The 139792-nt window shown below is 39.7% G+C and overlaps 6 protein-coding genes across 14 annotated transcripts in view; 2 read left to right on the top strand and 4 right to left on the bottom strand.

The window, feature by feature from the left end:
* Positions 1 to 5173: 5173 nt before the first annotated feature.
* Positions 5174 to 6798, bottom strand: LOC129776811 (putative E3 ubiquitin-protein ligase UBR7). 2 transcript variants are annotated; one of them, XM_055782677.1, is made up of 3 exons: positions 6629 to 6798; positions 6407 to 6562; positions 5174 to 6344 (listed from the first exon to the last, which is right to left on the bottom strand). In XM_055782677.1, exons 2-3 carry the CDS (start codon positions 6554 to 6556, stop codon positions 5301 to 5303), a joined length of 1194 nt encoding a protein of 397 aa, XP_055638652.1. In that variant the 5' UTR covers positions 6557 to 6562; positions 6629 to 6798; the 3' UTR covers positions 5174 to 5300. The 2 variants fall into 2 exon arrangements, with proteins under 2 accessions (XP_055638652.1, XP_055638651.1); XM_055782676.1 differs by having other exon boundaries at positions 6407 to 6565; positions 6629 to 6797.
* Positions 6799 to 11009: 4211 nt separating this feature from the next.
* LOC129773073 (uncharacterized) lies at positions 11010 to 16325 on the bottom strand. The gene is made up of 2 exons (XM_055776624.1): positions 12530 to 16325; positions 11010 to 11587 (listed from the first exon to the last, which is right to left on the bottom strand). Exons 1-2 carry the CDS (start codon positions 16323 to 16325, stop codon positions 11010 to 11012), a joined length of 4374 nt encoding a protein of 1457 aa, XP_055632599.1.
* Positions 16326 to 18384: 2059 nt separating this feature from the next.
* Positions 18385 to 93948, top strand: LOC129780596 (E3 ubiquitin-protein ligase Ufd4). Of its 7 annotated transcripts, none has more exons than XM_055789025.1 (13): positions 18385 to 18646; positions 19187 to 19273; positions 32860 to 33539; positions 71510 to 71649; positions 71711 to 73266; positions 73332 to 73468; positions 73646 to 73990; positions 81698 to 82193; positions 82447 to 82482; positions 82716 to 83056; positions 85539 to 89945; positions 91467 to 92524; positions 92588 to 93948. In XM_055789025.1, exons 4-13 carry the CDS (start codon positions 71510 to 71512, stop codon positions 92868 to 92870), a joined length of 8799 nt encoding a protein of 2932 aa, XP_055645000.1. In that variant the 5' UTR covers positions 18385 to 18646; positions 19187 to 19273; positions 32860 to 33539; the 3' UTR covers positions 92871 to 93948. The 7 variants fall into 7 exon arrangements, with proteins under 7 accessions (XP_055645000.1, XP_055645003.1, XP_055644999.1 ...); XM_055789026.1 differs by lacking the exon at positions 18385 to 18646 and adding an exon at positions 18762 to 19037; XM_055789028.1 differs by lacking the exon at positions 19187 to 19273 and having other exon boundaries at positions 73646 to 73882.
* LOC129773072 (uncharacterized) lies at positions 58343 to 64483 on the bottom strand. Its single transcript, XM_055776623.1, has one exon. The coding sequence runs from the start codon at positions 64481 to 64483 to the stop codon at positions 58343 to 58345; it is 6141 nt and encodes a 2046-aa protein (XP_055632598.1).
* A 12217-nt stretch (positions 93949 to 106165) lies between the features above and the next one.
* Positions 106166 to 120758, top strand: LOC129777358 (malate dehydrogenase, cytoplasmic). The gene is made up of 3 exons (XM_055783598.1): positions 106166 to 106338; positions 107185 to 107547; positions 119796 to 120758. The coding sequence occupies exons 1-3, from the start codon at positions 106336 to 106338 to the stop codon at positions 120429 to 120431; spliced, it is 1002 nt and encodes a 333-aa protein (XP_055639573.1). The 5' UTR covers positions 106166 to 106335; the 3' UTR covers positions 120432 to 120758.
* Positions 120759 to 130495: 9737 nt separating this feature from the next.
* Positions 130496 to 139792, bottom strand: part of LOC129777343 (protein aubergine) — a 14097-nt gene continuing 4800 nt past the window's right edge. For both annotated transcript variants that reach the window (XM_055783570.1, XM_055783571.1), the window contains exons 5-6: positions 131209 to 132150; positions 130496 to 131138 (exon numbers count right to left, since the gene is read on the bottom strand). In XM_055783570.1, coding sequence (XP_055639545.1) covers positions 130874 to 131138; positions 131209 to 132150 — 1207 coding nt within the window. In that variant the 3' untranslated portion in view covers positions 130496 to 130873. The remainder of the gene's footprint in view (positions 131139 to 131208; positions 132151 to 139792) is intronic.

Here is a 139792-nt window from a genome sequence, read left to right as displayed (position 1 = left end):
GCAATGCTTTGGTCAACTCAGAGTTACCAGAAAAAAATCATTTGGTTATGATGGGAGAATATTAATCGTTAGTCGCAGTTTGTATAGATCGCGATCTGTGCAGTTTGCGATTAATCGTAAATTTCATCATGCTCCTTTTTTTCCATCCTTGCTCAGGACACAGTTAGAAATGCCCGACTGTCATCTGGAACATTCACCGCACTATGAATCATTTCTTCGTTCTGATTCGTAACTTTATTCTTATCCTTCTCCTTGAACTTTGCACACTAGGCTTTCTTGTGCCCGGCCTTTTTGCAGAAAAAATATTTTCCACTCTTGGTACTCAGCCGAACTCGCAAGGCCACCTCGGAATCTTCATCATTCTTTTTTTTTTCGCCACTTATCTATTAACTTTCCTTTGATGAGGTTTGATGTTAGATCTTCATCTGGACAGACCCTCAACGCAGTTACGAGTTTTGCGTACTCGTCAGGCAAGCTACTGAGCAATATCGCGACGAGCCAGTGATCATCGAGCATTTTATTGTCCTGCAGATTATTGAACTCGACTGCGCTCGTCTGCTCGTCTCGTCTTCTGGAATAATATATTTCGGTTTGTAAGTTAACAGAGAATAGATATTAGGTATGTACGGAATAGTAAATTCATTTGTGAGAGGAAAATTTAAATAATTGACATAATTGTACTGGTGGGGTAAAACGGACAGTTGCCAGTGGGAGTGAGATGGATTGTGAAAAGTCTGTTTAATCTGTTCCTAAGGAACGCCCTGCGTCTATAAATGGAAATCAAATCGCCAAATGTGGACTGTTTGGGAGCTGACTGGAACCAAAAGCAAAATAGTTGAGGGTCAGTTCGTTTATACTGCTGAAAAGCACGATATCACTTCTAGGTGGATTAATTCGATTTTTTCATCATTCAATGGACATTCGTGATGAGTGCAGCCCTTGGTTGAATAAAATTATTCCTCTCACGATAAACGATAAACCTCTACGCTTCATATATTACAAACCTGTCGATATTACCCCCACTATATGTCCATATTGATTGTGTCACATTTACCCGAAACCCACTCACCCGAATGACAGTTACCCGTAAGACATTCACCCGAATTCCACTCACCCGAATGTAACAAATACCCGAAAGCGACAACTACCCGAATGTAACATCTACCCGAATTGACACTTACCCGAATGGATATATTCAAATAATACACAGATTTTACTATATTTGTATTTGTATTTGTATATTGATTTCTGATCAGTGTTATATAAAGATCATATTTGTCTCATATTTCATTTCCATTCAAAAAGTGTTTTTCGTAGGAAGCACAATTCGAGAAATACTGGCATTGAATAAAAATTTCAAAATAATGAAAAGTGAAAGAATGCATTTTTCTTACGTATTATTAAGTCCATCCATTCTTATGGATGACGCAGCCCGTTTACGAGCGTCGGACGCCATACGCCATCTGGTGCATCACGGATCGTCTCCTATGTTTCAAACAAACCGGGCAATCGGTGGAACACAGGTTTGCTTGCGAGAGGCCGCCGTTTCCGATGGCGGGTCGGTGACCTACTCGGATTGCGTCACCTCGGCGGCTTGGTGCCGCCTCGATTCCTTATCCTCGTTAAATGGGGACTTCGCCCCATTACATTGATTTTTTTTTTATCCCATTTATTTATTTATCAGGCTCATTAGCATTTTATCTGTAACAGAGCCGGGTTTTTATCGTGTACATGTACATATGTTTATGTTTCTATAAATTGTAAATTACACAGTAGAAGTAGTAGCCATTTAGGCGTTAGGTTTTCTATTCCATTACATTATGGTAAATTACACTCTAGTAGCCATTTCGGCGTAAGGGTATTCTATCTGTTCTTCCATTGTTCAGCAGACCGGACAGCAGAGACAGTTGATATTGATCATTGTTGGGTTATTTATAGAACAGCAGCCCGATGTTTCTTGCAGAGCAGAGCAGTTGTATGGATGAATCGATCTTTGTTCCACCGTGGATCGATCTCCATAGCTGATGATGTTTGCGTGGACGTAATTATTCTATAACAACACAAAGATGGTCAATTGAGGGCCCTGAGTTTGAACTCACGATCGATCGCTTAGTAAGCGAACGCGTAACCAAGTGGCTACGAAGACCCCCCCCCATTACATTGATCTCAAAATAAATTTCATCACGAAATAATAAACTCATGATTAAAATTGCGCTGCGGCGGTAAATACGTAAGTACCATTTTTTCTTATCTATTCTCTTCACATTTTCATTAAAAAAAATTATGTTAAAGTTACTTGTTTAATTTTCGGAATATTTCATAACCCATGCTCATTTCTGAATGATCTCTTGGTCTTTAAGAGCAATACGGAAAGGAAAGAAGACAGCATGTCAATTGTGCCTACACTAATTTCTCAAAATGACACAGCGAAGTATTCAACATCTTTTCGAATTTCCTCATTACAATTTCTCAGTTTACTTCGTAACTTCCTAACAGCAGATTCGACAAAACTCATAAACTGATTTGTCGGAATTTTTCCTTCTTCATTCGGATGAATGAAGAAGGATGAAGGAAGACTTCATTCGGGTAAACATCCCATTCGGGTAAATGTCGCATTCCGGTAAACGTTGCATTCGGGTAAATGTTCATTCGGGTATATCCTGCATTCGGGTATTTGTTACATTCGGGTGAATGTTATTTGAGTATGCGTTGCATTCGGGTAAATGTGCTTCGGGTAAACGTGTTTTGGGTGAATGGGACACAACCGTCCATATTACCTGCACCGAAATTTTTTTTATACTTTTCGGTCTGTTTAATTTCAGTAAAAAACATTGAAAAGCACTTTTTTGTAAAATATTTGGCCAATTAGGTAGAAAAACAGTATATTGAATTGCAAGAAACTACATCAGAGTTTTGGGAAACATGAGTTTCCAAAGATATAATTTAAGTTCTTATTAACGTGTCCGTTTTACCCCCACCTCCCCTGCCGCACAAAAACAGGTTTTCATGTACCTAGTTTCAACACACAAATTTTTTTGAATCATTTAACCATCCATTGCAGCAAATCGGGGTACTACGAGACTCAATGCTTTTTCCGTAATTAATTCTCGCGTAACTTTTAAAAATGACCTATCCGCTTTTATCGACTCTCCTCATTGACTTTCTCTTTCGATAACCACGACGAATTCTGCGCCAGTTTTATTCTGATCTTCGAACACATTAGGATATGTTTTTACGTGAGTTATTAACGAAAGAGAATGTTGATAAAGAGAGCTGAGCGAATCAGATACAGTGAAAGCTCTCTATAGTGCACACCTGGCCGAGTGGTTAGCGTCTCACATTGTCATGCCGGGTGTTCGGGCTCGATTCCCGTTCTGGCCGGGGAATTTTTCGTCAAAGAAATTCCCTTCGACTTGCACTGTGGTCTCGCGTATTCTAGAGCTTGCCCCTCGGAATACATTCAAGGCGTGTCATTTGGCTTAAGAAATCTCAACCATGTTTATTAATAAATGACGCTAGTTAATGCATACGTTGAGACGGCAAAAGTTCCACGGGGAACGATAAAGCCATTCAAGAAGAAGAAGAAGAAAGCTCTCTATAGCGACATCGCAAGAAACCGTCGTTATAAAGAATTGTCGCTATAGAGGGCTTAAATGTCGCTATAAGGAGAGAAATGCCCGAGCTCACGCAAAACAATCAAATTATATTAGAAACAAAAGCAGTTGATGTCCAACCATCTTGAAACAAAATACATTGAATATAAACAATGTTGATGTCCAACCATCTTGAAACAAAATACATTGAATACAATGAATATAAAATTCAGCTCATTCGTTCGATACAACTTTTTTTCTAGATGGGAAAAAAGATAATCCTGAAAGCATTTGTTTGCTGGGTGGACTTATAGTTTCATTGTTGAATGCTCCGTCAGGCTCTGATTTAACAAATGATTGATTTTATTTTTCTCATTGCCGGACAAAATATACCAATTGAACATCATTGAAGCCAATATTCTTACTCTTCTCACGAATCTAGTCCTAATTTTTGATGATGAATGAATTCGCATTGTGCGGCACATTGAATTCATTAGACAATGTTGTCTTTTCAGTACCCTTTTCGAACCTTTGAACTATGTCCAATTTATTTTTAGCGTTCAAGATTTTCGTGTATTTCAACCCATTATGAGCAGTAAATGTTTTCGAAGTGAAACAAATGATACTTCAAGTTATTGCATGAATTTAATATCAAAAGCCTTACGCATATAACAATTGCGCAAACAATACATTCATTTTTAGAATTATTGCAAATTTAATGCAATTCCATTCTAGGACGGAATTCTTTTACAACACTTCTTCGATTAATTTGTTTCAATAAGCTTTCAATAAGCTGTCTTTTATGGTTTAATTTTCTGTCTTTTTAAATATCCGAAAATTTAAATTAGTTGGGCGTGAACAGCTATTCAAAGTTGATTAAACCTTATAATACACAACATAGACTATTTACGTTTGTAGGCACTGACATTGACACACACACTATCAGTGGAGTGAAATTGTCGCAACAGAGAATGTTGCTTTAGTAAACAGAAGCGATAATGTGTCGTTATAAGGAAAGGTCGTTATAGAGAAATGTCGCAATAAAGAAAAGAATTTCTATGCGATTTTGAAGGGACCTTTAGACATATCGTTATAAAGAGATTTGTCGCTATAAAGATTGTCGTTATAGAGAGCTTTGACGGTATGTCCTTTTCAAAAGTTACGCGAGAATTGATTGCTTTTTTTATTGCTTTATTGATTCACCCGTGATAAATCGATGGACCAAATGCACAACATCGAGCATGGTACACTAGCATAGGATAGGATAGGTTGCTCAACAGAGTATCATAAAAGCTCGATGCGTAACCGACCGATGCTTCTAACTTTGGACCGCCATTTAAAGATCGTAGGTTAAATTGATTATGAGACAGCAAAATATAATCGTATCTAGTCTTAAAAATGCCATTTACAATAACAATCGATGGAGAAGTCCATATATTCAACTGATGACATTCATTCACTCAAAAAACAGACGCGCCACCATCTGGCTACGAAGATCCCCATATGTTCCATGAATTATTCAATAAGGTGAACCTTTCTTCACAGAAGACAATTTTTTCGGACGAGAAATAAATGTGATGTTCGATTTGCATGAATTTAGTTTTTCTATAATGATGGAATACAGCCTTGAAATACTAGCTTCCTAAAACTAGCGGATAAAGAAATATAATGAAATATATTATACCATAAAATACCATGATTGCTGTCTCAACGACAGAAGTAAGATGGTGTCCCAACATCTTGTTTCTCTTTCTTTAGCTGAGCGAAAAAATCCGTCACATCTTTCTCGGTAACCACCTGATTATTGGTGACGAAAGTGTTGAAAAACTCATTCAAGCGCTCCTTCAAACGATTGTAACCGGACAAAATCTCCACCTGTTGAACGCGTCCCATACGATTGAATGCTTCTGTCGCTTGCTGATCAAGACTTCCCCTGGCCTCGGTTTTCACCCGACCATTCTCTTCATACCACAATACGGTGTCGCTTTCGTTGAGAAGAAACTCCACCTTTAAGTCTCGGTAGCTTTCCATACAAGTCGAACAACGACATAGATGCTTACGCCATCCATCGTTCCAGAATGCGGCTCCTCCTTTGTAAGGGGCATTTTCACCTTCTCCCAGGTGCGGTTTGGTACAGATATCCAGCTTAGCTCGCTTACTGCTGTTGAGATTCTCCTCGACTTTACCCGCATCGTCGTCCACAACACTTGTATCAGCAGCACTGGATTCATCTAAACCAGTAACATCTACTTGGAGTGTCTCATCCAATTGCGTCCGATCACTGCTTTCAATGTTGCCTACGTAATTCTTCAACACGCTCACCCTCTGCATACAATCCCCACAAACCATTTCCGCGAAGTTCTTAGTGTTACCTGGCATTTCTGTGCCCAAGTGCCTCGTATGATACCAATCCTCGCAGACAACGCATTGAATCATCTCATCCGGAGTCGTATCCTCCGGGTCCGGATAAGGCCTCTTACAGATGCAATACAATCCACTGAAATTTTGATTATACAGATTTTCATCGTTTGCTTCCAACTTGAGTGGGTCCAATTTACAACGCGCCTCCGGCATACGTTTCCCCCCGCAGTCACATCGGAAGTTCCTTTTCGTGTACAATTCAATCAACTCGTGACCTTCGTGGCAATGGTACGAACAGGCCAAACAAACTCCTGCTCGTTTTTCCTCATCCACGCGAGATTCCGGGAGACACGTTAAACAAGCATACAATGCTTGGCGACCGACGTAACCCTGGAATCCAAATCGAATCGAAAATAAATGGGAAATACTTACATTGGACAACCATACGCTACCTGGGAATAAGTGCAATTTTTTTCGTCGGAACCAGCCAACACTGCGTCACTCTCAGCTTCCAATTCCACCTGCTCCTTCAGAACGTCCACCATAGTCACGGAGGACGTATCCACACTAGACGATCCAGCGGCATCGTTGCTATTATCCATCTTGCACTGCTAAAAATGATTTGCACGGTCACCATCTTGATTTTTGTTTTCTATATAATAATCAATACAAACTTAATTCTTGTGACCAATTTTCAAGCACTTTAACGCACGTATAATTAGTGCACTTGGCTCCGTGTATATTGTTAAATAATTTAGCAAAACAAAACGATCGACGGGTATAACCAAATGCTAATGCAATACTCAAGCGGCAACTAAAATCCGCGTAAATGTATGACAGCAGTGTTGCTAGAATGTTGCTTGGTTTTTTTTTTCACTGGTAAATTTACCTCTTTTCTGGCAGGCCATTTAGAAAATCAAGGGCCCTGCAAAGTGGAACCAAGGCGCCTAGAAGTATATCCTAAGGTGAGGCCGTTTCGTCACTAAATAGTTAGGGGAGCGGTATATGAAAACAGTACGGAAGAAAGCAAAAGGGTAATTATTTGCTTGAAGCATGAAAGAGACAGACTGATCACGAGCAAACTTGGGCACAAGCGTATTGTGTTTTGTTTACAAACAAAACACAGTAGACTTCCAAGAAGAGTGGTTTTAGCAAGTTGGCCCCCCTTAGGGTATACTTCCAGGCGCCTTGATATATCCTAAGGTGAGGCCGTTTCGTCACTAAGTTAGTTAGGGGAGCGGTATATGAAAACAGTACGGAAGAAAGCAAAAGGGGAATTATTTGCTTGAAGCATGAAAGAGACAGACTGGTCACGAGCAAGCTTGGGCACAAGCGTATTGTGTTTTGTTTACAAACAAAACACAGTAGACTTCCAAGATGACTGAAAAGTGGTTTTAGCAAGTTGGCCCACCTTAGGATATACTTCTAGGCGCCTTGGATGGGACAAGTATGTTAACAAACAACAGCAATTTAACAAATATGTAATATATTGATTGACGCACCAACGCGTGATAGTTAGAGTGCCAATCGTTGTATGGGAATAAAATAACCTTCGAACTTCTCAAAAATGTTGATTCCCACGAAAAACTACCCTGTGCAAAATATCACCTCAATCGAACTTTATTTACCAGTCTCGCACAGCTGTCTAAGTTTGAGTTTTTTTTGAAAACCAAAAAACCGATTTCTGCCAAAAGTTTTATATGTATTTTTTTAAACAACAGCGATAAAATCGTTTGTTTGAGAAACCACGTGAACGCCACTTTTATCCGCATTTTGGCAGTTTTAGAGTCCTAGAGGGTACCACCATCTGCTATCAAAATCTCACAAAAAGTTTTACAAATCACCTCAATTGGGATTAAAAATATTCGCTTGTTTGAGGAACCCCATAAGTCTCCACAGATCACCATGGCACTGCGAAGGGTATATAATTTTATTCATTGTTTAAATCCTGTACCGAAATCGTAAATCGTCACCTTAGTCTGGAAATATTATTGTTAATTTGGATATCATGCTTTGAAGATAAATATTCCTCATGCTTACTTACTTACATGCTGATATCAAGAGTAGCGTCGCCGCTCGACAAAGCACTTTCATCTAATGTCTTTTTCGAGTAAGATTTGGGAAAGCATAGTAAGCTCTCAATTGAGAACTTTGGAAGTGAAAGTTTAAAAGTGTACTCCTCGTATATTACGAGTCGCAAAAAGTACTTTAAAATGTCCTCTATCGTTCTCCACACCGTATTTCCGTTTTCCATATACATTAAAAGTAGTGTGAGCTACAAGAAATAATACTTATCCAATCTTTCCCTACCCTTCTCTCTTTAATGTAGAACAAATTTTATAAAACATGAGCATTATGCACATTAAAAGTACATGAAATTAAATTTAATCACTTCGAAACCACTTAATATACCGCTGATTTTTCGTTTGTGTGAGAAGCCCACTTAGTCCAGCAAGTTTAAAGCGTTATATTTTGATCTTGAACTATAGTATTGATGAAGAAATAGCTCCACATGATGTGTGCTGGGTGTAATAACCGAATCTGATACCAGCAAACAGGAGGACCAGGTAAACATTTTGAGAAAAACAGTTTTTTGTCGTTTTCTTGTAAGTACGTCAAATGGACTAATGAGGTTTCTCAAACAAACTATTCATTTCTATTGGATTTTTTTTGACGTGGGATTACGTCTAACCGGAGTATATGGGTGTTAAAATGAAAACCTAAACACAGAACATGCAGGAAAAAATGAAAGATTCCGAATGCTTATAACTCGAACATTTCTTACTGGATCGGTAAGATGTTTGCATCAATTGATAGGGAATATTACTACGCATCTATCGCAATGAATAACACGTTATTGTTCATTAGACAAACAATTGAATAACTGGAAAAAGTTAAGCGTTATCTAAACGCCCTAACTTCCTCGTTTTGATTGGCCCGATTTACGGTTTCCCCAACACAGCCATCTTAACCAAGTAGCCTTGGGGAAATCGGCATTGCAAAAACTATAGAAGCTTTTATGGGAACTATAGAAACTTTTGTTCGCTCTGAAATGTGTTCCCTAACACAGACTTCAAAACCAAGCAGTGCATCACAAATACATGAAAGTCGGGGGTACTTTTGTTCCGACAGAAATGTGTTTCCCCAACACAGACTTCAGATCCAATGTGTCTGGGGGAATTAGCATTGCAAATTCTTGCAAGTCGGGAATATTTTTGTTCCGACTGAAATGTGTTTCCCTAACATAGGCTTCAAATCCATGAAGCGTGGGGAAATCGGCATTGCAAATACATTCAAGTCAGGGGCTTTTTTGTTCCGGCTGAAATGTGTTTCTCCAACACAGACTTCAGAAACAAGATGTCTAGGTAAATTGGCATTGAAAATAAATGCAAACTGCAACTGTACTTTTGTACTCGCTTGCCTCTGTACAGATTAGAATATAGTTCCTTAACACGGTCTTCTAAACTTAGGAAACTGGGAAAATCGTGCAGACATTAGAGGCGAATGAACTTTCAAGTTTAAAGCATCTATAGTATAAAAAGCAGAAGTTAAAATTGTTGATTCATGCAAGCCGGGGGTACTTCTGCACCCGCATGTTTTTTTTGCTCTCCGAAAAGTGTTTTCCTAACACGGTTTACAAAAGTGGGTACGAACACAACGTTTGGCTCGGTTATTAAAGATTGCCTTGAAGAATATGTTTTTATACCTTCTGCTAACTGAATTTCTACGCATGTCATTTGATGATTAGGCAAAATGTTGATAACCATTTGCTCCGATAACGCCTATTGATTAAACAGTATGCGTTCGACGTACATGTCAAAATCGAAACTGAATGCCTGAACTTAATTAAGTCAAGCAAATTTGCGGAAGTACGTACACTTGAGAGATGTAAACTTCAGAGGGAAATGTAGGATAAAATATTCGTTTGATAATTCTTCCGTTCATATATTTTGCCCTAGGCGTCCCAAACGTCAAAGGACTGTCATTAAATTTACTTGTAACGAAAAACATAATCTGTCACAATGTATGGCATTTATTCAATCTCTTTACTCAAAAAGCAAATATATTGATTTCAATTGAATTCGGTAAATGTTGTATTCAATCAACAATTTTATCAATACAAACAAATGATTGCTACGCTATGGTAGTCTCACGTCAACCTTGCGGTTATATCATAGATATAACCCACCCATTTTTTTGATAAACAATTCTCGCGTAATTTATGAAAAGGTCCTATGTAACTTTCGGATCAACTCGAGGAAAAACGAAGTTGAAGACCGGAACATTGTTCCGCGAATTGTTTCAAAAGGAATCGATCTTTATCATTACTTTTACCACTAGCAGTCAATCATAACTTCGTGCTAAAAGCAGATCTTTTTTGTTATAACTCGTTGAATTGCACTAAAAACGATATCAATACCCGAAAATAACAAAAACTCAAAATGTCGAGAGTGCGACTTCGTGTTGTTTTGATTGCTTTGTTACTTCGGACGTATCGAGCGTGTTGTATCGTTGGCGCCTCAGGGTTGGGATTTCCGGCTTCGATAGCTTGGGTTGGGCCAATTTACAACACTGCGTTTATTCAAATCCACACTGGACGAAACCAATTTCCGTTTCCGGTTATTCGGTTACTCAACACAAAATTATAACTCGCTAATTTAATAAGACAAACTCTACACAAAACTACATTTATTCTCTTACAAAACTATACAAATTTATTGGACTTAAGACTAACAATTATTTCTCGACCATTTTTGCGCAACACAATTACTTCCTTTTTAGTAGGATTCTGGCTTTTATATCTCGGCATACAAAGGTCCCTTGTTCGATTATCGTCGGTAATAGTGTAGGTGATGACGATGACGGTTCATTCAGTGAGGACACTCACTCTCTGCCATACTCCGTTCTCTCCTTTCGCTGTGTAACAACCGCAGGAGCGCGTTTAGGGGTGCGTTTCTACCAAACATTCCCACCCACCCTGAAATTCCACAATTTCTGCAACGAATCCTCCTCATTTGGATGGGAATACTGGAAAGAAATGTAAACAGTCTTCGACTACATATGTTCTTGTGCTGAATCGGCATTGCAGTCAACTATCGGAAGCATACATATTTTCTCTACCGGTCGCTTCAAAATTCCTGTGGCAGTTTTTAATGTCACTACTCGAACAACACCATCTGGGCCTGGGTGAGTGGCGATGATTCTGCCCATTTTCCACCGCATGGGTGGCTGATTGTCATCTTGAATGACCACTAGTTTGTCAACATCGATTTTCAATGGAGGTTTCCATCGTTTGTTTCTCCCTTGAAGTTGACAAAGGTATTCTCTGCGCCACCGTTTCCAGAAATCCTCGAGTTGTCGTTGTACCAACTGCCATCTATTAAGCCGGTTGATGGGAATATTTTCGGTGCTTGGTTCCGGCAGTGCTTGGAGTGAGGAACCAATTAAAAAATGCGCTGGCGTTAGAGGATCTAAATCGGTTGGATCATCACTTAATGGAGTCAATGGACGTGAGTTGAGACAGCCTTCCACCTGAACCAGTAACGTTGACAAATTTTCTACCAACACCGGATGTTCTCCAACGACCTTCAGAAGATGTTTTTTCGCAGAACGGACCGCTGCCTCCCATAAACCTCCGAAATGGGGAGCACGTGGAGGATTAAAATGCCATTGGATACCATATTTGGTGCATTCCTTGGAAATCGTATCACGCTAATCGTTGCTCTTCATTCTTATGAAAATTTCTTTTATTTTATTCCAGGCTCCGACAAAATTTGTCCCGTTGTCAGAATAGATGTGTGCACATAGCCCCCTTCTTGATATAAACCGGCGTAGGGCTTGAAGGAATCGGTCAGTCGACAGGTCAGACACCAACTCTAGATGCACGGCCTTTGTGCATAGGCAAATGAAAATGGCAACATATGCCTTCGTTGTGGTACGTCGAGGAGCTACTCGTACGTAAAGAGGTCCGAAGTAATCAACTCCGGTATTCAGGAATGGACGAGATGGCGTGACGCGTGCTGCTGGCAGTTCCCCCATAAACTGACGGACTGTTGATGGCTTTGCTCGAAAACATTTCAAGCATTGGTGAACTACATTTCGGGCGACACTCCTTCCTCCTAATGGCCAAAATTTCAACCTGACTGTTCCCAACAACAACTGTGGACCAGCATGCAATAGTCTTTCGTGATAATATCGCATCAGCATACGAGTAAATACGTGTCGAGCCGGCAACACCGCTGGATGTTTTGTATCCTCTGTTTCGTTCGAATTCGATAGTCTACCTCCTATTCTAATCAAATTTTCTTTGCAGATGTATGGATTATACCAACGCAACGCTGATTTTCTCGACACCGGTTCTCCTTTGGATAGGCTCTTCCACTCATCAATGAACGTTTCCTGATGAACTCGACGAATTATTGTGTTTTCTGCTTGTCGTAGCTCTGCAGTGGTAAGGAATGTGTTTGGCTCCTTAGTCTTGCATGTTGATTGAAGACGATTGATCAACCTCAGCCAATATGCGGTGCTTCTTATTAATTTAGTGTAAGTGGAAAATTTTTCAATGTACCACTCACTGAACTCCTTGATTGCGGAACTGGTGTTACTCGTGATTTTTCTAGGACGTAGTTCCTCTTCTAGTTCAGCAATGCTGTTAAAGTTGAAATCGGGCCAGGTACTTTCTTCTTGTTCCAACCATCTTGGTCCATGCCACCAAATCTTGGACATTGTGATTTCATGGGGTGAAATTCCTCTGGAAATCATATCTGCTGGATTGTTGATACCTGGAACATGTTTCCATTGACAACCTTCAGAAACAGCTTGTATTTTTGCCACTCTATTGGCCACGAAGGTGGTCCATGTCGTTGGAGTTGCTCTTATCCAACGCAGTACACATGTGGAGTCCGTCCAAAAATAACCTTTTGATTTAAATCGCGTTGATTCGCGTACCTTCTCGTACAGTTGTACTGCCAAAAGTGCACCACACAGCTCGAGTCTGGGAATCGTCTGGCATTTTAATGGCGCCACCTTGGATTTGGAAGTGAGAAGCCGGGCTTGAATTTTCCCGTTTACATTCTGGTTTCGAATATATAAACATGCACCATATGCCTTCTCCGAGGCATCCGAAAAGCAATGAATTTCTATCATGGTTGCATCGGGGATGACCACGCATCGATCTATTTGTATTTCATTCAATGATGGAAGCTCCGCATGATACTTCAACCACATCTCTGCAACTTTCGATGGTACAGGTTGATCCCAATCTAGACCTTTGTTATTTGCGTCTTTTAATGACCATAGCAGCTGCATAATGATCTTGGCTGCAGTAATCGTAGCTCCTAATAGCCCTAGTGGATCAAACAACGATGCAATGACGGACAGTATTTGGCGTTTGGTGAGCTGCTTGATCGTTGTTGGAGATGGAATGTTGAACTGGAAAATTAATTTATCCCCCTTTGGGATCCAGGCCAATCCTAAGGCCTTTATAGAACGATCTGTTTCCATTTTGAATTCGACTGAGTCGCACAGTGCTAGGTTTTCTTTGGGAATTCCTTCCAGAACTTCTGATCGATTGCATGCCCATTTCCGTAGTTTGAATCCGCCTCGATCCATAATTTGATTAAGCTGTGTTTTTAAATTATTTATGCTGTCTATGTTGTTTGCTCCTGTGATGATGTCATCGACATATGTGTCCTCTATTATAGATTTGGCTGCCAGTGGAAAGTTTTGCTCCTCATTCATTGCTAATTCTTTCAACGTTCGAGAAGCCAAGAAAGGTGCGGGTTTTGTTCCGTAGGTAACGGTGTTCAACTCATATGTACCAACGGAATCCTCGTGTGGAAAACGCCATAAAATGCTCTGCAACGTTCTATCCATAGGACACACATTAACTTGTCTGAACATTTTCTCTATGTCGGATACAAGCATAATTTGGTAAGTTCGACTACGCAGAATTATTGATCTTAAATCATCTTGTACCACCGGCCCTGCCAGTAGTACATCGTTCAGAGATACACCTGTGGACGTCTTACAGGAAGCATCGAAGACGACACGCACTTTGGTAGTTGTGCTGGTTTCCTTTATAACCGGGTGATGTGGCAAATAACATCTCTTCACACTATCACGCTCATCAGCGTTAATTTTCCTCATATGACCTAGCTCCAGGTATTCTTGCATGAATGCGGTATATTCATCTTTTAATGTGGAATCTCGAGCCAACCTCCTCTCAATTCCCTGAAGACGCCGGAATGCGATGTCCCTTGACTCGCCCAACCGTGGATAAACGCCTTCATCTTTCGGTAGTGACATTATGTACCGTCCATTTGCTTCTCGCCGAACAGTCTGCTGGTAAAATAGTTCACAGCGTGTTTCTTCCGGTGAATATTTCGTTGATCCAATTTCCTCGCAGAACCAAAATCGAGCAATTAAATCGTCCAGTTTTTCGGAAGCAGAAACGTTGCAGTTGATGTGGATGCCATGGTTTGGAACGGATATTCCTCCACACACTATCCACCCAAAAACGGATTCGGTGAGTATTGGTAAATTTTCTCCTAATGTTTCTCTTTTTCCAGATTCAAAAAATTCAAAAAATGCCTCAATGCCAAGAACCAGGTCCACCGCCTTGGATTCGAAGAATGCAGGATCCGCCAACTTAATTCCATTTGGGATGGACCAACCTTTGGTATTTACCGTTGCTGTAGGAAGATTGACCGTGACCTTGGGTAGGACTAGGAAATTCATCTCCCGCATGTAGTTTGAAATCCGAGACTTAACTGCTGTATGTATCCTATGGTGAACCTTGGTTGCAGCTTGCCCAATTCCATGAACTGAAATATCCACTTCGTCTCGTTTCAGTTTCAACCTTTGACATAGCCGCTCGGAAATGAAATTACTTTCGGAACCAGAATCTAAAAGTGCGCGAGCTGGATACCAACTGCCTTCACAGTTCTCTATCAGCACCACCGCTGTTGCCAATAAAATCGATGATGAAAATCGCTGCGCACTTCCAGACAGTTGAACATCGCTTGCTGCAGTGTTTGACACACGGGAGGAATTCGAACCTGATGAACAGCCAGCTTCTTCGGAGTTACAATCATTTCTCGCGACTGATGCTATTTTGACATTCGAATCCTTACCAGGTTTAAAACACACAAGCGTATGATGACGACCCTTGCAGTTTCTACAGCTATATTTGGATTCGCAAGTTCTTGCTTGATGTCCGGTTTTAAAGCAATTTCTGCAAAGCGAATGCGTTTTTAGCAAAGTATCCCTTTCTGATACTAACATAGACCGAAATCTCGAACATTGGTATAAAAGATGATTCTCCTTGCAGGCAACACATCGTATCGTGGCAGTTGGGAAACTATTGAAATTAGCCTTTCCCGTGCCGAATTTCTGCTTGTTTTGGGTTGGGAATTGTGGCACACCTCTAGTGTCCACCGGTTTTGGCGGCAATGATTCCAATACTCCTATGCGTCGATGCAGGAAATCAGTCAGGTCTGCAATCGTATCCTGTTCCTTGGTTGAAGATACCTCCTCCCAACCTCTACGCGTGACGGGGTCGAGACGTGTTGAGAGCATGTTTACCAGTAGCAAATCCTTATAATCTGGTCGTATGATTTGGTCGAGTGTTTGCACTATTCGTTCGAAACTTTCCAACAGATTGTGTAGCTCGGGTACAGATTCCTTTGAAAGAGTAGGTAATTTGAACAAAGACAATACCTGCCGCTTTTTGAGTTGCTTGCAATTATTGTATCTTTTCATAAGCATATCCCATGCTATTTGATAATTGGCTTTGGTTATTGGAAGTGGATCGATCAAATTCTTCGGTTCTCCCATCAGACAGCCTTTTAAATAATGAAATTTTTCAACTTCAGGTAGGTCTGCCTTCAAGTGGATCAATGAGGAGAATAAATCACGAAAACTTAGCCATGCGTCAATATCCCCATCAAATGTTTGTAGTTTGATCTGGGGTAAGCGCACGTGGTCTGGTGGTTCCTGCATAGTCATGTCACCAACTCGAATGGACTGATTGGGCGTCAATGGTTCACGTCGTTCCTTGATCTTATCCATTAGGAATGCCTTGGTTTTGTAATAACGGGTGCTGAATTCTTGCCTTTCCTCGTCGAAATCGTCCTGCTCGGCAACAAAATCATCATGAGCCCTAATCTCGATCAAAGTATCGCCAAATTTTTCCCACAATTCATCCAATTTTTCTAAGCGTATATCTATTTGACTATTTGTAACCTCCTCCTCAAACTGTTCGGTAAACTGCCAAATATCATTAAATGTTACCATAACTTCCTTCAGCCTTGTTTTCAGCAATTTTAGGGACGGTGAACGTTTGCTGGATGACGATGTTGATGGCGGCATGGTTGCTCACAATAAAACGCTGACACAGTACAATATTTTCTTAACCAATTCGAAATTCTGGTGTAATGTTTTCGTAATGTTTCGAAACTACGTTGATGCTTCTCCGTTGGATATTGATGGTCCACTTGATTGTGTCCGTCAACAGCACCTCGCGGTTTCCCGATGGTTGGTTCAATGGCTCGTACGATGTATAGAACACGTTGAAAGATAACGGTTAGTATTCCGAATTGTACGCTTCGACTGGACATACACTGAACTATGTATAGTTACCTTACAAAAAATAAATCTGCTCCGGTTCAGTGTGTCCGCCCACGGTGCACGATGCGACAACAACGTTGCCTAAGGTAATGTTGCGCTCCAAAATTGAAATGGTTGCACTAAGCTTTCTATCGATTTCTTCCAAATGCACTTCCTTTGTATTGTCGCCGTTGTTGAATTGCATTTAAGCCTCCATTACGATGCGCGCACGCATAATTTAAAAAATACGAGTGTTAGAATGGTATTTGTCACCTAGCTTGGCTGGACATATACTGATCTGTTCTACTAACCTGACCAAACAAATCAGTTGACCGTTGTCCAACTCAAATATTCCGCCGAACCAGTATAGATGTGGAATGACGAATTCAAAAATCCTTTTGATTGTCGATCCTTTTTGTTCGCTTCTGAATTTGCGATGGCGATTTCTTTTTTGTGTTGAGCCTTGAATAGCTTAATTCCTTTTCCTGGTTATCCTGTCCGTCCTGCCGGTTCCTCCAGGATCCGGTTCGAAGGACCAAAATGTTGTATCGTTGGCGCCTCAGGGTTGGGATTTCCAGCTTCGATAGCTTGGGTTGGGCCAATTTACAACACTGCGTTTATTCAAATCCACACTGGACGAAACCAATTTCCGTTTCCGTTTATTCGGTTACTCAACACAAAATTATAACTCGCAAATTTTATAAGACAAACTCTACACAAAACTACATTTATTCTCTTACAAAACTATACAAATTTATTGGACTTAAGACTAACAATTATTTCTCGACCATTTTTGCGCAACACAATTACTTCCTTTTTAGTAGGATTCTGGCTTTTATATCTCGGCATACAAAGGTCCCTTGTTCGATTATCGTCGGTAATAGTGTAGGTGATGACGATGACGGTTCATTCAGTGAGGACACTCACTCTCTGCCATACTCCGTTCTCTCCTTTCGCTGTGTAACAACCGCAGGAGCGCGTTTAGGGGTGCGTTTCTACCAAACAGAGCGTCAGAAAAAAGTGGCGTCCGAAGTAACAGTCGAGTGCTTCTAATCTGTACATTGGACATTCTTTGTATCGGTGACAAAAAGGTGAAAAGGATAGATACTTGAACGGTTGTTTTCGCAATGCATTCAATGATTGAGAACTAATAGTGCGCATCCATTAACTCGATTTGTTTACACTTGTTACTTAGGACCTTTTCAAAAGTTACGCAAGTATTGGATTCTATCCGCATGACCCAATTCATTTTTTTTTTCAAAATGTGGCCATGGCTTCACATCTGGCATCTCTGTATCGTGTTTAATTTATCGTCATATGACAATCATTACTCCATCAACTGACACTGTATCTATCAAAACAAATTCGCATGCTGACTTGACGAAAATCTTTTACATTATTTTTGAACAGAGCTGCTAGATCTACTGAAAATTTTAGATTGAAAAGAAAATCATTAGCTCAATGTTCCATTTTTTTTTTTTGTTTTCGGATATTCTACCCTACTACTTCTATTCACAATATATCGATAAAATTTTTGGAATAAATACTGAGCAACTTCGACACTTCAAATGACACATATCCAACTATTGGAAATGTTCTGGATAATATGTGTTACCCCTGCTACTACTATGTAATTTCAAATATTGATCGTGATTCAACAAAATTCGTCATCGTCAACATCGCGAAAAATTGAATATCCCATCCAGTTGCACAGTATGTCATTTTTCAAAACTGACGCAAAAATCTACAAGTTGGATACTTGAGAATGTACCACATGAGTCTGGCATCTTTGCCTTTAGCTGCTTCTCAGTTTGTGAGAGGATTTTGTTCGTATCGGTCGCGTGTTTGCGTAGCTCCGTTTCTAAGTGATTTTTTTTTCGATGTGGTGCTATCTCTTTTAGTCGCTCCGTAGCGAGTAGTGGAAAAGGGGAAAACATTTTTCAGTGGTTTGGCTGAGTAGGCAAAAGAAAAAAATCTTGCATAAGTTTTTCGTCACCGAAACGACAGTTTTCCGGTGGACTCCAACACACCACACAGGCGGAATTCGTTCGATGCAATCGCGAGATACGACAAGTGTGAACACGGTAGGTTGAATTACGACGTGGAAAATCGCGGATCGCAGAATTACTGCAGAAGAAAAGCGTGGAAGTGGAAACAAAAAGCAATGATGAAGTTGAAAAAAGGTTTAGATGAGACGTGAGAAACGAGTGAACCACAGTTTGATACGTCAAAATGGACGTCGAAGGCAAAGATTGCACAAAACTGGCGCTGCTATCATCGAGCGACCGATCTTTTTTTCGCGTATATTGTTATTTAGCATGAGTTGCTATCGAAGATACATTGCGAGCAACAGCAAAGTTTGTTTTTCATTCACGTGGACTCAAAAATATTGCATGTTGCAATTATTGCACAATTGGTGATATATTACGAAAGCCTGAAAACAATGTGTGAACTGTGGAAATAATCAGTATTGTGGTAATCTATTGTTTAGTTGCATGGATTTGAAACTGATTCATTAGGTACAATTTATTGATTTATGTACATCGCGACGAATCAAGTTTCAACGTGCTCTTGACGAGGCATTATGGCTATAAACCTATTTTGGTTTGACAATTTTATTCCAGAGCATACTCAATGTACTATTTTTTTGATTACAACACTATCGATTCCTTTGGAACCAATTTATACTGAGCACAAGTAAGACGGATCTGGTAAGCTGAAAAATACTCCCTTTTTCTCTTCTAGAAAATCATATTAACCAGATTTGAAAAGGAAATGTTTAATTATACGTGTTCCATTCTAATTCAAATTATGTATTCTATAATTTCCATAAATAACCTGGACACGCTCTAATTCCAGTTCATTTTGTATACAATGGCATAGAACATGGTAATAGTGAATACGTTAAGCAGTGATATCCATCAATATGAAGTTTCTACATTAGTGAAATTCAAATGCATAGATCCTCAAGGCGGCTATGTACCATAAAAAAGAGACTTCCCCTGTGTTATCTTCAATTGTTTGATAGAAATCGAAAATGTAACTAATATTAACCAGTTTATCGGTGCAGTGAACAGAAGGGCGTGCCTTCGTATACAGCATTTTTATGCCGAATGACGGATGAAACTTTGAAACTTTGCCAAACAGTTTTGACCAAGTAAACTGAATAATTTCTACAAGTGGGAAACAATGAGCTTTTGAGTAATTTCTAAGAAAACGTATGCATCTTAGCATGAGCTTTGATAAAAAAAATGTAGTTCGGAAATAAGCATGCCTTGTAAGACCCTATTAACGCTTTATTATATTTATTCCCAAGGAGGCGATCTGACGTAGTGGTAACATCCACACCTCTCACGCAGAGATCACGGAAGGCGGTGAGGAGTCATGGATGTCAACATTTTTCTATGTCGAGATAATCTCTCTCGAGATTATGAAGCTGTCGATCATTGGAAGAGTCGCCTAGATGAACTCGTTCCATTATCTGATGTGCTAGTATTTATGAGAAAATGAATTCAAGACGCGTTTTGGCAGCAACTGGTTCACAAGATATACATACAGGAAGTAACAGAATGGAGAAATGATGATGATTACTACTACATGGACGAAAAAGTCCCGGGATTTTTCAACAGATGGCGCCACCAAAAATGAACAAGATTCATTTCGAAAGGTTCATCTGTCACTAGCTTATGTGTAAAGTTTCAATACATTTTGTTTATTTGTTCACAAACTACAGTGAATTCGTATGGAAAATGTAAAAAGTAGAATATCGTATTTTGATCAAACATTGTTTTTTCGATGGGAAAAACTCTTGAACAATCAATGCAGTGGTTGACGAAATGTTATTCTACTTCTGCTCATTCGAGAACAACAGTTTATCGGTGGTTTAGTGAATTTATAATGAGTCGTACAAGCACCGCAGATACACCACGCTTTGGAAGGCCAAATGAGGCTACGAATCCAGAAATCGTAAAACAAGTGCATCGACTCTATTTGAGCGATCGTAAAGTGAAGTTACGCGGGTTAGCTGAGGCCGTAGGCTTAAAAAAAACGATGGGATACATTTTGCACGACATTTTAGGCCTTAAAAAAGGTATTCGCGCTGTGGGTGCCGCGTTGATGATTCAGCAGCCGGTTTGGTGTTGTTGAAGCGTAATCGAGTTTACTTCGACATTTTCTGACAATTGATGAAATGTGGATCCATTACCACACTCCTGAGTCAGTCTGCAGAGTGGGACTGATGCATATTTCGAAAACTTAGACGTTTCAGTCGAAGGAAACTATACAGGAATAAATACAGTTTTGCCCAAAAAGCTATTGTTCTCATTAAAAATCCCGGAACTCAGCCCAGGTAATAGTACACAAGAAAGGTTCCTTTTGTTTCGTATTCCAAGTGTTCCAATTTATATTTTGACGTCCGCAACATTGATAGGATGCTTTGCACTTGTCGATATATATTCATGAAAATTACTGGCTTTCGCAGGCATTTTTAACACTTTTAAATAGAAAATTTAAAAAGAGTTCTTGAATGTCAGGCCCTCGGTTTCTATGGGACCGTGGATGGAATTACTCCTATCGTTTTGAAACGATGTGTAGGAAATATCTGTGAACCTTTGAGATTCATCTGCAATAAATCTCCTCGGACTTTTATTGTTACATATCTACTACCACTACCATCTGATCAAGTACACATATAACTGCTTATAAGTTTGCAGTCCTACCTTGACCTACCTACCAACGTGTTCGTATAAAATTCGGTTCTCACGAGTCACGAATTTTCACCAACGGCTCTGGAGTTCCTCACTAGAATAGTTTAGGGCCTCTTCGGCTTTTTCTGTTTTGCAACGACGTGTGTTCTACTCTGCCCCAAGGATGCAGCTTTATTTGGTCGTTTTGAACACTAGTGCAACAGAAATTATCAGTTTATCAGTGCGAAGAAATGTACCGTAATATCATTCATCCGCAAGGTTGGGCGAAAACGAGAGAGAGAAAGAGAGAGAGAGAGAAAGAGAGAGAGAGAGAGAGAGAGAGAGAGAAGAGAGAGAGAGAGAGAGAGAGAGAAAGAGAGAGAGAGAGAAAGAGAGAGAGAGAGAAAGAGAGAGAGAGAAAGAGAGAGAGAGAGAGAGAGGAAGTCGTGAAAAATTGATCACACACCTATTTTCCCTAGACAATTGCGAACAACTTTTGAAAAGAGTGTAAATTATTCAAATGTGTAAAATTTCTTGAATCTATAATATTTTCAAAAAGCGGATCCATTTATTACTCACCAATAATCCCGAATTCGAATTCCACAGTTCGATTGAAAGAAATCAAAATATTTTTTGTTTGTTAAATTTGGCTTCAAACAATTCATATAACCACAAATTTAAACCCCCATACCCGATTTTCAATCGTGATTTTGGTATAAATAATATTCGAATGATTCAACCGTCGTTCGTTTTTCATGCAGAACGTATACATTGATGTTGTTTTGAAATCCATTCGACACAAGCCCAATCGAGTTTTTTTTGGCAATTTGGCAACCTTGCCACACAATTCGACATAGCCGACAAGTTGAGGTCAGGACTATGACTTCTATGTATCTAAACGACATCCTGTAATAATTTTCACTCAAATTTCTACAATTTAAAATTGATTTCGAGTATATCAATCTGATAGATAGTCAATTGCTCCACGAATACGGATGAATTATTTTGACGTTTGTTTTGCGACAAGGCCAGGTTGCCACATTTGCATATAGCGATTGAATCGAACGGATTTATAAATGCGATTTCGATCAAACCGTCAAATTCGATCGAGTTTCAAACCAATCGGATTCCCGAATATGAATTACTGTTCGATAATGTTACCACAAGTATGGTTCATGGCATCATTATCGCTTTGCATGGCAGACGGAAAATGGACAAAGCGTTTTCCTAGAGATTTCACCAACGACGCGACCACAAGCGTATCAACGAAGAAATACTGATAATGGCGGACAATCATTCACAAATATCAACACCGCAACATTGAAAATCGTTGAGAAGTACCATATTCGCCTCAACTGATCAAAACATTCAATGCTCATATTAAGCCAGCGCTACACGATGCTACGAACACCCTCGAATGTTGGACGCTCGATGATTCGACGCATCGTGTAGTCGACTGACGAGCTACGAACCTCCAATGTCGAGTGTCGATTCGCGTTGGAAGGTAATCCGTTCGTTGTGGACTACCTTCCAACGCGAGTGGCACGAGTCAAAGGATTTTTGTCATTCGTTGATTCGACACTCGATGACATTCGATGCACCGCTACACGCTTCGTCCGAATAGATCTTTGAAAGATTGGTTTGTTTACAAGTTTTAGATGAGGGAACTATGAAATTGATTCATAAAATTCAAAATATTGCAGTTTAATAATGTTGATTTCAAGCATTTTTTAATTTACAGCCCGATATCAGTACAATTGCTACGGCAGCAATTTCAATACTCGCATCGTCATCAAGTTTCCTAACGTTTTTGATGGTAAATAAAAACAATAAACATTCGATCCAAATACTCGCCGATTGTTTGAACCGATTGCATTTAATCGAACATTCACTTCACCGTGTAGCAACACATTCGTCACAACATTTGTCGATTCATCGAGTCAAATGTTTGAGTCCAACATTCGAGTAAAACGTTGGACGAATCGTGTAGCGCCCGCATAATGTAAAGACTCCCCGATTGAATGACAAGATGAAATAATGCCATTCCGAAAAGGCCGGTGCATTAGCTTCATTGAAATTGTCTGACGTATCGTTGGTTTCCCAATTCATGAACGGGACTCAACAGTTATAAATTTAGCCCTCCATCTTGAAAAGCAATTGAACGAAATGAATATTGATTTTCTTTTTTTCTATTTTTCTACTTAACACTAGAACTACTGTTTTATATACCATTTTCTACCAAACCGATCATTTTGACCAGTGTGATGTTTAGTTGTCAAAATGTAAAATATTCAAAGGAAATAAACTTTATGTTCATTAAACTTTTAAGAGACGATTATGTCAATTACGTAATGATATATAAAATGAATCAAGAAACATCATACAAACTTTCATTCATATCTTTTTATTCGTTCTGTTTTATAGTGATCGATTAATTTTATAGATCGTTAGAACATTCAAACACACTTACAATACATTTAATTTAACACCCAAAATATTCACTAGACATAAATTACATGGCACGTGTGCCGGGTCAGCTTATTTTTATATGAAAAGTGTGTTTACTTCAACCGAATATCGATTACCATTACTCGAAGCTCAATGTCGTAACGGTTGAATTGTGGAAAATATTAACCTCCAAATAAAAAAAACAGATATTTCTCCATTCTGTAATTTCTAACCAACATTTTTGTCATGACTCCAGGAAAAACGGTTACAAGTTTAAAACTTATTATTAATTTTCATTGTTTTCCAAACAAAATGATTTTCTCTCTATATTTTTCACAGTGTTTTATTAGTTCTCAGACACTTTCTGTATACAACCAGAGGCATTCGAACAACAACTTTTTGATTATAGTTTATGCTAAATGCATACGTATTTTTAATACGAGGGTCGCTCAAAAAATGAAACTTATTTTCAGAAATCGCGGAAAAATGAAGTTAGGACCAAAAACAATGACCTTATTTATCTGCCGCGATTTCGAAGGCACTGAAACTTATTTTTTAAACGACCCTCGTAACAACGCGGAAACATTTTTCTAACGATCGCAAGTGCAAACAAATAATTATTCTCTTTACAATGGTCTTATTTCTGGATTTATAATTACATAAAAAATAAGTTCCAAAAAGCACAATTGCCTATAAATTGCCACTTATTTTTCCTAAATCATTGGGTAGTTCGATATTCATACTAAAGTTCGTGATTAACGCAATTTTCTTAGAAGCACGTATTTCACAGCGAAAACGCTCTATTCGTTCAATTACCCTTCTTCTTCAGTTGAAAGTTCAGTGGTTGCAGAAACTGTCCTAAATCAGTCACTTCACTTCAACTTGAGCTTATTTTCTATCCATCTATCACCACTAGATTGTCTGTGGCTGTGGTGAATGGTTGGAATTACCACAATATGTTCGCCGATTTCATTAAGGTCATTGCATTTATGAACCAAGGAAAAAAACAGAATTTACGGAGGTTTTTGTTGTGGTTTGTAAAGATGATTCATCGAATCTTTTTGGACAAAAAAAAACAATATTTCAGCACTTCTCGTGCACATTCGCGTAACCCTGGACGGGTGTAATTCGAGGCAATTTTTAACTGCACTCTTTCATCCGGAAATCTTCTTCGCTGCGGCACCGCTGTGAGGAAATCATGGCGCACACATGGTCGCCACTTGAATAGTTTGAATTTTTTCTCTTACTTCGCCCCTGATGCACACTTTAGTGCTAGGGGCAGTATAATATGTTATCGGTGGTCGTCGTGGTTACGTAATCCGTTCCGTTATGACTTACACGGTAAGTAAATAAAAGCAGGGACACTGCAACCTTTTCTATAAACTCAAATACTTGATGTTGTCTATCCTATGAAAGTTGGTTAGCTTATTAATGTAACACAAAGTAATTCCAGCCCTTCTGGTTATCTGAAACAAAAAAATTGAACAGATTCTGAATCAGTAAAGATGCCGCTATCACATGAACCTTGGAGAAGTCAAAAACACCTTTTTTGACAAAATGGCGGCCGTTTGAAGAAGAAAATGCTGTTTTTATAACGTGTTTTTGTACGTTTCCCTTTTTTTTTAAATATTAAAATTTGAAAAATATTATTTTTCAGAGATTTATGCGATACTGAGATGCATACAGATTGCATTCATAAAAAATCGACATAAATCGGTTCAGTAGAACTTGAGATATCGTGTACGCCAGTTTGAAAAAAAATAGTTCCGAGAAAAACGCGTTTGAAGTTCATTGTTATGACCGTGCCAGGTTAGATATCGCATCACTAAAATGGCTCCAACTCGGTAAATAGTAGGATTTTCGATAAATCCTTTCTAGGGTATATTCTTGAATGCCTAATCTACAGAAATATGAAGATATTTTTTGTTGATTTTTTTCAAATTTCGAGACTAGAATACAGGGAAACTTCGATATAACGTACCCTCGTTATAACGTACCCTCGATATAACGTCACTCGATATAACGTACATTTTACCTCGATATAACGTACACTTTTCCAAAGTGTGAAGGAAAATTTTTTTCAATACTTTTTTTCTGATAGAACAAACAATTATCCATATTGTGATGCTAAAACAAGTTTTGTGCCTTCAATCAATTCCGAAATACAGCTGGTTTTGTGATTCCGGATTCTAAATGAATCTATGTTTAACCAACAGTACGAAGGGAAACATCATGAGGAAGGCTGGCTTCGTCTTCTGATTGAAGTTATTCATTAACTTTACTAAAACAGCAACACAATAATGTATTATGGACTACGTTTGTGAGTACTTTATTATGCTTCGATATAACGTACAATTCGATATAACGTACAATTCGATACAACGCACAATTTTGAAAGTGAAATGTACGTTATATCGAAGTTTACCTGTACTGCCTTAATGGATAGTTTATGAATTTGCTGAACGTTCTTGTAAATATGTTGTTTGTTGAGTTTGGTTTGAAAGGCAATTTCTACGATCCGAAATTGTACTGCATGCACCACCAGACCTTTTCTTTCGGCGTTCTAAAATTACATCCACGTTTTTAATGAAACTATCAAAAAATTTATAAATCGTTTCATTTCAATGAAAGAATTTAACTGGTTGCCGATTTAGAGGCTCAAGGAGTACACTCACGCATGCCAGTTCGCGATATCCTAGCTACTCGCGACCCTAATTTTATGTTCCCCATATATGTCTTCCTAAGAAGCGCTAATGTTATTATTTAGGTCGCATCTCCTACTCCCACTGTCCATTCTCCCTTCCTTTCCTATTACACGAGAAGAACTTAGTACCCGTTGAGATAAGATCATTACAGGAGCTATTAACATAACAAGGAGGCACTCACTACCAAAGGATACCGTTGCTACATCAACTGGCGATGTAGTTGTTACGACCCACCACAGGCACTGTTCCAGACAAGGATAATACCGACGAGGCAACGAAGGAATAAATTATATATATTTTTTATATTGCACTGTAGTTTTAGCTAGTTAGACTTAAGTTAATAATTATGTAGTTACAATATATTCAAATAGTTTTAAAATGTATTGCTTGATGGTGGCTCTTTATACACTTAATTAAATCAATAAAGAAAAAAAAACACTTAAATATTTTGATTCGTCGACAAATTCATTTTAATTAGTTTAAGTTCTAACTGTCCGTAAATAGAATTAAGTTGCTTTTAAAACATATGACTTATTTTATAATTATTGACTAACGGGTAACATATGTGAATGGATGAGTGTTGAAATATAATTGATACAGTGAAGAACATAACATTCGTCTCTTTTGAACTGACTGGTGGCCCTGGAAAGGATCGATGATTGACTTTGTAGAAACAACTGATGATGATTGATACATATGGTCAGTGGTCAGTATGTTCTTCGTTCAGAAATTTACTGCCTTCACACACGACTTTCTATTTATTCAATAACCGCCATAGTATATCTTTGTAACCGTATAAAATCCACAATCCTCACATGCAATTCAGTACACAAACTCTCTGCACCTAACGGTATGAAAACCAACGATATACGGAATCCATATGAGCTTGCGCACCAATCTACTCAATGCTTTTATGAACATTCAATATTGACACTGTTGCGTTTATCAAACAATGCGGTCTCTTTGATATGGTGGAATATTCTCTGTATTAAACATTTCGTATTCTCCGCTATCGAGTCCATAGCCAATGCACAATGATCCAGGAGATGCATTTAAGTGGAAATTAGCACTTAGAGCTCGTCAATTATTCTCTAGACAGAAACTGTCTTCGACAAAGTTGTTACATATGATGAAGTGCTCATTTTGATGTTATCAAAAATAGAGTGACCAAAATTGTCGATGAAATGAAAAATCTAACTTTCTTATCTTTATAGATAGAGGTAAACATAGTTCGACAATGTTGTAGTCCGAGTTATTTGAGACATCTTTGTAGAACAAAGTTTTTTTTCTATTTCTTGAAATAACCGATATAGCGCATTTTTTATATGTTACGTTAGGGTCACCATGAAAAAAACTGTTTTTTTGCTCTAACTTTTATTGATTGTATTAATATTGATGTGTTGATATTTCTTCCCAAAAAATAAGCTCCCTTCAATTGTTTGTCATTCACTCTACATGATGTGTGATTTTCAAAACTATGTTATTTTCCGTGTTTAAGTAAATTAAAATTGAAATCATGAGTTTTTGGGTAAGGAACCATCAATAACTTTTAGTAGGATTAAGATATTGATAAGTTCTGCATCGCAAAATGTTGGTATCGATAAGCTTTAAAAGTCGTACGAAGACAGTTTTGATGTAGAATTTGAAATATAAAAGTTAAAGCAGAAATAACTGGTTTTTTCATGGTCACCCTAATGCAACTTAGAAAAAAGCGCTAAATTGATTATTTGATTAAGCTGTTGATTTAGCTTCATCCTACAAAGTTGTTTAAAATAATCGGAGCTACAACTTTGTCGAACTATGTTTATCTCTATCTATAAAGATAAGAAAGTTAGATTTTTCATTTCATCGACAATTTTGGTAACCCTATTTTTGATGACATAAAAATGAGCGCTCTATCATATGTAACAACATTGTCGAAGACAGTTGTATCTAAACAATACATATCTCCCACAAAAATGTTTTAGCGCTTTCTATCTGAGTTGCATTAGGGTAACCATGAAAAATCGGTTTTTTTTACTCTAACTTTTATATTTAAAATTCTACATCAAAATGGTCTTCGTACGACTTTTAGAGCTTATCAATACCAACATTTTGCGATGCAGAATTTGTCAATATCTTAATCCTGCTCAAAGTAATTGATGGGTTTTCATCCAAAAACTCATTTCAATCATCATTTACTCAAATACAAAATAACATAGTTTTGAAAATCACATATTATATATAGTGAAATCTCTTCTTTCCAATTTCGTCAACAAATATTTTTTATATTTGTCCCAGAAAGAATGACAAACAAATGAAAAGAGCATGGTTTTTGGGAAGAAATATCAATAACTTTGAGTAAAGTTGAGATATTGACAAGTTCTGGATCGAAAAATGTTTGTATTAATAAGCTCTAAACTACTTTCCAAGATAGTTTGCATGTAGAATTTTAACTATAAAAGTTAGAGCAAAAAAACAGTTTTTTTCATGGTGACCCTAACGTAACATAGAAAAAAAGGTGCTATATCGGTTGTTTCAAGAGATAGAAAAAAAAACTTTGTTCTACAAAGATGTTTCAAATAATTGGAGCTACAATATTATCGAACTATGTTTACCGTTATCTATAAAGATAAGAAAGTTATATTTTTTATTTCATTGACAATTTGGGTCACCCTATTTTTGATGACATAAAAATGAGCGCTCTATCATATGTAATAACTTTGTCTAAGACAGTTTTTGTCTAGAGAATAACTGTCGAGTTTTAAATGCTAATTTCCACTTAAATGCATCTCCTGGACCATTGTGCAATGGCATCATTTGTACCAAATTTATATCGATTTATCATCGATAGTTCTTTTTTCATTAGAGTCTTCGAACTGATCGGCAGTAGAATATAAACGGGAAATAGTGCTTTGGTGAGCGAGCGAGAAAATTATACACCAGTCTAACAATTAAAACTAAATAGATTTCCAGTTCTGTTCTTGTTTTAACCCAAAAATCATTCGTCCCTTAAATGGATTTCGAGTGGGCACCCGCTTATATACAGATTTCTGTGTTTCCAATAGTCTTTTCAGAACTATTGTCAAGTTATTGAAACAAGTTTATCGCTTATACTAATAGCAAGCATATAACTCCATTTTATATTACAATAAAAATGATTACCATACCACTTCGTTGAGCAGGAAAAAGAAATATCAACGCCCAGAGCAGAAATCGATTCCTCCCCGGAAATCTTGGATGGCTCTAACGTTCACAGTGGAACTTTTGCCTTCTCAACGTTTATATTATTTGCGTCATTTTTATTAGTAGTACTTATTTGAGATTTCTATGCGGAATAACAGGCCTTGAATGTATTCTGTGCCACTCCACCACCTCTAGAATACGCGTGACCTCAGTGCAAGTCGGGAGAAGTTTCTTTGACGAAAAATCCTTCGACCAGAACGGGAATCGAACCCGCACCCCTGGCATGATTATGTGTTACGTTAACCACTCGGCCACGAGAGCACCTCATCAGAAATACCCAGCGCAAATAATATCCCCTCCCCTCGAATTAGAATCATCAATCGATTGCGGCATCCAGGTACATCTGATATACCTGCTTAATATGGTGAAACATTCTCTATTCATATGATATATTTCGTATTCTCCACTATCGAATCCGTAGCCAATGGCACCGTTTATACGCAATCTGTAATTATCATCGATACTCCGTTTCTCGCTAAATGCTCCGTTCAGTCCGACTGCAGAAGATTCATTTCGCAAACGCAATCAAAATCTGATTTGACACAGGTGCGCTGAACTAGAGCATTCAAAAAAGTGGACAAAGCAAGATTGTATTTTCGACTGAACAAACCAACATAATTCACCCTATTAACGTTCAAAACATTGCACTGCAAGTGCAGCGCTCTAGTTTTCAAAACTTTGAGCTCACATCCCGGTACAGAAATGAAAAACGTAGTCCTACGTCAAAAGATTTTAGGTGCTAATTTTTCCAATAAGATATGACCACACCGAAATTTTAAGGCAACTTTGATAGTTTGCTTTGCAGAAAAAAAATGTATTCGAATTTTGTTTACACTTACACTCACTACAATTTTGCAACTGTTCCAATGTGTACTAATGTTAGCTGGTAAATTTGTACCCTAGTGGATCCCCAAAACCTCTGCGAACGTTTCATATTGATACGTTCAGTCGTTTTTCTTAGCCAACGGATCAATTTTTTGTGTTAATTTGAGGAGAACTTCATCGCAAATAGTAGCATGGGTACAAAGTACTATGCATACCTTTAAAATGAATGATTCGCAATCTTCATTTTCTATCCAATGCAGATGCAGCCAATGCAAAGGTACTTTAACTTTATAGACATGTACCAGCCGACTCCGAGGCCTAATGCTCCTCGGTGTCTTTGCAAATCACACAAATCGTGATGAATTCGTTAAATTAAATTTTCATCAAAGCTGGAAAAATGTACAATAAGCTACTTCAGAAGTAGATGTATAAAAATGCAATGATCTGGGAGAATTCTATAGAAGAATGTTTGACATACGTAAGCACAACGATTTATGTATTGATGACGCACCAGAGGAAGAAGGCTCACGGGATCTGTAAACACGCTGATATTGCGAAAGCGAGTAATACACAACAAATTGCAATCAGCTGATGAAAACAAGTAGACATAAGTACGCGAAGATGACACTGGTAATCTTCCGTTGTTTTCGTTTATTTTTTTTTTGCAGCTTTTCATACCCATGTATCTTTCACGTATTCTTAACGTGAATACGGGTGAAGAATGAATAAAGTTGTGATACATCCAACCTAAGGTCAGCATCTTCTGACCAGCTTCACATAGGCCGTTAATATCGACGTCGGCACGAGTTATCCAAGAGAATAGTTGGCGTTATGGCGGGTTTACATTAGGGAGATCTATAGCTATAGATGGATTTATTCACGTAAAAATAGGTGTAAACGGGTGAGAATAAATATGATACACTTATTCGAGGTATATATAACTTGAATAAATTCAGCATATGTAAACGCTTGTGAGTTTCTCACTGGTGAGAAATCACTAAAGTTGGATGCAGTTCTACTTCAGGTGAATAAATTCACCGAAAATATGAATATATTCATTATACAAGTTCACGCTAGTGTAAACGGTTGATGCGATTTCTATAAATCTCATCATATTTCTTCACATTAATATATCACTAGTCTAAACCCACCCTTACGCTACTGCGCAAGTGAATCATACCTAAATCAACAAACAGAAAAATTTGAAACGACTCGCCCCTCGGTTAACTGCTAACAGGATAAATGAGACGACTGAACAATGGTGACACTGTCATGTCCACTCGTCCCTTGTAAGATCTGTACGCCGCTTGCTGCTTACGCCTTTCGGTCTCATAATAGCTACGAGTAGTGAACACTGAAATAACAATTACAGCTATGAACACCTTGAGAGATAGAAGCAATAATAATCAGATATCTGTTGGTGTTAGCCGTTCGCTGACAGTGGCTGGCGCTGGCTGATTGTGTATGAAGCTATAGCAAACTTATGAGAACCCCAACTAACACAATGTGCGCCTTCAGAAGACGATACAATCGAATCGAATGTATGTTCCATTCAACCTTTGGCCTTCTGTACGAAACACTGAGCGGTGGTGCGACTATATATGTACACGAATCTCACGAATTCATACACACCACAACAGAAGCTCGAACTCGATGGAAGAGTCTGCCATCTGCATCAGTGCCGCAGGGGAACACACTTATGATTCAGCTCTGAGCTGGTATCAGACCCTTAATACTATCATATTTCTTTTGCATAATTCAGTTTCGTTTTTGATGGCTGGTTGCCTATTTTCGTAACGATCGCGCTCCAACTCGCATGCGTATGTTTTCTTGGCTGCCAACGAAATGAGTGCTACTCTGCACTGATTTGCTAGGAATTTGTGTGGCATTGCTATAACCGCACATCCAGCACTAACGAACGCTAGACGACATGCAATGCTCATTTACGTTGGGGGTGATGTGATTATCTCGGTCTATCGCTTGTCGTTTGTTTAATATCGAACGGACATTTTCTTGTAATTGTTAATTCATTCAACTCGGTTCGCGTTTGACATTGATAGTTCACTCTGGCAGCAAAAATGTGAACTAAAACACGCAGAGAAACGAAACGATCGCGAATGGCCGATCATAAAATATCATCTGAAGAAGAGAGAAGAAGGATGTTAGGTAAAATTAGCTGTTTACACAACATCCATCCGAACAGGGTCAGCTCAAGTGGGCAAACCGATCGAAGAGTGTACGCAATTAAATAATTTAGAAACAATCTGCTGCCTCTGTATTCCGATCGGAAAGATCACTCAAAGCATTGACAAAGCCACAAGCGACTCTATTGATTCGTTTGAAAAGGTTACACAAAAGATTTTGGCCAATTAATGATTAACAATTGTTTTCTCCTTCTTTTGTTCACAGATCGGGTTTCGAGCACGCACTCGGGAACGGATTTCATTAAATCTCCAAACTGGATTATATGTATCGAAGAAAAACCATTTGATTTGCTCGAAGTTAGAAGGATACGCGCCGTAACACACAAGCTTGCAGACAGGAAAATAATTACGACCGTGCAATAGTGTAACGAAAAAAGAAGAAAAATTTGTCTCAGCAAATGAAAATCAGTGCAAGTGTTTAGTGAGGTGTGTTTTCTGTGAACTTTCTCTACTCGTAGATCGCTGTTGCAGAAAGAGGGAGGAAAAAACATCACGCGAATTCAATAGTCACTGCGGAAGCGAAGCTGAAAAAAAAATCAAAGTAAATCATTTTACTCTTACTGAAACCGATTATCCTATCAGCTACAGTCTGTTGTGGTTTTCGTGAGTCTGTGGCCTCTGTCTGCGTAATAAGTGTAAACCGCCAGCGGAAAATAAAATTAACCCGTGAACCAATCAACAAAACAGCCAACTTCATGAGTTTCGATTGGAACAAGGAGCAGCAGCTTGAACAGCAGCAGCAAACACGTCGTCGACTGTAAGCAGCAATTGGTTGCTAACCACAACACGGTACCCAACAACCAGCCGAAAGTTGCACGAGTGCCGCCAAGCAACGACGGCTCAGTTCAACGAAGTAGGGGTACTTCGCGCCCAACTTCATTCAAGGTAGGTTTTGTATGGCTTTTCAGGTATTAACCCTTTAACGGGCCGTGAGAACTAGGCATGTAATCAACGCAAACTCCAATACAACGACATGTTTAGATGCTAAAATACACAAAATATTTTTTTTCAATACGCAAAACAATCAAAAACATTGAAAATGTTGGTGGCAATATAGCTGCCACCTGCCCGATTAGCGCAAAATATTGGTGGCAATATAGATGCCACCTGCCCGGTTAGCGCAAAATATTGGTGGCAATATAGATGCCACCTGCCCGGCTAGCGTAAAACGTTGGTGACAATATAATTGCCAAACTCCATTACAACGACATGTTTACTTGCTAAAATATACGAAACGATTTGAGGTAGGACTACGTCTTTCATTTCTATACTGGGGTGTAAGTTCAAAGTTTCGAAAACGAAAGCGTTACGCCGGAGAACGAGATTTTGAACGTTATTAGCTCCTAAGCAACTGAACGAAATGGTATGATAAACACTTCATTCGAAAGATAAAATGTCTACGTGTTATATGTTTATTACTTTTTGATCCAAAAACTTGTCTCAATAGCCCTAAAATTACTTTCAAAACAGGCTATTGAAATCACACCAATCGGTATATAAGCGAGTGCCGCTCGGAAATCCACTCAGTTACGATTGCGCAACGATTGAGGTACGATCGCTGGAATTGATGGATGTTTCCCTAACATAGACTTCAAAACCATGGCGCCTGTGGATATCGGCACAGCAAATTAGATGCAAGCTGCGGGTGCTTTTGTACTCGCTTGCGTTTCTGGAAATTGGAATGTTTCCCTGATACAGATTTCAAAACCATGGAGCCTGAGGAAATCGACATTGCAAAATTGATGCAAGCTGCGGGTACTTTTGTACTCGCTTGTATTTTTGCAAACCGGAATGTGTTTTCCCAATACAGATTCCGAAACCAAGAAGTTGGGAGAATCGGCATTGCAGATACATTCAAGTCGGCAAAACTTTTATACCCCCAAACATTTTTACACTCCAGAATTCGTTTTGCTATCACGGTCTACAAAAGCGGGTACAAATGCAACGCTTTGGCTCGATTATTCAAGAGTTCATTGAAAGATATTCCTTCATGTCGCCAGCTCACTGAACTTCTACGCATACCGTTTGATGATTAGGCAACATGTTGATAACTATTTGCGGCGATAACTACTACCATAATGCATGAATTGACCTCAATTGAGATTTGTTTGCAATTGAATTCGTAAATAGTTTCATTCATTCACTATTCCAATCAATAATTTAATCAATACACAAAAGATAGCACTGCGCAGCGGCGATATCGTACCCAATGAGGAGCATCCGAGGTGGGATTTCTGGAATGGAATTACTAAACCAACGGCAGTCCTACGTCAACCTTGCGGTTATATCATAGGTATTACCCATCCATAGTTTTTTTCAATACGCAAAACAATCAAAAATAATGAAAAAAATGGTGGCAATATAGTTGCCACCTGCCCGGCTAGCGTAAAGCGTTGGTGGCAATATAGATGTCACCTGCCCGGCTAGCGTAAAATGTTGGTGGCAATATAGCTGCCATCTGCCCGTAAAAGGGCTAGATTTTGGTGGCAATATAGATGGCACCTGCCCGTTGTATTTGAAATTTTGTTGTTAGTTTCAATAAAAACAACTAATAAAATTCATGATCAGACTCAACAGGTCCTAAATGTATTGAAAACTTCAACAAAATGACTGTTTTTCAATACTGTTTTCTGTTTTCAATATGGTAAATTTGCTCTTGCTGCTCTAAATTGGGAGTCAACCGAAAAATGGCTCCAAAATTAATAGTTTTTGATTTTTTCGCGCTCAGAAAAATCAGACATGTTGCTAGACATCAGAACAAGTTACCACATAAGTTTAGAAGTGATAATTTATTGTTAAAAAAGAGAAAGAAATAAAGTCGTTGGTGGCAATATAGATGCCGGTACCCGTTAAAGGGTTGACGTGGACATTATTCAAAACGATTCACAGAAAAACCATTCAAGATATTTCCAAATAGCTAAGCAACTGTTCTGTACAATGATCAATTTCTTCCATTACTGTCTGCTTCGCGGTAACTAACTGGAATATTGGATCTTTTTGGAGCAATGGATCTTTCGAGAAAACGATTGTGCACTTGTGCTGTCCTTGCTTTTTGATCAGTTCATCCGTATTCTTGGCTAAACAATTGTTGGAGGCAGGACTTTTTTAGTCCAGAATTTTTAGATTGTACAAAGCTTCGGAATGATGAGAAGGTTGCAATTCTTCGGTGTCGAGGGATATATTGTATTGTTTCGTCTAATGAATGTTACGCGTAACGAAATGAGGCAAGGTCGATTCAAAATACAATATCATCAGCTCCCTTAAGGAGGTTTAATATTAGGTTAGGTAAAAAGAAATCCATTATCCATTATATTTTGAATGAAAGCATATGAAAGTTTTTCGTACAATTTTTCAAATACACGGTCCAGACAAAGAAAGATTTGATGCGTGATTGTGTAAAACAGCTTTACCTTCTTGCCGGCCTTGGTTCGATCCCCATTGCAATCGTATGGACTTTTTTTGTACAATTTCAAATGAAATGAAAAAAACATGAAAGAAAGAGATGTTTGCTCCCATACATACAAACCTTTTTTAAGATTTTAAAACAGCTCATTGTTTGCGCATTTGACCCTCCAGCACACGAAAAAGTATTATTTCTGCCGAAGATGAAATGTCTTCTGCCAACGCTAGTTTGGGTGTAGTTACTAATAATACTATAAGGCGTTCAAATTATTCAATTTTTTATGTTTTTTTTGGTCTTCAAAGAAAAATTATGCTCGTGGTTTGTCCACCTCTAATCATAGTTTGTCCGAAAAATGATCATGGTTCCTCCGGTTTTAGAAATCACCATTTTTGACTGAAAAAAATCCAATTTCCAAGTAAATGCATTTTTCATTGCTTGAGTGTTATGGGGAAAACAGATTTCAAAATGCAAGGTGCGATATTCTATTCGTCTAAGTTCGTTCGTAGTGAGCTCTACAAATCCCTGAGACCACAAGATGAAATATATTCGTTTCATCTTGTGGACTACAAGTTCATCAAATACGTGAGATAACCCGTTTCTTGCCAGTCACTATCATCTAGAATCAAAATAGTTTCATCATCCAACATTTTCCCGGTCTATATGGTGGATGCACAGAAAAATCCCAACCAAGATCGCGGAATTTCTGGCACGTAGCTTTAGATCTTTATAGCTTGTCGTTGTCCTGATGGAACACAACTTTTAACTGTTGGCCAATTTCGGCAGTTTCTGGTCAATCGCCAACTTCGAAATCCATTAATATTGATTGCATGGCCAAATCACTATCGATGAAGAACGCGGTTATTTGCGATTGGTGGGATCTGAAATGTGTAATCTATCTACCGACACCAAATAATAAAATGACCAGAATATGAAAAAATGGACAAGATAGACGTAGTCCTACGACAAAAGATGGAATCACTATCGAAGCTAGGGAAATGTTGAATCGCAGTGCGACCGATCCGCACGGGAGCAGAGACCCAATTGACGATTTTGTTTCCCGTCTCATTATTGTCCGTTCATATTATCATCGCTTTTCTATGTGCTTGTTTTTGCAGGGCTCTTCACTTTTGAAAATAGAAACAAACTACACAAATTAATGGAAAGGATATTGCTTCCAAATTTCTTCAAACTACTATTCGTGTATTTCTATTTAAACTACACTCGACAAAAAAATATTAGAGGAACATAGTGCGAAGTAGGAAGTTTAATCAATTTTTGACATGCTGTAACTTCGTGAAATATCAACGCATATCGATAGGATGCCCATCATTTTGAAGCTACAACTTTCAGGTATTAGAATATTCTACGTACATATTTTTATCTTGGTGTGTGTAGATGTAGTAGGTAACAATATGGGGAAGAAATGAAAAATCGATTTTTCTTTGTTTTTTCAAGAATATTCTGAACTAACACAATTTTTTGCTAACCAACACAACAGCAAATCCAATCAATTTTATCAACCAGCTTTCATTTGGTTCCAAAAACGATCTTATAGGACCTTTCCACACAGAGATATTTTAGTTTGAATGTAAAATTACCCCTTCGTCTTTGATGATGAATAATTCAATAAACAACTATCGCACCGCAAATCGAAAGGTTTGAAAACTCCAATAAATTCTGCACAAGGATAATTTGTTAATTTGATAAAAAACGGAATTGTTCAAATTTTTTGTATCGATTCCAAATAGGTGCCAAAAACAGAATTTTTATAGTGGTTTATAAAATCCACTATGATTCTGCAAATATCGCAGTGAGTTCTAATGTTTCCAGGCAAATTCCCTAAACATCTGTGAACATTTCATATTGATACGTTCAGCCGTTTTTTCTAGCCGATTTTTCAATGTTTGGAGTAAATTAGAGCAGCATTTAATCGCAAATCGTATTAGAAGTACAAATTCCTACGCGACTCTCAGAACGAACGATTCGTACCTTGTAACGTAACGATTCGTTTTCATGCGACAAGAGAGTCAATGGTACTACTACTCAGAGTATCGAAGAAAATAAAACAGTGATCAGAGGGTAAAGACTAGAGATGAAACGGATATTCGGTAATTATCCGGTATCCGGCCCATCCGGCCAATATTTGCTATCCGGCCGGATACCGGATATTTGAAAAAAAAAATCTTATTAACTTAAGATAAATTATATCAAGTAAGCGTAAATTATACAATAGCATATAAACCTCATTCATACGTGATTGAAAATGAGGTGTGATTACTGACATGTCAAAATTTTATTGAATATCATCAATGTTTTATTCAGCTTCATCGCTTTCATTTCGTTGAACGTTCCGTTGAAGACGGTAATGTGCTGTTATTCTCAAAAGATTCGTGTCAAGATGATTTGGATTTTAATGATTTTTTGTCTGTCTGTTTATGTTTCGAGAACACCTAAATGGTCTAACCTGAACCTCGGGTCTTAAAAGGTTGCAATCAGATAATTTTGATCTTCTTCTAAGTAGTTAAAATGACCTTTCCAGCGTTTAAATATGTTCTCATACGAAGTAAGTTCGGTGTTCTTTGTGAAGTCGCGTCCTTGTCCAAATACTTTTTTGATGCAGGAACATGTGGAACTAACTCGAATATATAAAAGCCCAACGCACTTCTCCATCAAGCCTAACAGATGTTGAGTCTTCAAGTTAGTTAATTTGTCGCCGATCATAATAATTTCGATTTGTAGTGAAGTCAGTGTACAGTAGTGAAGTAAGTAAGTGTACAGTTCTCAGTTTGTTCTCAATCTCAATGAAAATAATTGATCACTGATTGCTTTTAGGGGAGGTGGGGGTAAAACGGACATGTTAAGAAGAACTTCAATTATATCTTTGGAAAACCCATGTTTCTCAAAACTTTGATGCAGTTTCTTGCAGTTCAACATACTGTTGCTTTACCCAATTGGCCAAATATTTTACAAAAAAGTGTTTTTCAATATTTTTAGTGAAATTAAAACATACCGAAAAGTACAACTTTTTTTTGATGCGGGTTGGGTGCGCGAATTGGAAAATTCGCGTATAAAAATCCTTGTAAAAAACCCGGGTGTATTTTGAAGAAAAATTATGAGGCGATGGTTGAATCTGAAATTTTTTCTTTCGTCTTCCTCCATCGAAAGATCGAAATCAACAAAAGATCTGCATAAGTTCGGGAAGCTAACATTATATTAGATGAAGGACTGATGGAGCGTTTTTTTTTTGAACGTGTATTTATTAGATCCATAGATCTCGATATGTGGTTCAATTCTAGAATATTTATGCAATTTTCGACTACCAACGGGATCATGATTTTGCATTTCTAAACGGAGACAGTTTCTAAAGTCGATACTACAACTGTGAAACACCTGCTAAGATTTCAAGATCCAAGCTATGAATCTTGAATCTTAAATGTACAGCTATCTGCAAGATGATTAAACCCCCTTAGTCTAGTATTTTGCCAATTTTTCAACTCTCATTGACGCATAACCATTCCTGAAGACAAACACAAAACAAAGAGATACTGGCGATTTAAATCGTTTTTGATTATCTAAAACATCGCTGAATTATGAGGTTAGAAACGCGCAACTCGTCTTATAGAATAAAACACAAAACCTGCTATTTCCAAATTTGTTATGAAAAAGTAAGCGGCTTATACTCGATTCTCAATTTCCATAAAAGTATTTCACCCGTTAATTCCCTGCCACTCACAGTGTTTGTTATCTCTATCTGAACCCTTCGGCTTCGATGAAGCGAAGTGCGAACCTTGACCATGCGGTTTCGAGATAAGCAAATGCATCAAATCTTCTGTGCTGTACTACACAGAACAGAAAACGTTAATTTGAACATGAAGTCATCCTTGAACCATCATCGCTACTGCTAGAATTTCGAGGGCCCCACTGTAGTTGCAAGAACTTCTGTCGCTCGCACCTCCACTCGGGTTGTCCCGAGCTACTGTTATTGAAATTGAGGCATTCAGTTACGATGATGAATCATTGCTCCACTTTGTAGTTTGATGGTGGTGGCAGAGCGGTATCGCAATCGATACGAGTGAGCGACCCCGTCAAGCGTCCGCGACTATATGAGGCCCGAGCCAGCGTTGTCGAATGTCACGGATGAATGCGATTCAATTTTATTACGAACCGCATATTTTTTTTTTACTTCTCTCGCGTTTGTTGCCGATGATGGCCTCATATGAACCGGATTGTACCGACGTAGGTATGCTGGAATATTGATCAAACAACAATAACCAACAGTCAGTCGCACGCAGGTAACAACACCGGTAAAGCAAGGTAAAACTAATGGAAGCACGTTGCTGTGAAACGAAACTGAACGTTGCGGATTGAAGAAGAATAACGAGGGTTGGGGCAACTCAAGGCCAATGGAAACATCTATTCTCAACCCATTCCAGTTCTAAATGAAAAATAGGTGAAAGGAAAAATGAGTGTACATACAGTTCGTTCGTCAGTTTTGATTTGTTTTTTGCAGATTGAAATGTTTCATGAGTATACGAACATAATTTGCGTGTTTACGTGTTTGCGAACAAATAAATTAAAAAAACCACGTGAACGAATAAGATAACGTTTTCCGACATTAAGGGGTTTACACAATAGCATTTCATTTTCAATCGCTCGTGATCGTACCGCAGATTGAAATGAATTCAATCACCGCCAAGACACGGTTTCATTGGCGTATAATGTTCGTGATGTAATTACAGAAAATACCTCCATCTCCTGCTACTTGATTATTAACCTCATATTTTAACGGTGTTTCCCAACGGGGTAAGCATATCAAGATTCGGATGTAAAAACAATCGACTCAACAGAAGTCATTCCGCTCAGTGAGTACAGTTAAATAAATATGCTATGCGCGTCACATGTGTTCCTCTTGACAAACACTAGCTAGTTAGTTAGCGCTCTTCCTTCTTTCGGAGTTGTGTGATTCACCGAACTCGTTTCGGCTCATGCGCAGAAAGGAACCAAGCAGCTGGTTTAACTAGTTAGTATTGGTGTCAGAAATCTCAGAGTGTTCATAAATAGGACACTACGGTACCACTGGCTCTGATTTATTATTATTACAATCAATTGAGTTATTCGTTGAAAAAATATGTGGATCGATAGTTACATGTAATTGTAGTATGAATGCAGTAATGGCGATTCAAATTTTGCAACTTTTATTCATTTATTTGTTGTTGATTAAGCATTGCATGTTTTTTTTTGGTTCACCTGAACTTGTAATCTCAAAAGAAGCTCCAAGCAGATAATTATTTATAATTATATCTATCAATAACTTGCGTGATGAACAAGTTATTTACATTGCTTACAATTAATTCACGATGTGAATGAAGAATGACTCGCATTTCATCCATCATCTATCACACCACGACAGAAGTAGTGATACATAATGATGTAGGGTTGAACAATATCACGAACTTTAACATCAAGCTCTTCATATTCTGAATAGTTGAAGATGAAACTGAATCAGCATATTTCTTCCTGTTTGAACACGCTTTTAAATTTGACCGGAATTTTCAACTCTAGATTCGCTGTAAAATAATGACAGCTGACTTATTCGGGCCAAAACATTGCCTTACTTATTTTTCTAAACCGCAAAATCTGTTTCTAAATCATTCTTCCGTGTAAAAGTTTGATACAAGAGTTAGAAGATGTGATCAAAGGCTATGTATTCAGTCCACAATCGCATATCCCTTGTTAAATCCAATTCAGGGCCTGTGTCATTCATGAAACTAAGGAATGATTTTTTTTCTGCTTGTTTCTTTAACATCAGCCAGAGTCATTTTCTATTAATAAACTTTAACCAGGGTATCAGGGTGCAGTGAAATGAATAGGGCAGAGAGATCAAATTCCTCATATTTCCAAGACTTCCCATGTTCCTTTGGCTTCAAATCGTTACAGAACCTATCTTCAACTATTCATGAACCACTCTACAGTATCTATTGATCATTCTGTGAGTAGAATCTCGAATTTTGATAGAATACAAAATTTGATGTTTTCAGGTGAAATAAATAGGAGTACGGGTGAGATCGACACCCTTTTGTAAGCTTGTTACAAGAATTTTAAAGTATCAAGGGGCTATATATGTACTATATGAACACTTTAAGAGGGTAGAGGGGGGATAGTTGCAAATTGTATGTAATTGAATTGCTCAGATTTGGAATCAATCAAGTATTCCAACTCCAAAAAAAATCTGTTGACAGATGGCTTTTTGAACTCCACAGCTTTCGCCGCTGATGCAATCGTAGGTTTGCGGAACGAATGTTCGGATTCCGGTCTATAAACCTGATTTTTCTCTTCGCATTCTACTTTCAATTTGGAAAGCAGAAGTTTTCATTGACGATTGGAACTGCTCGAATGGGCTATCATCGTCAAGAGCTTTCATTTCGCATGGGGAAGGACAAGTCTCCTGCACTATTCAGTTGGAAGTTTTATCCGTTTCATTTCATCAAAATAGTGTGTCCTAACTGTTTTTATTCGTTTCAATAAGTACGTTTCGAATACAACAACTAAACTTTCATTTTAATATAAGCTGTGCGAATGAATGAATGATGTTTCAATTCGTTTCTGATTGCAAATTTCGGCACAGCGTGAAGAATGAAACGAAAGGAGCTTTCAAGAAGGGGAAAATATATTTTCTCTACTGAGCTTGGAGAGCAAGAGCAATATATTAAGCCAGCGTGAATAAAGTGCAACATGGAATGCAGTAGGTTCATTATTGAATAATGATTGAGAGTGATTTCGCAAGACTCTAATCGCAACTTTTTTTGCAAATGTGGCACTTCGATTTATTTCTCAACATAGTCTCCTTGAGGCAATTTGGCCGTGGCGACGGTGGAGGTGTGAGCCGGTGTGTTGTCATGGTGGAAGAGCACTTTTTTCTTCGTCAGATGGAGCAGTTTTTTCTGCAATTCGGCGTTGAATTGGCCCAATAATTCGGCATAGTAGAGCCCTGTGACCGTTTTGCCCTTTACCAGGTAGTCGATGTAGATCATACCTTGTGAATCCCAGAAAACGGTGACCATAACCTTTCCGGCCGATAGGACAGTTTTCACCTTGTTCGGAGCACGTTCGCCGGGTGAAGTCCACTGTTTCGACTGTTCCTTGGTCTCTGATGTGTACCAGTGGATCCATGTTTCGTCAACGGTCACGTAATGACGCAGAAACTCCTTCGGATTACGCCTCAACAGCGTCAAACACTGCTCTGAAGTGGTCGCACGGTTGCGCTTATTGTCCGGAGTGAGCAAACGCGGCACTCATCGCGCCGACAGCTTTCTCGAGCCCAAAATTTCATGCCGCATATGACACACGCGGTCTTTTGAGATGCCTACTGTTTCAGCTATCTCGTGCACCTACAATCGGCGGTGTGCCAATACGAGATCGTGGATTTTTGTCACGTTATCCTCCGTGGTAGCCGTTTTCGGTGCACCTGGGCGTGGCTCATCAAAAACCGACGTGCGATCACGTTGAATCTCGTTAAACCAGTTTTTGACGGTCGCCATCGTCACAGTATACAGCATCCAAGCGCTCTTTGATTTCGCTGTGCGATTTCCCTTCCAAAAACAAGAATCGAATCACCGATATTGCTCTTTTTTCTATTTTTCTAAAATCCGCGGACACGCCCGTTTCCACACACGGTCAAAACAAGACTACGAGTTCGATTCCGCTGAAATTTTGACAGGTGCCATTTACAAGAATGTACTACACGATAGTAATCTCCTTCTGACACCATCGGACGATGAGGCTAAGTACTTTTCGCACCGCCCTCGTATCACCACGCCCAGTCGTATTGTAATGTTTCTGACCGGGAAGTGGCTTGATAATTTTTTGGTTTCATTGAAACGCATCCGCCGAATTTCGGCAACTTGCTAGTACAAAAATGTGGAGAGCTTTCGCAAAAAACCAGCACCACGGATCATCTGCTCGTGGATAAGCGAGGTTCTACTGTATTTGTTATGTTTCTCACACTTTCATGTTCCATTTCCAGCACTGCAATGTGGGAAAAACATAACAGTTATCATGTTATATTCAAAATACCAACAAATTAATATTATACATAATCAATCATAATGATCGTTTTGGGCCAGGGGCCTTCATTGCCATTTTGTGTTGCAACTCTCTGTTAGTATAATCCTTAGAATAGAAATAAAAAATTTCTATTCATTTAGGACAATCGAAATTAGACCTTTCGGTCTACGGGAGCTACATTTTTAGTCCTCAATTACATCCCATAGTGCATTTATCGAATCCTAATAAACAAATTTACGTCCTCTGGATACGTCAGGATTTCGTTCTAAAAATGCCGCCCAGCGGGTAAATTGCTTTTTTTTTTTATCTTTTCTTTCTTAAAAAGCAAGACAGGATTCAAAATGTTAGCAAAAAAGCTAAATAAATCCGAAATTAAACTTACTCCATTCCGCGTGACTAGCTTTCACCATCTAAAACACAAGTGACAAATATACCTGTTTTTCTCCGTGACATGACAGTATCGTGGTATTCATAATAACACCGAGTTCATCAAAGTTGTCACGACGGATGAACTCTTCTGGATTCTACACACACGGTGACAGCCGTAATAAGGTTGTATACAATTCACTTCGTTTTCACCGTGAAGCGATGTTCGTGATCAGGCGCGATATCTTTTCGGTTTCTTTTTGGCGGCTGTCTTCTCCTTCGACGACAGTATAAAAAAAGCATAATGACCGGGTTTTCGACGAGAAACAAAACGTATTCTGTAAAAACGGATATATGTTATTCTAAATTGTTCTAAAAACTGGAAACAATTATTCACTCATTCACAACTTGATGGAATGGTTCCCTTTTCCATCAGAACGAATGAGCATTTAGAAGTGTACAATTATTGTCGTTTTTGCACCAAAATCACCGTGATGGTTGAGTATTCCAACTTATATACACTCGACAAAAAATTAGAGGAACAGAGTGCAAAGTCGGAAATTTTAAGTGACTACATTAAAAAGTTTTAAGTTACAGCATAATTTTGAAGCTACAACTTCCAGGTATTAGAATATTTTACGTACATATTTTTATCTTGATGTGTGTAGGTGTAGTAGACAACAATACTGAGAAAAAATAAAAATCGTTTTTTCTGTTTTTTCAAAGATTTTGGGGACTAACACAACTTTATGCCAACTTAATTTGTACAAGGATAGTTTGTTACTTTGACAGATTTTTTTTTTAAATTCGCACACAAACTCATAAGGACGAATGTAGCGAATCGTTCAATCTGAGAGTATGCAGAGCATTCTGTATTTCTGATACAATTTGCGATGAAGTGCTCCTTTAATTTACTCCAAACTTTGAAAATTGGCTAGAAAAAATGGCTAAACGTATCAATGTGAAACGTTCACAGATGTTTAGGGAAAATACTACCTACCTACACACCAAGATAAGAATATGTACGTAAAACATTTCAGTACCTGATAGTTGTAGCTTCAAAATGATCGATATGCGTTGATTTTTCACGAAGTTACAGCATGTCATAAATCACTTAAAATTTCCGACTTCGCACTCTGTCCCTTATTTTTTTTATCGAGTGTATTAGCGTATCAGTTCAAGAAAACTGGGCAATTACGGCATGTTCATTCAACAGTGAATTAATATTCTTGATTGATTCGTCGTGCGATAAGTATATGCAGACTAGAAACAATATAAGAGAATAAAGAAGGGCCCATGAATTATTAGCTTTTGTAATTGCGAAATTGATTTTATTAATTTTCAAATAAGCATCTAGCGTCTAGCTTTACAGTTATTAAAAACAAATATTTTGGTTTTTTTAATGTTTCGCGTCCGACTGAAATGATAAAAGTTATTAAGCTAGTCTTATGAACGAAAGTAGTTAGGCGTGCAAAAATTACGTAACGCGAGAAAGGGTGTTGAGGTTCCGTTACTTACTGTGTATTAAAGATAGGAAATTGCGTTACGTACGTGGGGGAAGGGGGCCAAAATCCAGATTTTAGCGTCACGTAACTTTTGCACGACGTCTTACTATGGTTTTATCCAAGCTGTTTGATATCTCTGCAGAGTAAACAAACAAAGTGGTTCTATATAGTTATGAAACGGACCGTATATCTTTCTCTAACCTTTGGATTCTTACATAATGTACAAGTGTTGTATTATAACATTGTAAAATCGTTCCCTAGATTTCGAAGAAATGATATTCATTTCAAAACAAAAATATGTCTCCGAATAAAAGCCCACTGGATCACGACGGCCATTACATTTCCGGTCGCAGCTGCGTCCATAAATATCATTACCATCAACCGTCGTCGGTGGCTTGAAGAAATTAAAAAAAACATATTCCATAAACAGCACAAACACAGACAAACCACCACAGAAGTGCGCGAATCCAGGAAAAAAATACATAATTGCGGTTCGTCGCAGTACATTTCGCATAAACAAATGCGACAAACGGACGACCGCAATAAAAAATGAAACATAAGCGTGTTCGGGTCCGAAGCAGCAGCAGAAATTGTCACCACCACCTGGTATAACTGACTCTTTTCCGCTACGTTCCAAATGCCAAATGGGCGCGTTAAGAAATGGATAATTCGAATTCCGTCTGGTTTTAAGAAATCGTTAGGTCATTGATACTCTGATCTTACATCAAACATTGCCAAACATCATTATTACTTACACACCCTTAAAGTCAACCAAACGATGGTCGACCTACATTGTTTTGGACCCGTTAACGAAAACAACAAAAAGAAAAAGAAGAAGAAGCAGAAAAACTCACGGCATAACAAAACCCGAGTCACACTCTCACCTTTTGACGCGCGGGGCCGAAGTGAATGAGTAATAATAATTCAGCGCATGGGACCTTGCATCTGGCAAACGCCAGCAAACCACTTAGTGCAGTGTCCAAGTGAAACAATACAGCGAGAGTACGGAAAAGAGAAACCAATAAGCCTCCTTTCATGCGGAAGGGTGAAGAAAAATGAGGGCTTTTGAATCTTTTGTCGTTGGAACACAGACCCATCGCCTCCCGCCAGGTGGCACGTAACCGGGTGACTTCAATTCAAATAGGCTCTGTTCTTTGTTTTCCATCCTTCTTTGAATGGTTGGGAGTTGTTGAGGCCACCAATCTTGTAATTCAAATTAAGCCTTCAATATTTTGCTGTAAAAATCGAGAATGTGATTTGCAGAGTAACATGCGACAACAGTGGTAATTTATGCAGATACAATTCTACAAGGACAACACTGTCACCAAAGTGCTAACATTGACACCTTTTATCAGTACACATTTTGTGGGCGAAAATGCATCACTACGAATTTTTATAATGAAAACCGTCGTGTTCTCTGAAAAGTCATCACCCGAAGTCTTTGTTGTTGGTTATTTTTGCAGTTCTGAGCTAATTTATTGTCATTAGTAGCTCTTTCTGCATAATAAGCGCAGAATTCAATAAAATATTCGAAACATTTTTGTTACAAAAATATAGCTGGTTGTGTGCTGAACATATCCGCGTTGTTGAAGTAGGACTACGAGATTATTTTATTCAATTTGTTTGCTCATCACTTCGGATACAATCTTGAAATGAAATGATTTTTGAAATATTTTTCACGCATAGAATTACTCTATATTGAATTATTGATCGACTGCTTAATTCCATCCGATGAACTGATGTTGTCTACCGTTTGTCCTGTGAGCACATGTCAACAAGCGATTCGCCTTGACGAACAAAGACACTCAAACAATTAGAAAACACAAACCAACTCTTTTTTAGACAGTTAACTCTACAATTGTAAAATTTTTGAGTTAATTTCTAGTATTGAAAAAATGCTGTTGCATGCTCGCTGGCTAGAACAAGACCTGAATGTTAATCGCAAATGTAATCTCTTTCATTTAACACTCTCACCCGGTGTGAACGCTGTGCTTAAGTCAACATTTCTCTTCTGTTTTGCCTTTGTGCGCCAGTTTTACCCAGGGTAGTCTCATCTAGAGGGAAATGTTTGTTTCTACAGATTTTTCAGACTTTATAAAACCAAGAATCTGCTGTTACCTACTATAGCTTTTGTGACATAATTTGTCACATAATTTACAAATTTTTAGAGAATGTATTACAATCTGAGTGTTTACTGTCGCCAGATCGAATTTTAAAAACTCCTTTTAGGGCCCTAATGTGCTCGTAATAGTTGTGTGTTGATAGTGTTGACTACGCTAGACCTCGATTACATGTCCCAGGTCTATTTTCCCCTTAAAACTATCGATCTTCGAATGATTGTCAATACTTAGTCAATTTGCAGTGTAAATTTCTATAACGTCCAAATGAACCAGAGTATTTTGACTACAGTGTATATTTTCATTAACGCAATGTGAATATCAGAAGAATTTTGCTAAAAATATACCTAAAAATTGAACTGCGCGGATTATGAAACCATTTAGAGACAGGTGAATTGTAACATATTAAACAAAGCATAGAGATATTCCGATTCGATGTGGTTAACAAAATTTCGGCACAGCAAAAAGAGTCATTAATGTTGAAACTACACTCGACAAAAAAACACTTAAATACTTTTTTTTTGCCAAAGCCGGGTGTTATAACAAGCATTGACAGCCAACGCAACGTGATCCAAACAGGACATTGCGATCCCAGCTCAACTCTTTAGACGTTTTAGTAGCCTTGGAAAAAGCCCTTTGTTTTGCGTGGTTATGTAGTCGCAGCTAAAGACGGCTGATTCTTGATTCATTCTTATCCTCGCAAAAACAATACACAAACAGGTCATACGTCGCAATTTGTTTCCATATGTCGATGCACAGAGTGCACTGAGTACGTATCGTGAAAGTTTTTCTTTTTTGTGTGATAGAGACTTCAAACATTTAAGTCTATTACTACTAGCCTTGAAAAAAACCAATAGACATATCGAAACTAACTCTCTCGTAGCTTTTGGGCTAATGTTACATACTGCTATTTACTCGCAACTCGCAACAACAACTCATACACTGCAATCATTACTCCATGTTTTTAATAATTGAAATACAACTGAGGAATTTCAATTGGAAATGAGTTTTGGCTTCTTCGAGCAATTTCTCCTTCAACATGACTCAACAGTCATTCGGGCGTTTAGTTGCTATGTCACTCTACGACTCGACTATCTCATTTCATTCTTCCCCGTCAAATGGACTTCAATGCATATTGAAGTGGCTCCCCCCAAAATGAATTCGTTTCTTTCTCTCATGTATCACGTATGCTTGTATCGATGTTTGAGTTCAACGTGGTTTGACATATACTTTAGGCGAGCTAGATTTTTTTTTGTATCGTCCACGAAAATTACTCACACATATAAAATAGTGTGCAGTGTTGTGTTCAGAAACACTGACAAATTTGGGATTTTTTTTATATAAACCCGTGTTTCTGTATGTTTTTTTTTCAGAAAATTGAATTCGGAGACAAGATGAACTGAAATTTTGTTTAGAATTCCTCCCAAACTTTACGCTATTTACTAATACTAACGCGAGAACCTTTATAGCATAACTGTCTATGTTCGTTGGTTATATCTTAATACATTAATTAATTTATATCTCAAAAACTATGAGTCGTACCGGAATAGTGTATTAGAAAAAGTTATAGAGTATTGATGTTAAAACGTGAAAAAAATATACACTGGGAAAAAACATTTGTACTCTTTTTTTTTATATACAAAAAAAATTAATTTTCAATATCTAAATTATGTATTTTTTAAATATTTTTTCAATTTTTTCATATAAAACAGAAGTCATGCAGAAAATTTTGGCGAGCTTTGTGAAACACCGGATTTTTATGAATTATTTTTGTATGTTAACAATCATTTTATGAATCCTGATGTGATTAAAACCAAAAAAAAAAACTGCCAGTCTCCTTCTAAATGCAGCCATTCTCGAGATATTTGAAAAATATTTCTAGTTTATTGTCTTTTTTATAGTAATCAGGCTCTATGTTTTTCGTCTTATACCGTCATGTTCATGAAATTTTAGGAATTTGCTTATAATCTTCACCAACTTTTCCAAATACATCATTATGGTCTCCCCTCCAAAATGTGTACGTGTAATGCAATAACACATAAACACTCTCCACCTGACCGGATGAAAACCGATGCAACAGATCTCATCGAGGGCCCACCTCGGATTTGGAAAAAAGAAATTTAAGAACAAAATCGCAATCGCAATTGATAGGACATATTTTACCAAGTGCAAAAAATCGAACAGCAACTTTGATAATTTCTCTTGGCTTTGGAAAGCAACCATATGGTTATGTTTTGGAGTCAAATGGTAACTCAGTTCATTTTAATGAAATTTTGTATAACATAATTGGGTAATAAATTCAGTTTAATGCAACAATGTGAGAAAAGTGTATAACCTAACATAACCTAACGAATGAAAACACCTAATAAAATACGAAAACATGTAAACAACAAAGTTTATTGGCGGCGATTGAAAGAGTATATTTCACTCTACATGATGTGTGATTTTCTAAACTATGTTATTTTTTGTGTTTGAGTAAATTAAAATTGAAATCAGGAGTTTTCGGGTAGAAAACCATCAATAACTTTGAATAGGAATAAGGCGTCGTGCGCAAATTACTTAACGCTAAAAATCCGGATTTTGGACCCCCTCCTCCCCTACATAACGCCATTTCCTATCTCTAATACACAGAAAGTAACGCAACCTCGACCCGCCTCCCCCCCCCTTATCGCGTTACGTAATTTGTGCATGAAGCCTAAGATATAGACAAGCTAGTATCGATAAGCTCTAAAAGTTGTATGAAGATAGTTTTGATGTAGAATTTGAAATAAAAAAGTTGAAGCAGAAAAAACACGTTTTTTCATGGTCACCCTAATGCAACTTAGAAAAAAGCGTAAATCGATTATTTTGAAAAATAGAAAAATGCTTTGTTCTACAAAGTTGTTTAAAATAACTGGGGCTACAACATTGTTGAACTATGTTTATCTCTATCTATAAAGATAAGAAAGTTAGATTTTTCATTTCATCGACAATTTTGGTCACCCTATTTTTGATAACATAAAAATGAGCGCTCTATCATATGTAACAACTTTGTCTAAGACAGTTTTTGTCTAAACTTGTCTAAACAATAAAAATCTCCCAAAAAGTTGTTTTTAGCGCCTTCTATCTGAGTTGCATTAGGGTAACTATGAAAAAACGGATTTTTTACTCTAACTTTTATATTTTCAATTCTACATCAAAATGGTCTTAGTACGACTCATAGAGCGACAATACCAACATTTTGCGATGCAGAACATGTCAATATCATAATCCTGCTCAAAGTTATTGATGGGTTTTCATCCAAAAACTCATGATTTCAATTTTAATTTACTCAAACCCAAAAAGAACATAGTTTTGAAAATCACATATTATATAGAGTGAAATCTGTTCTAACAAATTCGGTCAACAAACATTTTTTATGTTTTCCTCAGAAATAATGACAAACAATTGAAAAGAGCGTGTTTTTTAGGAAGAAATATCAATAACTTTGAGTAAAGTTATAATTAGTAAGCTCTCAAAGTCTTTCGAAGATAGTTTGCATGTAAAATTTGAAATATAAAAGTTAGAGAAAAAAAAAACAGTTTTCTTCATGGTGACCCTAACGTAACTTAGAAAAAAGGCGCTATATCGGTTATTTCAAGAGATAGAGAAAAACTTTGTTCTACAAAGATATCTCAAATAATTGGCTACAACATTGTCGAACTATGTTTACCTCTATCTATAAAGATAAGAAAGTTATATTTTCTATTTCATCGAAAATTTTGGTCACCTTATTTTTGACAACATTAAAACGAGCGCTCTATCATGAGTAACAACTTTGTCTAGGACAGTTTTTGTCTAGAGAATAACTGTCAAGCTCTGAATGCTAATTTCCACTTTAATGCATCTCCTGGACCATTGTGCAATGGCTTTCGTAAAAAACATATTTTTACACCTCGGTACGATATGGGTTAAATTCTCTGAGAGATTTTTAATAAGCTATCTAACATACTGGAATACCTTTTTTCGACATGTTCGAGAAAAATCGAAAAATTGCTGCGAAAATTCAATGCTAACAATGAATCAATATTAAAAATTTCTCTGAATTTATAGTTGTTCGGGTCGATTACAGTTATGTTCACCTTCAATAAAAAAATCTCTCGACCCATTTCACATCTTGAAACATATTACTTTATCAATAATTCCGCGGCTACTCTTACATAAACCTAGTTCTCACAGAGATCATTTTGTACCTCAAACTTAACACTTTAAGGACCGCAAGTTTTGAGGCAAACTTGAACGCTTCACTTGTTCGGATTTCACGAATGAGATTGTTTCCTTCGATGTGGATGAGACGAAGGCAAGCCATCGGTAGGCCTTGTCAAATTCTTGGCAAACCAAGGAGTTAACCTTCAAGTGTAGAAAACGCGGATTATTTCGTAATCTATCCGTAACAGACGAAACGCGAAACACGAGAAAACTCGTGAGCGGTCCGCAATGTGTTAACATCGTTATAATTTCCTCAGTTCATGAGATATTCTGACTTCATAAAATTAGCCTGCATTGTTTTTAACCATCCTGTACTCGTGTGCAAAATCATAACACGTATACTCGCGCACGGTGTCACAGACCGAAAATTGAACTTCTCTGTAATGTTGCTATTGTGTATTTTTCAGGCTTCGTTGTCATTTATTTGAAGAAGAGGGTACGATTGAATGAAAAACTCCAAAAAATATTATAACTCCAATGTCTTTATTAAGTTTTAATAGTCATCTAAATCAGCCTCCTCAAGACAGAGTAATTTTTGACACTCCAACACAAATAACGAAATTCGAATTTTTCACTCATTTCACTTTCGCGTATTAAGGGGGTATTCTAGTGTAGAGACACGAATTTCGGACGTTTTTTCGAACTCCGTAAAAATAAAACAAAGAATATTTTTACTATCCATTATATCATTATTCGTTTATCTATCTTTCAACAATAAAACAAAAATAGGACGGAAAAAAAATATTCATAATTAGAATAGTTACATGCTGGTGAAGTGAGGGTGTTCAAAAAAAAGTTGTGCCATGGCGTACACGATTCCAGTCCTTCTGGTTATCTGAAACAAAAAAATCGAACAGATTCTGAATCAGTAAAGATGTCGCTATGGCATGAACCTCGGACAAGTCAAAAACATGGGTTTTAACAAAATGGCGGCCGTTTGAAAACAAAAATGCTGTTTAAAACGTTTTTTTTGCGTTTACCGATTTTTTAAAAATAGTAAAATTAAAAAGTTATAATTTTTTTATTGGTTCATGCGATAGAGAGATGTATGCAGATTATTTTCATATAAATTTGACATAAATCGGTTCAGTAGAACTTGAGATATCGTGTACGCCAGTTAGAAAAAAACTAGTTCCGAGAGAAACGCGTTTGAAGTTCATTGTGATGGCCGTAACAGGTTAGATACCACATCACTAAGATGGCTCTAACTAGGTAAATAATAGGATTTTCGATAAGTCCTTTCTAGAGTATATTCTTGAATGCCTAAACTACAGAAATATGGTAAAAAAAAATTCGATTTTTTCAGATTTCTAGACTAGAATACCCCCTTAATAGATTGTGGTTCCATTGGAGTAAGAATCAGAACATTGCATAACTGAATGCTCGAAACAAACATATTTTTTACATTTCATGCAGTTGTTGCGTGTTTTTCGGGTCTTTTATCGAAGAGAAGAATGTATAACGACCTTTTAGATAATTATCAGATGATAAAGATTTTGGAATATAAAGTTTGCATATTTCTAATATTCTTATATGCTGTATTCTTGGTAAATTAAGAATTAATGCTTTTTTTTAGATGGGGCATAAAAAGATGATATAAAAGGATTTCTAGGAACTTCCTTTTCTTTTTCTTGTTTTCTTGTCGATATTGTTCATTATAAAAACAAAATCCCCGAAACTGTAACTGTTCAAAATTATTATAAGCCATCGATTAGTTTATAGTTTACTGTTTACAATTATTCCACAAGTGAAATTCTTTCACAAGTGTGTATATGTATGACCATTATATTTATCGAATAACTATACGAAAGTCATACATTTATATTTTGCTTTTGAACATATGAATCTAACGACGAATAGTAAAATCCGTTCAATCCTGTTACAAAAGGGACTAAAGGGACTGAAATCAAATAAGAATAGTCCGATAATGACCTTATGCATTATATTCAATAAATATTCCACGCCACTAACATTAATTTTTACATTTCATTCAACAATATTCTAGAATATGAAAAAAGGCACTTGTCCAAAAAAGTTACTCCTATACTCGCGTCGGTGTGTCAGACCGAAAGTGTTAAAAAGTGGCACACGTTCCCTTTGTACCAACACATGCGATACGCTAAACGACGACGAACGACTAATAACAAAGCTAGATAGAATCGCAAAGTCGTAGTGTTGATATTTTCTGAGAAATGAACGAATTATTGATTTCTCGGTCTGACAGACCAATGCGCGAGTATAGGAGTGCTAAAAATCTCAAAACATTTGAGTGCAGTGAAAATAATTCGAAATTCTCACTGTGGAAAAGCTTCTTGGGTCAATTTACAACCAACATTATGTAAGACAGAACGACGCAAAGTGTCAACAACATAAAGAAACACATGTTTGGAACGAGTCTTGAAGAGATAGTGATTGATGGTTTTTCTTCTTATAGTGGCTTCAAAATTTCGAGTTTATTCGCCTCTAGCCACCAAAGGATTGTTTCAGAAAAATTTGACAATAATTAGGGTTTGTCGGATATCCGGCCAAACGGGCCAAAAAGTTGGGATAGTCCTGAAAATCTGAAACATTGGCATCATTGCTCGAGGTTCTTTTTTTTATTTTTGTTAACTAACCTGATTATTTTATCAGGCTTTTATCAGGTAATGCAGCTGTTACAGAGCCGAGTTTATTCGTTTACATTTTTATCTTACGATAATTTTGTAGCCATTTACGACGTAAGAGTATTCTTATTTTCTATGTAATTCGATTATTCTTACAGGCTTGAAGGAGTCGAATTCTTAACTATATTTTTATAACTACAGTAAAACCTGTTTTTGTCCGTTTTTTTTGTGCGTTTTTTTGTGCGGTTTTTTTGTGCGGTATATGAAAAAAAAGTATATTTGACGAAGTTATCGTCCATTTAGGTTTTTTTCGATGGTTTATATGCATTTCAGTGCGGAAAAAGCATATTTGCGTCTCAATTATCCACTTCTGAAATCATTCACCTCCTCCCACCAAATGCTCCAAGTTTTTCTAAGTTTTTGCATGACATGATTTCTAACAGCAACACGTTTCGACATGCAACTAAAAGCACAAAACAGCCACGCGCAACCGAAAGGCAAATTGTCCCATCGCAAAGCATGGGAACAAAAGGAAATTGAACGGTGAACGGCGTGAATTTGAGTTATTTTCTTGGGGGAAACTTTTTTTATGCGGTCTCTATCTACCGCACAAAAAAAAAGTTTTTTTCAAAATGTGTACCGAACACGATTTTTGAAAGCTACTGGTGAAGTTTTGCACGATCTTTTTTTATGCGATTTTTTTTTTGTGCGGTCCCTATCCCCCGCACAAAAAACAGATTTGCCTGTATACATAAACAATTTTCTGGATTCTATGGTTAGTAATGTAGAAAATCGATTACTCGCGGTTGACTTCAGTTTGGAAGGATGACACATTTTTATCTATTACCCAGTAGTTTTTAGCTTGAAAATCCTTGCAGTTTTAATTTAACCCAGCTTTACCTACTGCCGCTTTAAAAAAATTCATTCTCTGATTCGTCTGATTTCATTACTGAAAAACCTCTCGGGCATCTCCATCTTTATGTACATCATTCATCATTCAAACTTCAGAATCTCTCCAGTCATCGTCATTGTCATTCGTACTTCAAAATCAGAGAGAGGTGGTACCCAAAGAGTATCAATAAAATCCCCCGATCAAAAAGGAGAAATATATTACCGGAACGTGATCGGCTCAACAATTCTGGAGCTCACGGTTGTTCGCTTGTGTGAACAGCGCAGACAAAGAAGAAAACACATCTGAAAGCCGACATGCCTCCTTCCGTCTAGATGAGTACCGTTTGTTCGCCTTCACAGTCTGTGACTTTTCGACATTGAATTCACGGGGACATTCCTCTGCAATAAGAGAAGCAGCTTGTATTGCTGTAGTTGGCAATCGATACAACTCGCCTTGGCACGTGTCACAAAATGTTCGAAGTTTTCCTTCCGAGGAAATCACATCGGCCTTGATATTGAAATACCGCCCTCCATAATGTGGCATACTCGCGCGCTTAGCCGAATGCAATGATTTACAGATTTAGTTACAAATGCGGAAATCGGAATGTCTTGCAATAAATGCACAGAGGCTTGAACACAGCGGTTTGTTTGTGTATACGGTGTGCCATCATCAACACGTTCCTTCGTTAATATATCACACACCCACGCATGTCAGCGTCCGCACGCCGCAGCGTAGTGGAGAAATACTTAGAGAAATACTCGCGCGTTAGTGAACAAAAAAGCATAATAAAGACACCGCGTTGAGCAATGAATGCGCGGAGTGGTTTGTAATAAGAAAGAAAGGAAATAATAGCAAAAATACAGCGAATCACAGTCTGAATGATCAATGATCGACGAGTTTGTCATTCTTTTGCGGCGCAAACTATTTAGGTATACAAAAATTTGAACTTTCATAGGAAAGAAGAATATCTCGAAATTCTGCTTTGCTGGAATTCAATTAATTTGGTTAATAAGCAATATAATTCGAAACTACTTATAACCATGTATTTGAACGCTTTAATGAAGATACATGGTCATTGCCTACATATCTGATTCATGTGAGCTCTGATTTCTTCTTCTCCCGTTCACGCTCGCAGATCGCTCGCTTGTTACAGTTCGCAACTGCTACACATCATCGTTCGTGTATTTCGAACACTTCAGTGAGGTTTTTTTTTTTTGTTTGTTTTTGTATGATGGCGCGATTTTCGCTCTCACCGCTGCCTATCGTTTATCGCTTATCTTTGATATTTTCACCCCCCTCTAATCCCCTATCCTCACTCGCCGCAGCAATGGCAGACTATAACATCAGCCGTTTGTTGCCGTTATTCAACACCACATCTCACCACCACCACCATCATCATCACAAAGCATCATCCAACTGAAACGAGTGTGCGACTCTTTCGGAGGAACAAACGGCAACGCTCTTGTGAATATTTATAAACATTATTCGCACGCCGATGGCTACTGCTTACTTTGCTGCATACAAAATCAAATTAGTGAGTGAGTGAGTGAACGAGCGAATGAGAATGGGCACATTTTCACTTTTTTCTGTACTACTTCGTCCGTTGTGAGGTTGATCCCGTGTTTTTGTTTTACCGTCGATTGTCTTGAATAAGAAGCAGTTTCCGCGGTTGGAAATTTATTGATGTTCTCTAAATGTAAACCATTACGAGATGATAAGATCCATTCAAAGGTGTATGAGTATACTCGCGATAGTTCGAGGTTCTAACTAACATCGCTCATAGAAAATCTTCGTGCATTTTTCTTATGGACCTTGAGAAGGACTTAAATGCAGTTCGGCAGGAAGCAATTCCTCACAAGATGCCCCAAAGGAATTTTCCTTTGTACTTCCAAAAATCATCTGTTCATTTTCACTGAATCACTTCTTCTACATTGCAATCAATGGACAATCGTCAGACCCGGAGAGAGGGGATATCTTTTGAAGTTTCATAAGCATATGAACCACATCTCCACCGTTGACCTCGTAATGCTTGACGACGTTCAATATTTTCTCTTTGCTGACGACACTATTGAAAACTACCAGAAACGATGGATAATCATGTTAAATCGGCAGCAATTTCCTCAAACAAAAAGAGAGCCCATGACACCTTTTTTGCAATGAGATCAACATATGTGGGTAACAAGTTCCGTGGTCGGACAACGTCACTCTAGGACGAAAACAGAAATTTATCGTACACATCCAATACATCATAAGCTATTCTTTCGAATAATAAATCGCGCTAATTCCTGACAGCAGTACCAAACAGCTTCAAGCTGTAATTTTATTTGAATGCATTATTTCATCATCAGTTCATTAATTTCTTATTTACTTACAAATTCAGTGCGAAAAAAGGATCAAACCAAATGGCAAAATGATCCTAACGAATATTATAAGTTACGATTATCCTCTTGTATATTCTGTTGTTTTCATCAGCATGACAAGTATTGCTAAGCATGACGAGGCATCTCTAAACTATTGTCGTCCTGCATGGCAGGGTTGCCGATCTGCTGGTGGTGGCAACATCCTCCCCCCGGTGGAACCCGTGGTGGCTGTGGTTCCATCTACGCCTGCAACCTCCAGCACAGCCAGTTTTGAAACTGGTCGCCGAAATACGCCACTGGAAGTTTGCACGATTGCTTGTCTAACGGTGCCATCTTTTCCGGTTATCACCTCCAATATTCGACCTCGATTCCAATTGTTTTTTCTGGTATCATCCAACACCAGTACAAGGTCATCCACTTGCGCATTCCTCGTCTCACCAAACCATTTCGTACGTTTTGTGAGTACTGGCAAGTACTCTCTGATCCAACGCGACCAAAATCGATCCATGCATCCTTGAATCTTATTCCATGATTGTTTTAGCATCACACTATCGCTTGTGGTTACGCTGCATTCCTCTTTTGAACCAGATGAACTCCCTAGAAGGAAGTGGTTAGGAGTAAGAGCCTCTTGTTCCTCAGAGTCCAGAGGTAAGTACGTCAAGGGCCTACTATTCACTAGTGATTCCGCTTCCAATAGCAATGTATGCAGAGATTCATCATTCATTCGTTCATCGTTATACGCCGAGATAATAGCAGTTTTTATCGACCTTACCATCCGCTCCCACGCACCTCCCATGTGTGGGGCACTAGGAGGGATGAATCGCCACTTAGTTGTTGTACTTGTGAAGGTTCTAGTTAGTCCAGCATTGATTTGCTCCCTCAAAACTCTTTCTGCACCTTGAAAATTTGTAGCATTGTCACTGTGTATTTCTAGGGGAGCTCCACGACGACAGACGAAACGGCGCACGCTTCGGATACAGGACTCAGTGGTTAAATTGTGGACCATCTCCACATGGACAGCACGAATTGTCATACATGTGAAAAGCGCCACCCAGCGCTTCACACTACTTCTTCCAACTTTCACGAATAAAGGCCCAAAGTAATCAACCCCTACATAACTGAAAGGGCGTACATACGGAGATAATCTGGCTAATGGTAAAGCTGCCATTTGAGGAACTCGTGGGACTGCTTTTTTTATCCTACAGTATTGACAGTTTTCAACTACTTTCTTCACCTGGGCTCGTAAATTCGGAACGTGGAAACGTTGGCGAACTTCATTGACCACTGTCTCATTGTTCGCGTGTAGCAGAATACGGTGCTGTCGATCGATGATTAGATTAGTTAGGTGATGTGATTTTGGCAATATGATGGGGAATTTGAGATCTCTTGAAGCGCAAGAAGCCGCTCCTATCCTACCATCTATTCGTAGGATGCCTACTTCATCCAAAGTCGGTGTAAGTTGATACATTTTGCTGGTCTTGTCCAGAGCACGACGTTCAGTATCAGCTACTTTTTGATTTCTAGATAATGTTGTCATCTCTTCTGCAAAACACTCCCACTGTACCGATCGAATCAAAATTTTTTCAGCCTCCTGTAACTCGTTCTGTGTTAGATCACCAGTTTGATAATTGCGGTTGCGTTTCGAATTGACGATAAATCGGTAGACATAAGCAACGGAACGATGCAAACGATTCCAGGACGAAAATCGGCTGACATCGACGATCGGTTCCGGAATGAAAAACTCTTGATGTATGTATAGTGATCGCAGTTCGTCTTTGCATTGTTGCACTCGATGATGCGGTATCTCCCAGTCGATCCATTCATCCTCGGGTTTACAAAGGAATTCTGGTCCGCTAAACCAGATACTATTCGAACAGAAGTAGGGACCAACTCCCCATTTTGATGCTTCGTCAGCGGGATTCTTATCTGATGGCACCCATTGCCACTCCATTTGTTGCGTATACTCCTGGATTTCACTCACGCGATGTGCAACGAATGGTCGAAATCTACACGGATCCGAATTGATCCAGCTCAACGCCACTGTCGAATCTGTCCACAGGAACCTCTTGGTTATCCCAAAGTTGTGACCGTCTACGACGAACTTCATAAGGCGGGCCCCCTGCACACAGGCTTGTAACTCGAGCCTCGGGATTGTCATTAGTTTTAAAGGCGCAACTTTCGTTTTTGCTGCAACCAAAGCAACTTCTGCTTTCCCATCAGAATTCACGACGCGCAAATATGAAACGCACGCGTAAGCAGCCGGACTCGCGTCGACGAATGTGTGAATTTGAATATCATGCATGCATTCCCCAGAAATACTTCTAAAGTAGCTACGAGGGATACGCACTCCATTAATACTCCTGAGCATTGCGGTCCAGATTTGCCAACGCTCGAATGATGACTCAGCGATTGGCTCGTCCCAATCTGATCCTGCACGCCATATGTCCTGCAACAGGATTTTCCCGTGTACAACATACGGTGCCGCCAAACCAAGCGGATCAAATAGTGTCATTAGGCATCTAAGTACCTGCCGTTTGGTTGGTATCGCGCTACTAGCGATCAGATCCGTTATATCCGCTCTCATCTCGGTGGAATATTTAAGTTCATCTCTCTCCGTAAGCCACTGCATACCCAGAACTCGTTCTGTTTCTTCCCCATTCATTACCCCAAGGTTTTTTACGACAGTCTCCTTAGGCTCTCCAAGATAAAATGGAATCTCATCAAAGTTTGATCCCCATCCTCGAATCTCAAATCCGCCACTTTTGTGGATTGCTTTCACCTCCGACGCTACCTTTTTTGCTTCTTCAATAGTTAGAAAACTATCCAGATAGTCGTCCACATAGTGGCATTGGATGATCCCTTCCACGGCTCTCGGGAAATCCTGAGAAAATCTCTTTGCATTCACGTTTTTAACGTATTGGGCCATAGCAGGTGAACATGTCGCTCCAAATACTGCTACGTCCATAATGTAGACGTCTGGTTGTTTGCCAGGATCGTCCCGCCATAGAAAAAGTTGTGCACATTTATCCATTCCTCTTATTTTTAATTGGTGGAACATTTCCTTGATGTCGGCGGTCACTGCCACAGGAAATTGTCGGAAACGGAACAACACGTGCAGCAGCGAAGTGAGCTCGTCGGGACCTTTGAGGAGTAGTGTGTTTAAGGAGATACCATCAACCTTTGAAGAAGCATCCCATATCAATCGGACCTTCCCGGGCTTCTTCGGGTTTACTACAGCTCCTAGCGGCAAGAACCAGATTCTACGGGGATCAAAGTTAGTCATCTCCTCAGGTGAAGCTCGGTGCGCGTAACCCTTCACCTGATACTCTCGAATTTGACGTAAAATGTTTTCTCGTAGGATATGATCTTTCTCCATTCTTTTTTCTAAGCATTCTAACCTTTTCAAAGCCATACTGTAGCTGTCCGGGAACTCGACATTTTCATGTTTCCACAACAAACCCGTCTCATATCGATCTCCAATCCGTCGAGTGGTCTCTTGCATGATACGCCTAGCCCGCTTATCTTCTTCTGATATGTCTACAGCTTGTTTACTTTCGACGTCATCCAGTGCAAAATATGCTTTCACGTTATCGTTCAAAGCTTTATCACCCCCGCATTCACAAATATGATAGCTGTATGCTTGAATATCTTTCTCTTTTCGGCAGCCGTATACGTTCCAGCCTAGTCGGGTTTTCACGGCTGTCGGACCACCATTTTCACCTTCACGCGTTTTCAATGGAACTGCTAGCTTCAAATTATCGATGCCGATTAACATCTGCGGTTTAGCGTTATTATAACCTACTAAGGGAAGCCCTTGAAGGTGGGGGAAGCGTTGCTTCATTGTGTCCACGGGAAAACTCTGCGTTGGTAAATCTAGAGATTCAATTGTGCCAACATCTACCATGCGATACCGCTTATTTTTTCTCAACCCAGAAATGTCGAAAGCAACACGTTTTGAATTATGTTCTTGTCTCGTTACATTGCCAGTCCACTTTAAGCAGAGTGGTTTGATATATCCTTCTACTCCTAGTTCTTCTGCTAAACTCCTTTCTATCATCGTAAGGGATGAGCCTTCATCCAAAAAGGCGAATGTATTCAGGCTACCTGCACGTCCATATAGCGTGACCGGAACGATCCGAAAGAGAAGTTCAGACAAATTGTCCTGATGCACGTGGTTGGCTTCTGTCTGGTCTCGCTTCGGAGATGACTGTACCGAGGGGGACGAATGCAATAGCGGATGATGACGGTATTGGCAACCATCTACTCCGCAGCGTGTTTTACTGCGGCATGCCCTGCGCCCATGCCCAAAAAGACAGGTACGACAGAGTGCTTGGCTTTGTATTTTCTTCCAGCGATCATCAATTGACATTGCTAGAAAAGTTCTGCATTCTCTAGCGCGATGTCCATATCTCTGACAGATTGAACATTCTATTCCTGTCGTTTCTACGGGACGATTTCTCGTGTCGCATTCTTGGAAGTTTTCTTCGGCATCTGCGTGAACAAAGCTACGGTCAATTTGCTTCTGTCTCACAATTTTGTGTAGTTGATCACTGGTTGGGAAAGATGTTACACTGTATGCATCCTCTACTATTTCCTCCATGAATTTACTGAACGTTTCTAAATTGACGACAGTTACTTGTTTTCGGTGACTGGCCCACCGCATTTTATAGTCAGCAGGTAACTTGCTTACCAAATCTTTTAGTAACGTAGGGTTGCCCAAATGTTCCGGGAGGTTCGCTGCAATTATATGGTCACAGAGCCCCTGTACCATCGTTCCAAACTCAATCAGCGAATCAAGCTTATCGGCTCTCGGTGACGAAGATGTTCTCACTTTCTCGATAAAGGATTCTATCAAAATTTCGGGGCGACCAAAACGCATCCGCAGTGACTCAATCACTTGGGGTACGGAGGTGGGTAGAATTAAGCGACTCCGTACGGCCTCCCAAGCAATGCCCTTTAGGCAGCGTTGAAGACGAATCATGTTTTCGCCGTCACCATACCCACACGCCTCCGTAGTGTAATTAAAGTTGCTAATAAAAACAGGCCAGTCCGCAGGAACACCTGTGAAAACTGGTAAATCTCGTGGAAGAATTTGTCTAGCAGCGAGTTGATTTTGTGTTGGTCCAACTCTAACGGGAACCTCTTCTGCAACTGGTTCATTAGTGACATAATTCTGCCCTGAGTGCGCGACGCTTCGCTGCTGCTGCTGCTGTGGTAAGGGAAATTCGAACAATGGGTTTCGGTTCCCAGTAGATACTTGAGAAAAAACACTGTTTCGTTGTCCTAAAGATACGTTATTTCGCGGTTGATCAAAAGTGGTGGATTCACGTTGAATAGGTTGCTTTACGGTTGCGACAGGGGGGACATTTTGACCACTTTTTTTTAATGAAACGAGTTCACGCTGCTGTTCACGATCATTTTGCAAATCATCGCGTGCAAGAGGTAAAGAACCATCGACGTGTTCTATGAAGCGAGTGCTATTCCTTGATCCCATAGGGATTGATGGTGCCATCGATACTGGTGCTATGGTTTCTACCGGAGATATTTCACAATTTACCCCATTCAGTTGAAACGAACATCCTCTTGAAACATTTGTTGTATTCGGAAGAGTTTTAGGAATCGCCCCCTTCGCTATCGTCGATATTGATTCATTACGTGTTTTCTGTAATTCAAGCTGGAGTTTTTTCAGTTGCTCCTGTAAATCCTGGATCAGCTTCTGGGATTCCTCCTCGCGCCTATTCATTTTTCCCTGGAGTTCCATCACAAGTTTGCCTTGTTGCTGTGACGATTGGGCGTCCTGCTGGGTTACTGCTTCGATGGCAATACCACCCACTGCACCTTCATTTTCGTTTACAGCCATGGAAGCCTCTGCATGCTGCTCCACCCACCGATTAGTGCGTCTCGTTGAACTGACGATACTACGCTTACTACGAACACTCTTGTTTTCGTCGTCTCGTCCTGCCTGCACCTGTTGCTTTTGTTCCAGGTGCTTTTTTTGTAGTTCGTGTTCCCGTTGCATTTGCTGCCTCTCTAGCTCATGCTGCTCAGCCAAACGTTGCTCGCGTAATCTCTGACCAGAGGACGTTGATCTCGTTGAGGACGCTACGACGGTAGTTGATTGGTTTGTGATTGAAAGGCATCGTGAACAGATCCAATCACGGCATTCCACTGATGCTGTTACCCCGGCACAAGAGAAATGCCACCAGTCATCACATTTATCGCAGCATACCATGTTGTCAGCCATATCAGGCCGATTACAAGCTACACACGACTTGGTTTGCTCAGGCGTCATCACGGAATCATTCATACCGATGAATTTCTTGAAGATTTATTCTTTCGAATAATAAATCGCGCTAATTCCTGACAGCAGTACCAAACAGCTTCAAGCTGTAATTTTATTTGAATGCATTATTTCATCATCAGTTCATTAATTTCTTATTTACTTACAAATTCAGTGCGAAAAAAGGATCAAACCAAATGGCAAAATGATCTTAACGAATATTATAAGTTACGATTATCCTCTTGTATATTCTGTTGTTTTCATCAGCATGACAAGTATTGCTAAGCATGACGAGGCATCTCTAAACTATTGTCGTCCTGCATGGCAGGGTTGCCGATCTGCTGGTGGTGGCAACAATAAGCAAATGCAATAAGCTCACGAGAACCCTATTCAGGGAAACTTCGATATAATGTTCACATTTTCAATTAACGAATCTCAGATTGCAATGAAACGTTGTGAGTATAAAGACATTGGTCATTTGAGCAACTTGCATACTTGATGTCTCCAAAAAAGAATTACACTATTTTTTGGAAAGGGCCAAAGTTTTTTTCTCATTTTTTACAAAAAATTTTAACTCCAAAACTATAATACCTACAAAATTTAGGTCAAACAATGAAATGTAAGAAATTGTTTGAATTTCTATGTAAAAATACATGAATAAAATTACACTGCAACAGTGGCGTCTCGTGAGTAAATTGACTAGTTGTGCACCTACACGGTGAACCAGCGAAACCCAAAATTTGGGTAATTTCTGCTCAACATTGCAAAAGGGGCTAATTAGTGCTCGAATTAGGATTGGGCGATCTCGGATCGATTCTCAGAAGATCGATTTTTTTCATTCCTATTTCCGATTTTTTGCTTTCGATCTTTTCGATCTTTTTGTAGATTTGTTTTTCAGTGTACATCGATTTTTTATCTCACCAAAGGCCAACTAATATTTTTTTTAAACATAATGTCAACATTTGGATTGCTTCTTCTACGATTTACTTCAGTACAAATGCTGACAGAGACAGAACTAACGGCAGCTACTGAGGGGATGAACTGTAACAGGCTGCGCATAGGATCAATGAACCTGATGTTGACATCAATTACTGGTGAAAGGTTGTTTTCTAGATCTGGCGCCAAAATCGATAGTCGGCTTCGACTAAATGACAGATGTATGGCACGATTGGCTTTTATGGGATCATTGTTAGCTGAGTTCTGGGCTGTTGTTCAATTTCTAATAATACTTTTTCGATTAATTCATCAAATAAAACGACCACCTGACGGCACAAAATGAATACCCTGTTGCTGTGGAGCAAGAGAAAATGATTTGATATTTGAATAGAAATATAAAATTTGTATTTCTTATTCAAATAAACGACAGTATTCATAAAGGATAAGCATATAAATCGGAACAAGCTTTTAATTTTTCGAAAATCAATTCGGCAAAGATCGATTCTTTGGTACCGATTTAATCAGTGGATCGATCCCTACGCCGTTTGGAAAATCGATTCAATAAGATCGATCTTTTTACAGGGTGGGCCATTTAAAGTGGAAGCATCTGGCAACCCCATAACTTTTGACAGAGATGTCAGATTAACAAATGTCATACGGCGTTGGAAGCGTCATTTTCAGTACAATAACCATGGAACAATACACACCTAAACAACGCGCTGAAATTGTTCAGCTGTACATTCAAAATAACTTCTCATTTTGTTAACTAAACGTGCGTGGAAAAATAAAAATAAAGTTAAAACATCGCCTGGAGACAACACTATACGTCGATTATATGCCAAATTTATATCGTCTGGTAGTGTTGGTAATGCCAGTCATCTGTCCAGACAACGACCAAGACGTTTCGACGAGAATATTGATGCCGTTCGAGCCAGTGTTGCAGAGACTCCATCGACATCAGGTCGCCATCGTTCGCAAGAGTTAGGCATCGCTCGAACCACTCTCCGACGCATAATTCGTGTTGATTTGAAAATGTTTCCGTATAAAATTCAAATGGCTCAACAACTTAACCCATCTGACTTACCACGTCGACTTGATTTTGCGAAATGGACTATCGAAATGGCCAAAAATGAACGTGGCTTTTGGCAAAAAATCATAATGTCTGATGAGGCGCATTTCAACTTGAATGGAGGAGTGAATAAACAAAATTGTCGGTTTTATGCTACTGAAAACCCTTAATTCATCGAAACGCAACCTCTTTACGACCAAAAAGATACTGTGTGGTGTGGAATTTATGCCGATAAAGTCATCGGCCCGTACTTCTTTGAAAACGAAAATGGAGCAACGGTAACCGTGAATGGGGAGCGTTATCGGACAATGATAACCGATTTTTTATTGCCATTTGTTCGTGAAAATGAATTGGACAATTACTGGTTCCAACAGGACGGCGCTACATGCCATACAGCGGCTGCCACGACCAAATTATTGCGCGAAATGTTCCCCGGAAGATTAATATCGAAAAACGGCGATTATGACTGGCCACCGAGATCACCTGATTTGACGCCTCCTGACTTTTTTTTATGGGGATATTTAAAATCCAAGGTATACACTGGTAAACCATGGACCCTGGCTGCGCTGAAAGACAATATCCGACAAGAAATTGCTGCCATATCGGCCGAAACATTGGGCAAAGTGATGGAAAATGCCGAAAAAAGGGCACATTTTGCGGTCAAGGCCAGAGGCGGTCATTTACGAGATATCATAATCAAAAAGTAGTTAGAACAAATCTCCTTGGACCAAAATAAATGAATTTCAAAAAAAATAATTTAAAATTCCACTTCTTTACTTTGCTATTGCAAAAACAAATCCTTCCACTTTAAATGGCCCACCCTGTATAAAGATCGCCGAATCCTAGCTCAAATATTGTTTTTTTTTATTTAAGAATTTTAGTGGATTGACTAACTCGTGTTTTCTCATATTTCAAACATTTCTGAGTCTAATTCTTATTATAAGCTATTTTTCACAATCGTGCGTAGTAGATTGTATATAAATTCAATATTACATTGCATAATTTAGATGCGTAATGGAGTGTGATAGAATGTTTCTTAAACATAATATTAGAGTCTTGTTTTCAGAGACTAATTATCATTTTAATTAAATTTCTTCTGGTGATGCGGTAATGAAATTTAAATCGCAATCAGTCGCAAAAAGGTTTTCCAATAAATTGCTCCTGATGTTAAAGTTCAAGAAGCGATTTGTTCTCAATAGCCAAAATCATTAGCTTTTTCAGTCGCTGCTCTCCCATCGTTGATCATAAGTAGGTTTTCAGTCTACGAAGAACTAAAAAACTTTGTTTGACCGATGCTGTGGTTGGAGGAAGCGTTAGTATTAGCTTTGCGAATAAAACAATTTCCGGAAAAATATCGTCAAGATTGCTACCGATCAGTGTTTTTATAATCTCCGTTATTTTCTTCTCGGCAAGTTCTGGCTTCGTATAGAACACTCGCAGTTCATTTCCTAATTTCACTTTGTCAAAATTAGAGTTCTGGTTGTTGTAGTGTATGGTACAGAATGTTGGTAAATGAGAAATTTGAAGCGATTGAAGAAAATTGTATCGAAATCCAGCATGAAATCGTATCACCATCCCACTTTGTGTCACCAAGATACATTTCTTCCAGACAAGTAAATTTTTTTCATTACAGGCAAACCTTTTTTTGTGCGGGGGTTAGGGACCGCACAAAAAAGTCGCATAAAAAAAACTTCACCAATAGGTTTAAAATATCGTGTTCGGTACACATTTTGAAAAAAACTTTTTATGTGCGGTAGATGGGGATCGCATAAAAAAATTTCCCCCAAGAAAATAATTCAAATCCACGCCATTCACCGTTCAATTTCCTTTTGTTTCCCTGCTTTGCGATGGGACACTTTGCCTTTCCAGTTTCGCGTGGCTGTTTGGTGCTTTTAGTTGCATGTCGAAACGTGTCAAATTTGCTTCAATTCATACACCGCAGTAAACTAAACTCATTCTGAATTTATTCCGATGTTCCAGAACACTACCGTGGAATTTATGAAGACGGAAACCGACATGTCTTTCGTAGCCAAAAAGTTACACATGTCCTTATAGTTTCCTCTATTTACAGACGTTATGCTTTCACCGTGACCTTGGAAGCTTAGCCAATGTGAACTGAGAAGACAAACTAATTCAATGAGAATGTTCATGTCTTCTCTGTTTTTCTTCACAATTGAATTATGCTTGTTTCTTACGATTTCATTAGCATGATCTAACGCATCTTCAATGCAAGTTTTCTCAAACGTGCGGCATGTCATGCTGTTGTTGGTGTGCTCTTTGGTAGCTGAATGAGTTTATAGCGAAAGATGGATGATTCAAATCTGCATATCCTACTCTGTATAGTTCATTAAGACTTATGTCAGATGAATGTATCTTTTAATAAAAATAAAAAGTATCTCTACACTGTTTTCTGTTAGGCTCTGTAACAGCAAACAAGGCCAACAGAATAGCTTTACTCTTGTCCCTGAACCACAAAGCTACTTCGCGTCGTGAGCTGTAGCATCAAAGGTCCGTGTAACTATTTTACCGTTTCTAGCACAAGTCGTTTTTAACTTGTCCAGTTTTGGCCGCGGAAAATCCATTTTCGCAAAAAGTTATTTCTCTTCCACAGTTCTTTTCGCAAACGGTCTTTTCAAAAACTCATCGACAATACATTGCCCAACAGTGATTTGTGAAAATTTATCGCAAATCTCAATTGGCACACCAAAAAAAAACTGGATGAAATTTTGTCATCTAGAGTGCGCCAATCCGACTGCGTACGGTTGGAGAGAAGCGGTTTAAATGCGCGACAACGAATAAGAACTTTGCAAGATGGAAAATGATAACGAGAGATGCATTTGGTTCGACAGATATATTTCGAGTGTTCTTTCGTTCGTTTTATAGCATCATTTATACACTGACCGGTGGCTATCGGAACAATTGGCGAAAATGGTTACAGAAAGTTGGTTCTTTTTGATGTGGACTAGGATTGCGCGATCTTTATAAAGAGATCGATCTTATCAAGTCGATTTTCCAAAAGGCGTAGGGCGATCTTTGCTGAATTAAAAGCTTTTTTTCGATTTATCAATTTATGCTTATTCTATATGAATGCTGTCGTTTCTTCGAACAGCGGATACAAACTTCATATTTCTATTCAAATATCGAAACATTTTTCTTTGGAAAAAGTATTATAACAAATTCAACAACCGCCCAGAACTCAGCTGACAATGATCCCATAAAAGCCAATCATGCCATACATCTGTCATTTAGTCGAATCCGATTCTTGATTTTGGTGCCAGATCTAGAAAACAACCTTCCGCCTGTAATTCGTCAACATCAGGTTCAGTGATCCTATGCGCAACCGGTTACAGCTCATCCCCTCAGTAGCTGCCGCTAGTTATGTCTCTGTCAGCATTTGTACAGAAGTAAATCGTAGAAGAAGCAATCCAAATGTTGACATTATGTTTGAAAAATGTGACCTTAGGTGAGATTAAAACGATGAATGCTAAAAAACAAATCGAAAAAATCGAAAGCAAAAAAATCGATTTTCTCGATTATCTCGAGCACAAAACATCGATCCAAAAAATTGTAAATCGGGATGGAAAAAATCTTCTAAGAATCGATCCGAGATCGCCCAATTGAATAGCAAATTCTGCTACGGACTATTGGATGCTGGTACAAAGCAGATTTAGGGATATTCAAATGCGGCTACTGGTATCTAGTCCATTGGCTATTTGTCCGCATGATTTATGGCCCTTTTTGTTATGAACTATATCGATGTATATTGATACGTTGTCCTATTGTCTTACTATCAGTAGAAATCGAATCGCCTTTTATTAACCTATTGAGAATAAGGATTGAACAGGTAGATCAAATCAGATATAGGGCTAAATGCAATGTATTGCCACCACTGGGAATTAGTTCTATGTGGTAGAAGAGAACAATGAAGGACAATGAGGACACGTGGGAAGACCTGCAAAAATCCGAACTGATGAAAATCTAGTGAAAATACATTACTTCGAAACATTGGCCGTTATATTAGTGTATTGAATTATTTATCAATGAACTGTAATCGAGTCAGATTACGTTATTCAACTTTGACGAGGACGAAGAGAAATCCAGAAAGGGTTTGAACAATAGAAAGCAGCAGTATCAGTGTTTTCATGAGGTGATCTCCGATTTAAATATTACATTCTTCGTTTGGTGTAAAATTCTAAAAAAAAATGTTTTAGTAAATGTTTAGTAGTAACATAGACAGTTTTTCATTTGTGATCAAATAGTCCATAACATTTTTCAAATCAACTACCTATGTATCCTACAACTGTAAGACGTGTAAAAGTGCCAGCTCCGGACACGAACGTAGTCTATCACCTATAATTCATCCCAGTGTACATAATGCAAACCACATTCAAATGCAGTCACGCTTGGCGAGCTACTATTACTGCCGTGCGCTATGAAAAGCGAAAGCGAAACAAGATGAATTCTGAATCTTTCCCTCCAGATGAGACACAGCAGTCTCACCCAATGATGACACGATGGGCGTTTGAGGGGGGAGGGGGGTATATGTGTATGGAGGACAAAATGAAAAACCTATTTCAAAAACTGCAACGGCGGAACGTGCTTTAAACTGACGACGACTTTTACGTGATGCAGATATCCGATTTACATCACAGCCTCATTAAAGCGAAGCTCACACGAAGTGCATACACACAAACACAGATGTTTTCTGCTGCTCTTCTACCGTACCAACGTGGGATCTAGCGGCTGTTACGACTGATCCACTTTCATAAACGCCAAGCAAACTCGTGTTCGCTTTATGTTTTCCATTGGCAGAATACAGAACGGAAAACCAAGAACACGACGTTGTCGAGGGCAGCCGAATCCATCGGAAGACACCGCATCGAACCGTCCCGTGTGAATGTTGCACACTGTTTCTATTGAGTCTAATCTTATAATGACCTACTTTCAGTGAGATTTATATTAACCCACAAATTATGTACATGGTTTTTAGGCAACGTGTTTCATTATCTCCTATTTCTCCTTCTCCTCCATAGATGGGTGACGTTGATCCAGAGACACTATTAGAATGGCTTTCAATGGGCCAGGGAGACGAACGGGACATGCAGCTGATTGCGTTGGAGCAGCTCTGTATGTTGCTTCTCATGTCCGATAACGTGGATCGTTGTTTTGAGAGGTAAATATAAATATATTTTTAACATCTTCCGCCCATATATTGAAACATGATTCAATTCCAGCTGTCCACCACGAACGTTCCTTCCAGCCCTATGCAAAATATTTCTGGATGAGCTAGCACCGGAGAACGTGCTAGAAGTGACGGCCCGTGCCATTACTTACTACCTGGATGTATCATCAGAGTGCACACGCCGTATCGTAGCGATCGATGGTGCTATCAAAGCAATCTGCAATCGGCTCGTAGTTGCAGATCTCGACAGCCGAACGAGCCGCGACCTGGCAGAGCAGTGTATAAAAGTGCTGGAACTGATATGCACCCGTGAAGCCGGAGCAGTGTTCGAGGGAGGTGGACTGAACTGTGTTCTTTCCTTCATCCGCGACAATGGATCTCAAATTCACAGAGACACACTTCACTCGGCTATGGCCGTTGTGTCGAGGTTGTGTACCAAGGTTGAACCACAAGGTGCTAATGTGCAGACCTGTGTAGAAAGCCTTAGTACACTGCTTCAACACGAGGATCCACTTGTGGCAGATGGTGCGCTCAAGTGCTTCGCCTCCGTCGCAGATCGCTTCACACGAAAGGGAGTTGATCCGGCGCCACTAGCAGAGTATGGACTAGTTACAGAACTTCTCAACCGGTTGAGCAATGCAGCTGGACCCCAAACAACAGCAGCAGCTGCAGGGACAAGTTCCAATGCATTAGCCGGTGGTCAAGCAAACAGCCAAGAAGCAGTTGCCGCCTCACCACCTCAGCTTTCATCCTCTGCACCCAAGAACCAAGGAGTGACGGAAGCTGGTCGATCAAGTCAGTCTATCGCCACCACCATATCACTGCTATCGACGTTATGTCGAGGATCGCCTTCAATCACTCACGATCTGTTGAGGTCCAATCTTCCAGAGGCGATGGAACGGGCCTTCAAGGGCGATGAAAGATGCGTGCTTGACTGCATGAGGTTGGCCGATCTCATCTTGTTGCTATTGTTCGAAGGTCGACAAGCGTTAGGCAGAGTCGGTGGATCTAGTGGCCAACTGGCTCCGCGGGTACGAAGAGCCGATTCCAGCACGGAACGAACACATCGACAACTAATTGATTGCATACGAAGTAAGGACACAGAAGCTCTCATTGAAGCCATCGAATCCGGTGGAATCGACGTCAACTGTATGGACGACGTTGGTCAAACACTGCTGAATTGGGCTTCGGCTTTCGGTACTCTTGAAATGGTAGAATTTTTATGTGATAAAGGTGCTGACGTGAACAAAGGCCAGCGAAGTTCCTCTCTGCATTACGCGGCTTGCTTTGGCCGGCCGGGAATTGCTAAAGTGCTGCTCAAACATGGTGCCAACCCAGATCTGCGGGACGAAGATGGTAAAACTCCACTGGACAAGGCTCGCGAGCGACCGGACGAAGGCCATCGAGAGGTTGCATCGATCTTGCAATCACCCGGCGAATGGATGACCGCTGCCACCCGATCAGATCTGAAAAGCGACACTGAGAGTGGAGATAGTGAACCGCGAGGCGACCCGGAAATGGCACCGGTATATCTCAAATTCTTCTTACCCATATTCTGTAAGACGTTCCAAAGCACAATGCTGGCTAGCGTTCGGCGATCTAGTTTAGGTAATGTTTAATCGAATGAGCCTGACAGCAATTTCCCTAAGTCACATATACCCATTTCATTTTAGGTTTGATTAAGAAAATGATCCAATACGTTCAACCAGATATGCTTTCGAGGCTTTGCTCCGCCGAAGGTTTACAAAGTCACGAACATAGCTTGGGAACACTACTAGTCGAAGTCGTAGCGAGTGTCCTAGACAATGAGGTAAGCAAACCACATACGATGTGGCGAATTAAGCCGCACTAACATCCTTTTTCAGTGCAAATTGGTCTCTGATCCGTCCAAAAGCTATGAAAGAAGAAATAAAAAAAACAATTAGCCTTCCTATTACTCAAATACATTAGTAGATGTTTACAAAGTTTCAAACTATACGGCTTACAGATAAGCTACAGCTGGCCATCACAGTCAACACCACCGTCTGTACTGCCCTTAACCGTTTCCTCCTCTTCTACTACTAGTAGCAATAGCATTCTAGCGAAGTACAGTTGCGCTGACCGAGTGAGCAAGTACGTTCAAAATCTAAGGCAACAGCAGCAGCAGCGCCGTAACTCTAGCTCTTACATAATTCCTCCGCCACCGCCAATGCTACCGCTGACCTCGTCACCGATGGCAGCACAGGTGCCCCCGTGTTCGCTCAGCGAAAACCATCATCCTGTGGAGAGCTGCAAAAGCAATAACAACACAAAACGTTGTAGTCAAAGCAATTGGTCTGATCTGAGCATTGCGGTAATAAGAAGCTTGGATGGTTTGATTATTTGGTTATATTAGTTTTTCTCGAGTACACCATTTCAGAATATCGCAATCGTATAACAATCGATCATTATCTCGAGTTATCTCGAGGAGACTGTTGTTTGTAGCGAGAAGTCATGCTTATCAATTAATCAAAATTATTATGAGTGTTGTTATTTGTTCGTTTAAATCACATTATCTATCACACTTTCATTTCGGGGGCTTATGTCGGTGTCTTTCTTAGTGGTTTCATATCTCACGTGATAACTACTGACTGCTTGCTTCGAAATTATGAAATTGAAACGATAACTTACTTTTCCTTCAGCCAGAGTCATTTTCGAATGAGCAAAATTCATTATCGTCGTCAAAGTGTTTCATTTGGCATGCGAAAGGACGCTCGCAACTATTGAATTGAATGTTTCATCCGTTCGGATTTACAAAGAAAAAAAAATGAGAAAGACACGCTCACTACCACACCACGGGCGTCGGCAACTGATTACTCTTGTTAGCCAACTGAATACCCTTCCACTTACTCGATTTCATTTATTTCAGTGAGTACGTTTCGAATACAACAACAATTTTTTCATTTGAATATAAACTGCTCAGATAAATAAAGTAACTTGAAGCGACAATAAGGAGCCACACGAAATGCAGTAGGATCATTATTGAGTGATCTGCGAACTACGCACTGCCGTTCTACGCATAGTTGTCCCATGTTCCAAAATTAGCAACTGAAAATAAACGCAATCAAAGTTTTCTAGCATATTTGTCTGCCAGAAGCTTTAAGCATTTTAGTTTGGCAATACACCGTTTTTTTATAAGTAGTAAACTATTGTTTAATTGAATTTGAAGAGTTCCCCTGATTCGAGTCATTCAAGCATGATTAAGGACCTAAAATACATGGTAGGACAGGTAGGAAAGAAATGTCGTATTTCTGATCGAAATTTGACGCTTTATTTAAAATACTTAAAATTATCCAATTTAAGTCAAATATGCGCCGTTTTGATTCGCAAACTTGTTGCCATTTAGAAGGTAACTTCATTATACCCCCTTATAAAACCCACCTCCTTATTTGCAAAAAACTCAGACAGCCAGTTTTCGCAAGCCTCTTTTGAGGCCAACTTAGTATTACCAAGAGCGTTTTGTATGGACCGGAAGAAATGATAATCACTTGGAGCTAGGTCCGGACTATACGGTGGGTGCAATAGGACATCCCATCCGAGCTCCCGTAGCTTCTGGCGGGTCTTCAAAGATGTGTGAGGCCGAGCGTTGTCCTGGTGGAAAACAACACCATTCCTATTGGCCATAGTTGAGCAGCTCATAGTGGATGATTCCCTTCCAATCCCACCAAACACAAAGAAAAACCTTCCTGGCCGTCAATCCAGGCTTGGCGATGGTTTGGGCCGGCTCACCGCGCTTCGACCACGACTTTTTTCGCTTTAGGTTGTCGTACGTGATCCACTTTTCATCACCAGTCACCATCTTCTTCAAAAATGGGTCGAGTTCGTTCCGTTTCAGCAGTGCATCGCAGGCGTTGATTCGATCTAAAAGATTTTTTTGTGTCAACTCGTGTGGCACCCATACATCCAGCCTTTCTTGGAATCCAATCTTCTGCAAATGGTTCCAAACGGTTTTATGATCTATACCCAGTTTCTGGCCAATCGAATTCAAGTTGATATGTAATCCCAGTGTGTGTCGCCTTTCGTCAAGCAGTTGGGCAAATCCAAATCCAAATCCATTGTGTGCCGAAAAAAGACGGACAATGGCGTTTTGGTTTTGTTGGTGACTACCGTGCATTAAACAAGGTACCCTTGCCAGATCGCTACCCAGTGCGCCATATATAGGACCTTTTGTATGAATTTCAGAAGAAAACAATATTTAGTACTCTTGATATGATTCGAGCATACCACTAAATACCCGTCAACAAAGAAGACATCCAAAAACCGCAATTGTATTATCAATTTGGATTGTTCGAATTTCCTCGAATGCAGTTCGGGTTGTGTAATGCTGGACGAACATTCCAGTGCTTCATGCATAAGCTCCTAGGTGACCTGGAATTTGCTGTGGTGTACATAGACGATATCTGCATCGCGTCTTCAAGCTTCGACGAGCATAAGCGGCACATTCGAATAGTTTTTGAACGTTTACGAGAGCGCGGACTGGTTATAAATTTAGAGAAAAGCAAGTTTGCCCAAGAAAAATTTGAGTTCCTGGGTTATCTGGTTTGTAGTAAAGGTGTCCTAGCATTACCAGACCTACAAACGATTCATTCCTCACGCATCCGCCATCCAAGTGGATCTTCAAGAACTAATACCAGGGAATAAAAAGAATACTTCGAACGTTATCCAGAGGGACTTCGTCAAGCTGATTTTCTAATGCAATTACAAAAAACATTCGACCATCTTCAACCACATAACCCCGAGTATCATTGAAAGCCAACTGTGTTTGTTCAAAGTGCTCACGAGATACGACAAATTTATGGACGTACAAATTCATGGAAAATCACAGCGTATATAAATCGACCGTCTTAAGCCTGTTTTTGGGCCGATAGGTGATTCGCAGAGAGAATTCAATTTGTGCAGAAGGTAAAGGGTTCCATCAGCAGGTTCGAAGGGAATGGGGGACCAGTGGGTACTGTCCAGATTAAGAACGGACTGGTCACTGCCTCCGTTACACCCTTTTGAATATTTTCAAATGTTCGATAGTCCCTAGTGAAATGAGTCATCCTCGCATGTAAAGCGGACAAATATGTTAAGATGTTTTAGTTCGCTTACAATAGTAGAATCCGCATAATCACAGATACTTTTTATAGTAGTCCCATTGAAAATTTACTAGCCGAACTAGGCGTACCTCCGTTTCAGATGGTGTGTTTGCGAAGGATGATTCATGAACTGGTTAGGTGGAAGAATGCGCTGCTTGGGGTAGTAATCAGGCAACATTATCAAATCAAAATTGGTTATACACTGCCTCGTCCACTGCGCTTGTGTGATTGCTCTTCTAGCGCCTGGGTTGCTATTCTTTTTAGCATAACTTGGAGGAAGATCGAATTCTCTACCGTCTCCGTATTGAATATACCTGGATGACTCATAACTTTCATGCGAAAAAAGGATAACCCCCTGTTTGTGGCGGCACCCGTCTGACAGTGGAGTATGTAAACTGTGAACCTTTGTAGGCGAATTGAGCTTACGTAGTGGTGTTAATATCGGGAATTGAACCCGAACCCCCGGCATGTTAGGTTTGACGCTAACCACTCGGCCACGGGAGCACCCAGGAACAACAATACACAACTATTGGAAAAAAAATCCAACCAACATCGGTCTCGAACATCATCGCCACCTACCGTGTGTGGTTGTTCCGCCAGGCACTCCTCATACGCGGGCTGACGAGACAGTGCTTCACTTTGCTTCTACTACTCGGTGAACGCTCCGCATGCACCCATCATACGTTTGCTCGTACACTTCATACGCAGGCTGACAAAACGTTGTTCCTTGCCTTGCGTTCCACCAAACACGGTCAACGCTTTGTCTATTGACCAGTCATCGTCCCAAGACACACCAGGAGAAATATATCGAGGATAAAATATTGGCAACCTCTACACCGGTGCACCCCCCTCCGGTTGGTGGTCCTCGATCACAACCGATATCGGTGAGTGAAAATTTTCCAAACGTGTCCCTATGTGTGTAGCTATGCGAGTAGACGTTGGTGATGTCATGTTTTTCAAAATTAAGGGCTGAGCTTGAATGATGGGTCGATAACACATGGTCCCATTGCTTGTATCAATTCCAGTAGATATTTAATCTAGTAGGGGTATAACCCTAGTGTAAGATGTACTGGATCGTGAAGAGCTTAGGTAAGCCTTATAAAGGCCATACCGTTCGAATAAGAGGCACTGAAGGTTTGCCTTCTATGGGGTATACACCCCCGTGTCAGAGATACTGGAGTTCGAAGGAAATTGTATCACACGTTAGGTAGGCCATACCCTCCGTATGAAAGGTGCTGGAATGCTGGAATGTGAAGTGGTTGTATTCCAATCGTTGTTCCGACATATATCACATGTGGCCACTTTACACCTTCGTGTGAGAGGTACTGTAGGGAGAAGTGGGTTGTAAGTCTTATGTGGGAAAATGATCCATTATGTTCGAGAGCAACTCAACTTGTGAGATATGATACATGATTGGAATACGTGGCGGAACAACCACTCTCCTGCGGGTTCACCGAGTACTGGACGCAAGGCGGAGCAGTTCCTCCGTGTGAGCATATGAAACAGTGGATGTCAAGTCAGCACATCGCGCATGATGGGGGAACTCTTCTGTGTGGAAAGCATTGAGTTGATGATGAATATGCTATTCAGCATGGTACCAGGTACTTAAGAGGCGATTGGCCATTGAGAGTACGAACTTTCGAAACAACCTAATACAATAACAACCGGCCCTCTCGTTTTGGCCTATTGGTGAAATCCGCAGCTATCAGTTCAAAAGACGAACTTGTGCAGCTTGTGTCAACGAAAAAGTAAAAAACAAATTACGAATTTCAACATGCCTAACCTTAGTTTACCTTCCCCAGAAACACAAATGTAGGAATGTAGAATTTTAATTCCATTACTTCCATTCAGTGTCTTAGAATATCAACAAATTTTCACGAGTAACAAATATGATTTTATTTCAGTGTAAATGACTTTTTTCAGCTTGAAACACACTGCCCTCATTATATACATTATATGATGACAATAACAAATGAGTTCATTTTGTTCATATCGCTGATGCATGAACAAATTGGCTATAATAAATGAATGCGGCATTGAGGGGGTTCATAACTTCGCTGTTATTTATACTTTGAATATCAAAAGCAACAAATTGATATTCATCACATTCGAAACGATATTCGTTCTGGCATTGATTTTGAGTCAAAATTCAAAAATAAAAAATAGTCAGGCTGGACCATTTAGAGAACAAAAACGCCAGAGTTTGATGAAACGGACTTTGCAAGAAATCGCGCAGGATTTTGTTTGGCAAGACGGTAACAACGACATCGCGAACGATCCCTAAACGCCGTATTGCAATTGAATAACAATTGCTTCTAGACTCGATGGTCAAATGGATTACATATCATCGCCTGCGTTGATTGGGAAGAACTTAAGCAGCAGTACAATTCGGACTGAATGAAAACCAAGCGCACACAGCTGCCTCAGATTAAAAGTAAACAACAGCTGATATTCATTTGGCTAAAATGAAATTCAATTCTGGTATCTTGAATAATCAAGATGAAAATTACACTGGGTGGAAAATAAACTTCAAAACATTTTGAAGAACGAATTAACATTTGACGAATTTACCTAAAGCTGAATCAGTTTATGCGACATCTACATTAGAGCTCAGAACTACAAAAGTGAGGGTGTTTGTTCATTTTACGCACTGAACAGCGCGATTCGGTCGTGATTATTTTGATTATTTCTATTTAAAATCATTTTAGTAAATGGTAAGAAAATTATATTTTTATCTATTTACAATGGTCTCAACACGCGATTGGACCAAATTCATAGATAATCTTCGAAATGTTTATGTTTGATAGTGAATATAGGTTATGAGTACTAACAACCGGACATTTTTCACTGGCTCAAACTGTGAATAATGACGATGCAATCGATATCATATCAAGCTGGTTGATACCATTGATTATGCAGGGGCTTCCTTTCGACCGATACGAGAAGGATCTGCAATATTTGAAGCGCAACAAATGCCACCCATCATTTACCTAGTGAAAACATGTAAATTATAATACTTGTATCGAATCATTCGTCATATGTTATGAATGAAACAATGTAAAATGATGATTTTCTAACCTTTTCAGCGTAGAAAGAATACTTGAATTCGGGAAATTTGCAGAAAATTTCAGATTTTTCAAAACAAATCAATCCAATTCCATACCAAAAAAAACAAAACATCATCATTTTACTCGCTGCGCATTCTGGTTGCAATTCTAACGTAAATCCGTAAATTTGGTCATATTCCCTGGTTGTTTGAATCTGTCATTTTGATGTTCGTTTGGAATATATAGTTTTTCGATGCAACCCAGCCGAAGAAGCGAAGAAGATTTTTTCTAACACTGCTTTCATTACATTACCTTTCAATTCAGGTAATTTGTAGTGCAGCAACCAAGGGAAAACTAGTCATGTTTAACAGAACATGGCAACCAAAATTATCTCACTGACGAACCCAGCAATTTTTATTTTGAGACCAATCATCTGATGTTCACTCGATTTGACAACATTTATATACTACTAGCTAACCCGGCAAACTTCGTCCCGCCCATTTACTTGATTAATTCTCGAGTAATGCAGAAATTTGTGTTTTATTTGTATGGCAGCCACCCCTAAGAGAGGGGGGAGGGGTATCTAACCACCATAGAATATTCATTGCACCCTAAAGTTTCCATATGCCTAATTTGGTTTAATTTGCTTGATTTATTCTCGGGTTATGCAAAAATTTGTGTTTCATTTGTACGGCAGCCCCCTCTAAGAGAGGGGGAAGGAGTATCTTAACACCATAGAAACATTTATTGCATCCTAAAACCTCCACATGCCAAATTTGGTTTCATTCGCTTGATTAATTCTCGAGGAATGCAGAAATTTGTGTTTCATTTGTATTGCAGACCCCCCCCCCCCCCCCCCGCTTTGAGTGGGGGAAGGACTGTCAAACCATCATAGAAACATTTATTGCACCCTAAAACTTTCACATGCCAACTTTGGTTTCGTTTGCTTGGTTAATTTCCGAGTAATGCAGAAATTTGTGTTTCATTTGTATGGCAGCCCCCCCTTAGAGAGGGGGGAGGGGTCTCAAAATATCACGAAAACCTTTCCCGGCCCCAAAAACACCAATTTTCATGTCGATCGGTTTAGTAGTTTCCGAGTCTATAAGAATCAGACAGACAGACAGACATCACTCCATTTTTATATATATATAGATTTCATATTTATATACTATTTCATACAAAGAAAAACGATCCATTGATGTACTTAAGAGTTATAACTACGAACAAATAGCAAAAACAAATTCGAGTTTTCCCCCAGAATATGATTTCCCGCCACACTCCAGCACCAATCGAAAACGTTAACAAACCTGTGTTCATACAGCAAAAACAGACTATTGCAACTCTCATGCCCATTTGTTTAGTAAAGCTTTGTTTTTTTGATTACTTTCCTTTCCGGACATTTTATTTTATTCTACTACTGTTCGTAACAACAAAACTCAGAGATGTGCTGCTAGCTCACAATCATCCGTTGTGGTTCAATCGGCCAAAAAATGTGTCGATGAGACGAAAAATGTAAATAATTCACAAGAATCTGTTTTATTTCTCAAGAACGTCATCAATAACAACAGTCGCACCATCAACATACGATAGTCTAAAACGATTTGCTGAATCAGAACAATTGAGCGACAAGTTGTGTTTCCTATTGGCATACTTATCAGCTGTGCAGAGTCGCTACGATAAAAAGACCGAGATCAACGAAAAATGCTGTTGTTATTGCTTTTCTTCCATTTTCACTGATTTGTTGTTTTGTTTTGTTTTAATACTCTGCTACTTACTATGCGTGAGAATGAATGTGTTCCTAACGACAAACTATTTCTCCTGCGATAACATTCGAACTCACTGATAATACATACTGACATTTTGTGTTTGTTTCATCTATTCCCCAACTCGGTCCAGGATGACGAGGATGGTCACCTGGTGGTGCTCACCATCATCGAAGAACTTATGTCGAAGACCCAAAATGATTTCCTCGACCACTTTGCCCGTCTCGGAGTGTTTTCTAAAGTGCAGGCCTTGATGGGAGAAAACGGCTTCGGCGATAGCGATAATAACGATGTGATCAAATCCGAGGAATCGAAAGGCACTACGACATTCGAGCAAGCCCCTTCTGGAGCAGCAGCAGCGACAGCAGTAGTCGTGAGCAGCGCAGCTGGAACGGTGGTTTCCGCAGGGATTAGTGCGATGGATGATGCCAAGGAAATCCTCCCGGGGAAGGCGTACCATTGGCGAGACTGGAGCATCTGCCGCGGGAGAGATTGCCTGTACGTTTGGTCCGATTCGGCGGCACTGGAACTCTCCAATGGTTCCAACGGTTGGTTCCGATTCATTCTCGACGGGAAACTAGCGACTATGTATTCCAGTGGTAGCCCAGAAAACGGAAGCGATAGCTCAGGTAGTTATGTTAACATGTTGACTGTATTATGGGCATATTTGAATGCATGATAATTGGCTTTACGAACATGGCTACGCTATCATATAATCGTAATATTGCGCGCAGTTCAACTCATAATTTCACAACATTCTTCTTAGTGTATGTACCCCTCGTATTTCCCGCTAACGTTTTTGTTCAATGTTGTTACGTCCCAGAAGCGTATGTATATTTACTTTTTTTTATTTGTTCTCACTTCGGATGTTTTCGTTTCTAGGCAAGGGAAGGAGTGTGGATTCCTTAGCCAGCGAAGGTGAGATTCGTATAAATTCCCAGTAAAACATTGATTCAAAATCAGGCGAACCTTAAATTCAACATTTTGCATGATTTCAATACATCCTCGAAAGGTGAAACTGATTTGTCTTGTGAAATATGTCTCCTGTAGCTAACTTCATAGCTGTTTCGATAAAACGAATCATTTGCATTCATGATGATTAGCCCAACTTTCATATATTCCAATGCGAGAAACATTTACTATTCCAACAGAAAACCGTGGCGAATTCCTAGAGAAACTGCAGCGTGCGCGAGGTGCCGTGCGACAGGGAACCGCATCGCAGCCCATACTGTCCTCACCAAGTCTGTCGCGGATAGTGGTCGGCAATTGGGTGCTTCAAAGTCAGAAAGAACATCAGCTACATATCAACAACTCCGAAGGACACCAGGTAACCATTCTGCAGGATGAGTTGCCTGGCTTCATTTTCGAAAGCAACCGTGGCACAAAACACACATTCACCGCAGAAACAACGCTCGGACCGGACTTTGCCGCTGGTTGGATCAACACAAAGAAGAAGAAGATGCGTTCCAAGGCGGAAGCACAAAAATATCAGGTTAGATTTATTGCTGGTAATCTATTTAGATCTGCGGTACTCAATCAAAATGTCGCGGGTCGCAAAAAAAAAACTAAAAAGTGGTGTCCAAAACGTAAAACTATGAAATCAATGCCGGCGAGGACAAACATTACATAAATTTAAGAAAAAACTTTTTAGTCTCAACAAGGGCCGATCAACAAATGCTTTCACCGAGTGAGAGTTGCGGGCGTTTCGCGAAGCAATGAAAACCAATTTGAGCATAATGCCGAATTAATTATCAGAATTAACGTGTAGCTTTGATTGTTCGCTTTTTAGAGCGACAATGAAACACTGAATGCATTGAATATCCAAGTAGTTTTTTCAGTGTCTCATAACAAAATTACATCTCCGAGACTCACAAAAACACACTCCAAAGAACATGCAGAACGACAACCAAAAATCTTAACCAATCGATTCGGCGAAATAAATTTTCACTTCCGGTTTTCTCACCGCTGAGAAATACCTTCTTCACATCCGGCATTAAATTCGCTGCACTTTGACGCCACTTCTAAACCGGAAACAATGCTCAAATTCACGAAAATACATCAATGAGTTTTTCACATCCATGCAGCCGCAGCGATGGTCTTGAATAAGGACAACAGTGACCAACATTTTGGAAAACGAACAAGAAAATCGACTCTCCGCTCAGTCGCGTCGCTTCGAGCAGAACTACTTCATAAACTTCCTCCTTCTCTTGCTACTGAGTCACAACGAACGCATTCACCGCCGAACATGACTCGTTCAATTGACGCGCGAATGAATATAAATCTGCCCCTCCATTCAACCTGACTTCACTCCACCACTACTACTTCACCCCGACATGTACCTCGTTGCCCGCGTACACAAACTTATTTCAACGTCCATATAAAGTGAAACGAATTCTGGTGCAAAAAAAACAAGTTACACTATTAATGGATGGGTATGGGGGTCTCCGTAGCCACATTGGATCGATCGTGAGTTCAAAACTCAGGGCCCTCATTAACCATCTTTGTGTTGTTACAGAATAACTACGTCCACGCAACAATCATCAGCGATAGAGATCGATCCACGGTCGAAATAAGATCGATTCATCCATGCAACTGCTCTGCTCTACAAGACACATCGGGCTGCTGTTCTATTAATAACCCAACAATGATCAATAAACTGTCTCCGCTGTCCAGTCTAACTGGATAATGGAAGAACAGAAGGAAAACTCTTACGCCTAAATGGCTACTGTGTAAATGTGTACCATATGCAATGGTATAGAAGGGAATACTCTAACGCTCAATTGAAACCCCTCATAGCATGGAGTGCTTTTTTCAATGTTGTCAAAAATAGGGTGACCAAAATTTTCGATGAAATAAAAAATCTAACTTTCTTATCTTTATAGAAAGAGGTAAACATAGTTCGACAATGTTGTAGTTATTGTAAGCAACTTTATAGATCAAAGTATTTTTCTATCTCTTGAAATAACCGATGTAGCGCATTTTTTCTAAGTTCCGCGTTTAAGTCACCATGAATAAACAAAGTTTTAGTTTAGAGAATAACAGTGGAGCTCTTATTGCGAATTTCCACTTAAATGCACCTGGACCATTGTACATTGGATTCAGCTTTACATATTTCTAATTATGCAATTGAGAATTGAATTTTTGGTGGGGTCCCAAATATAAGTAACGAACAAGCACTCATCGTTCCGTAAATTCTTAAATTCTTAACTTTTTAGACTATAAATAATTTAATTTTTAAATTCTTATTTTTTTTAAATTTCTAATTCTTTAATTCTTTTTTTTTATTCCTTCCGTCGTCGTGATTGGAGCTCGATAGTGAGTACGCACGATAGATAATGGAATATATATTCGGATCGATTGGTTTTGGAGGAGTTCTTTCGCTTAGTTTGTCCCTACTAAGAACTATTCCTCCCACGATAATCGCAAGGATTCTTTTGCTGCTGTCTGCTATCTGCTAGCTGGAGTTAGACTGTGACTTGAATGATTTTGATTTTTTTAATTACAGAGGCTTTAAAATTTCTCAGTTAATTCGTCTCTAGCAGCGAAAACGGCGAATTTGGAAAATTAAACTAAACCTTTGGCTTCGAGGATGACCATTGCCGTCCAGCCGCTAATTGGATGACTGATGAATCGTGAATGCTGTGATTTGAAATCGCGAAAGTATTCACGAGCGGAACTTGAATAGCAATATTTTCTCTATCCACATTGTTGAACAAATGCTGCATTGACATTTCGAGCGAGCGGTTTTACAACTACGATGATTTGTTTTCTGATTCGACACCATTACTGAAAAACGTAGTCCTTCGCCAAAAAAATAGTTAATTATTTCATAGGTTTTCGTGATTGTTACACATACAAAATGTTTCCAAATAATGTAGTATCAGATAGGCCAACCAGAATAACCTGCATGCGACCCGCATTTTATAGCTGTCTCAGAAGGACTAATTTTTATCAACTTCCATTTTCATTCACAGGTAAAAAACATCGCCCGAGATATATACAACCGATATTTCCGTGCAGCTCAGGCCGTTCCCCGTGGGGCAGTGGCCAAGCTATGCATCATTGTTCGACAAATTGAGTGTGCCCTAGAGGAGCAATGTGCACCAAAACCGACTACGTTGCAGGTGCGGATTCAACTCCAGCTGCAGGACAGCCAGAAAACTACTACCACCTGGCAGGAGAAATTGTATGGTGCGCTGAATGATCTTGTGCAACTCCTCAACGAGGACGGCGTAATCAGTGCCTACGAGATGCACAGTTCGGGACTGGTTCAAGCATTAGTGGCGGTTCTCTCCAGAAATTATTGGGAACTCGGCCTGAATCGAAGCAAGGCAAATAAGTACCAGAAGCAGCGGATATCTATATTCAAGAAGTGCATGTATGGCGATTCCAAAAATGGAAAGAACACCGCAAGTATATTGGTTCAGAAATTGGTTTCCGTCCTTGAAAGCATCGAAAAATTGCCAATACACATGTACGATTCCCCGGGCGGAAGCTATGGACTGCAGATCCTCACGAAACGGTTGAGTTTCCGGCTTGAGAGAGCTGCCTGTGAACAGACTCTTTTCGACAGGACTGGCAGGAATTTAAAGATGGAACCACTGGCTACAGTTGGCCAGCTAAATAAGTATCTTTTGAAAATGGTCGCTAAGCAGTGGTATGATATGGACCGGTCCTCGTTCCTTTACCTCAAGAAACTAAAGGACACAAAGGGAGGTGCTGCCGGTGTACAATTCAAACACCAACATGACTTCGATGAGAATGGAATCATATATTTCATTGGAACGAACGGAAAGTCCACCGAATGGGTCAACCCGGCGCAATATGGACTGGTCACTGTTACGAGTAGCGAAGGAAAACAGCTGCCCTATGGTAAGCTGGAGGACATCCTGTCTAGGGATAGTGTGAGCGTGAATTGCCACACCAAAGACAATAAGAAATCATGGTTCGCCGTTGATCTGGGAATGTATATAATCCCGACAGCTTATACTTTGCGTCATGCCCGTGGATATGGGCGTTCCGCGCTTCGGAATTGGATGTTTCAAATGTCCAAAGATGGAATCAACTGGGTTACGATGCTAACGCATACCGATGATAAGAGTCTTGCCGAGCCAGGCAGTACCTGTACCTGGCCGATTGAGGGTCCAATCGAAGAGCAACAGGGCTATCGTCACATTAGAATTCATCAAAATGGAAGGAACGCATCTGGTCAAACGCATTATCTCAGTTTGAGTGGATTCGAAATTTACGGCAAAGTTACATCCGTTTGCGACGATATGGGGAAAGCCGCCGCCAAAGAGAACGAAGCTAAGCTAAGAAAGGAACGGCGACAGATCCGTGCCCAGCTAAAGTACATCACACAGGGAGCACGAGTGATTCGAGGTGTAGACTGGCACTGGGATGATCAGGATGGAAGTCCTCCAGGAGAAGGTACGGTTACCGGTGAAATTCACAACGGTTGGATCGATGTTAAGTGGGATCATGGGCTGAGAAACTCTTATCGTATGGGAGCAGAAGGAAAATACGATCTGAAGCTGTCGAATAGTGATAACCTGAACGCACCATACGATTTAAATAATGCTGGTGCAGGTTTGGTTTCTTTGGGCGGATCGAATACATCTTCATCGAAAAAAGTTTATGACAAATCACTCAATGTCCTAACCAGTCGTAAATCAAGTTCTACCCCGAGCTTACCGGAAGCAACTGAGAATAAAACATCCGTGGCGTCGACAGAACAGGCCACTTCAGTAGACAATCTCGCTTGGAAACAAGCAGTGGAAGTCATTGCTGAGAATGTGCTCTCTTGTGCTAGATCGGATTTGACCAGTGGTGGTAGCAGTAGCAACGATTTATCCACACCGAGCGCGAACAACAACAATCTGAACAATCAAGAAGTATCCGTCATTGTACATTCTTTGGGAGAACGAGGTAACATCCCTGATTTGTCCCAAATCAACACTAGTACTTCAACGCTAGTTTCTGATTTGGCCACTATTACGGAAAATCTCACGCTATCTGACAATATCAAGAACAATATTGTGACCGGAAGTGGCACACAATTTGTTAGCAACTTTGGAACTCAGCTTCCAACTTGCTCATCTTCTTCATCTTCGGAAGAAAACAACAAAACAAACAACATCAACGAAACAAACAATAAAATAAACCTCAACAACAGCAGCAGCAGCAATGCCGGTAAAACTGCTTACCTCCCCACAAAACTGGATGTTTTGGATAAGATGCGAGAAGGGGTTGATATGCTTCGTAACAACACGAACAATTTGCTCTCCTCTGAACTGTTAACTCAATCAAATCTGCTATCGTCAGTAAAAATAGCTCTCCCAACTCCACAGCAATCCCAAGCTCTGCAACAATCGGGAACTGGTCCAGCTGGTACGATCTTCGTGGCGAGCGCAAGTACCAGCAGCTCCGGTAACTTATCCTCCGATAAAACAAGCGAAATCAAATTCAACAACACTATCAATAACAACGGAGGAGTCACCAAAAAGGTGCTGAACGAAGTGAAGCAGCAGGAATCCGATGATCGAGATGTGGCCAACAATCTGAAAAATAATATTGTGGCCGCTGACTCGGGAGCTAGTTCTTCGAAGGACAGTGCCCAGAATTCGGAGTCACCCTCAGTAGTGGTAGCTAATCCGATGAGTGTCAGCGTACCAAACCTCACAAGCAACGAAAATAACGCTCAACCAGAATCTCAAACGCCACCCGGTCTGCTGGAAACGTTTGCTGCAATTGCCCGTAGACGTACCTCGGGCAGTTCGGTTTCACACCAACAGCAATCCGGTTCGAGCACCTCGGGAAGCAATTGCTCGAGCAATGTCCAACCTAATAATCAGCTGAGCAGTGTTGCCTCGAACATCCAAACCAACACAAACTTCTTCCCACGGGGACCAAATTCTGTAACTAGTCTCGTCAAGTTGGCACTGTCCAGCAACTTCCACAGTGGTCTGCTAAGCACCGCACAAAGCTATCCTAGTCTGTCGAGTTCATCGAACAATGCAAATTCGACTGCATCCGGGGGGAACAACAACTCCGTTTCTGGAACCGGTTCTAATACCAGCGGGGTACAAACCGCTACCAATCAATCTGTTTTAAATCCAGCCCTCACAATGAGCCTAACTTCCACGAGCAGCGATAGTGAGCAGGTTTCTCTGGAAGACTTTTTGGAACAGTGTCGTGCACCTACCTTGCTGGGTGACCTGGAGGACGATGAAGACATGGAAGATGAGAATGACGACGATGAAAACGAAGATGAATACGAGGAGGTGGGAAATACCTTACTTCAGGTGATGGTTTCACGCAATCTGCTGTCCTTCATGGACGAAGAAACGTTGGAAAATCGGTTAGCAGCCGCCGGCAAGCGAAAGTCTTGGGATGATGAATTTGTGCTGAAGCGCCAATTCTCTGCGCTGATTCCTGCTTTTGATCCGCGACCTGGAAGGACGAACGTCAATCAAACCAGTGATCTGGAAATCCCAGCACCAGGAATCTCCACAGACAGCGCTCACACTAGCAGCAGCCATTCGGAACATGCCTCTCTGCCACAACCATCACTCGCACTTTTACTGCGCGGTCCCAACATAAACGGTGTGAACGATGTGGAAATTCTTCTCTCGCATCCAGATTGGACCATATTCCGAGCGGTTCAGGAGCTTGTCCTTCAAACCAACATGACTAAGCAGGACAAATTCCGCAAAATTTGGCAACCAACTTACACGATCGTTTACCGAGAAACAGCGGGAGGATCCTCCTGCCGCGAGGATTTCAGCAGTGGTGAAGACGGACGAACCACTCCGGTGATCTCCATGTTCTCCCAACGTAGTGGCGGATCAACGCTCTCACCGAGCTCCCCCATCCCCGGAACCCCATCGAACACAGGCTCCTCAACGCACTGCACCGTAGAAGATGTCCTACAGCTGCTAAGTCAACTCAACGCCATCAATCAGACACTTGCTTCTTCTCCGTCCAATAACGACAAGAATCTCATTCCGGACGTGGAAAGTAACTATCTGAATCCGGAAATCTTCATGAGTAAGAAGATCACCAACAAACTTCAGCAGCAAATCCAGGATCCGCTGGTGCTGGCCAGCGGAAGTTTACCGAAATGGTGCGAAGATTTTAACCAAAGCTGTCCATTCCTGTTTCCTTTCGAAACGCGTCAATTGTACTTCAACTGCACTGCATTCGGTGCCTCCCGGAGCATCGTTTGGCTCCAATCACAGCGTGACGTGAATCTAGAACGTCAACGGGCACCGGGTCTTAGTCCACGGCACGCCGATCAGCATGAATTCCGCGTGGGACGCCTCAAGCACGAACGAGTTAAGGTACCTCGAGGGGAAAATCTTCTCGAGTGGGCTCAACAGGTAATAATGCAATAGATAACGAATTTCATGCTAGTTCGACTAATCGTTGGCAGCACCATCTCAGCTTGCAGTAAAATTTTGTGGGTGATTATTGAAGCAGTTTTGCATACTTGAAATCTACAAAAAAAAATCTAGACGACTTTTTGAAAAGGGCCTATTCTTTTCTTGAATATTTACGAAAATTTCTAACTCAAGAACTACAAAGTTTTGATCAAAGAATGAGAAGCAGAAAATTGGAAATTTCTTTTAAAAAAAAATTAAACAAATTTGGAAAAACATTACAGTGAAAAAAACTATTTAAAAAAACAAGCCAGGTTCAACAAGAACAGCAGCCAGTGGAACAGCAGCCATCAACACCACAGAATAAACGCTTCGCCTACGAAACTTGTTGGGACTACTAGACGACTAGATGGCGCCTATTACATCTGAAATGTTTTGGAGACGGACATGAGCGGTCGCCCTCGATTACTCACAATGTTTGAGAAAGCGTATTCAGAGTTCATCGGGAGGCTTAATCAGCACGCATTGAACGCGATGCGTAGAGCGTTTGTACGCGACAATATGCTTTCCTTCTAGAGGCGAATGAACTGAAAAGTTTAAACCCTCTTAAAGCCAAAAAGAAGAAGAAGATATGCTTTCCTTAACGGGAGTCGACGAGAACAAGCAGCAGTTGCAGAGAGAACTAAACTCCAGGAATAATAGCGAAACGAAGTTCAGTACGGCTGTTCAGTATTGTTCATTTCAGTTCAGCATACGCGAATTGGCCTTCCACACTGATGGGGCGATCTCGCAGTTTCTTTTAGCGTTCGCCACGGCAGCACAGTATGAGGCCAAGAGGCGGACTTCTCCAATATCTCCATAAAAGGCGTGGCCCTCCATGGCAAAGCAAATTGGAGCAACGGATCCGAAATATGTGCACCGTAATTGTCTGATGGTGTACAAAAGAGGCAGCAAATCGGCGATATTATGTCGCCAATTTGCTATGATCGTGTGGCCTTCTGAACTTCGCCAGCTGACGGAAAAACTCTACTCACAAACGCTGTAATCTCGATATTTGTGTATCATTGGCTAGAAATAAAATGGAAGAACAAAAGTGTAAATGAGGAGAGATGATTGATGTGTATAGCTGTATTTTGCTGCGAATAGTTAAATCGGTTTTCAATCGGCATAACTGCTGTTTTATTCGTATCAGTTTTGTGTTTCCTATGTGTAAATTCTCACATGTTCTAAAAATTTTTTTCAATAGAAAAAGTTTTGCGGAACATGTCAATCGCGAGAATATACACATAAAAATGTTACGAGTATAACATTAGCAGGTTCCTAAAACGTATTTCAAAAACGTCCTTAAGCTCAAAAAAACTCAGGATCTTTTTATTTGAAATATTAAGCATGCAAAGTTGCTTGAATTGCCGATGTTTTACACCCACAACTGCAAACTCCTGAGACGAGCTGTTTACATAAAATTCGTCGGATACAACAAATGGGATCGTTCAAAGATTAATTTTCTTTCAATATTTGCAGGTAATGAAGATTCACTGCAATCGCAAATCCGTGTTGGAAGTAGAATTCGTTGGGGAAGAAGGAACCGGCTTGGGACCTACGCTGGAATTCTATGCTCTGGTAGCGGCAGAGCTTCAGAGAAGTGATCTCGGCATGTGGCTTTGCGATGATGAGCCGAAATTAATCGAGGATGAAATCGATTTAGGCGAAGGCAGCAAGCCAATTGGATACTACGTGAGACGTTCCACCGGGTTATTCCCTGCCCCGTTGCCGCAGGAGACAGAAATTTGTAATTTCGTGTCCAATTACTTCTGGTTTTTGGGCGTATTTCTAGCGAAAGTGCTTCAAGATGGTCGGCTGGTGGATCTACCACTTTCCAACAGCTTCCTGCAGCTACTTTGTCACAACAAATCTATCGTAAGGGACCCATTGTGTGCCGTCTCTTCAAGATCCGCGTTAAACGATGATATAATGATTTCCTCACTCATGTCAGAGGAAAGTGATCGAGATCTGGTAGACTCATACCAGTCTAAATTAGCCAACGACAGTTGTTGGTACGATGGTATCCTTTCCCAGGAAAATTTGCAAGAAATCGATCCAATACGATATGAATTCCTGAAGGAGCTTCAGGAATTGGCTCAGCAAAAGCAAAACATCGAACAAAATGATGATCTGTCATCGGAAGAGAAACTTCTACAAATAAGCGAGTTAAAATTGAACACCAAAACAGGCAGCGTAGCGTTGGAAGACCTCGCTCTCACTTTTACCTATCTCCCAAGCTCCAAAAATTACGGTTTCCAGTCTGCAGATTTGATCCCGAATGGTTCCAACATCGACGTTACGATCAACAATGTCGAAGAGTACTGCAATCTGACCATCAGTTTCTGCCTGCAGGAAGGCATTGCCAAACAGTTGGTAGCGTTCCATCGGGGATTTTGTGAGGTGTTTCCACTCAACAAATTGGCTGCTTTCACTCCGGAGGAAATACGAAAAATGTTGTGTGGTGAGCAGAACCCCGAGTGGACTCGAGAGGATATTATGACCTATACAGAACCAAAATTAGGATACACGAAGGAAAGGTAGGTTTGCATTGACATTTAAAAAACGGTACACCCCAAACTAACATCTTCGTTCCATTGCAGTCCCGGGTTCTTACGATTCGTGAATGTGCTCATGGGCATGAATGCCAGCGAGAGGAAAGCATTTTTACAGTTCACCACCGGATGCAGCAGTCTACCGCCAGGTGGCTTAGCCAATCTCCATCCTCGTCTGACAGTGGTCCGAAAGGTAGACGCCGGCGAAGGCTCCTATCCATCGGTCAACACCTGCGTCCACTATCTCAAGCTGCCGGATTACCCAAATGAAGCGATTCTGCGAGAGCGATTGCTTACAGCTACCAAGGAGAAGGGATTCCACCTGAACTAAACAGAAGAAGAGTAATAATAGCGTGGAAATCTGCTGCTACACAGGTAAATTAAAAGTCTAGGAAATTTTCTCAGTTCAAAATTTGCTACTTTATTGCGCCTAAGCGTGTGATATACATTTTGTTATCGTTCTGTTTAGCCCATTTGCGAGGAAGCAAGAATATTTGTTAGATTCAAAAGAGGAACTTAAAACAACCACTCTTAGATTAGATATATTCGCTCTATATTCTATTCAAAGGCAAACAAAGAAAACACATTGTTAGTGGAAATGAAAATAATTTTAGATAATAGACTCAATTGCTGAGCAGAAAAAATATCGACTTAAAGATAAAGGATACAAAAGAAACAATAAATATAACTGAGAGAATAACACACGTTGACGATTACTTAAAGTTTTCGATTTGTTACAGTTTTATGTTTTTAAAAAGCTAAAAACTCGACATTTCCTTTCATGAATAAAAGCTTAAATTCTAATGTAATAATGGAAAAGCAAAACATAATTTGAATTTAGCCCCACATTATAAGTTTGCTGTGAGTAAAAGAATATACAAGTTAGGATTAATTTGACAGGCGCAGTTTTAAGTAGTCATAAAGGAATCATTTTCTGTAAATATACACAAAACCGTCATCAGAATTAAGACCAACAAATTTGAGCTGAAGACAGTCAGTCACACACACACACACACATACACACCAACAAACAAGCAACACTAGAGAGAAGGCACAGGCAGCGTTATGTGATTTGAACTCAACCTTTTCTCGTTTATCACCACTCCCCAGTTTTGAAAGATTCAATCACACCTCGAACACTATTTTTAGGCAATTTTTCAATATTCACTTATGAGAATAACGAAAATAATAAAAAAGTATATTATGCAAATGGTATCTACACTGGAAGTTTACACAACGTTGAGATCCACATGAATATATATTATAGAAGATGTTTACCACAAACAAAAAATGGATTATTAACCTATGTCAAAATACCGCTATAAACAAACAAAAAAAACAATATTTGAATGAATTATGCAAATTGTATCAAAAACTCGAATTTTAAATTCACCTGAAATTAAAATGTTTGAAGTCTGGCCTCATTATTAATCCGAAAGTATTGTTGCTGCGTCTTAGATTGAGCCCCGCGCCGATATTGGTTGCGCTTTACGCTCAAACCAACGATTTAGGAGCGCCTGAAATTTGACTGTAAATTCGTCACACTTTGTAATACAACCGAAAACGGACCATACCAGAACTGTTCAGAGGCTCCATGACGAAAATAGCTCAATCGACTGTGTATGATGTAGTGAAACGTTTCCGTGACCATACCAAAAGTTGTGCAAATGAATCAGACGTCGTAGTGGAACCTACACGATCGGAAGCTGGGGTTGAAGGTATCAAAAACATTTAAGGCAAGCCCGGGACTCTCGGATTACGACATCACAACTCTAACCAAAGTACCATCCGGTATGCGAGGATTTATCGTAATTTCCGTGCCTGCAAGCAACCGAATAGGACGCTGAAGCAAAAACTAGTAATCAAAAGACGCGCTCGAAAGTTGTACAACGAGGTTTTGACAAAGAACGAAAGATGCATGTCCCCAGCAAATTGAAGTTCGTTTTCGCTGACGTCGTTTACGCGGAATGAAAGGAATAATCATTCCTGGATAATGACCATTTTACACGAGCCGAAGATTGCCCGGCAAGTGATGGTTTTATCCTGGATCGATCCGTCTCTTAGTGATCAGCTGCATCCCAATAGCAACTATCCCGTGACGGCAACACGTACAGAACAGTGCAAGATTCACCATTGGAAAATTGTCATATTACGATCAATCAACAACACATGGTAATACTGACCTTGAGTCAAACGCGAGTAATCGTTTACACATTACTAACATTGTTCAGCTCCCTTATACGAGCCAGTGCACAATTCCTTCTTATAAATAAACTATGTTTGTGCATACTTGCAAAACTATAGTCACATTTAACTATATAAATTTCAGACAATCACCCCTATTCTGCATTCCGACCGAAGCTATTATTTCGTTCGAGTTATAATTTCGCTTTCCCTATTTCGAACGTTATGCCCATTTAATGTTCGTAGAGAAACAAATCGAACGAAATGCAAAAACAACTCGAACGAAGTACAGAATGGAGTTTTATCAACTCCCGTTCTACGCATAGTTGTTCCATGTTCCAAACTCAGCAACTGAGAAAAACGCATTCGAAGTTCTCTAGCATATTTGTCTACCAGAAGCTTTAACCATTGCGGTATAGCAATACACTGGGTTTTTTTTATAATCATAGAACTATTGTTTAATGAAATGTGAAAAGTTCGCCTCATTTGAATTATAAGTTCAAAAATTCATGGCGGGACACGTGTTCTGTTAATTTTTTGTTTGTTTGAGAATTAGTTCGTTCTTACAAACTAGAAATGAGTACATTAGTCCTGCTGAAAGCGTGATATGAAATTCTTGCACTTGAACCAATTTATTTGATATGGATCTACAAAAAAATATATGGTGGGACAGTTATGAATAGAATATCAACATTGGACAATTGAGCTTGATGTTGTTTTTTTTTAAAGCTGGGAACAAACTATAACTATTTTTATGTTTTTCCGGAAGACTAGGCATAAAAACATCGTTTTATGAAAAAAAGTGAAAATTGTCAAAAAGTAACATGGGACAAGTATGCGTAGAACGGCAGTCAAGTCGTTCGAAATATTCCGAATCGATCGAAACACAGAATAGGGGTGAATATCGTTCGTTGCCTTTTCATGCCCAATTCGGTGGGAACTACCGCAATATTCAAGGCAGTTATTCGGGAGCAACGTTACCAGAACATATGGATCCGGATGGTGAACACGGTGAGCTTATTGTACTGCGCATTACTGGTGTTGGCGATGACGGTAAAGATAAGGACCTCCCCCTCGCAACTTTTCTCATTCGTAAATCTATTGAGAGCTGTGTTAAGAAAATCGAGGGCGCCTTCCCAGAGAGCAATGATGCGGCTTACGCTCTAAAATTCGTAATAAAAAAAAGCGGATGCTCTACTACAGCTGACACAATTATCTGATGGTACAAACGTCAAGGTCACCTACCACAAACACTTGAACAGCACCAAGTGTGTTGTCAGTTGCGCACAAACAATTAATATGTCGGAGGAGGACATTGTGGACTGCCTCAAAGACCAAAAAGTAACAGCAGCTAGAAGACTCAAACGACGGACCGGTCCAGACGCAGTAGAAAACACTCCTGCGTTAATCCTGACAGTGAAAGGTACATGTACACCTGAATTCATCTACTTTGGCTATCTGCGAGTAAGAACGAGGCCGTATTACCCATCGCCCATGCAATGCTTTAAATGCTGGGCATTCGGTCACACAAAAACCAAGTGTAGACAAAATACACCAACCTGTGGGAATTGTTCCGTTAACCATGCGATTCCGGCGGAAGGTCCCAAATGCCAGAAGCCCTCGTTCTGCAGCAGATGCAATTCCGCAGGTCACAATCTTGCTTCCCGTTCTTGTCCCGGAATACCGGAAGGAGAATACAATACAAAAGCTTAAAGTGGACAGGGACGTCGATTACAAAATGGCAAGATTAATCTTTGAGGCAGAAAATGGTCGGTCGGTAAGCTATGCCCAAGCTGTCAGAGGAGACAGAGTACCCGACCACATACCAAATAAGGAGGCAGCCCCGGATCGAATGACCTAAATAAATGACCTGGCGAAAAAAATAGAAGAAAAAGATCTTACTATCGCGAACATGGCCGCTTCAATGGAGTTACAACGTATCGAGGCGTTAAAAAACACGGAGATGATCAAGTCTCTGTTGGATAAAATCGATCAGATGGCCAATACACTAGCGGCCATGGAGCAACGATTGAACCAGAAGGACAAAATCATCACTGCAAGATATCTAAAGCCAGGTTATTATTGCCCCAAACAAAAAGTGTCGAAACATCCGAGGTAATAAAAGTCACCCATTCCAGCCCTCCCTCCTTGTTAAACACCCCTACATCCACCCGACCGGCCAAATCCACAAGCATATTACCACAAAACTCCAGCTTGGTCAATTCCTCTGACTCCGACATAGAATCCAACGAACTAGATGACACGCTTACGAAAACACCATCTCCGTCTACACCAGTACTTCTTACCGCCCAGTCTGGAGATCGAACTACAAATGCAACGCCCTCGAATAAAAGAAAACCTGAATCCCCACTTACACAACCACCGAAGGACATCCGTTAAAGATCGTCAACAGTAGGCAAGCAACACGCCTTGCCTCCATATAACCCTCGATCTAATCAGCGATCAGACTCTCCATACCCACCGCTGACTAGCGGTAAGGACCGTCAGCCCAAATAGTGTTTCGTCCAACTCTTACCTCACCTGTCGCTAACCACTACTCCACCAATCAGCTCTCCGGTAGGGATAGTCGGGGCCCCGTAGATGCGGACGCTACAGCCCCACCGGAATCGACGGACAACCTCCGGCATCCCTCGCCGCGAACTGTCGCTGACCGAAGCAGCAGAGCCCCAGGTATGCAGGGCCCCAGCAGTGCGGACGTTACACCCCCACCGGAACTGCTGGACAACCTCTGCAGCCTGTGGACGAAGAAACAAACCAACGTCGATGAAGAACGAAACCCAGCGATATTCCCTGGTAGTCGAGGCCCCGTCAGGTCGGACGTTATACCCCCACCGGTACTGACGGTCTACCCCCAGCGCCAGGGAGATGCAGTATTTTACGATCCAGCTTTCGGGACGCACAAGGGTGGCAACACCTGTTCCCCGAAGGACCACGTGGGACCAGCACCAGAAATCGGGACGCACAAGGGCGGCAACGTCTATTCCCCGAAGGACTGCGTGGGAACTGCATCAGATCTCGGGACGCACAAGGGTGGAATCACTCGTTCCCCGATCGATCTCACTGGAGTTTCTTCTGCCGACATTGTGCAACTTCCGCTACCCTGTGCCATTATCACCGAAGTATCCACCGCCAAATCTCAAAGTAGCGCAGAGGATTGCAGTGACGCCGAACCGTTTTTTCCCGTCGTCGGGTCAAGTGAACGAACGCTGGTTGAGAGTTCTACTCCCAGTCGCCGCGCACCGCTGTCTTGTTCGACAACACCACGTATCGTTGCCACTGCGATCCTTCCAGCTGCCGACACAACGCCATCCACAGTTAATGTCCCAATCCGCCGAAGATCCGCTCGTCTCGCCGCCAGGGCTAAGCCGGCCGCCACAACCACTCCACTGGAAGCTCATGACAGGCCTGTTTCGCCTATACCAGCCGAAGCGAGGTCCGATGCCAATATCTATGATGCATGGAGACGTAGCCGAGGAGATCTCACGCAAGCTATTGCCGGGAGTTCCAGCTCCCCAACGAACCTCACCAACTTTCCTCGGCTGCTTCCGAGTGGAATGGCTGCCCAACCTGTTATCGTCGGTGGAGTTCCACCGGGAATCGTCACATTCAGTACCACTACACCTCTGATACCCCACCACACCGCCCATCACCAGGAAAGTATGTCCACCAACACATCCACCAACCTCGCTCTGCAATGGAACATCAATGGACTGTACAACAACTTGGGAGAACTGGAGATCCTTGACCGAGAGCTATGTCCGTCCGTCATCGCACTCCAAGAGATAAATCGAATTTCCACAACAAACATACAGAAAATTGTCGGGGGTAGATTCCACTGGTACACTAAGCGGGGCTCTGTTTTGCAACACTCCGTTGCTTTGGGTGTCCGGAGAAACATTCCCCATTTGCGAAAACAAATATCCACAGACCTGCCAATAATAGCAGTCCGAATCGAGGCCCCGATTCCGGTGACCATCATTTGTATATACCTGCCGTGTGGCGTAATCCCGGATCTACGACGGAAGCTGCTTGAAGCGGTAGCAGGCTTGGAGGACCCAAAAATCATCTTGGGGGACTTCAATGCTCATCACCGCAACTGGGGAATGCAAACACCAGACGTCAGAGGGAATATAATCGCCGACCTCTTGGAGGTGATGGAGCTCTCGGTCTTAAATGACGGCACTGACACTTTCCGTAGAGGTACGAGCAACACAGCCATTGATATTTCAGCAGCTAGTCTCAACTTGGTGGATAGGTTAGGGTGGAACAAAGCCGACGACCTTCAAGGCAGCGATCATCACCCGATAACCATCAGCTTTAACGGCCCGCCGCCGCTCACTACTCGCAGACCAAGATGGATCTTCGAAAGAGCTGACTGGACAGCCTTTCAAACATCCTCCGACATTTTGATATCTAGAGACAACCCAACCACCACTTTCAACAAAACCATTATGGAGGCGGCCGAAGCCTCCATCCCAAGAACGAAAACCACTCCGGGGAAAAAAGCGCTGCATTGGTGGTCCGAGGACATCAAATGGGAGGTCAAGAAGCGGAGAAAGTTTCTGCGTACGGCCAAACGACTACCAGTAGGAGACCCAATGAAGGAAGCTGCTATGAACAGGTATCGAGCGCAACACATCAGAATACGGCGGTTAATCCGGAAGGCGAAGTTAGACAGTTGGACTGGTTTTCTGGAGTCTATCAACGAAAACCAGTCCTCTGCGGATCTTTGGCGCAGAGTAAATGCACTAAATGGGAAGAGAAGGCCATACAATCCCATTCTTCAAGTGGATGGTATAACCTTCAGCGATCCGGTAGATACTTCGAACACGCTCGGCGAATATTTCGCGGGATTGTCCTCGATCTCCGAATATGAGCCCGTTTTCATCTGTCGACAGGGAGCGGGTATCACTTCGGTCAGCAACTTTGTGGTCCCTATGAGTCGTCCTAATAATCCTCTCAACCGGAACTTCACCATCGAGGAACTTTCTGTTGCCCTACGTTCCGCAAAAGGTGAGTCAACTGGCCCTGACGGTATCGGCTATAAGATGCTGAAACAGTTGTCTCAGCTCGGACAGTCCACCCTTCTCGGCATCTTTAACGACGTGTGGAACACGAATTTCCCGAGGGTTGGAGACACAGCCTAGTAATACCCATACCTATGGTCGGTCAAAGCAGCAACAACGTGAAAGGCTACCGTCCAATTTCCTTAACCTCCTGTTCATCCAAGATCCTGGAAAGAATGGCGAATAGACGCCTGGTCACCTTTCTAACCGAAAATAGGAAATTGGACTATCGACAGTTCGCCTTCCGACCGGGTATGGGCACCAACAATTACTTCGCGACCCTCGGAGACGTGATAGCCGAAGCCAACAGGAACCGTCAGCACATGGAGATGGTAGCACTGGACCTAGAAAAGGCATACAACAGAACATGGATCCCGTTAGTGCTGAAAACTCTGGCAGATTGGGGCGTTGACGGGAAATTACTGCACTTCATCAAGAACTTCGCCACACGCCGAACCTTTGAGGTCAAAATTGGTAACATCAGTTCCCGAGCTTTCCACGAGGAAACAGGAGTACCTCAAGGTTCTGTTCTTGCCGTCACCCTCTTTCTCGTCGCCATGAATAGCCTGTTCCAGGTCCTGTCTGGGGGAGTCTTCGTGTTTGTCTACGCGGACGACATTCATCTGATGGCAGTGGGTGACACCCATAGGATTCCACGCATCAGGATACAGGCAGCTACCAATGCCATCGGCCGGTGGGCGGCCGAGAGAGGATTTAGACTTTCAGCGCAGAAGAGCGGCCATATGGTGATTTGCAGCGATAGACATCAGGGTCCCAACTCCAGGGTCCAGCTATACAAAAACAACATTCCCCGCCGAAAAACGCTAAAGATCCTTGGAGTGTTTGTTGACCACAAACTTAACTTCCTCCGCCATTTCGAGGAAGTTAAGAAGAGCTGTGCCACCCGGTTGAACCTTCTGAAAACCATTTCCAAACCGCACCGGAGCAACAACAGAAATATTCGGCTACGGGTGGCCAAAGCCATCATCAGCAGCTGCCTCACCTATGGCCTTGAACTGACGTGTTTGGCTGGAGACAAGCTCCCAAAATCTCTGGCACCGATCTACAACAAAGCACTACGGACTGTCTCCGGTCTCCTGCCATCAACACCAGCTGCCTCTGTCTGCGCCGAAATTGGAGCCTCTTTTCGATCTGATCATAGACTCGGCGATCGTAGCCAGGACTGCCAGTTTCTTGTCGAAAACCAGCGGTAGAGGGGAGACCCACCTGACCGCCCTTAGCAACACGATCCTGCAGCGGGTGGCGCACGCCAACCTCCCCCCAGTGGCAAAACAATCCTGGTTTGGTGCGACGACTGGAGGTGCCCAACTGTTCTCGTCGAGAACGGTATTAGGGACAACTTTCGAGCCAGGGCGAGCTCGATCGGTCTGCTAGAATATTTCAAGGCCATCATAGCAGAAAAATACCGTCTCCACGAGATCAGATACTCGGACGGCTCAAAAGGACCATCGGAGAGTTGGATTTGGGGTAAGCGATGGAAAGAAATCCGATCCTCAGAAAATCAAGGGCATGATTGTCAGGTTTGACGATGTTAAAGGAATGAGAGAACAACGAATCCTGTTCAGATTGAGGACCGGTCACTGCTCGGTCTCACACGGATTCAATAGAGGTCTCACCTTCCATCTACTCTGCGACCTCTGCCAAATCCACAACTCCGTCGAGCACTTCTTGTGTGGTTGCCCGAAATTCGATGATCTGCGAAACCTGCATGGAATCAGCGGGAGTGTAAGGGACATCTTGAAGGACGATCCAGCAAGAGTAGCAGCGCTTGTCTGCTACCTAAAAGATGCCGAACTATTTTTTAAGATCTAGCGTCTGAACAATGGATCAGTCAAGAAGATCCTAATCACGCCGGCATCTTCAACGACACGGCTTCCTCTCCACTGGCCTGGAGCCATGGTCCGAGGACATCCATGCCATCTGGTCCAACAAGCAAACAGCAAGTTCTTTGTTAAGTCATGTCTCGCAAAAGGATTTATGTGTTCAATTTTGACGTCCAATTTTTATGTGATAATTTTATGTGCAATCTGTTCCCAACGAAACCTTGCGGCAATGCCGTCGATAAAGAGGCGAACCAGCCCAGGAGGCTGAAAACCTCTCAAATAAAGAATAAACAAAAAAAAAATCCGTCATTCGCCGGCAGAGTTTTTTTTATTTCATATTCTTAGTGAGTGCGAAAAAGATAGCAGCGAAGAAGGTAAAAAAAAACAAATGGCTAAATTCGAGAAGGAAAAGAACAGAAGATTAGCTAAGTTTTTAAGTAGTGATCTATAACCAGAAAACGTGTACGTCAATTAATCACATTGTCGAGCAAAAAAGTAGAAGATTTTTCAAGTTTTATCCAAATAAAACCGTATTTTCTAAAGGTTCTAGAAGAAAAGATCGTCGAATACTGTTTCATTGTTTCATGCACGTCAATTAATTACATTGCCGAGCAGAAAATACGAGATTTTTTAAGTTTTATCTAAACAAAATCATTTTTTCTAGAGGTTCTAGAAGAAAAGATCCTCAAACATTGTTTCACAGTAATGTTCGAGTGGTGAAAAACGTTATTTCAATCTGTTTGAATGGTTTATTAATGGTTTATTTTGCTATTTTCTCTACATATAAATACTATATTAAGCTTCGAAGAAGATTATATTTCTCAAACATTGGAATAAGCAAAAAAGTTCTTAAAATAAAACGATTTTACATGATCCAGTTTTCTTCCAGTTTTTTTAAGAGCAAACTTCCAGTTTTTTGAAAAATATTGACAACCCTACATGTATTATTGTCCAGGAGTGGAGAAAAGCATAGAAAACAAATTGATGCTGCTGCTGTATTGATGATGTTGAAAGAGGGAGAAGCAAAATAAAAATGCTCCAACAATACCAAGCACGAATCATGAATGGGAATTAAATTAAATAGATTCACTCAGAAAACCGCCCAATTTCCTTCACGAAGAAAATTTAGACAGCGCTCAAACCACAGAGCCTAATCCTCAACGCAAATCTTAACAGAAATACAATTTGTATGCCTTAAAACCTAACTCAGTGAAATCTATCCATTCACTGAAAACCTACCACTTTTTCTATATCAAGCCATTGACCGCTGCGGGAACTATTTGCAGATGAGTCATAACGAGACTAGTGGCATTTAGAGGGAAAGATACGCTAGCGATACATCAGATAAAATCCAGTGTTGCCGATATTTTTTTTAATGTGTTCATGATTTCAAAGAAATGATATTTTGTATCATGACCCTATTCTGTATGTGAAGTCAAATAGAGCTGTTTAACACGTTGAGCCCCATGTCGGTTCCTAGGGACTGACATTGAGTTTTTCGTTAGAAAAACGATGATCACTGGGACTGACAATTACAAAATAAGAGAATAAAAAAGAACATGGATCGTTTTCGATATTCGTTTACGATATGTGCCTACTTAATAGTTGAATGTTTGACTATTTTCTTTTTATACAATAAATGTCTTTGGGAGTGGGGACCGACACTGATATTATGCAAATGCTCTTGATGCGGACAGAATGGAAAGCGCAGCAAAAACAATCGTGTTAAACAAGGATATTAGGTGCTAAGTTAAAAAATTCCGAATGTCATTTGGAAAAAATAATATTCAAATTTTGCTTTCAACACAAAAAATCTCGATGAGTATTTGAGATTCCTCCCTTTGAATTAACAATTCTGAAATTCGGACGACTCAGGAATACAATGAAAAATGTCGTCGTTCGTCGTATGTAACATTACTTCTTCTTGGATGGCACTAACGTTCCAGTGGAACTTTTGCCTTCTCAACGTAGCATTACTTGCGTCAATTTTATTAGTAGTACTTGGTCGAGATTTCTAGAACACTAGAACGGGCTAGAACGGGAATCGAACCCGAGTCCCCGGCATGATAGTGTGGGACGCTAACCATTCGGCCACGAGAGCACATATAACATTTACATTACTTACATCTCTTAAAAGAGCAAATCATGATATCACCATATTGTGGAGCGATTTCTGGAGTAACACACACGTACATTACGATAATGCATATGAATAACACATTGTAACAATCATTAAGAGTTTAGATGCTCCCAACAAAAAACCCGATACTTGTCACTGTTTATAGAAGAAAATTGATAAAACGATAGGAGGTCGAAAGGTATGGACCATGAGTAAGATTTTAAAGGATAATGCCGGACCATAAAGTAAAAGCCTGATAACACCATTTTTTCTTCTTTGTTCACTGATACTTTAAATCATTCGATTCATTCATCTCCGAGATAAGAATCGTAGAAGACCTGGAAAGAAGCTTTTGAACAGGACAGCTGTAATTAAGCGCCGTGCGAATAGATAGAATTACAATGAAAATAGCAAATAGCCGCGAAAAGTAGAGAAATGTTCGGTTTCGAAGTGCTCGGGACTGAAGGAAAGAAGTTTGAATAGTAGATGAGTGTAGAATCTGGAAGTAGGTGAAAAGGTAGCGTGACTGCACGAATAGGTGTTTACTCTTGGGTGTAGTAAATTGTGTATACCAGTCTTCAGAAAACAAACGCTGCACTGCACTCTAGTTTAATTTTCATCAGCGCGCGTTCATAACAATCACGTATCCTCTCTGGGTACGAAGTGTACCAAATTCATGAACATTAGAGCGTCGAATGAACTCACTTGTGTGAAGCGCACCTCATTTTATACACACATACATCAAATTATAGCGCCCGTTCTTTTTTTTTTATTCTTTATTTGAGAGGTTTTCAGCCTCCTGGGCTGGTTCGCCTCTTTATCGACGGCATTGCCGCAAGGTTTCGTTGGGAACAGATTGCACATAAAATTATCACATAAAAATTGGACGTAAAAATTAAACACATATAAATCCTTTTGCGAGACATGACTTAACAAAGAACTTGCTGTTTGCTTGTTGGACCAGATGGCATGGATGTCCTCGGACCATGGCTCCAGGCCAGTGGAGAGGAAGCCGTGCCGTTGAAGATGCCGGCGTGTTCTTATTCCCCTTATTCCCCCGCCCGTTTTGTCTTCGCTCGTTCTAAGCAAAGTATAAAAAAACAGTGCGCTTCCATACCAACTGTATACGCTTGTGTGAAGGAAAACAACTCAACAGAGAAAACAAAACAGATTCAAGTGCGTAAAACAGGTAAGGTACACCGGGCAAGTAAGAATTTGGGGTAAGCTAAAACGGAAACTATAAATTTTACTAGGAATGATGGATTGACGTGATAAAAAAATTTACAGTAAACTTTATCTTTAAACCCACCTTATGATGATCTAACAAGGGATCTACAGCTTTTGACGGAAGATTACGATTTCCATCACACAAACATATGAATATGAATACAATACAAACATATGAATATGAATATGAATTGCTGTTCACAAGGTCCCACCGGGTTCTCATCAAGTTTTAGCCGGATTCGACAAGTAGCGATAATGGAATAGAGGTGATTGAGAAAGAGATGTACCCTCCAAACCGCTCAAAATTCCACTCAATTTAAATGTATTGGGGTATCAACGAAGCTAACCTGAAGAGGCTAAAAATGCTGCTTCAATGGTCAGATACTGGAAAAAGCAGCCGATGAGGTTGGACCAGCATATTGCGCAGTAGTAGAGGGCATATATCAAGTCCAAAACACGAATTTTCATTCGTGAAAATTGAAAATCGCAAAACCCATATAGTACCGTATATGTATCTTTAAACTAAAATAAATGCAGAACAATTTCATCTGATAACGCTTTAATGTAAGTCAAATCCTAAGATATATTCAATCGAAAACATAACGATTATTTAACATTTTTCGATGCATGAAGAATGGTGAATAGGTTCAAAAAGCTCGATTGGGTGATCCGTCTTTCGGAGTGGGAGAACTGCTTCAAAACTTGGAAATCATTTTTATAACACGTATTTGGTCTTCGTCTTCATTTCGAAAATCATCGTGCGCCCCAATTATGAACCCAGCAGTGAGCCTTATACATTGCTTTGTATTATCTAAATATTTCTTTTATTAATCCGTTTATTTTTACAGGCTCAGTTACATAGGTTTAAAGGAGCCAGACTCTTATTATCTATATGACCATTTTAAAAACATAATACACCGAAAATCGACAGATGAATTTGACAATTATTGATAACATAAGTTTAAGCCAGTAATATATCTATTAAAAAAAACAAAATACTTTGTCATTCCTGGCAACAATTATTTCCGTTTTGGTTTTGTGACGCTGCTCCAACGTCCGATCCCTAGTTCTCCAGTCATTCAGTCCTGAGAATTCACTCATACCCGACTCTCAGAGCGGAAAAAAAAATTGAGTTGAGCTAGGAGAAACTGAAAAAAATATTGCAATGCTCAGTTGCTGCTCCATTGCACGACTGTACGGTTTAGTGTTGTTCGTACTAACATCTGGTGGCATTTTGAACAGATATTTTCCTTGATTTCATACGACTGTAAATATATAGAAGTTCTCTGTTATTACTTTCGCAGTTTGTATTGATTTTGAAAAGTGAACACAAAAATGGTAAGTTATTGAATGCAGTTATCAGATTCTCTCTATTTATCTTTTTGCGACGTGAAGTGCTACGACATCCCATGTTTTGCGAAAGTAACGACGTAAAAGTACAATCACATATTCTGATTGGAATTATTGCACTTGGGGGAAATTATATAAACTGTGGCAAACTTTCTCCGCTGATCTAGTGAAAGTGGAGGATTGCACCATGCATTCAATTTGACATCTTTGTTCCAGTAAACGAGAGAAATGTACCAGTTTTGGCATAGAGCCAATTATTAATATTCGGTTTATTTGGAAAGTGACCGGCATTTTCATCGATGTGGTCCGCATTCATCCCTGTTATCTCTACAAATAGATTGACGTTGTAGACCTTTTTTGGTCAAAATAATGAACCTGTACTTCCGTTGATAATACTTGATTAGCCGTGTCTTTCGCATTGTTCACATGCCGAACTTATCATGGATTGAAAACAGTCGAAGCTGTACAGAAATTATTTCAACCTCAACGTCATATCATTATGGTGACCTTATTGCGTCCTCTCATCTTTTATTTGCTCTCTACTCCCGTTCAAATCGTACAACTTTTCCGCTGTGTAATAAATCCAAGCGAAACATGTGTGTTGAGTTACAGCTAGTGTTCACACACGGTCGAATTCTCACAGCTCTATTAGAAAGGCCAAGTAAGAGATCGCGACACGATGGATTTTAGCACCACGATGCGATACTTTTTATCACGGAGTAGTATTACCACAAGCGAGATGAAAAAAAAACTTATATGCACATAGTCAGCATAAAAAATGTGTGTCAAGTATCTATCTAACAATGTTTCGCTTGTTTCATGCTACGTGAAAAGTCTGAACCAATCCGCGTCGTTGTTACCGGTGCTGCCGGGCAGATTGCCTACTCCCTGCTGTACATGATTGCCAAGGGAGATGTCTTCGGACCGAACCAGCAGCTGATTCTCCACCTGCTGGACATTCCCCCGATGATGGGTGTGCTCGAGGGTGTCGTCATGGAATTGGCCGACAGTGCCTTGCCACTACTGGCCGGTGTCGTTCCAACGGCTGATCCAGCGGTTGCATTCAAGGACGTGGCCGCTGCCTTCCTGGTTGGTGCTATGCCCCGGAAGCAGGGCATGGAGCGCAAGGATCTACTCTCGGCCAATGTGAAAATCTTCAAGGTTCAGGGCGAAGCATTGAACAATTACGCTAAGAAGGTAAGTTTAATTCGCGCTTTATTACAATAATTTAGGAAAGCGATATTCTTCATGTGTTGGAAAGTGTTATTTTCAAATGAAATTTGATAAATTAGTTTCAAGAAAGCAGTTTGCCTGTGTGCAAACGAATGAAGAAAACATTGATAAGCGAAGCGAACTTGATAAGATGCACCCATAATACAATGCGTTGCTTGGTTTACACATTACATAATTATAGGTTCTGATAGAAGAATATATGATACTGAGAGAAACTCATTAATCTTGTATACGAGCAGTTGTAAATACAAGTACATCAGCCGAATATATTCGTTTTTCTCAATTTCATTCACATATTTGTAATTCTGAATCGCCCAATCGCATATGGAATCTGTATGCGAAATTGGAACGGATTCTGACCAATAGATCAATGAACCAATCCTGGATTTTCTACATTGAAAACCATAATCTGAAGCTTGAGTATGGATCTAAATTAGAAATCCGAAATTTCAATGGCATCAGAAACGCAAAGTCGAAACGGTAACTTGAATTCTAATTTGAAACGTGAAATATGTATGTATTTCTGATATATGAGTTGGAATCCGAAAAAGTTCATACATGTTATGCTGGGTAAAAAGTAAAAAGTGCCCCCAAACCAAAACAGCAGCATTATAGAGAATATTGTATAGGGTACCAAATCAATAATTTTGACTTTTTTTTAGTTATGCCCAACAGACGGGCTCTTTTGGTGGCCCCATTTTGTGTTACGTTATTTTAAACGATTTAGTATGTGTATTAATAATTAAAATCTATGAAATCATCATCTATTTTTTTATCGTACGACTGCTTCTTTCAGTAATTATGTTAAATCTGGAAACATGGCACGTATTTTATGAATAAAAACAGCAAATTCTGCGTTCTTTCTACGGACAATATGGATAGAGAGAATATTGCAGTTTAAGTTCCGATCGCTCTCAATTTTTAATACGATACTGTTTCACAGCATTCACGATTCGTCAGCGGGGTTTTTTTTTAAATTGGCCCCTCTTCAAGGCTAAATACGAATGAACTGAGGATGTTTAAAGCCTCTATTATATTAGGCTGTCAAAAAAGTCCTGCGGTATTTTTCTTGAATTTTCATTTGTTCATAAAATTAGTTACAATCATCTGTTTTAAGTCAAATATGCGCCGTTTTGTTCGATGACTTGTTCCCAACGAGATGTCAACTTCATAATACCCCTGTTATAGAAGCTCGCTTCCTTATTGGCAAAAAACTCGGATAGCCAATTTTCACATGCCTCTTTTGTGGCTAACTTCTGACTATCTAGCTCGTTCGCCATGGACAAAAACAGGTGGTAGTCACTTGGTGCAAGGTCCGGACTATACGGCGGATGCAAAAGAACCTCCCATCCGAGCTCCCGGAGCTTCTGGCGCGTCACCAAGAAGTGTGTGGCCTGGCGTTGTCCTGATGGAAGACAATGCGGCCTCTGTTTATCAAAGATGGCCTCTTCTTCATGAGTGCTACCTTCAAGCGGTCCAGTTGTTGGCAGTACAGGTCCGAATTGAGCGTTTGGCCATAAGGAAGCAGCTCATAATAGATTATTCCTTGACAATCCCACCAAACACACAGCAGAACCTTCCTGGCTTTTAATGAGGGCTTGGCCACCGTCTGAGCCGCTTCAGCGGGCTTCGACCACGACCGTTTGCGCTTCACGTTGTCGTAAGTGACCCACTTTTCATCGCCAGTCACCATCCGCTTCAGAAACGGATCGATTTTGTTGCGATTCAGCAGCGATTCACATGCGTCGATACGGTCAAAGATTTTTTTTTGCGTCAACGTGTGTGGCACCCATACATCGAGCTTCTTTGTGAATCGAAGCTTCTTCAAATGGTTAATAACGGTTTGATGACTTATCTCCAGCTCTTGGCCGATGCTACGGCTGCTACTATGCCGGTCTTTCTCGGCTAATTCAGCGATTTTGTCGCAATTTTCGACGATAGGCCTTCCGGAGCGTGGCGCATCTTCGACGATCTCTACACCAGAACGAAAACGTTGAAACCATCGTTGTGCGGTGGAAAAGGAAACTGTATCGGATCCATAAACTGCACAAATTTTATTGGCAGCTTGAGATGCATTTTTGCCTTTGTCATAGTAGTACTGTAAAATATGTCGGATTTTCTCTTTATTTTGCTCCATATTAGCGACACTATAACTCACGAACGACTTAACCAAACAAAACACTGTCAAGGACTATATTATAGCACGCAAAAACAAGCACTTTCCAACAAGCTATAGTATGACTCGATACAATGAATACAACTAGAACTACGCGCTTACAACGACACCGCGGAAATACCGCAGGACTTTTTTGACAGCCTAATACAAACCATGATCACCATTATTCAAGTCACAGTCTCGCTCAAGTCAGTAGATCTAATGTTGATGTCAAGCACAGCTGTTTTGTAGGAAGAATAAAAATAGGCACACATGCGATGTAGACTTCGCGTCGATTTTCATGCCACCTGGTGGAGAGTGCTTATGTATTTTTGCACCACATCATTTCTGCACCTGTACTGGGGTGTAAGTTTAAAATTTCGAAAACGAGAGCGTTACATTCGAGGTGCAAAGTTTTGAGCATTAATACATCTTTACCGGCAGAACGAATTGGTATGACAATCACTTTCGAAAGATAAAAGGTATATGAGCGATCTTTGTTATTTATTGACGCAAAAAACTCGAAAACTGCTTTGAAAACAAATATTGAAATCACAAAAGTCTAGAAATATGCTTAAAAGACAGATTATCTTTGTTATCACTCGTTGAATTGCACTGAAATGGATAACAACACCCAAAAGAAACAAAAACTCAAAACGACCGATGTACGACTTCGTGTTGTTTTGACTGCTTTGTTACTTCGGACAAAGGAAAGTAGCGTCCGAAGTAACAGCCGGGTGCTTAAAATCCTAATCTATACATTGGATATTTTTTGTATCGGCGAAGATGAAGAAGATAGATACGTGAACGCGATTGTTTTTGTAATGCATTCAATGATTGAAAACTAATAGCGTGCACCCATTAACTCGATTTGTTACATAGAACCTTTTCAAAAGTTACGCGAGAATTCCAAAATGGTTGAGTTTTCATGATATTACGAATATGTTTTTTTCATCAAATATAATTTTCTATAGATTTTTTTCTAACTCGAGAACAATTAGTGTTTTTTGTATTATTTTTCTCGAAAAATTACAATTTTTCAAAGTATTGGAATTTCATCAATTTCTAGGATTTAATATTTACATTTGCGTAAGAGAATCCATGCACCTATGATCCTATGATCCTTTTATCTCTCCACGCTAATAAGCTTTTGTTTACATCGAGTACCGTTATCTTTTATCCATAGAAATTGCGTATTAATTCGTGTTCAAATTCACTAGACATTAAAATTCGTACAAAAGAAGTGTAAATTATTGCATGTGGTTGGATAAAGTATTCAGTATGATTCCTTGCTGAGAGCAGACATACGGCCGCAAAAGGTTAATGAATTGCAGAATGATCGATAAGGATTTAAAAAATAATCAAATACGCTTTCAATATCCTTTGAAAATTCTCCGAACTATGGCGGAAAAGGTTTCGTATTGCGCTACCGACTAAAGGTGAATCGGAGATCCAGAGTGAAGATGAATCGACATTTGCTGTGATCAATCATACTCCGGAGTGGGCAAAGATCTGCACTCAACAAAAAAATAAAGGACCAGAATAGGGCATCAAAAATTTTGCGTGGGTTCTGGAACGCTGTAATTCTGTCATAAAATGATGCATTTGTCAAAGCAATAACTGGGTCTTGTATAGAACATTTCAAAACTGCCCGTCGATTTGCTATGCGATCGTTATGTCATGAAATATGCATAATCCAAAAAGAAAGGATAATTTTTCATTCGATTTCCAGATGGAATAAGTACACTTCTGAAATGAAGGTGAGAACTCAAATTAACATTATTGTATATATGTATTATGTGTGATATCAACACATTTCATTGCAAGTGTTGAAAAAATCCTGAACTAAAATTGTATTTGAAAATAATTTTAAACCCGCTTATTTTTATTCGATTGGCGTTTGCAATCACAATTAGTAAAGCTCAAGATCAATCTTTGAAGTTGTGTAGTTTATATTCAGATGCGGATTGTTCCTCACCTGGTCAACTTTACATTACGAGTTTCCCTGTTGGCAAACTAGATAGCCTGCATATCTTCGCTGATAATGGAAAAGTAAAACAAATCTTGTTTACTCAAAAGTATTTCAAAATTATATGAAACATGTGCTTTGTCATGCTACTCATTCCTCTACCGTACAACAACAATGAGCAACAGCAAAGCTGGTACAGCAGGGCACAGCTAGTAAAATTTGAAATAAAATAAACTTTAATGGAATTCAGGCGTAATTCAGATATTTCTTTATTTATTAGAAAAGGACAAATGTCCACGTGAACAAAGGGGGGGTAGGGGTATGAAAATGTCCACGCTTGTCCACGGAGAGGGGAGGGGGAGTCTGAAATCGTGATTTTTCTGTCCACGTGGTATGTGGACAGCCCCTTTCAGGACTACCAAAAGATTCTACTGAAGGACTATTTTTAAAATTCGATGCACTTTAGAATAATGTCCGAAGTAATCAAAAGCGAATTGATTTTTATAATTTTTAGTTTAAGGAGAGCTTTTGTGAAATTAAAAGCGTGTACAGATATTTTGAATTATAGAGATCATCGCCGATTCTCAGATTTCTTATGAACCTTTAGCCTTGAAAAAAGCCAATTTGAAAAACAAAACACGCACCATTAAGAAAGGCCATTTGGAAAGCAACGCTGCCGCTGCCATCTGGTTGCTTGCAGGATGGCTGATAAATCGCGAATGACTTTTTTCCGATGGATCAATAAATTTTCGTTAGTTTCCGGCTTAAAAAAGAGGCGTCAAAGTGCAGCGCATTTCAAACCGAATGTGAAGGAGGTCTTGATGTTGAGTGCTGCGTTCCTCGGTGAAAACTGAAGGTTAAAAACTGTACCGCAGCGGGGTTGTTGTCGATGTCGCCATTCCACCACACTCTCGATTCGGTTCGGATTTTCTGTTACCGATCTTGATCCGATTTGGGGCGTTGGAAATGTAATTTTGCTAAGAGAAACTGAAAAACTACTTGAGCATCCAGTGAGTTCAGTGTTTCAGTGTCGCTCCAGATAGCGAGTCATTACTTGTTTTTGTAGCCAACGACACCATGACTAACACGTGTTTGTGGTCCCTCTGAAAAAGGTTGAGTACCACTGCACTATATGGTTAACCATACGATCTATGGTGAGAAGCGTACTATTTCGTTTTTGTACGTCATTATCTGTAGCTTCGGCTAGAATTTTGAAAAAATACTGAAAGTGTATCTTACTAAGATGAATCGAGAAATGTTGTCAATTTTCCCAAAGTCTACGATTTTATTGTATTCGTGAATTAGAAAGGTAATAATAAGCTGCCAGGGTAAGCATGTAAAAAGCGCTCCAAATCTTATCACTACCACTGTGCAAAATATTGAAGAGCATTTCAAATAGGAAATTTTGGTCCAAAATCCGGATTTTGAGCGTTATGTAATTTGTTCACCACGCATAGTGAAACTTGTACTGCAGCCCACTCTCACTCACTTTGGGATGAAACGAGACGAAATAATACATCGCTCACTTTGACAGTAGTGAAATTTGTACTCACTCACTTGTACTCAAGACAATGGATATTTCTGTAAAGTGTCAAATGGTGTCCGCATGTACGCTATCAGCAGAAAGACATCAAATATCTCCTATGAAACACCACTGTTTACCGGGTCGAGGAATCGACCTGGAAATTAAGCAAATGCAATGATCGTTCGTTAATTGGGCAGAAAAATCAACGCAATTATCTAATTTTACTCGCCTTCTGGACTGCAGACAGTAAAAGCAATACTTTAAACTGAAGTTGACGGCTGTTATTGATACATAACTGCTTTGCAGCCCAGTTAACGCACGGTCTGTTGAAGATAAGTCCAGTGAAAGATAGTCCAGTTAGCGAATGACTGCTGTATATTTTATCAAACTCAAAAGACCTTTGCTTTCTTTGCACTTTTGAGAAATGTTTCAAAATGAAGATTTTGCATCGTAGTTTAAAGATGAAAATTCGAAACCGAAAGAGTACAAAAAAGAATCAATTCTACAAGTAGTAATCAGATGTCGATTTTTTTTATTTCACACATTCAAATCCACGAAGAAAATAAAATCATCGATTGACCAAAATAACAAAAAATGCAGACGGTGAAAAAATTGGAAAAAATGTATTTCTCAAAACATTTTGAAAAAAAATCATAAATATCAAAAATACATATGTTCTTTAAAAGTAGTACTGTGTCTCAAAAAAATAAATTTAAAGTTTCTAAATTACAAAATACAAAAAAATGTACCGTGGAATACACGTTTTTCACCATAGCTCTTACAGTGAACCATATACGGATTCAAAGAAGATTGTCAACATTTCTTATTTGGTACTCTATTCAACATTCAATATAATGCTGGTAATAAGGTCTGATGCACTTTTTACAGGCCCTTTTAAATAACGAATACAATAAGATTTAGGGACATTTTTTATGCCATTTGTTTATTTATTTGGGCTCATTAGCATTTTGGTTGTAACAGAGCCGGATTTAATACAGCCATACCTTGATAGAAGGCAACCTCGATATAACGTAACTTTTTAAGATGTCTTAGAATTTAAAATGAATAATACAGAAATAGTTTTTGGAGTAGTAATTTTCCAAAGAAATAAGTACCGTAAAAAGGGGATAGCATTCGTACATTCAGCTGATTGAAATGATCAGGAAATATGTTTATCAATTCGTGTGTTATTTACAGTTCACTACAATTTCTCTTATGAAAAAGGCATGCCTTCAATCTGATATTTTTGGGCGGTCTTTCCACTTGGTATTATTATGGCGTTTTTTGAAGTTTTAGCATAACTTCGAACATGTTCCAATAACAAAATTCAGAGGAATTTCCATTTGGAGACAAAGCAAGTCAAACATAGAAACTATAAAATAAACATTGATAGTAGAGATTAAACGGATATCCGGCACAACCGGTCAATATTTGCTATCCGGCCGGGTACCGGATAGTGACCTACTATCCGGTCGGATAACGGATAGTGGAAAAAATCCACAATTTGTCATTACCATAACATAAATCATAACAAAATAGCCCATTAGCTAGCTAGCAGAGCATAGCAAAATCATTTATCCATAATCAAAAAATAAGGTCTGATTTTTGTAAAATTGAATTAACATTCACTCATAACACTAATTTATGAACAGTACTGAAAATTACTCCGTGGAAAATTTTTAAATTTTCAGAAGTTGGTGATGACAACCGATTACTCTTTGCTTCGTACATCTGGCCAACTTCAGATAACTATCTTCACTGTAATACTACAGTAAAACCTGTTTTTGTGCGGTTTTATTTGTGCGATTTTTTTTGTGCGGTGTATGAAAAGAAGCATATTTGACGAAGTTATCGTCCATTTAGTTTTCTCCGATGGTTCATAGGCATTTCAGTGCGAAAAAAGCATATTTGCGTCTCAATTCTCCACTTCTGAAATCATTCCCCTCCTCTCTTCAAATCCTCTAAATTTTTCTAAGTTTTTGCATGACATGATTCCTAACAGCAACACGTTTCGACATGCAATCAAAAGCGCAAAACAGCCACGCGCAACCGAAAAGGCAAAGTGTCCCATAACAAAGCAGGGAAGCAGAAGGAAATTGAACGGTGAATTGCGTGGATTTGAGTTATTTTCTTGGGCGAAACTTTATTTATGCGATCCCTATCTACCGTACAAAAAAGTTTTTTTCAAAATGTGTACCGAAAACGATTTTTTAAAGCTGCTGGTGAAGTTTTGCACGATTTTTATGCGACTTTTTTGTGCGGTCCCTATCCCCCGCACAAAAAAAGGTTTACCTGTACTGCTAAAAGCTAAAAGACAAACTCGAGCAGTCCTTGTCCTCGATTGACTGCTTAGAGTTTAATGACCACTTCATTTGCCACTCCGTTGAAACAGTCCCAAAAGGCGTGTCGGGAGTTTCGTGTATAAGGTTTGATTTAGTTTCGTCTCTTTTGATTCATTTACAGGTCTTGATGACGACGAAAGTAGTTGAATCTTTATCAGAAAAAAACCCCGTTGAAGATTCCTTGCAGAAAACTCTATCAAAGGATATCCATTCGAAACGGAAAATTCATGCATGGTTCATTATTTTTATGTAAAAATTTGTTTATTTCTTCTAAAATGTAATCCTTTATTAGCTTCATGCACACATGGAGTGTCTTTCAGTTTCGTATTCGCAAATAAAAAGCCGAATATCCGGCTATCTGGCCTTGAAGCTTGCCAGATATCTGGTATCTGGTATTAGGCCAAGCTATTATCCGTTTCATCACTAATTCACACAAATTTCATTTCAATTTTTTCAGACCTTTTCCTCTACTTAAAACTGATCTTATTTGTGTACGAAAATTATCTTCAATGGGCATAAGAAAGGTTTATAAATACTGCTGGTGATAGAAAATTAGTTTTAGCGCATTTTTGAGCAATCATGAACAGCTTAGCATCAATCAAAAAAACAATTTTGTTTTGCTTCGATATAACATAACTCGATATAACGTAACGAGAAAAAAAATAAAGTTGCCTTTTATCGAGGTATGACTGTATAATACATGCTACATGTTTTATGGTAACTATTAATTGTAAATTACACAGTAGCCATTTAGGCGTAAGAGTATTCTTTCTGTTCTTCCACTGTTCAGTAAGACCGGACAGCGGAGACAGTTGATATAGTCATTGTTGTATTATTAAAATCACAACAGCCCGATGTTTCTTGCAGAGCAATTTCAAGCCGAGCTTGTATGGATGAAGAGCGACCAGGACTCCGACACCGTGAATCGATCTCCATCGCTTATGATTGTTGCGTGGACATAGTTATTCTATAACAACAGAAAGATGATCAATTGAGGTTCCTAAGTTTTAAATTCACGATCGATCGGTTAATAAGCGATCGCGCAACTTGTGTGACTACTAACGAAATGAACAAAATTGAGGACGGTGAAAAAACGAAGATATGTGCCGCGCAATGCTCAAAAATTTCAAAAAATAACATTAATCAAAACAATACATGCGGACACATTCAAACAATTTTTCAGCTTTAGACATTTTTTTAATTTAGACAAATTAGAGCTGGGTCACAAAATTAAAAAAAAAAACAAAACTTCGAAACACCAAAAAATATAAGAAATATATATTTTTTTCGTACCACGCAATGCTCTCAAAACTCTGAAAAAACACACATCTAAAAAAAGGACAAAGGAACACATTCAAGTACAAATTGAGACAGTGTTGGATCTCAATTTTTCAAAAAATAATTCATCCATTGAATCTCTGATGATTTTTTTATAATGTCGATTCCGTTGAGAATGTCGTAAAAACCGAAAAAGTATATTTTTCACCATAGGTGCTATGGTGAACCATATAGGGATTCGAACAAATTGTCAAAATTTCTTATTCGGTACCCTATACAATATTTTCCATAGTGCTGGTGACACTTTTTAATTCCTTACCCAGCCAGGCCCTTTACCCCGAACACGCTGTATACAGTACCAGACATTCGCTTAGCCGCATTTGAAAAAAAAACTTGAAACACTTATTTGCTGTAGTGATAGTATATTTAAGTCAATTTTATTGAAAGGACGTGCGTCACAATCACACACACACACAAGGCGGCATCGGTGGATATAAACATTCAAACCTCTTTTTTTCCCGAGACATACGTTTAGCCGCAGGGTATAAAAATCGAGTTTTCGCATAATCACCAAGCCTTAATCTGTGTAAGAAGTTGGTCAGATTAGTGATTTACGTAGAATTTAAAGGAATGGGAAAGGTATTCTATTCACGGAAGAGGGACGGAAAATAATAAAGATATTCAGTGAACAAAAGTTTTCTACTCTCTCGATCGTAACAAAAATTGGTCGATCTGAGAAAGTGGTACGGAATTTCTTTAAATAGTGCCAAAAATATGTATACCAACAAATGGTAACACCAAAGTTACTTTGCGTCTTAAAGGTCGAATAAGACACGAAGCACCCAGGAAACGATGTCCTGATCATACATTAAGGCAGAATCGGTTGTTCCAGTAACGAAGAGGCATATTGCGCGCATCTTGAATGAGTCACCATATGGAAGAAACTTCATGGGAAGCCGAAACTGACCGCCACCCATAAGCAGAACCATTTCATTTTCGCCCGGTAATACATGGAATTTACAACTTCATCTTCCAAGCCGTTGTTGGTCCAAACATCCATGGGTACAGGCCATCAGGAAGAACATATTGCCCGACACTGTGCTCATGTGGGTCCCCGGACACAACGGCATCGCAGGGAATGAAGCGGCCGACCGGTTTGCCGGAATCGGTCACACCAGACCATTCTTCACTCGGGATGTGCCGCTTGACGATGTGAAGTTGTGGATCACCAACTCTTTCCGCACCTTTTGGACCGAAAGGTGGTTTGCAGAGGGGGGGAGGCAGTTCCTCAGAAAAGTCAAGGGCACGATTGTCAGGTTTGACGATGTTAAAGGAATGAGAGAACAACGAATCCTGTCCAGATTGAGGACCGGTCACTGCTCGGTCTCACAAGGATTCAATAGAGGACCCTTTCATCTACTCTGCGACCTCTGCCAAATCAACAACTCCGTCGAGCACTTCTTGTGTGGTTGCCCGAAATTCGATGCTCTGCGAAACCTGCATGGAATCAGCGGGAGTGTAGGAGACATCTTGAAGGACGATCCAGCAAGAGTAGCAGCGCTTGTCTGCTACCTAAAAGATGCCGAACTATTTTTTAAGATCTAGCGTCTGAACAATGGATCAGTCAAGAAGATCCTTGTTCCTTCCCCTCCACGGTGAAGGAGAATAAGAACACGTCAACATCTTCAACGGCACGGCTTCCTCTCCACTGGCCTGGAGCCATGGTCCAAGGACATCCATGCCATCTGGTCCAACAAGCAAGTTCTTTGTTAAGTCATGTCTCGCAAAAGGATTTATATGTGTTTAATTTTTATGTCCAATTTTTATGTGATAATTTTATGTGCAATCTGTTCCCAACGAAACCTTGCGGCAGTTCCGTCGATAAAGAGGCGAACCAGCCCAGGAGGCTGAAAACCTCTCAAATAACGAATAAAAAAAAACATGGAATAGAAACTAGAATGGAGAAATATTGTATTTTCCGGCGAAAAAAGTTCAATTTGGATGGTCCGGACTGTTACAGTTGCTATTGGTACAATTTCAGTCAAAGGCATGACGTGAGATCGAAGCAAAACTTTGGGGGCGGAAGTTTGACAGTGTGCGGAGCCGTTTCCTATCACAGCATGCTTCTCATTTGTTTCATTTTCACCCGAATGATCTCCGAAAAGTATCTTCAATTACTGGAGGATATTTTGATTGGCCATATTGAGAATAACGCTACCGAGGATGTCGTTTTTTCAGCAGGATTATGCATAGATCCACGTTTTCAAGCAATCGAAGGCATGGTTTGCCGAGAAGGACATTCCGCTTCTTGAATGACCTGCTGGCAGTCGATTGCAATCAAATAGAGAACCTATGGAGAATCTTGGCCGAGATGGTTTATGCAAACGGATGACAATTTGACAACATTTCCAGTCTCAAGGCTATAAACTTATATTTCCAGGAATGTTGGGCTATAACCAATATGGCAACACTTTAAAAGCTGTCTGACTCGATGCCAAATTGAGTTTTCATAGTGATCCGAAATGGAGGTTGACATACTAAATATTAGCTATCGATTGGACTCGAAATTTGCCGCACAAATTTTCTTTTATTGAAATTTTAGGATGCGGCTAAACGAATGTCCACCCTGATTCCACATATTTGAATTACGTGGAAAACAAAAAGTGAATTTATACTTTTTTTTAGAATTAATTCGATGAAAATAAACAATAATCGTCTTTTATGAGCAAAACTGTACAAAGAATTGACTTATTTTTAAAAATAGGGTGCGGCTAAAGGAATGTCTACCACTGTATTCGATAGCCACATCTTTGATAAGAAACAGATTGATAGATCTCAATATTTAACGTAAGAAGTTTTTGTTCTCTGTTTACGAAAATTGGAAAAGTAACAACTATTATGTTTGAAGCCGATGTCATACCCTATATTTTTTTCCATCCGCAGGACGTCAAGGTGCTGGTGGTCGGAAACCCAGCCAACACAAACGCACTGGTCTGCTCACACTATGCGCCTTCGATCCCGAAAGAGAACTTCACCGCAATGACCCGGTTGGACCAGAACCGTGCCCAGGCCCAGATTGCCGCCCGTCTCGGGGTAGGCATTTCCAAGGTGAAGAACGTTATCATCTGGGGTAACCACTCGTCCACCCAGTACCCGGACGCGAAAAATGCCACCGTCGAGCTGGATGGAGCCCAGAAGAGTGTGGTTGAGGCTGTTGCCAACAATAGCTACCTGAACGAGGAATTTGTTGAAATCGTACAGAAGCGGGGTGCAGCCGTTATTAATGCCAGGAAGATGTCCTCAGCGATGTCTGCGGCCAAGGCTGCGAGTGACCATATGCGCGACTGGTTCGCTGGCACCAAGGATGGTGAGTATGTGTCGATGGGGGTCGTTTCCGATGGCAGCTATGGAACTCCCAAGGACATCGTGTTCTCCTTCCCGGTGCACATCAAAAGCGGAAAGTGGGAAATCGTACAGGGGCTCAGCGTCGATGATTTCGCTCGTGGCAAGCTGGACGTGACGGCCAAGGAGCTGCTGGAGGAAAAGGAAGAGGCCATGGCTGTGTGTGCCTCGGATTGACTAACTAAATTGTAAAACGGAACGTTTGTTGGAACATGAAGAATTAAGCATTTGTTTGTTACGCATATTTTTAATTTTGTTTCTCCAAAAATTTTGTTTTGCATTTTACATTGCACTCACCATTGTAGCAATTAGAAAAAAGTACACTAAAAAAAGAAGATATTATCACATCTATTGAAAATTGTGAACAGAATTGATAGAAAAATGTGTGCCCTATAGAACAATTTGTGCGAGGGGAAAACTCAACTGAAGGCTTACTTCTCGTGTTGTTATTGTTTATGCCTTGTCCGATTTGATGCAAATGGATACAATTTAGATGAAGAGAAATATATTTTTATAATTGAGTAGATATCACATTCCATAAGTGGTTTTGAATGGCTCGCCAATAGCAAATGGTGGACATAACTCAACATCGGTTGAGAATAATCCGCACCGCGGATCATCCGCTTGCGTATAATCGAGATTCCACTGTATGTGAAAAAAAAACAAACAATTTATCATCGAAGATCAGTATACCTTATCTATGACAATGAGAGTTAGACATTTCATCTCACGATGGGTACAATGCAGTCTGCCGCGTTGTAAGTGATTTGAATCTAGAAAGAATGGTTCGTTTTTTCGGTCATACTTTATGCACATTTAGCCTCCAACCGAACATACACGCGATATGCAAAGAACAGAATGTCTTTCATTGCTAATTCATGGAAGTGATGAGAACAGTAGCGAAAAATTTTCAATGTAGCTACGTTCTGCTCTTTGCTTAGAGCGCTACGCAGTAAACACCGTTAAATGCTGGGTCCATGGTCGAATCATCATTCATTCGAAAACTGCGGTCTTCCACGTACAGATGGTGTTAATTCCATCCAGTAAATTCATGGCTGTAGAGAGGTTGTCACATTTTGACCCACCTGGCAGTATGTTAAGCACCTTGATTTACACCAGCTTGAGAGTTTGGCAGTTCTCGCGAGCAGGGCCCGAAATCTTCGAAGGTGAAAAATGAAGACCGAATCTACTCCCAGTAGGTTCGCTCCGGAAAAAGTAGGTCCGCTTCGGCAGTCACCGTCAACAAAAAAATGACTTGACTAGAAAATGAATTGACTAGCGTTGACTAGCGAGGATGACTGGTGAACTAGTCCAGTCAGTGGTTATTTTCACTGACTCGACTAATGAATACAAATCTGCCTCTTCATTCAACTGCCTTCAATCCACATTTCCATTTCACCCTGACACTAATTTTGTACCCCCGTATGCAATCTTATTGTACGTCCATGTAAAGAGGAACGAAAACTTGATTCATGATGCAAAAAAGTAGTTACCCCATCAATGGACGGTTTATTTTCTACCCATCGTGAACCCAAACCAACGAACTTAGACATTTATCAAGTATGCTATAAAGGTCCTCGCGTTTGTATTAGTATTAGGCGTGCAAAATAGCGCACACACAGCACGCTATTTTATACGTGTGAGTAATTTTCGTGTACGATACAAAAAAAATCTAGCTTACCTGTAGCGTTTGTCAAACCACGGTGAACTCAAACATCGATGCATGCATAAAGATACATGGGAAAGAGAGAGAAGAACGAATTCGTTTTGGGGGAAGTCACTTCAAAATGCAATGAGGACAATTTGACTGGGAAGAATGAATTGATATAGTCGAATCGATAGAGGAGATAGTGACTAAACGCCCGACTGACTGTTCAGTCGTTTTGGCGGAGAAACTGCGTGAAGAAGCCAAACTAACCATTACTAACTGACTACGGATATAGTCAGTCGGTTAGTCAGCCGACTATCCTCAGTTGACTATGACTATGCTGAAACCTGCTGGCGAGTGACAGTGGTCGCAAATTGCATTTGCAACCCGGACATGTTTGACGCTGTCAAATGCAGTGTATTAGTATATGGATGCCCTAGGGCCGAAGGGAATACTCTAACGCCGAAAAATGGCAACTGTGCAATGTGCTAATTATAGATATAATAAACATGTGACATATACACGAATAAAATTCGGCTCTGTTACAGCTAAAATGTTAATGAGCCTAAAATAAATCAAAAAGGGATTAAAAAAACTGACCCTATTGGGGTTGATCGGGGTTCTGCCAAAACGAACCAAGCGTCAAAAACATTCCCCTTTATTCCGCGCGGCGAATGAGGTGAGATGGTCCAAGTCACTGCATTTCCGTAGACGAATGGCGTGAGTATAGTTTGTCACTAGGTGAGATTTGAAGACGTGTCCTCATATGCTATCGACTCGGGTATCAAAAAGAAGTTGAAAAGTAATGTAGCTTCCACAATGAAGCGAGGAACTTTGCTAACTCACGTCACTCGCCGCGTAGAATAAGGGGGATTATTTTGAGATACTTCAATTTGAAGTTTGGGCTCCCACTAATTGACTGTCAAATCTATCATTTTATCACTCACGTGTTATGGCGGGTTTACATTAGGGAGATCTATAGATGGATTTATTCCCCCGAAAATATATGTAAACGGGTGAGAATATATATGATACACTTCTTCGAGGTATATATGTATAGATTGTAAAAAAAACTCAGGCATATGTAAACGGTGGTGAATTTCTCACTGGTTAGAAATCACTAAAGTTGGATGCAGTTCTACTTCAAGTGAATAAATTTATCGAAGTGAATAAATTTTTTCGTCAATTTGTGATTCAGAACCTTAATGAAAATGAAAAAACATAAATTTCGTTGCTTGCTAGACACGCAAAACTTCGTTCTCTTTGCAGCCAGAGCAAACCAAGTACATGCTAAATATTAACATGATATCATTACACAACACATTAGTATTCTATAACGTCTCTCGACTAATTTCATGAATGGTATATATATTGACTCACTTATGCTGTTTTTGACAAAATAATATCTTAATCAGGGATGGTAAAAAATCACATTCAACGATCAATGAATAAGTATATCCCTCTAGTCGGATGTTTTTAAATCACCCCCAGCAGGCGAGGCTCTTTTATTCTTCATATGTACACAGAGAGAATACTTGGAACGGTGAGCTACCAAGATCTCAAAAAAGAAATATGAGAGCGGAATCCCAACTGCTTGCACTCTCGAAGCATTACTTCTACTACTCAAGTTTTATCGTGAGTGCAAGCCACAAACGATTAATCCCATTCCATAGAGCGGATGATGAGTTCTTGATCGGAAAGTGTAACAAGAGACGATCAACTGAAATCTTACGACACTCATCGAGGGATTTTTAATTCTCTATTGCACTGTCCGCAGTGAGTGGCTGACTCAGTCTCGTGTCGATTTTATTTTGCTGTCGTCTCCCGCCCGATAAACAGCAGACGGGTAATGGATGCAATTGATTAATTTTATTACCAGCAGATTTGGGCGAATCTCATCCCGCCCAAAATCGTTTTTAGATTCCAATAATTCTGAACATTCACATTTCTCTCCAAATAATTTTTCCAACAGTAATTCAATTAGTGACTTCACGAAACACCTTTCGAATTCGATTGAATTTCAGACCCTTTTTTATTTTGTAGATAAAACGGATCACATATTTGATTAATTCAATTCTGTGTGGTTACGTTCTTCGTTGCGAACAAATGTAATGAAATAGTATGGACGTATGATATTCATGTATCGTGGACTTCCGACATATGTGGCAGTAGATTTGTCGAACGACTAATGTTTTTTTATATCCCTTCAAACTTGTTGCATCTCTCAAGTGTACATACTGCTTTGACCGCAGATTTGCATGGTAGAATCTGGTTAATTTCAGGTATTCAGTCTTCATATTGTCGAATGAATACTGTTGGAACAATAGGTATCGCCGCAAATGATTATCAACATCTTACCTTATCATCAAACGGTATGCGAATAATTTCAGTGAACTGACGGCATTGGAATATATGCTTTGTGAGGACCACACAATTATTATCAGAGCGAATAAACGTCCGACTGGAAGTCATGAACATCAATTCAATGTGCCCAAGATAAATTTATCCTTTGAAGGTCATTAACCTTTCTAAAGATGATCAGATGGAATATATTCCAATGTCGTCTGGAATAACCTGTCCAACACCTTATGATCGTAATATTGTTTTTGCTATTATTCTGATGTTTCATAACACGGCACTCTATTGATTATTCGCCGAAAATGAATAAAAAATATCCTTGAAGTTAGCCTACGGTTTTAGTAGCAGTGCAATATGGTGAGCCAGTCTCAGGATAAGAAAACATTTAAAAATAAAGCTTTTTTTTTAATGAATCAATAGTAAAACAAAACGTCAAAAAATATTCAGCTTTGTGATAGCAGATAATCATTATCCATTTGAGTTGTATGAGTATTCCATTCCCCCACAAACTGTGGATAGTCTATCTGCATACAAATTATGTAGAGTGCCACAATCCAAAAAAATTATGAGTAAATATTTACGTGCTTAAACAAAAAAACACATGTTGACATATTTGCGCTAATTTATGTTTTTTTATTAATTCAAGGTAATCAAGGTCTTTTCTAGACACCAGTTTACTCGGCCCCGAAAAAAGTGGTCTGTATTTGGGCTGGCGGAAAAATATATCTCGCAAGACCACGTGTTCGATGTCGTAAAAGCCTTGGCCAATAACGCATTTACATTAACTCATAAAATTAGTGATTTGAGAGGGATTATTGTTTGTAGTCTCTTGATTAATCTAAACACCATCTGAGAAATCCTCCGTGAAACATGAAACATTAAAGTCGTCCTATCTGCTGTAGCGCATTTTTTTTATTTTACCCAGTTTCATCGAAGTAAACGCGCTCGGAAAGGAAAATTGAACGCCCGGACGAGAGAGCGAGAATCGTAAAGCGTACGTCATAGAGACACTCATTCCCATGGAGAAAATTCTTGTTAGGAGTTGAAAGCAAAACGAGGAAGGAGAGTAACTCAATTATTCGAACTAGTTTCAGTCTAGCAATGCTTTGGTCAACTCAGAGTTACCAAGAGAAAATCATTTGGTTATGATGGGTGAGGATTAATAGTTAGTCGCAGTTTGCACAGATTACGATCTGTGCAGTTTGCGATTAATCGTAAATCACATCATGCTCCCTTGTTTTCCATCCTTGATCTTAATAAATGAAAATAAAATGATTTAAGAATGCATGCATTACACTTGGTTCGTTGTGGTTGAACGCAATTTTGAAAAATGCAGACCAGCCTCTTAGGCGTCGTGCACAAATTACGTAACGCGATAAGGGGGGGTATATGTATTAGAGATAGGAAATTTTAGCGGATTTTTAGCGTTACGTAGTTTGTGCACAACGCCTTAACACACTTCTACACTTCATGGCAGTCTTACCTACCAGATCCCGACGACATCTGATTCCAGGTGCTGTCCGAAACAGAAAAATCTGTTAAAGATTCGGATCTGCCTTCTTGGAGAAAACGATCACTATCGTCCGATGCCATTTTGTGGGTTTATGGTTCGCTTAGCAATTTGGTTGAATGCAATGTCGTTTCCTTTGCAGACTGCTACACAGAATTTTTGTTTTGGAGCTGTTGTCAATTATCCGAATGACATGGTCATTTCACAGTTCATAGATTTTTATTTTCTGCATCCTGTGATGTAAGTAACTCAATTTTGAAATAAAATTCGAGAGGTTGTATCCAAGACATGACCGCTTAGGACGCAGGACTTCGCGATCTTTTTTTTTTAATTTGTTGGTTTATCATTTCGGATATTATTTGCGAATACGTCGAAATTTCATAAATAACTCTCTAGTAAAAAGTTCCGGGGACCCTGAAAAGTTTTAATGGCTTGCGTGGTTTTGTAGAATCATTTTCATTTGGAGGAGCAACGATTCTTTCTTGCCTTTGCGAGAACAATACACTAATTGGTCATATCTCACAATTTGTTTCTTTATATCAATGCACGCATTGCACTGATTATTTATCGAGAGGCTTCTTCCGTGCATCACCATTCAACAAGCATCAAACACGCGTCTAACAGATGCACACAGTTGCAGCAATAAAAATGAAACATTGAAACACACTTCATGTGAAATATTCGCTAGTGTTACAAGCTCGAGAGAAAACATAAAACACAAAACGAGCAGAATAAGCGACCTTTGTTGTTTCGGGCACCGAAAGATTCTGAGAATTTTCCTCATATTCTCATATTCGCCTTCGTTGTTTCTATTCTAGCGGCTGCATAAGTTGCCCGTTATTGACAGCTCTGTTTGGGAAAGCACTCAAATAGACAGAACAAATGTATGGGGAAATGGGAATGATTCCAATTTTCATCAATTTAAACCATATACAGACTATGGGATTGTAATGTATAGTATATCAAACAAATATTAGAAAATTTCCGATTCGATTGGTATGCAAATCGTTGAGATCCGTTCGCAGTAAAAATAGTTATCAACGTTAACTTTATTTCATAAAAACGTGACCTGTTCTCTGATTTGGCACCCTTAATGTAATACCATGGACAGACATACAACTGTACTAGCGTTGTACGTGTACAGCGTTGTACAGGTACCACGATAGCATGACACACATACTTTGGTTGTACATTGTACCGCATGTCAAACTGACAATCAGAAATTTGAATATATTGCATTGTATTTTCACCAATATTTCAATGAAAAAGGTTTTTTTAGCGTATAAACTATCAAACACAACAAATATGTTTCCAATCTGAGTTATTAACTCAAGAGAAAGTCAATGAAAAGAATGTATACCAAGTGTTTTGATTCGGTTTGTTCATGCTACCCACCACTAACCGTCTATGGCGCTGCGCACAGTACAACTGTAGCCACGTACAGCGGTATAATAGGTCGGTACAGGTACAGCGATTGTACCGAGTTGCTTGCATGGTTCTAGCGCTGTACATGGTGGCAGACATACAATTTTCGAAGTACAACGCAAGTACAGCTGTATGTCTGTCATAAGTATAAGACGTAGTCCTACGTCAAAACGGCGCTTGGTTCGAACCCCGACTATATATGAATAAATTAATTTTTCATCTCCTTAAAGTCAGAAAACACCTTTCTCACATAATAAAATTACATATATCTGGAATCAGAATGTGAATGTGCTAGAGAATCATATTTGATGAAAAAAAATCTTGTACGCACATGTTCGAATTTCAACAATATAGTTATAGGTAAAGTGACCAGATGGTCAAAGGTCTAACGCGGGACACAAAAAAACAAAACGTTATGTATATACGTTATGTGAAAATAAACCATAGTTTAGCGAGTCTCATTTATTCGTGAAACACTTAACATGTGTCCTTGCAATTAAACCTGATCTGTATTATTTCTTTCTAAGTATCGTCATTCAGTTGTGATTTTTCGGTGGTTTAGATTTTGTTTACGCCTGAAAATCACTGGCTTAGTTAGAGCATTAAAGCCTGGCAAGCACGATTCAAATTCAACAATTTTCTTCAGCGGGGATCAGCCTATTATGCCAAAAGATCACTGGAGAATGGATAATGGATCGGCTGGAGATAAACATTGTCGCGTAGACCGCCAACCTTCCCAACATACCCCAGCTTCGGCCTATAGAAAACTTTTAAGCGAATGGCCATAATGAAGAGATAGCTGACTACCAAAGCCACGGAAAGGTAAAAGAACATGTCGACATACATCTTTTCATCAGCCATGATTGAGGTTCCGGACAACATTTGCTTCATTTGCGATACTCCATCAAACAACCCTGCCTATTCCTGTCCAGCATATACTGCATATACCGAGCTAGAGGACCAAAGATAAACTTTTCGTTTGACTCACGTTGGTCCCTGCGGATCAATAGGGGACTTTGTTAAAAATCTTTATAAATCTTTATAAAAATTCTAAAAATATTTTTTTATAAAAATCAATTTTCAGATTTTGTTGCTGTCGTTGACACTCTCTAAACAAAAAGTCCACTGTCGGTGCGATTAAACCAGCTCAACGTATTATTCGTTGAATGCATTGGAAGCGCTCTTGAACAGTCTGACAAATAAAAGTTTTATTTTGAGGTTCATCTATTTAAGAAAATCAACATGATCAAATTATAATACTGAAATTATTATAACATTTTCGTTTCTTTTGCCAAAAGCGGGACGTAATCCTACGCGGGACATTTTGTTGAAATGCGGGACTGTCCCGCGTAACGCGGGACGTCTGGTCAGTTTAGTTATAGGATATAGTTTTAAAACATCTAAATTATGTTTTAACCCTTCCACGACAGTGTGCTCCGTCGGAGTGCTATTGCTAAACGGAACACTGCGCCGAAAAGTATGCATATCGCGCTGGTGTGATCGATGTGCAGTATCACCCTGATGTCGTCTATAGACGACGCTCGTAGCGAAAGGGGTAATAATATTTTGGAAGTGAAAAACTTAGAAATTAGTGATTTTTCAAGCGTTGTTGCTAATTTTCCCCCAAAATGCATAATAAACATGATTGTTTTCACCAACCAAATTGAAGTTCTCTAACTGCTCTACAATTTGTTCTCTGACACTCAACTTCTATCTTTCTTAATTTCGCTGCAATATTATTTTAAACAATTCCTGGGGATCTTCAAAAATCACGATCTTCACTCTGCATACCAATCAATAATTAATGTTCACCTTCACATTGAAATATTACATTTTTTTCTTTAAATAAGCCATAAGGCATCGTGCACAAATTACGTGACGCTAAAAATCGGGATTTTGGAGACCCCCCCCCTACCTAACGCAATTTCCTATCTCTAATACACAGTAAGTAACGCAACCTCGACCCCCTCCCCCCTCCGTCACGCGTTACGTAATTTGTGCACCACTACTTATTGAAATATTTTTTTAAAACTATATAATCGAGTCTACAATTGTATACAAATTCCGACCTGTAGTAAAGATATCGTTCAAATTACCTTGAGTTAAATCATAAGATAGTAATGGCCAATTGTATAGGCAATTTTTAAGAATTGGAGACTGATAAAATTTCAAAATCATGTAAACTTTTAGACTCCAGAGTCTTCTTCACTCCAGTAGCCACAATATTCACATCAATTTTGTATTTCGATCGACTTTGCAGATTTCCCATTCAATCCACTCCCTATCCGTCATGCATGCAATGTGTGATGTATGAAACAAATACAACAGCAGCATATCTGGATGCCGAATAACAGCCGAACACATACGAACAATACAAGTGCATATAAAAGTTCCTTCCCATGAGTTATCCAAATCCAAATGCCAAAAGTGTAGCATCGCGAATAAATCCGAGATAGTTGTATTCCAAAGTGTTTTATTTTCTCCAGTGCAAGTCATATTCCGTATATTCCCTAATCCTGAGCTATCATCCGGGCCTCCTTCAGCCGAAGGAACCGCAATTATCCTCAATGGTGTGATCCACCAAATGGCAATCAAGGGTATTATGCAAATGTGCCATCTACTCCGATAGGGGCATTCCCGATACTCTTGATCACATTTAAAATCGTTCTTGATTGTACTGCATGACAACAAGCGATCAACATTATATCTTCGATACTGTTGTATTTTTGATCGGAATGAGAGTTGTTCCTCGACAGTTCATGGCTGTGAAAATTGGTTGGGTCCGATAAGTCTTCGTCAGTCTTTTCATTCTGCTCCCTGCTCATGGCTAACATTATCAGATGGCAGCCGTAATCAAACGTCTTCGAAATACTTTGGGTTTATTCTACATTTAGTCGCCCCAATTCCCAGACCAATAATTTCATAATTATAAATTCAAGGTTATCTGCTTATAATGAATAAGAAGGTTGTATAGCTGCACCTTCGAATCAATAACTACTCGATTGTCTAAATATTTAATTCTACAATATTAATTGTTTAGATCAATCTATCAATACGCTAAGCCTATAAACTTATCAATACAACTAACCTATTCATTTTTACTGTCCATGATTCACGTACGTTCGGATATTGTTATCGCGTTTTTTCATATACTCCCGCATATCTTCCAACCGAGAACCTGCAAAGTTCTTGTTAATACAATGCAATACACCGTTTTCTTTCAGTAAGTTGTCATCATGTTTTTTATTAATGTATCGTGAATCGGATATCCATTTAGAAATATTACATATAAGAGTAAGGTTACATTTTGTGATATATAAACATTGTCTTTGAGGTACGCATGAAGCAATCATTAGTGCAAATGTGACTGAAAGTGGGGATTTCTTTAGAGTCGAATAAGAAGCTGAAAGTTATACAAAATAAGTCATATTTTTTCCTTTGTTGTCAAAACTTTAACAACCACTTCGGACTGTTTTAAATTTGTAATCAAGGTTCTAAAACAACCTCTCGTGTAGATAACAGATGATAGGAAAAGGAAAGAACAAAAACAAATTGATGTGATCCACAAGATCAAAAACTAAAAAAAGATTTCAGAACACGTAACCCTAAGCGGTTACACACGGTCTCTAAGTAAAATGACTTCATGATTCCTCTCGCGCACTCATAAAAACGGACAACCTACAAGAAATACAGTTTCTTCTCGAGCAGATTGCTCGGCGCTTGGTGCAAGAATTGCGCCACCAAGAACGACAGCTTGTGTGCATACTGACACACCGCGGGGACGCGTGTCGTTCCTGACCAATTGTAGTACAAATGACACTGCTTGTACGATAACATTTGCAGATGGTCGATCTTAAGTCCGGACGTGTCGTAGATTACATTATAAGCGGTCGGTGAAACCGTACCTTGTCGTACTGATTGGGAAACCAAATAGAAGTCGGTTCTGGAGAAAAAAATAGTGGTAAATGATTTTAACCCGTATATCTATGGAACAATTGACTATTTCTACAAACCTTTCGGGAAGTGTGACGATGTCATCAACAACGGTGCCAGGTTTGGGATTTTGTCGGTGATCAAAGAAACGCGTGTTGATTCTTTTGTTGACAATAAAGAACGTAAGCAGTACATCCTGGTCCACGCCGGCCGATTTGTATATTTGATTCAACTTATCAACAATGGATTTGACCTCGTGTTCATATACATAGTGCAGCTGACCTTCACCAACACCATCACGGTAGAAAATAATACGCTTGGGTAATTCACCGAATTCCTTGCGATACTCATTCAGCGCTTTTACGGTGTTGATAGGTAGATAATTGGAAATTTCTTCACCATGAGTGTGCTGGCTAACGGTGGAAAAGAATTTGGGGGTTCCCTTGTTGTCGTGATCCAAAGTAGCGACCATAGCTCCAAACGATTTGGACTTATCCTTCGCGTCGTGACACACATCGAAACCGATTGTCATCAAACCATTCAAAGGAATCTTAACTTTCCACGGAACGCCGCCGAGCTTGCAATTCATCTGGATGACAACCTTTGTAGCGACTGACATGAGCGTTCGAACGTTTCCACCCTTCGGTGTGATAGTTTTCTGAACCATCACCTGTGTAGGAATTGCTCGGTCTACGCAGCACTTCTTTTTGATAGCAGTGTATCGATCTGCCTTATTGTTAGATACGACGCACATAATAAGCTGAGGATCCTTGTTCAGGATATTGTCCAACGTACGCACGTAAGTGCCAGGATTGTCGTCAGGAATGCATACTACTTCACAATTAGCGATTTCAAAGCGCATACCGCGGGCGGCCTGTACCATACAGCTAAGGAAATCTCGCGCTTCACGAGATGCCCGATTCGGCACGATGAGATACCAGCGAGTCAAACGGACTGTGGCGAACATAGGATTGTTACGGAAATGAGCGGTCCAATCAGCCTGCTCGCCTGCCTGTACACCACTGCAAGAGAACAATTAGTTTTTGGTAATATGGCGTGGTACACAAATTACGAAACGCTACAAATGAGGTTTTTGAACAGACTCCTACTCCCTTCTAAGTAAGTAATGCAGAACAACCCCCCTCCCCCGTATGTTACCCAACGCTAACATAATCTTAAGCTTGAGTTTGACCACTTCGTAGTTGATCTCCGTGATTGACTTGAACCAGCGAAATTGCACAAAGAACACACTGAATGACGCTTGGGAGTTGCAAATCGTTCTCTTTGTGCAGATTCGGTGCTTTTTGAGCTTTGAATAGTCATTAATGACGTCGGCCACGTCCTTACAGTCACCAAGGGAAGGGTAAGAATGTTAGTATGATATTTGCCGCCCGAAAGCCAGCGTGGTTCGCTAGCGAAGGGATAGGGATAGTTGTTAGTCACTGAGGTAAGTGATGTAATTATGTAAACTCGAACTATCGACCCAACAAAACGAAATTTTGAAAATCTCATATCTCAACACGCAGCAGAGACCTTTAGGTATCCTGCGAAGAACCTGTAACATTAATTAGATTTTTTCATTTCTCGCAAGCATTTGTTATCGCAATCCAATAGCAACTGCGAAGTCTTACATGTGGGAAACCTGAGAAGGTGACCTAGAGAGTTCCTCTACAGTCAATCGACCCGACGATGTGTAATATATTACGATATGTTCCGTTATTCATCGTGGCGTACGCTTTACAGAACTCCAATCGTAACGGTGAGAATTATCTTTGGGAAACCTGATAAGGTGGTAATCGGGAGAACTCATCTATAAACAATCGGCCCTAATTATTAGTACCGACTCCGACTCCTGCTGACATAAATGAAATAATTCGGTTTTTCAAAAGAACATTATATTTACGATTTTCTCTGTTTAGACTATATAAATGAATATCAAAATTTAGAATGCTCATAAAAACTTCAATCAAAAATCTTTCATGGAGGCTCGAAAATGTGACTTCACAATTTTCAAAGCCTAGAGCAGCCTTTTTTCACATTTTTTTTAGCTTTGATTGTGTCTATGATCATGAACAAATTGAAAATAGATATAAATTCAACCTACGTTTAATCGTTCCTACAAGAACAATAATAAATATTTATTGCATCATACAACCACAGCTTTCGCTCATGAATTAGCGACATAGATTAAGATGAAGAATTTCTTTTTTCACGAATCACTCTTGTCGTGCTCCTGCTATGATTTCACAGATACAATCCAACGTTCAAATGTTGTAATGCATCACAATAAGACCCAACATTGGTTTTATTGCTGTATGTCTGCAATGGATCTAGGAATTGTGATGGCCGAGTGGTGATAGAACGCAGGTTTAATAATCGTAACGTCTCTGGTCAGAATCTCGCTTCTCGCGACTTGTTTCATGTTGGAAAATGGAAAAATTTCTCCAATTTGATTGGTCTCATTTTCATAACATTGTCCGTAAGCTGAATTATGACATTAACTGTTCTTGCAGTCTCCAAAATGTTAGAGAATCTGACGGCCCCTGGTTGAGTATATCGTTAAAGTGGATAATTTTGCTGTTCTACGGTGTTTTTGCAAAGAATTATTACAATTTAGTTCGCATTATTAACCCTCTACCGCCCAAGTTTTTTTATTTATCTAAAAAAAACCTACTACACTTTTCTCTCGAATTTCCGACTTTCAACATAAAATACTCCTAGCAGAAAGCTGCCAGCATAAAAACAATGTGTATGTGTGATAGATGAAAATATTCTAAAGACGTTCTAGTGGGGGTGAACATTGATAATAATGTCTGAATAATTTGAAAAGAGAATCCGCGAAGCCCGTCTAATGGCGGGCTTTGGCTGTAGAGGGTTAATAAACAAAATTAACATCAAAGTTTCCGTATCATGAATTAAAATTTTCTTCAATGATCTAAATATTTTGATTTTATCAGATCATTTAACTTCTTCTTGAATGGCGTTAACGTTCCCTGTGGAACTTTTGCCGTCTCAAGGTATACATTAACTAGCGTCATTTATTAATACTTATTTGAGATTTCATAAGCCAAATAACACGCCTTGAATGTATTCCGAGGGGCAAGCTCTAGAATACGCGTGACCACAGTGCACGTCGAAGGAAAATTCACTGACGAAAAATTCTCCGGCCAGAACGGGAATCGATCCCGTACACCCGGCATGATAATGTGAGACGCAAACCACTCGCCCACGGCCACGGGTGCAGATCATTTAACTAGAAGTCGGAAAATTTACCGACTCCGACTCCTAATGTGATGAGATTCCTTCCGACTCCGACACCATGGCCCTGGCCATGACAAAATTAGAGCAATATGAGACATCGACACAAGAGACTCATTGCAACCCTATCCGATTTTCTTTAACTTTTTCAATACGGCAGTGTGTTCCGCCGAAGTGCTACCGCTGTACGGAGCACTGCACCGAAGAGTTTTTCAAAACAAGTTTTTCAAAAATCTGCTTCTGTGCAATCGCTTTTTGTGCAATTCTTCATTTATGTGACTGTTTTCGTTAGATTTTATTGTTTATGCTGTTGGTTTGTGTGATTCAGTCCCGATACCATAATGAAATCGCACAAAGAGTCACACGAATGAGAAATCGTACAAAAACAGGTTTGCCTGTATAACGTTTTGTCCTATAAGATAAATATTGAAATATTAGAAAATGCATACTGCTGCTGGACCTTACGACTAAGGTTTCTACATCAAATAGAAATGAGATTATTTTCACTATAAAAAATGGTTATATCTCAAAAAAGGTTAGTCCTAGAATGAAACGTTATATATAATTTTTCATGTGCAATCGCATCTAGCTTCCATTTTCATGTTACTTTTCTTTAATGGTTGGGATTTCACTGTTTCATAAATTTTCAAAAATTCATATCTCCATTTAGTTGAGTTTACCACGACACAACTGTGCGTCAAACTTTGTTAGATTGAAAAAGTTTTTCAATAAAAATATCGAAAGGAAGGGGGTGTTTTGAAATATTAAAGAGTTTTATATTAAATTCTAAGATTTCTTTACAGTGCATTTAAAATATTGTTTTTCCTGAATAGTTCATTAATTTTGCAAAACCTCGAACTCCACCTGCGACTGACAGATCTCTATAGTAGCTTGTCCGATAAAGAACCTGAAACTATTGAGAACCAGAGCAGAGGGTTCAAAACCCCTAAGGAGAATTTTTTTCCCCTGTTGGGTGTGAACCACTGCGTCCATTATTTTGAACTATTGTGGTACATCCCTTTTGATACTACACATCAAGCTTATATACTACTTAATGATGAAAGAGTAGACTGACAGCTATGGCGAGAAAGGCCCCAATCAGGAATACTCTGTTTGATGAAATTTATAACCCTGATCGGCGACGCAGACCAAATTTTCTTGGCCTAAAGAATAGCCTTATAAAGGTGTTGAATTCTGTGTCTTGTTAAGGATCCGCAGTTACATAGCAAATTTTTCGAGGTTTCGCTTTCGAGATTGCAAAAGCGACAAATATCATCTTGTGCTAAACCTATGTTCTTAAGATGGTATTTACTCGTGTCCTGTTACAAGACCAGTGAATGTGCTGAAGTCTTTCTTATTAAGGCTCAGCAGTTGTTGAGTAATTTTAATACTCGGCGTGATATTTTTTTTTTGCCTGGTTAAGTTGTACATCCATCCAATTGGCTGTCACTTCACGGTCCTCCGATTTCTTCAGTTCACTTTTCAACACACAGTCAGAAAGTCCACAAAATGGTTCTGGTCCAGTGTGAATTTGTGAATTTGAGCCGTTCTTGTGCTCCCGTGGCCGAGTGGTTAGCGTCAAACCTAACATGCCGGGGGTTCGGGTTCGATTCCCGTTCTGGTCGGGGAAATTTTTCTTCAAAGAAATTTTTCTTCAAAGAAATTTCCTCTGACTTGCACTGTGGTCACGCGTATTCTAGAGCTTGCCACTCAGAATGCATTCATGGCGTGTTATTTGGCATAGAAATCTCAACTAAGTACTAATGAAAATGACGCAAGTAATACTACGTTGAGACGGCGGAGTTCCTCTAGGAACGTTAGTGCCATATAAGAAGAAGAGAAGCCGTTCCTGGCAAGTTTATCTGCTCTGCTCGCTCGTTGCCCTCTATACCGCAATGACCAGGAATCCAGTACAGTTGTACCGAACTTATCTGACTTAATTGCCGTAAAAGGGAAATGCATTCCCAGACAATTTTTGAAGAGCATTTAAAAGCATTTAGAGCTTTAATCCTTTCACTACGGCAGTGTGCTCCGTCGGAGTGCTATCGCCGAACGGAGCACTGCGCCAAAAAGTACGCATGTGCAATATCAGCCTGATGTCGTCTATAGACGACGCTCGTAGCGAAAGGGTTAAATGCCGCTTGTCTGTCTGAGAATATGCAGATATGCAGCATGTCTATATTTCCAGACATTTAAACATTCTATTATTGCAACTATTTCTGCCCGAAAAACTGTTGGCCAGTGTTCCAATGCCAGATATTTTTATTCTGGGACCATTCCGGCACCTGTTCTGATTCCCATTTTCGACCCATCAGTGTAGAACATGATTGAACCATTACAAACGTTGGGACCACCTTCATCCTATACTGAACGGAAATGTTCGATCACTCTGTATGGAATGTCATAATTAGTTCTAAGTTTCATCCGTTCACTGTTCATCTCTGAGGCTGGTCCAACGGGTAAGAGATTCAGGATGCTCATGTGACCAGTTTTGTCCCCGTCTAGTATTTTGTTCCATCTTTTAAGCTTTAGAGCGCTTTTTTTAGCCTCTAGCTGAACATATTGGTTCAAAGATAACAGGTGAATAATAGCTTTCATTGCCTGCATTGCTCCAGTAATTACAATGAATGCTAGTCGTCGGAGTTTGTTTAGCTTTTTTGTAGCTTCAGTCTCCTTAGTATTTTTCCACCGTACTAGTGAGGCCACACAACCATTTTTGTTTTAATCCTTTCGCTACGAGCGTCGTCTATAGACGACATCAGGGTGATACTGCACATCGATCACACCAGCGCGATATGCATACTTTTCGGCGCAGTACTCCGTTCAGCGGTAGCACTCCGACGGAGCACACTGTCGTAGTGAAAGGGTTAAGGCCCCATGTTCTTCCTATCATTTTAAATCATACCCATAGGGCTGAATTGACCTTAGGGGCTGTCCACATACCACGTGGACAGAAAAAGCATGATTTTAGACACCCCCCTCCCCCTCCGTGGACAAGCGTGGACATTCCTTATACCCCTACCCCTGTTGTCCACGTGGACATTTCTCCAGTTTTTGGAAGAAAATGAAGAGAATCCTATATTTTTCGCTTAAATCTAATTTCAAGTTTGTTTCAATTTTCTATTACATGCTTTCTTAATAGAATTAATAGCCTTATTAGTAACGATATGTTTTGAATTCACCGACGTTGATATCATCGTGCTGTTCAAATCGTGTAAATGTTGTAATGTATTGCTAGTTTTGGATCGTTCAACACACCCGAATTGTCAATCAAACGAAAAAACGTTATTTGTATTGACTGCATTCAACTTTGTGCTTCGTTATTGGGAAGGGATAATGACAATGAATTGGATGATTGAACACACTTTGAAAATAAAAATTGTAAATTAAAATTTACTTCTCCGTATCAAATATGTATTCTATGTAATTTAAAATTATATTAATTTTCTAGTGGTGAAAATTTTTCAAGGAAGGTTATGTCTAATAATGATTTTATATTCTTCTTCTTGAATGGCGTTAACGTTCCCTGTGGATCTTTTGCCGTCTCAACGTATGCATTAACTAGCGTCATTCATTAATACTTAGTTGAGATTTCTTAAGCCAAATAACACGCCTTGAATGTATTCCGAGGGGCAAGCTCTAGAATACGCGTGACCACAGTGCAAGTCGAAGGAAATTTCTTTGACGAAAAATCCTCCGGCCAGAACGGGAATCGAACCCGAACACCCGGCATGATAATGTGAGACGCTAACCACTCGGCCACGGGTGCAACATGATTTTATATTATAATAATCAATTTTAGCGGTAATATCATAGTAGTTCAGTCGAGGTCAGGACTACGGGTTTCAAGTAATCAAATAAAACAAAGTCAAAATTTCCATTCAATTTTTTTTTAAATTCCAATATGAACGAAATATGTCTCAAAATCCATTCATGTACATTCATGGTCGCGGATTGCGAAATATTTTCTCGTTTTACAGCAATCTTAACAGTTGATAATCAATATCTGATGAGTAAGGCGGGTGGAGTTTTAGAAGCGCTCTTGAAGCGTTCTAGATCGTTGATTCTAATACGTTCAGCTGCGAGCAGTACTTGTTGGAATTCATCGAGACTAGTTGCATGGTAGAAGCTCATAATGCAGATTTTCTTCCAGTCCTACCAGACCCATAGAACCTGCTTCGGGGTTATATTCACTTGCCCAATATTTGTCTAACTCAACCTTATTGTGAATGATTTGCTCTTCACAATTTGCTATAAATATGTATTTTTGTGCTCCCGTGGCCGTTAGCGTTACACATTCACCCCTTTTCTGTATTTCGATCGATTCGAAATATTTCGAACGACTTGATAGAATTTCATGCTGTATCCCGTTCGAGTTGTTTTTTGCATTTGGTTCGATCTCCTTTTCTTCGAAAAATAAATGGGCAAAACATTTGAGATAGTGAAAACGAAATTATAACTCGAACGAAATAATGGTTTCGAACAAAATGCAAATCCGGCGAAATGCAGAATCGGGGTGATTATCATGCTGGAGGTCCGAGTTCGACTTGCACTGAGGTCACGCGTATTCTAGAGCTTTACACTCCTGAATGTATGTAAGGCGTGTTCTTAGGCATAGAAATCTCAAATAAGTACTACTGCAACCTTGCAAGTCACTAGAAGCGTATTACAAAAATTACCAGATATCAATAAAGAAGAACATCATTGCAAAAAACAGATCTCCACAGAAACGACCAGTGCACTCATGCAAGGAGCAGGGAGCTCTCGGAAAATAAATACGAATACGTTTTGTCATCAAGAGCAGAAGCTGAATCGAAACCTGTACATAACTCGTGATTTTTCATACTACGAAAATTACAAAATTCTTTGTGTCTTTATCCTGACGGAATACATGGTCCTCTATTACCGATTGGAATAAATTGATCGATGCCAGTTCATGCGCGTTTCTTCCAGAATATACATCTCCGGAAAGAAGTCCAGTAATATGAAAAAATATGGATGTCTGACCGGGCAGCACTCTCAGGCAACTCAATCAAATATTTATTTTTCAGTACAGAGTATTCAGGGTGGGCGTTTAGTTAAAAATATCTTGTAAATATATTTTAATTTTGACTATAAATATGAATGTTTTGCTTAAAAATATACTTTACGTGTCCATGTGGACATTATCTAAACCCCCTCCCCCCTCACCTTGGACATGCGTGGACATTTTCGTAAAGTAAATTTTGGGTTACGATTTTTTGAAAGAAAGATCAATGATTTTGAATACGCTCTTTTAAAAAATCTGTCGTAATTTAAATTGGTCATTTGATAATGAGATTTTAGTGATTTTGGGTAGCTTCCTTCATATGTACCAAATTTCAATAAAATCAAAGAGAGTCGCGTCAAAATTTGTTATTTTTCTTC

Source organism: Toxorhynchites rutilus, chromosome 3 (assembly GCF_029784135.1).
Source record: "Toxorhynchites rutilus septentrionalis strain SRP chromosome 3, ASM2978413v1, whole genome shotgun sequence".
NCBI lineage: Eukaryota > Metazoa > Arthropoda > Insecta > Diptera > Culicidae > Toxorhynchites > Toxorhynchites rutilus.
The sequence above is the reverse complement of the archived record's forward strand: the minus strand, read 5'-3'. Positions and strand labels throughout refer to the sequence as shown.

Coding starts and splice junctions, on each gene's coding strand:
- LOC129776811 (XM_055782677.1), bottom strand. CDS start 6,556: ATGGATAATAGCAACGATGCCGCTGGATCGTCTAGTGTGGATACGTCC. Junction 6,345..6,406: donor AAAATTGCACTTATTCCCAG/GTAGCGTATGGT, acceptor TTTGGATTCCAG/GGTTACGTCGGTCGCCAAGC.
- LOC129773073 (XM_055776624.1), bottom strand. CDS start 16,325: ATGCCGCCATCAACATCGTCATCCAGCAAACGTTCACCGTCCCTAAAA. Junction 11,588..12,529: donor TTCCGCAATCAAGGAGTTCA/GTGAGTGGTACA, acceptor CCCATTTCGGAG/GTTTATGGGAGGCAGCGGTC.
- LOC129773072 (XM_055776623.1), bottom strand. CDS start 64,483: ATGACGCCTGAGCAAACCAAGTCGTGTGTAGCTTGTAATCGGCCTGAT.
- LOC129780596 (XM_055789024.1), top strand. CDS start 71,510: ATGGGTGACGTTGATCCAGAGACACTATTAGAATGGCTTTCAATGGGC. Junction 71,650..71,710: donor GTGGATCGTTGTTTTGAGAG/GTAAATATAAAT, acceptor ATTCAATTCCAG/CTGTCCACCACGAACGTTCC. Junction 73,991..81,697: donor GGTCTGATCTGAGCATTGCG/GTAATAAGAAGC, acceptor AACTCGGTCCAG/GATGACGAGGATGGTCACCT.
- LOC129777358 (XM_055783598.1), top strand. Junction 107,548..119,795: donor TGAACAATTACGCTAAGAAG/GTAAGTTTAATT, acceptor TTCCATCCGCAG/GACGTCAAGGTGCTGGTGGT.